This window comes from Ochotona princeps, chromosome 2, assembly GCF_030435755.1.
Source record: "Ochotona princeps isolate mOchPri1 chromosome 2, mOchPri1.hap1, whole genome shotgun sequence".
Classification (NCBI taxonomy): domain Eukaryota; kingdom Metazoa; phylum Chordata; class Mammalia; order Lagomorpha; family Ochotonidae; genus Ochotona; species Ochotona princeps.
This window is the reverse complement of record NC_080833.1, coordinates 84,156,840-84,301,018: the sequence shown is the minus strand read 5'-3', so window position 1 is coordinate 84,301,018 and position 144,179 is coordinate 84,156,840. Positions and strand designations below refer to the sequence as shown.

Here is a 144,179-nt window from a genome sequence, read left to right as displayed (position 1 = left end):
TCCTGTTCTTCACGATTATATCTTAGGAGGGTGTGTATATTCAACTCTTTTTTCAGTTTTTATGACTAGCAAGCATGTTACTATTTAATTCTTAACATTTGTTTTTGTGGTTTCAATCACGATGCTACATTTTAATCTCAGATTTTATGTATTTGATTCTTCGCTCTTTTTCTTAGTCTAGGTGATTGCCTGCCAATTTGGCTTATCTTTACAAAGAAGAGGTTCTTTCATTAACTTCTTATATTTATATCATCTATCTATTCTCCAAGTTTTACTATTTCTCTTCCACTGCAAATTTTGGGCTCAATTTGTTTGTCTTTTTCCAGTTCCTTGAAGCATATTGATAAGTCGTTTCACTCCAATTTTTTTCTGCTTACAGCAATAGACATTGATTCTTACAGATTCTCCTCTTTAGATATTTGTACATTTTTGTTTTCTGGCATTTGTTTTTATTTGTTTCAAGAAATGTCTCAATATGTTTAATTTTATTTTTTTATGTCAATGTTTTTCTTTCTACTGATTTCAGATTTTGGTTTATGTGGTCAGAAAAAGCACCACTTGCTGAAGAGATTGTCTTTCTCCAAGTGTGTTTTGTGTGCCTTTGTCAGAAATCAGTTGGCTATCATTCTTAGTAAAGTATGATTTTTCTTAAAAAAAAAAAGGTTTATTTTTACTGGAAAGTCAGATCTACAGAAAGAAGGAAAGACAGAGAGAAAGATTTTCCATTCATTGGTTCACTCCCCAGGTGGCCACAACCACCAAAGCTGAGCTGATCTGAAGCCAGGAGCCAAGAGCTTCTTCAGAGTTTTCCACATGGGTGCAGGATCCCATAGCCTTGGGCCAGCCTCAACTGCTTTCCCAGGCCTCAAGCAAGGAGCTGGTAGGGATGTGGAGCATCTGGGATATGAACAGGCACCCACGTGGAACCCCATAGTATGCAAGGTGAAGACATTAGGAATTAGTCCACTTGGCTGGGCCCTAAAGTATGATTCTTTTCATATTTAAATAATGTTTATAATTCCTGTAGGAATAAATGTTATGGCTAAGGATACATACATAATTATCTTTCTCTCCTTTTTTCATGTCCTTCTCTTTCTCTTCCTCTCCCTCTGAAAATCCTTAACCCTTCATTATGTCTTTTTAATAATTAAAATCTTTTTAAAATATCATTCACCGTGTCCATAATGTCGGGCTGAGGCAGAATATATAAATTTTAAAAAGCAAGGGAAAGTTGCCTTGAGTGAGACCTGGAAGAAATTGCTAGGAGACAAGAAATACAACCAGGTGTTCCAGAGCCATGACTAATCATTTTTGACAATAAATTCTCTGAAGAACTTAGAAGATGTCAGGTTACTACTGTGTGCACTCAGGACACTCTCTGGCACATGAAAATGCTCAATATTTAAGTGTTGGTTAAGAGAAGTTCTAGAGCCTATATATTAGTTTTCCTTTTTTCTAAGCTTATTAAGTATGTTTATTTGAAATTCTGATTCTGGTATTTCATGCAATCTTTCAGTCTCTTATTCTGGACTATAGTGTCTGCTGTCTCCAAGTAATGAGGGCTGTTTCCTGGTGTGTTTAGAGGACCTTTGCTGTGGTAATACCTGAGGCCTGTCTTCACAGAGAAAATGTTTCCCTTGGTTAGGTTCCTGGGGCACTTCCAAGCATGAACTTATAAAATGATACATTGCTTTAGGGTTTGGGTCTTTATAAAAGTGTGTCACCAGCTGATTCCTGCTTGCTGTTTAGAATTCACAAGGGATTGTCAACTTCTTTCCCAGTGCTGAGTTAGAGCACTAGTTCAAAAGTGTCTGTCCAACAACTGTTTACTGAGTAAAGAAAGTGCCTTCCTAAACCTCTTTCATTATACTTATGATGACAAAGATAATTTCTCACATGCAGTGAATATAGTACATTGTAAACTAAAATTCTGATTTAGTTTGGAATCACCATTTGTAGTTTATCCTCATGTACACAAATAGGAAAGCATTGTCCAACAGACTACAATGCCAAGTCCAAAATCTAACTGATAGCTCTTTTTTCTGTTCTTTAGCTTAGTAAGAATATTTCCTCTTATTAGTGGTGTTTTCTTCTCTGGTCTCTTTTTGCTAAAGAGTTTTATTTATATTTGTTTTTACTTGAAACACAGAATGTGAGAGAGACAGAGAGCAGAAACATAAGAGAGGGACAGAAGCAGAAAGACTTCTGTTCTCTGGTTCACTGCTCAAAGGCCAGCAGCAGCCAGGACTGACCAGGCTGTCAGGAACCAAAACTCAGTCCAGCTGTCCAAACATGATTGGCAGGAACATAAGTGCTTGTGTTACTTTTGCTCTCTCTGGGCATGTTAGAAGGAAGCTGGGTAGATGTGGCAGTGGCTCTTGATCCCAGGAAGTCTCATGGAGGATGTTGGCGTTCCAAACTGTGGTTTAATCAGCTGTTGCTGTCCTGCAGCAATGGACTTGGTGCATGGAGCCAATGATAACACACGTGGACTCTGACTGATGGTTGAAAGCCAAGCTTTATTAGTGGCATCAGACTTTATGCATCAAGGGTCATATAGGATAAGGGAGAAGGTATTGAGCTTATATACAAAACCCATCAACTGTTTCTATACTTTTGTTTGGAACTCTTTGTCTTGTATATCCCACCAAGTGTTCTTATTCACATGTTGTCCACTCAGTTGTTCTCATAAAAATGACATCCAATCAGTTATACAAAAGGTATCCATCCAGTTGTTCTCATACAAACGTTATCCAATCAATTGTAATCCTGTGCTCACAAATGTCTGCCTTCTTTTTAGCTTCTTCTGCAGTTATCTAGAGTATAAAAACCTTTTTAAAGTCTATTAAATAGTTTGACATTTAGGGAAAAGTGTCCAATTTTCACCAGGCAGCACTATCACACACAGGTTTAAACTCAACGCAACAACTGGCTCCTGGTTGTTAGGAGCTGCAGATGTATGGGCCTTAGACTTGTTGGCCTGCCTGACAACCTGCTGCATAGCAAAATGTACCTTGAGCAATCACGGCCACAGCAAGCAGGATATTGCGACTAGAACAGCCTGTGCAAACAAGTTGAACAGAACCTCTGCCCTTGTTCCTGTTCAAATAATTAGTTTCTCCCCTATTTCAATATAGATACTTAGTTCCTCCCCTGTTTCAATATAGATGATTAGTTCTAAGGAACCCCTCCCCTTCTCCTCCTCCCCTAGAGAATTATGTGTATATATATATACACATGGAGTAAAATAAAGAGCATTGGGCATTCAGCAAGTATGTGTGTGTGTTTCTTGGGCTAGCAGCACAGCATTCCCAGTCCATCCTCAGGGTTTGAGCATCTTGTCCTGGATGTCGGGACACCTGGTGGTCATCAATTGGCTGCTCTAAGGGGCTGCCACCTGTAGGAAGTTATTAGTAGAGATCCATTAGCAATAGCAAGGGATGTTTTCCTTTTACTCTTTGTTTGTTTGCTTGTTTATTTAATGGAGCAGTTCCATAAGATCTGGGATTTCCCCCCATTCCCTAAATCCTCTCCTCCCACCAATTTCCCCTGTATTATCACGATTGTACAGTCCTTCAAAAACAGGCATAAGTTCATCATTCTGCTATCTAAGCGTATCCTGACATTGTAGGTATGTACAATAACAGAGAGTCCAGCATCCTATTTTTGAGATATATTTAACAATTCATTTGGTTTTACTCTTTGGCCAGGTTGGTCAAAGCAAAATGATAAGAGAAGCTAACTTTAAAAGAACATTTTGTAGAGTCCTGAACCTTACATGTGCTATATGTATAACAGTATCTTATATATAGTATAGTTGGTTAAAGACCTTTGCACACTGATCTCCATGGCATCTTTGTATTTGGCCCTGACCACCTGTTCTCACTCATTTACATACTTAGTGGTCCAGGGAATTATTTGATACCCCTAGAGTATCACAATGTGTAATTTTATTCAGAATTTAAGTAGTAAGTTAGCAATTTTTCTCCTTAGCAGTGAAAATATCAAAACAATAACAGTAAGTATGATGGTCAGTGCAGTGAGGCTCTCGCCACCAGAATCAGCTGTGATCAATCAAAATGTTGAGTCAAGAGATGTGAGAAAAAACACACACTATAATACATGTTCCTACGACAAGTGATGTATAAATATTTGAAAATAAAACACAGTAAAACTTAAAATAAAAGTATTAAGACAAATGGATAATATACTAGTAAACATTGAATGAGTGGTTCCAGGTACCAGATACTATTTTATAAAGTCATTTTAGCCATCTCATCTGTAATCCTAGCAGTATGGTATTAAGATACTACCACTCTGTTCATTTAAAACTAAGAAACATAGTTGTAAAGAGTTACTAAATGTCACAAACAAGACAGTAAGTCTGGATCCTATGACCACATCAAGTACTTCACACAACTGGGATAAATTTGTAGAAGAGGAACTAATAATCACAGAATAGGTGTTTAAAGTTATCACCAATCCTACATAGAAGTTAGGCTCAATAGAAAATGATCCCCAACATAAAATGAACAACTCAGCTTCAGATAATGTAATTACTGTACATATTTCAACACAAACACAGAGCAGGGTCAGCACTGTACAATAAATACTTTAAAATAATTTCTGTAGCATCACTATGTAATTTTTACTCAACACAAACCTTAAAAGCCACTACCAATATTGCCTTACTTCAAATTTAAGCAAACAGACCTAGAGATTCAGCATTCTGCCAGAACTTGAAATCTAGACTCTAAGAATCATATATTCTAAATCACTGTATTTTACTTTATGTAATATATTTACAAATAAGATTGCATTTTCATTCCATTTATATCATATAATATTAATATATAATATTAATTTCCATTTATAGAATATAATTATATAATATTAATTTCCATCACTTCAAACCTTTTGGTCTTACATCTGGACCAGTCTTTGAAGTTGACTATGGTGCATGAAGTAGCCTTCAGCGCCTCCTAGTGGCTAGAGTAACCACTAACATATACTGAGGAGCAGCCATGCTGGAATCTTTGCACACCTGGAGACACCAGCTTGTGGGTTTGTCCAAAGGTCTGTCAGGCTTCGACACCAGCAATCAAAGCCATCTTAAGCCTCTGAGTCTTCTTGCAGAGTCTGACATCAAAGCACTTTAGCAACTGGGCATGTGCATCATGTAGACTAAAATCACAAAATTACCCCCAAATTAGGGAAGTGTGGAGCAAACAACAGATTTTTATTTTTCAGTGTCTTCCTTGCATTTGAATACAATAAGTATCAATGCTTGTTATCCAAGCTAATTATACAGTTTCCTAGAACCAAGACAACTCCATTTTCCTTTCACTCCTGACATACAATTTAGATGCATCCCTTCTAATGATCTCTTTTCTCTCTTGTAAGAATGGGATATTACAGTCACCCAGCTAGTAATTCAAACCCAGAGGCTACTCCATCCATCATTCCTTGTTCTCTTTAGGGTTAATTTCAAAGACATATCATAATTACAGGGAGTTGTGGTCTTTAAACTGTAGCTATTTTCAGACCTGTTTACAAGACCACAGCCTGAAACATCAGTCAAAACCAGCTTGAGCTGATTGCATTCTTCTCCGGAACAGAACGTTTAGCTGCAGAACATGCATTTGTAGTTGGCCCATCTGCCCTATAATTAAGGTGGCATTGCCTACTCTAAACTATTTTTGTAAGCGAACAAGCTGAGATCGCTTAGATAGGATGTCGAAATGTATGCCACTGGCATTGCATCCAATTTCCAGATTAACATTATCACAGCCAATTTAGTGCTGAATTAGAAAACCAGAAATGGTGGTTGACATGGCAATATGTATCCACAGATTTTTAAAAGTCAGTTAGTATTCCTCTGCTTCCCCTCAAGCTTCACTTGAAAACGCTCTTGATAAACTTCATTCAAAACTCAGTGAAGGAAGCATATTGCTGCTGAATGAAAAAAATTACTGACTCATTATGTATATCAGCTCTACATTGTGCACTTCTAAAAGCCATAGAAGCTAACCTTTCTGAACCACATATCATTTTTAACCAGGAGTTCATTCTTTGAATTATTCACCAGGAAAAAAGATGAAAGGTGCATTTGTACAACAAGAAATCAGCTTCAAGAATCAAGTGGGTCAAGGATGAGGGCAGTGTCGACTGAAGGACCCAGATTAAACTGAGAAGCAAAACGAGAACATCAACAACAGGTCCAAAGCTTGATTTGTTCATATCCTCCTAATCTGGGCCTGTGAAAGAAAAGCAGCAAAGGCTTTCAGGGTTGACTATATTATAATTTGTATCCATAGCCTGATAATATCTCTTCATGTATTTTTCTCCCAAAGTATTTTAATAAAGTTGAGCCAAGGAATTCCCCAAAAACAAATTTTAAAATATAGTATCCGAATACCAAATATATACAGAAAACCTACTAAATGCACAGCAATGTTTAAAGGTGCATATTTTTATTAGAAACTTGGCCCCAATTCCTTACTGCTCAGTGTCTGCCTGCTTTTAGACAATTCTCTGCTTGAACACGTGATGCCTTCTGGACTCTCCTAGATAGGGGTTCAATACAATCAGAGGACATTCTGCCTTGAGATTTAGATTCAACCATATAAGTAGAACAATGCTAACAGAAAAAAAAAAAAGCAGAATGAACAGATAAACACCGTGTCAACACTCAGGAACACTATGTGCACACACCTGAACTTCCCAAGTTTTATGAAATTATTCCATAAAATCTTTCACTTGAAAAATTCAGATGCATTAGTATTTCCATTTAGCTAAATGTTTTAAGAATCAGGCTCCACCAAAATGTTCTTTGTTTTCTCCCTACACAGAACCTGCGAGTGAGCATGATTTCAAATCAATAGAGACATACATAATTTATAAGATGATTTTTAAAAAAAAATCATGCCTTTGCAAACACAGTTGTTAAGGTTATAGCAAGTAATAAAAATGCAGAGAAAATCTTGCAGTGCAGACAGGCTTTTGGAACCCCCTACTGGTTTAGCCAGGGGAAAACAATCTCAGTGGTTCACTTAGTAACAGCTGTGGGAACCAGATTACAAATTCCTCCAGGCAATATGAATATGAGCCTGAAATATTCATTTCTCCTCCCAATATAAATATGCTGATACATTGCTGTCTCAACATTTCTATAAAGCAGAACACTCCACCCTTGGAGCACAGCAAGTTGAATACTAAATTCTTAGGAAATAAAATGTATGATGCTTAGAAGGCACACATAGTTTTTCCTTGTAATCTCGAAATCAAGATTAAGCGCTACATAAGATCAAAGATGCTCTATTTTTGTTTCTTGAAAGTCATAAAAGAAAATAAATTTTCATGTAGATTTGTAGTTTCCATTGGATAATCATCTCTCCCAAAATGCAGATACATTCAAAGATATCTCATGGGGCTGGCACAATGGCATAACTGGTTGATCCTCCACTTGTTAGTGCCAGCACCTTGTATGGGCACTGGTTTATGTTCCAGTTGCTCTATCTCTGAAACAACTCTGTTAATGGTCTTTTAAGAAAATGGAAGATAGCTCATGTCCTTTGGACCCTCTACCCATGTAAGAGACCTGGAGGAACCTCATGGCTCCCAGGTTGAGATCAGCTCAGCTGCGGCTATTGCAGCCATTTGAGGAATGAACCAGCACATGGATGACCTCTCTCTCTCTCTCTCTCTCCATAAAAATCTGCCTTTTGGGCCCAGTGTAGTAGCCAAGTGACTAAAGTTCTCGCCTTGCATGTGCCATGATCCAATATGGGCCTTAGGGCCCAGCACCTGTGTGGGAGACCCAGAAGAAGCTCCTGGCTCCTTGCTTTGGATTGGCTCAGATCCAGTCATTGCAACCACTTGGGGAGTGAACCAGCAGATGGAAGATCATTCTCTCTGTCTCTCCTTCCCTCTGTAAACCTGCCTTTCCAATAAAAATAAACAATTTTTAAAATATCTGCCTTTTAACTACAAATAAATATTTTTTAAAGAATATTTTACATGTTATCTATAAATAAGACTATAAAACAGAGGAAAACAGACTAAGCTACAGATATAAAGGCAAAATCTACAGTGATTGGGAAATTCTTAATATAAACTACAGATAAAACTCTGGCTGATCTCATAACATATTGAAAAGGATGAATTCAATTATTCTTGTTTGCATATGACATAGTTTTCTATATGGAAAAACCAAAATCCTATATTAAGAGATTATTGGAATTCAAAAGAGGGTCTGGTAAAGTTGCAGTGTCTAAAATTAACACACAAAAATCAATAGCCTTTGTATGCCAAAACAATTCTACTGCTAAAATAGAACTTATTTCAGTCCCAATACCAGTATCTGCAAATTTTTAATTATCTTGGAATAAATTTAACCAATGCATGTAAGATCTCTATGACGAAAATTACGAAACATTAAGCAAAGAAATAGAAGAAGATGCCAAAACATTCCATATTCGTGGATTGGTAGAATTACCATAATTAAAATGTTTACTTTGTCAAAAGCAATTTATAGATTCATTGTGAAATTGAAGTACATATGACATTCTTCACAGGTCTAGAAAAAGCAAAGATAAAATTCATGTGGAAATACAAGAGAACTTGAACAGCTAAAGCAATCTTAAATAACAATAACAACAAATTGGATATCCTCAAATTACTAGAGGAAAACATTAGGGAAACCCTGCAAAACACACATGTAAGCAGAGAGTTCTTGAAAAAGACCCCCAAAACACAGAGAATTAAAGCAAGGATAAACAAGTGGGATTACATCAAGCTAAGAAGCTTCTGCACTGAAAAGAAAACTGTCAACAAAATGAAAAAGGAACCAACAGAATGGAAGAAAACAGTTGCAAAGCATGTTAGTGATAGAGGATTAACACCTAGAATATGCAAAGGTCTCAAGGCAATCAACAACAAAACAAGCAATCTAATTAAGGAATGGTCAAAGGACTTGAGCAGGAATTTTCAAAGGCTGAAAAACAAACAGCCAACAAGACACATGAAAAAAAAAATGCTTAGGTTGACTAGCTATCATGGAAAAGCTAATAAAAACCACACGTAAAGGTTCCATTTAACTCCAGTTAGAATAGTTACAATACTAAAACCAAAAGGCAACAAATACTGGCATTTGTGGTTCTTCTACTTTTTACTTGTGGAATATTATTGTTGACTGAAATAGCATGCCTCTGAATATAGATTAAAATATTGTGTATGCAGATACTATTAAAGAAAATGATGGAAAAGAGGGTATTTGGGCCTGTAGAGGGTGCAAGGGAAATGTGATTGCCTTCTTGAGATGTGCCTCTTGAATGCATAAAACCTGTTCTCTTTACATTAATAAAAATCTATTTTTTAAAGGAATTTGGATTCCTGCTGCCTACATAGAGATGGAGATTGAAGTTGGTCTCCTGGATTTGGCCTTGCCCGTCCTTAGTCATTAGAGGCCTATGCCAAGGGAATCAGAAACAAGGATTTCTCTGTATTTATGCATTTCAAATATAAACAAATAGATTGATAAAATAAATGCTTTTAAGAGGTATGAGAAACACTCAGGGGAAAAGGATAATCTTTTTCAATAAACCATGCTAGGAAAACTTGGTCTCCATATGCAAAACAGCAACTCTAAACTCCTCTCAGTATGTATAATGAAGAATTAAAAATAGATTAAAATCTTAAAGGTGACACTCAAAACTTTGAATCTGCTGGGAAAACTATCATGAAAATGCTTTAGCAGAGTGAACTATACAGGAATGTTATTTAACCTTATCTTGAATGTGTAGGAAAGAAAACAAAATATATACAAAGAAGTTTTCATTGCTGTACATCAAAAGAAACAGCCAACAGAGTGAAGGAACAATCTGAGAAAAAATATTTGTAAATTATACAGTTAATGAGGGTTATATGTATTTTTAATTTTAAGTGAATACAATATATGCAAGTTCTAAGAGATGCAAATACTAAGATGCATTCTTTAACAACATCTTAATCAATATGAAATAGTTCAAGGTTTAGACATTAGAAGCCACTCGCCAGTGTCTGAAATCACCTGGTCATAGTCATTGTTTAGATTTTAATAGCCAATTGAGGACCATCCACTGTAAAGTAATTTGACCTACAGAGGAAATCAGTTTTGGTTAGTTTGGTAAAACATGCCGGTGAACTGGAGACCCAAAGAAAGAAATGTAAAGGCCAGGAATCTTGAGTATCCAGGGTTTCCATTCAGTACTTAGGATTCTGCACATCAGTTGCTAACTATTCCTGTTAGCAAACATGTGTTCCTTTCCCTTGAGAAATGTCCTGAATGAATTTGGTGGCAATGTTGGGAAAAAGCAGCGTTTCAATAGTTCTAAAATCATACTCTTCCATGGTCCTAATACTCTGGAATATATGAGTTCAGCACTGAGTTTTGCTCAGCAGCACACACAAGACCCCACCTTAGGCAACAAGGAGATCAAGAGACAGAAAACTCTACAGGCCAGAAGAGAATGGGCAGCATATTCCAGATTCTAAAAGCAGGGCCCAAGTGGTGGCCAAGAGGCTAAAGTCCTTGCCTTGAAAGCACCAGAATCTCAGATTCTAAAAGCAAACATTTGTCAGCCCAGGATAATGTACCCAACAAAGCTTTCTTTCTTTCTTTCTTTTTTTTTTTTTTTTCAGTTTGTGATGGCAACAGAGTAGCATAAAGAAGTTCATCTAATTGAGGTCCATGTTTATTTTTTTTATTTTTTAAGAAATATTTATTTTGTTTTTATTGTAAAGGCAGATTTATAAAGAGGAGAATCACAAAGAAAGATCTCTCATCAACTAGTTCACTTTCCAAGTGGCCACAACAGCAAGAGCTGAGCCAATCTGAAGCCAGAAGCCAGGAGCTTTTCCCAGATCTGCCACATAGGTGCAGGGTCCAAGGCTTTGGGCTATCCTCTACTGCTTTCCAAGGCCACAGTCAGGAAGCTGAATGGAAAGTAAAGCAGCTGGTACTCCAATTGACACCTATATGATATCCCAACATGTGCAAGGCGAGGACTTTAGACACTGAGCCATTGTACTAGGCCTTGAAGTTCATATTTAATGGAAGTCCCACTAGATAAGAGAAGCTAACTCCCTGTTTCTATATCTCAGCATCATGAGTATCTATAAAATTATGTGTTCTGTCCCTAAATCTTTTTAAAATGTATCTATCTATATATTTATTTGAAAGAGTTACAGATAGAGACAGACACAAGCAAAAGAGAGAGAGAGAGGGTTCCATTTGCTGATTCCTCAGATTTCAACCAAGCACTAGGGCTAAGCCTGGGCTAAGCTCATTCAAGGGTTCCCATGTGCGTAATAGGGGCCCAAGCACTTGGACCTCCCTCCACTGATTTTCCCAGGCCAGGGCATGAGTCAGGACTCTAATGGGATGCTGGAATTGCAGGTATTGACTTTACCTGCATGCCACAACACCAGCTCCCGTGTAAATTTTTATCAATTTTTCTTTAGCTATACGATAAGCTTGAGAGAAAACAACTCCACAATTTGGCTTGACTTAGAGTGAGGAAGAATTTTTTCTCTATTAGTTCAAATTTTGATTATGATAAAATAGTCTCCCTGGTGTTATTTTTTTGTTTGTTTGTTTTAATCTGAGTTTTGGCCTAAAGGTCAACAAAAAGCATCAGTTTAGGATTATGTACTAGAGTAATGACTTTAACATATGAGGAATTACTAATCATGATACCACACTCTCACTGTTGTTTTCACCAGTACATAGTCAAGATAGTAAAGTAGCAGGGTTAAGGAAGTTGCAGCAATTTAGACGGAGATTAAGAGACAAATAATTTCATAAATATGTTGTTAGTCTGCTTCCTCGAGGACATGGTATTGGCTTGTCTCCAATAGACTTTCCACGGTATGTGGAGCTTTCATAAAAGATAAAAGTTCTTCCCTAATGTTAATCAAGAAGTCCTTTACTAATCTGGTTTTCAGTCCTGTGACCTTCCCCCTGCTGTTTGGTTGAAAACTGCCTCAACAAGTGGGTCTAGCTGCAGATTATAGTTAGAAACAGACTTAGGTTTTTCCCCAAATTCTTTGGTAAGAACACTTAGTGTCGCAATTTTATGTTTCTGTATGAATAATGTGAAAGGTTTGGTAAAATTTGGATGTAAAAATAAGGGACTTTTGTAAGATCAGCTTTATCTCATCGTGGAAAATCTAAGGACCTTATACGTGCAGTTTTCAGCAAGTCCAAAAAAGTCTCTCAAGTGTCTTTTAGTTATAGATTGAAGAAAATAATCAGTAATTATTCTCTCAGGTGAGAGAGCAATTTCTCCTGGGGTCACGTCACGTCCTACAAGGAGGCTATGTTCCCAAAGAGGGAATCTCAACTGAACTTGAACTGTGGTTATGCAACAAGGTGGAGGAACCCACCATGGGGGGAGGGTGGGGGAGAATCCCAGATTCTATGAAATTACAACACAATGTAATTAATGAATAAATTTAATAAAAAAAAGGAAGCTATGTTCCCATGAAGTCTGCAGCTACCACCACACTCTTGTGAACCCAATGTACACGTTTTTGCACGAGGTAACCTGAATCAAGTTTAGATCAGTTTTTAGTTGGAGAGTACAGCTAAGGTCTCTGACTCTCTGCGTAGAATCTGGGGAAATTGCAGGATTGCCAAGATTTGATGAAAAATACCTAAGAAAAACAGACAAGAAAATAGGAACTTCAGTTAACCTGTGGAATTACAGTCCAGGTATACTGTTGACTTTTCTAAGGAAATAAAAATACTGACGTTATTAGCTGGAATTCTAAAAATAGTGAATAAGGAACTATGGCTAAAGACCATTTCAAATCAACAGGCACATTGGACAATTAAGTAGGTATATTTGGCACTGCATAAAATCTAGGTATGTATGAATTGGTCATAGATGTTTAACTATCTCTGTGGTTGTCCTTTTGGGCTTTGTTTGGTCCAGTAGGACTGTAGTATTATAAGCACTCTTGAATGCAATAACAAGTCTGCTTAATTAATTAGTTCTTCTATAATAGGTAAGAGCCTGAAATTGCTTCAGTGTTCAGGTGCTATTGGGATAATTTAGAACAAAGTTCAGAATTATCTGGCTGAATTTTCATAGCTCTAGAACTTCAAACCTTCCATTAGTGGGAGACATAGTCCTTGAACATCCAGGTGTTTTAGAAAGATCAGGGAGTATTGGTGCAGTCCTCGCCTGCAATCACATCCATTTCTACCCACAGGTGGCACAGATTTGGTTCTGGAAGGTCAGGAAACTCTAAGATTATTTCTCCCTCCAAATCGAAGTTTATCCATGTCACTAAATAATAAGCCTTACGCTAGCATCCATGGTAAAGAGGTACTCCCAGTGTCCATTGGACAGCTCTTGTGTCTCTCTTGAAACGCTTATCACAGAAATTACCTTTTCACTCACAAGTATTTAAAGTGGCTCAGCTATCTACTAGAACATTGCATGTATTGTTGACAACATGTCTCTGGAAAGTCACTCAGGGTCTCATCAACGCTGATTATTTTCTAGTCTGGTGAGAAAACAGCTTTTCCTATAGAAAAAAAAAAAAGATTTTTGCAGACTCACACACAAATAGACCATTTCTTCTCCAGTGTTTTGACTGATTGCAACTGAGGCAGACTCCTGAATCTATGGAATATCTTGTGATAAGCTTTTCAACTTCATTTTATTTATTCATTCACTTATTTACCTAATTTGAAAGGCAGAGCATAGTGACAGAGAGAGGAAAAGACACACACACACACACACACACGCACACACACACACAATAACTTTCATTTGCTGTTTCTCTCCCAGAAATCTTGTTTGGGTAGCAGGGACCAAGAACTTGTGCCATATTGCACTCAAATCCTAAGTACATTATCAAATACCAGGATAAGAAATGGAGCAGAAGCAACTAGAACTGGCTCTACTTTATGGGAGGCACAGTCTAACCCACTTTGCCAAAGCACTGATGGCTCAACTAAGGTTTAAAATAAGGAAAGGGGGGCCCAGTGGCATGGCCTAGTGGCTAAAGTCCTCGCCTTTAATGCGCTGGGATCCCATATGGGCGCCGGTTCTAATCCCGGCAGCTCCACTTCCCATCCAGCTCCCTGCCTGTGGCATGGGAAAGCAGTCGAGGACAGGCCAAAGCCTTGGGACCCTGCACCCAAGTGGAAGACCTGGGGGAAGTTCAAGGCTCCTGGCTTCGGATCGACGCAACTCCAGCTATTGTGGCCACTTGGGGAGTGAATCATCAGATGGAAGATCTTCCTCTCTGTTTCTCCTCCTCTCTGTACATCTGCCTTTCCAATAACAATAAATAAATCTTTAAAAAAATAAAATAAAATAAGGAAAGGAAATTCCTTCCGCTCAATGCTTGGCATCTATTATAGTTGAAAGCCATAAACTCAGTAGGATTTGGAGCTATTTTCCTCTTCTAGAGACCTCTCAAGATACTCCACTAACGCCAGCAGTGGAACCATCTTTGTAATTTCTCTTCTCAGATTATACACTTTAGTTAGACTGCTGAATCCAAGCTGAAGTACACATGCAAATCAAGCACATCATGCCAGTTTCAATTCTTGTAGAAAATATTCCTTGGTATATTTCTAGTATAGAACTCTCTAACTGTTTCTAAGTGAGCTCTGTAATCTGAACCTGGTCCATCCTTCTGCCTGCAAGACTGAATAATGCTCCCAACAATTCTCTACGGAAAAACCTTAGAGATTCAATTAAAAGACATACAGAATCGGCCCGGCGGCATGGCCTAGAGGCTAAAGTCCTCACCTTGAATGCGCCCCAGGATCCCATGTGGGCGCCGTTTCTAATCCCGGCAGCTCCACTTCCCATCCAACTCTCTGCTTGTGGCCTGGGAAAGCAGTCGAGGACAGGCCAAAGCTTTGGGACCCGCAGCACCGGCCGTCACGCTCACTTGGGGAGTGAATTATCGGACGGAAGATCTTCCTCTCTGTCTCTTCTCTCTGTATATCTGACTTTGTAATAAAAATAAATAGATCTTAAAAAAAAAAGACATACAGAATCTTCCCAGCTCACCTCAGTCCTTTTCATGAGCAATTTTTGGAAGCTTCTTTAATCCCCTGCTCATGCTCCTTGCATTCTGCTTCTGTTGGCTATTTTCAAGCTTCTCTGAGTGCCAATATCATATTGTAAATGGACAAAGGATAGGGAGGCACTAATCACAAGAGACTATGAGAATTCTAAATTCCTCAGTACATTTTTTATGATTTTCTTTTAGATTTGGAAATTCTCTTGTTACATTGGCTCTCATCTCTACCTTACACAATGTAATAAAAGGGGTTGCCACAGACAGACCTGGTAGGTCAGAAGGGCTCAATTTAAAAAGTATCAGTCACCAGTCTCTTTCTGGTTATCTTTAAAGGAACCAGCATTTGGGCCAAAGAATTAAGAGTCTCAGAACCTTTACATAAAGCTACTAGAGACAGGACCATATGCGTCAGTTCTGTGAAAGAGCAGTCGTCTTTCATCATACCCTCAGCCTGTGACTTTAAGTTAATCAGTTGCTTCTCTCAAATCATCTTCTAAAGAAGCAATTTTCAAGTCGCTTAATCGTTTAAATGCTTCCATGCACCTGCTGGAGACCACATTGTACTGTCTCTGCTGGGATCTTGGTCCCTGTTTTCCTAAGATGTCACATCAATGAAAAGTTGTATCCAAGTTAAATGTGGTCATTTTTTAAAGTTTTTTCAATTTCTTGACTCGTTTTTTTCAATTCTTTTATTTTCATGAACATAAAGAGAACAACTTTTATATGTTCATACTTATAGTTCAAGAGGTCAATCACAGTTCCCTCATTCCCGTTTTACCCTGAATGTGTCTGCCTGCCTTCACTCTCACCAACAATATTTACACATAATTTTTAAAAACTATGTTCAGGGGCTTATTTTTCCACTGACCATTATAGTCAACAAGTAAAAAAAAAAAATAAACAGACCACAGGGTCACATTTCTAAGGTGTATAACCTAGGATAGAAATGACAATCCTGGATGTGGCATTGTAGCCTAGTGGCTAAAGTCCTTGCCTTGCACTTGCCGGGATCCCATGTGGGCGCCAGTTCTAAACCTGCTTCCCATCCAGCTCCCTGCTTGTGGTCTAGGAAAGCAGTCAAGGACAGTCCAAAACCTTGGGACCCTGCACCCATGTGAGAAACCTTGAAGAAGCTCCTGACTCCTGCTTTTGGATCTGCTTGGCTCTGGCCGTTGTTGTCTTTGGGGAGTGAACCAGCGGATGGAAGATCTTCTGTGTCTCTCCTCTCCCTGTAAAATCTGCCATTCCAATAAAAATAATCTTTTGAGAAAAAAAAAAAGAAAAAGAAAGAAAAAAAAAAAAAGAAATGACAATCCTGGGGCCAACTCTCGATGTAACAAGTGAAACCTCTGCCTGTGGTGCTAGCATCCCACATGGGGGCTGGCTTGAGTTCTTTCAGTTTCCTATTCTTGGCTTGGGAAGGATACTAGAAGATGGCCCAAGTACTAAGTACCTGTCACCCCCATGTGAAAACTGGGCACCTTGTTGTTCCTGATTTTGGATCCTCCCAGGTCTGACCATTGTGGCCATTTGGAGAGCTAACCACCAAATGGAAGCTCTTTTCTCACTTCTTCCCTCCCTACCCCTCCACTTCAGTGTGTGTGTGTGCATCCTCTTTTTGCTGTAATTCTGCCTTTTAATTCTTAACATAAAACATGATAATTCCTATCTCTAAATGATCAGTTCACTGCTAAATATGATATCTGTCTTTTTATAACTTATTTATATAATATGAACAAATTGTGAGTGCTTCACAGATCTAGAAGCGTGGTGATACTTAACATCCTTCTTGCCTCCATTCTCTACCCACACCCCTACTTTTTCTCTTTTTTTTAAATAATAACATAGTTTCATTTTCATTTAGCAATCACAGGATTAACCATCCATTAGGTAAAAATTTCAATACATAGCAGGTAGGAAAAGAAAAACTTCATATTCCTCAGGGGCACAGACCAAGACAGTAAATAGTAATCAGATCCCAAAATTTCCATCTTATTCATAGATTCTATCTCTTGTACATATCTCATTTATTGTACTCTGTACATATCATATTTTTTGGTACTGGCTTATTTTGGAAAGCATAATGGTTTCTAATTACATTCATTTTGCTATAAAAGACATTTCGTTTTTTGTGGGTAATATTCCACAGTATCTGTTGATGGGTGTATGTGTTGGTTGCACGTCTTAGCTATTGTGAATTGAGCTGCAATAAACATGAGTGTACAAAGAATTCTCTCATATACTGATTTCACCTGATGAAAATTCCTAGCAGGTTTGTTTTCAGATCTTGGAGGAATCTCCCTACTGTCTTCTATAATGACTAAGGAAGTTTACATTCTCACTAACAGTGGATTAGAGTGCTGTCCCATATCCTCACTAGCACTCATTGTTTTTTTTTTTTTTTTAATTTTAGAATGACAGCCATTCTAACTGGGACAAGGTGAAACCTCAGTGTGATTGTTATTAGGATTTCCTTGATGTCAAGTGGACCTAGGCATTTTGTATGTGTCTTGTCAGCTCTTTGATTTTCAACCTTTTGAAATTTTCCATACATGTCCTATGTCTACTTCTTAACTAGATTGTTTGTCTTGTTGTTATTGAACTTCTTGAGAACTTACAATCCTAGGTACTAATTTTCTACCAGTGTGATAATTCATAGCTATTTTTTCCCATTTCGTTGGTTCTCTCTTCATTTCGTTGATGGTTTCCCTTTCAGCACAGAACAATCCCACTTGTTTATCTTTGTTTTAATTGCCTATGTTCTGGGGTCTATTCCAAGAAGTCTTTACTTACCTGTGTGTCTCGCAGAGTTTTTCAGATGTTTTTCTCTGGTGACTTGAACATAGCAAGTCATAGAGGTTCATTTAGAGTTATTTGTATAAGGTGCAACGTAGGAATCCTGTTTCATACTTGTACACATGGACCTTCCATCTTGACAGTATCTTTTGTTGAAGGGACTTTTCTTTCTGCTTGGATTTATTTAAATTTGCTTCTTAAGAATGATTTGCTTATAGGTGTATAAATTAATTTCTGAGATTTCTATCCTATACCATTGTCTATCCTATACAACTGTCTATTTTGAAACCTGCTATTGTGATGTCTCAAACTTTGTTTTTGCTGTTTAAGATTGTTTTAGCTGTCCAGGGTCTTTTGTGTTTCCATGTAAATTTTAGTTTCATTTTTTTTTCTAGATAGAATATGAATGTCACAGGTATTTTGATTGGAATTGCATTAAATCCCTGTTTGGGCACCAGTTCTTGGGGTTTAGACCTGCCAGCAAGGCCCTGAGGTCACTGAGGGTGAGGTAATGGTGCTCTTTGGCCACAAGAAACACTGGGAACACAGATTGCTGTACTTCTCATTCCAGCTTCCTGCTTCTAGCCTGGGAAAGAAGTAGAGGGTGGCCCAGAGCCTTGGAACCCTGCGCCAGTGTGAGAGACCCAGAAAAAGTTCTTGGCTCCTGACTTTGGATCAGCTGAACTCTGGCCATTGTGTCCATTTGGGGAATGAACCAACAGATGTAAGATCTTTCTGTCTTTCCTTCTCTCCCTAGATCTGATTTGCCTTTTCAACAAAAATCAATCAATCAATCAATCAATCAATTTATTCCATTGTATTTCAACTTTCTTGTGGCCAGTGTGAATGAAACTGATTTTACATGTTCTTTCTCACCTTTAGAACTCTTTGACTATACCAAGTCTGTTGTGTTTTGTGTGTTGATTTTATGTGCTTCAACTTTACCATTTTCTCATTGGTCCCAACCTCTATCTACAGAAGTTAGCCCAATCCCGCAAACATGATGTTGATACAGAAACTCAACTGGAATTCCAGCAAGTGCTGGATTTTTGAGTCCTTGCATTGTGATGACCCATTACCAAAAATTCAAAATAAATGTACATTTGAAAATCAAAAAGCCAGAATACTTACATAAGGACCTAGGGTGCATCCAATTAAGTTATCAGTCAAACTGAATAACTCTGTATAACCCAGTCAAACTCACATGGTCTCTTAACTCAAGTCAACCCAGGCAAGTGAAATTGAGAAATTGTTGCCCAAATAAGCTCAGACAGTTTGGAACACAAATTCAGCAGAGTATTTGAGAGGATTACTTGGTCCTTCTGGCTACCTTCAGAGATCACAAGGCTGCTATAAATCTGATCATTTATGCATATCATGATTTATAATCATTACACAAATTTTTTATAATATGTAATTGTTGAAATTCTGCATGATCTTCAGTGATTCATCACCTTAACTAATACAGCAATGTTCACTTACTGGACAAAACTCTTTTCATGGGGGTAGTTTTATGAACTGGAATTGTTTACTTAAGCATACCTTTAAGTTAAAATGTCGTGTTTCTAATGCGCAAAGTTGCCTTCTGATGATTTACAGTGAAAAGTATGGTATAAAACATATAGGATTGCAAATATAGAACTTAGGTCATATAGAAGCTGAAACAAGGAGAAATGACTATAATAACTAGAGGGTGAAATGTTAAATTTGTTTTGAAAATTATTAAACAGCATTTTAAAATACTGAGTATGATATTGGGAGAATGGAAGTATTGAAACTGTGCTGTAAAGCATTTTGCAGTAGGAATTTGCCTTTCTCTGGATTTGTGTGCTTTCTCAGCAGTCCTGCACAGTGGTTGGTCTAACTTGAGCTATATATTCCTATGCTAAATGATAGCCATCTTGCACTGTGTCTTGCGTAGAAATGACCTAAATGCCTACTTGCTTACTTTAATCATGTATGCTGAGGTGAAATCAGGTTGACAGGTTGAGTTGCTAAATGTGAGTATGAAAAGATTTCCATATACATTTAAAAAAAAGGATGCCACAAAATCTGTGTCAATATTTTAAAACTTTAAAAATATATACAAGTATTTTCTCCTACAGACTTCAGATATTATTAAGAAGACTTTAAAAAGTGTGTTGTTGGAAATATTTGGAATTCCCCATGGGGGAATAGGAGCCACTTAGTTCAAAAGAAAACTTTGAAGCAAATTAAAACTGTGACCCAACATAAACTATATATGTATATAATTTATACATATGCAATATATAAAAGTTATATTTACAGCAAAGAAATGAGAAATATATCTTATATCTTACTTACTTTGAAGAGTCATTGCCACAATAGTGAAATCTTAAAATATGCTTAGTAGATATTCATTTTTTTAGATATTCATTTTTAAAAACTCTAAGAATTAGGATAGTAGTCTTGTCATAAAAGGGTATGGTAGAACTAATGAAGCAATATTAAACTCATTTCTGAAAGCTGTGAGGATTAGAAATCACCTCGTATTAAGTAAACCATGAAGGGGTTCTGTATATCAGTCTTGTAAAACATCTATGAATAGATTCAAATATTAATAATTATTTTTTAAAAAGCAAAAAGCAGCTGGGACTGGCGCCGTTGTCTAGTGGCTAAAGTCCTTGCCTTGTACATGCAGGGATCCTATATAGGCACCAATTTGTATTCCAGCTGCATCAGTTCCCATCCAGCTCCCTGCCTGTGGCCTGGGAAAGCAGATGAGGATGGCCTAAAGCCTTGGGACCCTGCACCCAAGTGGAGACCCAGAGGAAGCTCCTGGCTCCTGGATACAGATCAGCTAACCTCTGGGCATTGTGTCCATTTGGGGAATGAATGGTCGACGAAAGATTTTCCTCTCTGTCTCTCCTCCTCTCTGTATATCTGATTTTCCAATAAAAATAAATAAATCTTAGAGAGAGAGAGCAGCAAAGACAAGACTCTTGGGCTGTTTCTTCCTTTCCTTTATGCCTTAAACATTTCCAAGCAATTTAAGCCCTCTCCAATTCTACCTCAATATGGGCTTGGAGGCATTACCATAACACCATGTGTACAATGACAGGAAGCAACTTTTACATGACACTAATGTGAGATAGACCATTGCTTTAGGTGTCTCATCTGCTCATGTGAAGGAGCTGTTGAATATGACATAGAATAATTCATGCTAAAGTCCATTTCCATCTGCCTGCTTTAACCACTTACAGTAAAACTGTATTAGATGACTTGAAATTATTCCATATCTCACTAATGTTCTGGTCATTTTTTAAACAAATTCTGTTTTATCTTTGAATTATTATAATGGTTTTGCTTTTCATGTCATCATGTTTACCAATTTTACACAAAATTAAATTTTCCATACCTATACTAAAAATTGTTGTAACTGCTTTAATACCTTTACTTACTAATTCTAACATCCACATCAGTTTTGGTTTGCAATTGATTTTTCTCCTTATCATAAATTATAATTCTATGCTATTTTGCCTTCGTCTGTGTGTGCGTGTATTTACTGAGTTCCACACATTGTGAAATTTACTTTATTGGGTGTTGAATATTTATGGGTTTCCAAAATTATTTTTGGCACTATCATGGAAAAACATAAATATTCTTGAGCTTTGCTTCTAGTGCACAATTAATTTGCTTGCATATTATCTGGGCTTGCTTTTCAGATTTGTGTGGCAAGATTGGAGGGAATTTTCACACTGTTTCCAAATGTTTATGAAGACACTTTAGTGTGATTAACTGGAGACCCCATGAATCAGAAGGGCTTTCAGTTTAGGTATTAGGAATCTTGTCACTGAGATTGCTTCTTTTAATCCATGTAGGCAATTGTTCCCGAGACCTTGGTAGTTTCATCACAAGCATACACTCAGCAGCACTCTGCTGAAGACATAGATGGACTTGTTACCAATCTCTGGAGTACTTTTTACTGTTCAGCCATCTCTTCTCTAATACTCAACTGTGGAGCCTCTCTGCCCTGTCTCTGCCCTGGCTCAGTTGGCCAGGGTCGGCCTAGGTTTTGCCTCCAACTGCTGTATCCTGAAAACTGTTCTAACTGTAAAAAAAGACATTCAGGGATCACACAATTTCCCCTGTCTCAACAATCAATGTTTTACATTTGTTTTGTTACACATCTTATTCATTTTTTAAAAAGTTTTTTTTCAGATCTGGTGTCAATTCTGTTTCTGTTTACTCTCTTAAATGGAAATGGATTCTCCTACAGTTATGCATTTTTATTATAGATGATAACTTGTAAACCTCAGCAATATGGAAGAGGAATAAAACATTTTCATAGCAAGGATGCAGATATTTCTGATATCATTGAGACTCAAACATCCTTTTACAAAATGTTTGACATAAACAGAAAACAAAAAGCATATTGATTCAACCAGAGCTAATTTTTTCTGTATAACAGACATCACTTTGAGTAAACATTTCTCACTCTGTACTTTAAAAATTCCTTTTAATTTGTCATCTTGTTCAATGCTTATCTTGTCTTAGATTATTTATCTTGGCTTTCACTGTAAACTTAAAACTATCTTCTCAATACAGATAAATCCAGAAATCATTCATTTTGTGAGACTACTTCATAAAGTGATTTAAAAATAAGCTTATGCTGGTACAAGGAAAATTTTGTAATCCATGCAGTAATTTCGTAATATATATTTCTCATGAATATTTGAAAATTTACCAGTATCTCTTGCTAAAATTTTCAGATTTTTCCATGTGAGCTTAATTTTACAAAGACCTAATAGCACAATGAAACAATATAAATATGTTCTAAATATCAAACATAACTATTATATGGACAAACATAGCCCAAAGCAATTGCTTTGACTGACTTCAGAAAAAATGAAGTGTTTGACCCAAACTGAAGGAATGGTTGTATCTAACTCACTGGAAATTCACTTACATATTTTGAGTTATTACATAGCTTTAAACTGACAGGTAGTTTCATTGAACTGAATCTTCAAGTCACTCCATAACGGTTGAAGTGGCTGTCTGTGGAACCATAAGACAATATGGCTGATGTTGGAATCTATGGGTTCAGAAAAGCACTAAGAAAATAGCTAGGAATTTTTGTTTTCCTATAGTATTTATCATCAAAGAAATTCGAAGTTACAATAGCATTAAAACTTCTTAGTTCTAAGAATTCATGTATTATAAAGAAAGACAGTTGATCTTGAAAATTGCCTGTGATATCCACTTGATATAATGTTTATTATGTCATGTAAACAAGAGAGGAAATCACAAATACAACTTGGAATTTTCTCCAAGTTGTAAAATAAACAGAACATTTAATTTTGTAGCTAATTTAAGCTCACACTAGAGACTGATCTGATAATTAACTGTAGATATAAAAAACTTAAATTGAAATCTCAAGTAGAGCATTCACCCAATATATTACATATTCAAGCTGGATTTATAATATGTCCATTGTTAATTTTATCATTAAAATGTTAAAAATGTATTAATTATCGATTGATGTGCCCACAATTTCTACTTAGTAGCAAAAATGGCAGTTTTGCTTAGAATTTTATTAAAGGATTAAGAGATTTATCAAATCTTATGTATTAAAATATAACAGGCCATTTTAAACCAAATCTTAATTTATGGGCAGGTTGACAGTGGAACATTTATTCTTCTGATTTCTTTGCTGGGTTGGAGTGGTTTGGGAAAGAATCAACACAGGCTGGACTGAGCAGTAGGTAGCTAAACCTTGGTGCTGGAAGTGAGCTGGAGGGAGGTTGAATCTGATGTCTAACCACAGTGTCTCATATATTCATATCATGTCAGGGGTAGAAAGTCTATTAAAGGTCATCTGTAACAGTTTCTCATTTTGTGGATGCTGCAGAAAATGCTTTGAGTTTATACAAAGATGAAATAAAAGCCCATCTGAGAAGATCTATTGTTTGTAGTTCTTAAAGAATGATGTGCCTGGAAATAGTGTCAGAAGAGCTTCAGTGCCTGTATTTTGGGGAGAACAATGACCTATAAGTAACCAGAACTGGATGAATTGGATCCTCCTGAAAAATTAATGTTTTCAGTTGAACAAAGGAAAATAAAGTGGTGAGAGAGAAAAATTTAGGAATCAGTATATCCTTCAATGTCAAAGTTCTTTTTTCCACATAAAGTAGAGACGCAGGCAGTATGAGAATAGAATATAAATAATTTATTCTCCCCTATTTATTTTTAAAGATCTTGTAGTGAGTCAATTGTTACATTCATTGTTACATGAAAGTGAGGAAGATGGAATAAGATTTATTCTTCTCCAGATTTGTTGGGACATGCTGCAGAATGAAAGGCCCGTTGCCTTCACACAGTGTTCCTGTGCAGTGTGCTTCCCTTTTATGGTTGTGCTACATGTGACACAAAACACAATTAGCCCTTCAGTAGGGCTTTGCATTTTCCTGATCTTCTAACAACTGGGTGTCAGATAGCTCAATGTATAACCACCCACTCAAAACACGATTATACATTAGCCTTTTTGTTATCTACATGTATGAAAGATTTCTGAATGCTAAAAAGAGTAAATTAGCCCTGCCAACTCTATAATAAAATCCCCATCTCTATCTAATTGTTAATATTCTCCTGATTGTACAGTAAGCTTGGCAAGGACTAACCCAGTTACATTATCCTAAAAGAGCAACACAGAAGGTTGTATAACATATGTTTGGTTCTTAGAGTTACACAGCCATGTTTGCTCTAGACTAATATTATAATAGTATGTAAAAGTGAGTTAGAAAGTAACAATTAGATTACTTCCCATGAATGTATATAATTATAAATCAGGAGTGTAGAATCAAATATAATCATTATATTTAAAATCTCTCAGATTTAATGATTTGAGTTTAGCTTTGAAAGGCATTGCAATTTAGATGTTATTGTAACTGAGTCTTCAAACACAATTACACTGTTCTATCAAGCCAGCTGCTTCAGAATGCTGGTAACATGCAATTATAGTAGTATACAATAGAAATACAGCCATCCTTGCAGTCAGAGAGAGAGACATTCAAGAAACCAAACCAGATGACACCTGGATTTGAAGTTTTAGCTCCCAGAACGATTGTATCTTGCTATTGTAGCCCCAGCAAACTAGTATTACCTATTAATTGTCAATAAAGATACATAGGTATACATATACATATACATATGCCTATACATATATATTTACTTATTTCCACCTGCTGGAAAGGCAGAATAGCACTGAGGGGAAAAGAGAAATAAAGACAGATTTTCTGTCTGTTGCTTCACCCCTCTAATGCCTAAAACACCCAGGGTAGGGCTGGGCTGATGCCAGGAGCCCAGAACTCCATTTGAGTCTCCAGCATGGGTGACATAAGCTGAAGCATTTCAGTCACTATGAGTGTCCTTGCGGTGCATTCTAAGGTATATGGATATACCTGGCACTCCAGTATTGGATGTAAATGGCTCAAATTGCAGTTTAATCCACAGCACAACACCATCTACTTTTGTACACAACTTCTACAGAAAAAGAAAAATAATGAATTTGGAAAACCTTAAGACTCTAGGAAGTTAATAAGATGACTCAGTCAGCTTAAGAACCCTCATCCATAACCATTAGCTACAAGAACACTATTCAGCTTATCAGCATTAACTAGAAGCTAATTGCTTCTATAGTTTTGATCATGTATAACACACTGCGTATCAACAGCTAATAACTGATGAAAAGTTTGTCTGTCGGGCTCGGCAGCGTGGCCTAGTGGCTAAGGTCCTCGCCTTGATCCCATATGGCCGCTGGTTCTAATCCTGGCAGCTCCACTTCCTCTCTATCTCTCCGCCTCTCAGTATATCTGACTTTGTAATAAAAATAAAATAAATCTTTAAAAAAAAAAAGTTTGTCTGTCAGTGTCTTATCATTGCCCAACAAATTGGTAGTCCAGTTAAGTCTGAGCAATGGCGAGGGGAGTCTAGATCCTCCATCCACAGCCATGTGGCGGGGGGTACCCATGTTTGTCCAGGCTTCCTGCTGGGAATCCTAGCTTCCCATCCATCACAGCTAGGCGGGGGCAGAGTCCTGGGGTTTTCCATGCCTGAGGTCTGAGAATGTCCTCTGTCCACAGCGACCATGCTGGGGATGGATCTCGGACACCTCTGCTCATACTCAGGATCATGGCTCTGCCTACTGCTGCCATGTAGGTGGGCAGAGTCCAGGTAAGTTTGAGCAGTGGTGTGGGTGCCTGGATCCCCTAGCCACGTGGCTATGGCTTGGGGTATCTGCGCTGACCCAGGCTTCTTGCTGGGGATTCTAGCTCCCCATCCACTGCTGCTAGGCAGGGGAAAGGTCCTGGGATTGTGGATGGCCAGAGCGCCAACTGGCACCAGGCTCCACCCACTGGCCACCCAGAAGCTAGTTCTGGGCTTTTTGGGATATAGAACTACTGCCTAAGGACATCCATGGATAAGGCTACTCTACGTGTATGTGACGAATGAATCCTGAGCGACACCCAATGAAAAGGTCACTGTACATGCAGGTAAGCAAGGGGACTGAGACCTAGCAGTTTGGTGGGGAGAGACCTGAAGATCTTTATGGGTCAGACTGATGTACCAATCCACAGGGGAGTCCAGGGATAGGCTTATTAGCATGGAGCATGGCTGACCACGACAAACCTGTACAAGCACAAGCTATGGCTGGGGGCCTGTCTGGCAGGGCTAGATCCCAATAACTGACAGTTGGTATAGTATCAGAGGATGGGTCACGACACCAACCAGCTGGGCCATGACACCAACCAGCATGCAAGAGAAACATGTCTGGGGGTGGATTCTGTGGAGGATATGTGGGCCCAATCCTATGGAAATACAAGTCCTGCTGGTTAGCTTGAGAGTTGGATGGTGATTGGCTGAGTTAGGCATGATCTGCAACTCAACAATGCTCACTGGTACTGGGGTTGGGATCAAGCTGAGCAGGTTCAGGCTGCAGCATCCACATGAGCAATCTAAAATAGGCAGTGGGGTGAGCCAGGCTGCACCAGCTCATAAAAGGCCAGGACAAATGGGGCAGGCTATGCTGGGCAAGGGTCAAGCACCCATTGGGTTAGATCTCACTGCATGAGATCTGGTTCTAGGAGTGGCCCGAATGGAGGAACCTGGGAAACTCCGCTATTGGGTCATAGCTCCCGCTGATGAGCACGTGATCCAGGTCTGGGTGCTGGGCAGGCTGGGCAGTGTGGCTCCACCCGTCGGCAAGTGTGAGTTGGTTTTGGAAGGGGGCAGACCAGGCAGGGCAAACAGACCATAGTCCACTGGCAAGTGCAAAAACCAGGCTGGAGCGCATGTCATGCCAGGCTGGGCTGGGCTGCCACACCCACTGGTTTGCATAAACCTGGGATAAGAGTAGACTGAGCAAGGCCAGGTTGCAGCACCTGGCTGCTTCACTTCCCATCCAGCTCCCTGCTTGTGGCCTGGGAAAGCAGTCAAGGAAAGCCCAAGCCTTGGAACCTTATGCCCATGTGGGAGACTCAGAAGAATATCCTGGTTCCTTGCTTTGGATCAGCTCACCTCCTGCCGTTGTGGCCATCTGGGGAGCGAATCAACAGATAGAAGATATTTGTCTTCCTTCTCTCTGTAAATCTGCCTTTCCAATAAAAATAAACAAATCTTTATATCTATTTATCTATCTATCTATCTATCTATATATATATATATAGAGAGAGAGAGAGAGAAAGTGACTGCTGGGATGTTACTCTAGGAAATATTCATTTTTCCATGATCAAAATAAAGTGACTGCAGTGTCAATTTAGAACAAATAAATAACTGGGAAACATTTATATGTCCTTTAAGAGGAATCGTGGACAAGTTCAGAAGCCCAGCACAAGACTGAGACATGCAGTAATCTTTGGTTAAGTCTAGCCCGAGCTCTACTGCCACCGACCCCCAGCTGCAGTAAATGGGAAGTCAGTGCTGGCCATGACACACTGATTCATGGCAGACAACTGAAGACACCCATTCACACCCAGAATTCGATTTATCCTTAATACCAGAGCTGTGCTTTTATTCTTCATCAGCTTTGTGTATAAATAAATATTAAATGAAGTGGATGTTGACTTTCGGTCAGTTCTAACCAGTCAGTTGTAAATATAACTACTCTTTATGGTTAATGTGAATTTCCTAATTGCCAAAATCTGTAGGCCCATTTTCTATGTATTGTCTCAGAAGCCACTAATGGTCTTTTCTTCTTTTTTTAAGACTTATTTATTTTTATTACAAAGTCAGATATACAGAGAGGAGGAGAGACAGAGAGGAAGATCTTCTGTCCAATGATTCACACCCCAATTGACCACAAAGGCTGGTGCTGCACCGATCCGAAGCCAGGAGCCAGGAACCTCTGCAAGGTCTCCCACATGGGTGCAGGGTTCCAACGCCTTGGCCAATCCTTGACTGCTTTCTCAGGCCACAGGCAGGGATGGATGGGAAGTGGGGCTGCAGGGATTAGAACTGGCGCCCATATGGTATCCCTGTGCTTTCAAGGCGAGGACTTTAGTTGCTAGGCCACGCAGCCAGACCCTCATTCTCTTTTCATAATTTCTCCTGAAATACTGTCCTTTCTGAGCCTTCAAAGCAAAATTCTTATTTTTCATGTAGCAATTTACAGAAAATTTTCAAATATTGCTAAGTTTGTAGTTTAAATCTCCGTAATGTCCAATCTGAGCTAGAGTGACAAATTCTTACTATTGTAGCCTCTAACTGAGATGTGCTCAGTTTTTTCATGCCTTGTGTATTTCCTTAGGTCCTCTAATATATATGGACTAACATAGTTTGAGACTAATAATGTGAATCACATAATTAGAAAATAATTATTATTTCCATGACTGTATTTTCCCCAGAATAATCTTGACACATAGACTTCAGGAACAGTGGGACATGCAGGCTGTAATAGCTAAACCTATAAAACTACAAAGTGCCGCAGAGGGAGGGAGGAATTGTTGACTTTTGAAGAACATAAGAAAATTCATCTAAGATTGGGCAACTTTATAGTGAGTCTGAACGAATGAGTAGGAGTTTGAAAGACAGAAGAGAAGACGTCCTTCATGGAAGCAAAAACATGAGCAAAATTCCAGAAGAGTGGGAGTGTGTCAGTGTTTGAAGAGTGCCATGGCTTTCCATGTAAGTGGAGTTTAGAGTGGGTAGAAGAAAAGGGCGGAAGGTCCTATTTGACAGTGGTGTTCCAACTTGACTGGAAGTACAGAGGAAACTTTCCCTGGAGGTACGTTAGTATAAGTAAACAATTTCTAGATAGCGGCTTCCTAAATATACTTTCTAAAATTGTTTGAAAATACCCAGGTTGCAGAGGAGACCGGAGGGCTGCAGGAGAGGACGTCTAGCTGGAATCCCGACCCCAGCCCACCATGAGCTCTTGGCTCATGGTGGGCTGGGCCGGACATGCCTGGGTGCGGGGCCTGCTTCCTTCCGGGGTGAGTACGCCGAGGGGGGAGGCCTCCGTGACTGGGTATGTCTGGGGCCCACCCACCGCCCTCATTGGGCGGTGAACGGGATTGGGGAGGGGCACAACCTTGGGCCTGCGGGCTTAAACCTCCGGCTGCCAGAGGCGACCAGAGGGCTGCGGGAGAGGACGTCTAGCTCGAATCCTGACCCCAGTCCGCCATGAACTCTTGGCTCATGGCGGGCTGGGCCCGGGAGGCCAGTGTGCCATTTGGTGCCAGGCTGTGCCTGCTGGCTGCCCGGCCAGGGAGCTCTGGGGTAATGGATGTCTGAATCGCTGCTCAGATAGCTCTAGGCTGACCCCACTGTATCTGGGATCTGAGTCAATCCTAAAGATTCCCAATGCCAGTAACTCTTCCTTTGAAGAACTTCCAATCCCTTAATAATGCTGAGCTTTGAACACCTATCAAGTAAAAGATAAGCTCCGGCTTGTCTAGCAGGCTAGCACCTAATGGTCTTCAGAGCAACCATGGGCAGTTGTATGATTTACGGCTAGGAATAGGCCCAATATGGGAGGTAAGGGGACACCACAACTGGGATGAGTTTCCCACCAAGGGGTGTATGTGCTGGAATGGGGGCTGCGTTCTATCTAAGAAACAGCTGTAGTCACCCGAGGCACTAGTGTGGGCTGGGATTGGATGCACCAGGCCGGTTCAGACCCCAACACCATCTGGTGTCATGGAGAACCAGAACAGGTATGGGACTGACTAGGCTGGGTCTCAACCCCCTTCTGAGCCATGTGTGAGCTTTATGTGGGTATGGACGAGCCATGGCTGGGCTGAAACATCCAACAACAAGAACCAGAATGGGGTGAAAGCCAGCCAGGAAAAGCCACTGTTCCTGCTAGGACAGGAGGTGAACTGAGTAGGGCTGGCTCAAGAACCCCCTGGCAAGTGCAAAATCTGGCACTGGGAGGGGTTCTGATGGAGGAGCCTGGGCAACTCCTCTGGCAGGACACAATCCCTGCAGGTAAGCGCAAGAAGCATGATAGGAAACAGCCCAGAATAGGCCATGGAAAGTTTCCCACTGGCATGCATTCGGCATGGGTCTGGAGCAGACCAGGCTGAATCAGTTCATGTCATCCACTGGCAAATCCGATCACCAGAACAGAGTGTGGGATGGGCCGGGTTTGGTTGCGACAAAACCAGCACACATTATGGAATGCCAGGGCATGGTTGCCTGTACTGGATACGAATGCAGCACCCATCCAGCACACGTGAGATCCAGGAAGGAAGGGGCAGAGCTGGTGGGGGGATTAAGGGGCTGGTCCCCTCGCTGGACAGCTACTCCCACTGGAGAGCGTGGGCTGGGATAGACAGACCCGACTAAGCAAGGCTACAACAACTGTGCGCTGCATGTGGACTAGATCAGGGCCGCAGCATCAGCTGGCAGAAGCAGGCACTGGGGACTAATTCTGTCAAGTCAAATCACAGGACCACCTAAAGAGTGCATAGATGGGGACAGAGAGACCTGGGAGGGAAAAGTGGGTTCCCCCTTCTTGGGTCACTACTCCCGTGGGAGGACATGAAAACTAGGACGGGGACTGGGATGGCTAGAGAGGCACTCAACCACATATGTGAGGGCTGAATGGTTGAGTTGGTTAGATAGAACTAAGCTTTAATACCCATTGACAAATACCAGAGCCAAATGGGATATGGGACAGACTGGTCTTCTGCTACACATACTGGCAAACCAGAGTAGGGGGCGGGCTTGGCGGGGGTTATTGTGGGTCGCCCCGACTAGGCTGCAGCTCCCACTGGTTGATGTAAGGGCCGAACCAGACTGGACTGCAACACCCATTGGTTCCAGTGCAACTCGGGACTGAAAACAGAACCAACCCAGCAATTGCAACTACCAGCTGATCAGGGTGATGGACTGTGCCGGGCCCTGTGCTTGCTAAAACATACAAGAAACTAATCTGGGAATACCTCAAAGTATCTTGGGAGATCTCCCCAATCGAACTGCTGGACTCAGAACTCTAACCAAGAAAAGACAGAAGACAGAACAGGACAATCATCTCAGCTATATGTTGGCAGCGAAATATGGGGCAAACAGAGACTTTATGATGGACCATATCAATCAGTGGACGACCTCATCGAGCGAAACTGGCAGCGATTCATAACTGGAGAACTATTAACACCTCTTGAGCACATATCTCAGAGCATGCCCCACATCCGGGACTTGGGGTGGACGGGAAACCGGGTGGGGCTTCTCCCTCAATATCCCCCGTTACCTCAGATACATGATGAAAACAATATTGACATAATAGCATTACCCACTTCCCTACCCCCCTGAACCTTTTTTTTCTTCTCTCTTTTTTTTTCTTCTTTTTCCTTTAAGTGTAATTAACTATGTAAAGATTATCAACAATACAATAAAAAAAATATGCTGCCTTCCCAAGCAGCGAGCCAGCAGTTTAACAGCTAGGAACTATATTTGAACTCTGATAAAAGATATCTAATCCTCTGTGCCACAATACCAGTCCTTACTAATTATGCAAATAATATATTTAATAGCGGTCCTTCAAAAAGACATATTGAAGTTCTAATCCCTGAGAGCTCAGAATGTGATCCTGTTTCATTGTTGGGCCTTTATGAGCAAACCTAAAGTTAAAATGAGGTAACCAAAATGACCAGTGCACTTGTTAAAAGGAGAAATTTGGATACAGAGAAATATAGAGGGAAAACAATATGAAGGCAGAGCAGGGAGAAGAAAGCCATGTGCCAAGACGAGGAACATTAAGCATTACCAACAAAGACTAGAACTTGCCAACATAAGAAGGCACCTCCCCGAGAGCCATTAGCAGGAGGATGACCTTGCAGACCAGTCCTAATGACTAACACACGCATTATATGAGATTTAGTAGTTATTATATGATATCCATCTAATTATTAGATTTTCAGCTTTTCAAAGACAGAGTATATCTGTTTTATTTATCATTGTATTATTGATCATAGCACAGATAAAGACGTTTTGAATCAATTGGTAGGAGATTTGTGAAAGTAATGAGTTACTGAATGAATTGATGCAAGGATGATATTTTAATGCAATATGTTTCAAAGGATTTTAGAATCTGATTGCTCAGATAAGACACCTGAAAGCAATAATAATTTAAACTTCAGTTTGGTAATCATAATACTTCAAGTAAAAGAGAAACTTTTGATGTGTAATTATCAAATGCTTCATTTAACCAGCTCTGATTAGTGATTAAATTGCATGTTCCATTCAACTCCCCATAGTATTATAAAGCATCTTTTGATCTTATCAAAAGACTATCTTGTCATGATTTAAAACAAAAGCACAAACAATCTCTTTAACCTCGATGATTTACATTAAGAGAAATAAACATGAACTATTCAAGTTCACATTTTCCCTTTGGAAAAATATCTAAATATAGCCATAATTACACACCTAGGTAAAAACATATGGATAGTTGTATCATTTCAAAGTATCTCAGTGGACAATCATCTTTTGAACAAAAACATAAATACATTTTAAAACCTGGAGAAACTCCAACACATGCAGACAACATAATTTATTGCATTTGCTGCCTTCCTTTGTTACTGATATTTATTTTTTAATGAAGCAGGAAGACATTCACAGTGAACTCCCATTCACTGGTTCACTCTCCAGCTGCCCTCAACAGCTGGGATAGTATGCCAAAGCAAGGAGCCAAAAACTCAGTCCTGGTCTCCCATGTGGATGGTATGGACTGAACTACCCGGAGCCATCACTTACTTCCCCCTAGAGTCTGAGCAGTTTGCAAGCTGGGGCTATTCTTACTAGATAAAAACATGTGTCTATTTAAAACTATAGTGTGACTAGACAGTAGCTCAGTTAATCTCCCCAAATCTGTTTGTGGGTGTGAGCATTTAACATCCTGTATAAATGAAAGCTGTCATCTCCCTTTGGCCACACTACCTGCTAGAATGTGTAGAAGTAGGAGCTTTCCTTTTCCATGCTAATGATAGCACCTTGGATCCTAGTCATAGACAATGGTTAGGAAAAGGATTGTGGAGGGGCATGAGTGAGGGTGTGGTGCATCCAAAGCCAGTCCTTCTCTGGAGAATTTCAACTGCATGGCAGCTTTCATTTATACAGCTCCCTGTTTGTAGCCTGAGAAAGTAATAGAGGACAGCCCAAAGCCTTGGAACCCTGCACACACCTGTAAGACCTGCAAGAAGCTCCTGGCTCCTGACTTCATATCAGTTCAGTTCCAGCCACTGTGGCCACCTGGGAAGTGAACCAGCAAATTCAGAGATCTTTCTCTCTGAATCTACTTCTCTGTGTAAATCTGACTTTACAGTAAAAAATAAATAAATCTTTAAAAAAAAAAAAGGTCCCAGAGTCTCTACTTATGATCTAGTTCCCCATTAATATGCTTGGAAAAACAGTTTTTATGAAGCAAGTGGGGTCCACATGGGAGATGGAGTAACAAGCTTCTGGTTTCCACCTGGCCCAGTCTGGGCAGCTGCAACCATTTGGGGAGTGATGACAGGGTGCAAATGTGTTCTCTCTCTCTTTCTCTCTTTCTTTTCCTCTGTGTGTGTCTCATATGCTTCCCTTCAAATAAATAAAAGAAATATTTAAAGGAGGAAGAAAGTCTCTTGGAAGGAGCCAGGAATAGACTCTAACTTTGATCTGGCAGTGGATGTAACACTAAAAGCAAGCTCAACAATTGCAAACCACAGAAGCATTTTTAAAAACTCTAATGCTTTAAAAGATAAAATCAAGTAAGAGAAAAGCAAAATTAGATGTGGGATTTATGTCTAGAACACATAAGGAACTCATATAAGCCAATAGCAAAGAGAAAAACAACTCAACTGAACCAGAGGACTAAGATTAAATAGACATATTTCCATCAAACATGTGTAAATATAGCAGAAATACAGGAGCTCAACAGTGACATATAAAAATGTGTCAAGGGAATGCAAATCAAAACAACGAAAGTTATCCTTTGGGATGATTATGAACAATGAAATAATAACAAGTGCTGGTGACTTTGAGGAGAAAGGACACTCTTACACAGTGCAGCCAGGGATTTACAATGTGCAAATACTGTGAAAAACAACCTGGAAGCTCCTCAAATGGCTAAACGCAGCTATGATACTTCCAGAAAATTCACTCCAACTAAGAATAATGAAAAGACATCCAAGCAAAACTTGTATGCCAATGTTTATAGCAGAATTATCTTTAACAGTGAGAGATGTGAACCAACACTTCCATCAGTGAAAAATAAACCAATGTATCAAGCTAAATGTGGTGTTTCCAGACAATGGAATGTTTTCCACCATTCACAGTAATGTAGTATTTACAAATGGTGAAACGGACGAATTCTAAAACATTGTGTTGTGCAAAATGAATCAGCCGCAAATGATGACATATTATAGGATTTCATAAGTATGAAATATTTAGAATATCTACAGAAACTGACAGTGGATATTGAGATGGGGTTGGGAGACATCAAGGTACTGGAGCAAGAGCTAAAAAGTACTGAGTCTCTTTTGGGGGGAATGAAGACTGCAAAATAAATATCAACAAGAAAATGGCTGTGTAAATGACTATATAGTAACACGAACGACTATTGTTTTGTCATTTAAAAATATATCAAAGCAACACTGACAAAAATTTTTCCACAAGATATTAAATGAGGAAATGAGAGAAAAATAATTCAGATTGCATGATCTCACTTTTTTACATAAAACCATATATGTATTTATGTTCTTTCAGTTGTATATATTAATACATAATTTTCACAAGCTTTTGAAGACAGCCTATGTTTTCAAATATTTTTTTCTCTTGCATCTTGACTTGGGGGCAGGAGAGATTAATACAACAAAATGAAACATTTTACGAGCAGTTTAGTGTTTTCTAGCACAGTTTAAATGCCTTGCAACATTTCTGTTATGTTGAAACACATGACTACCTCTTGTTTCTTCTTTTTCTTTTCTTTTTCTTACAGGAAAGTGGGTAATACCATTGTTTCCACACTAATATCATCATTTTTCCCTGTATCTGGGGTCAGGGGGGAAACAAAGAGAAAAGCTCCATCCAGCATCCCTCCCATCCCAGGTCCCCCATGTGAGGCACGATCCGAGGGTCCTGCTCAAGCAGTTTTGATAATTCAACAGTTCTGAATTGCTGCCAGTCTCGCCATTCCAAGCATGATGAAATCTATTCAGAATCCACTGGCTGACATACTCTCTTCATGGTTGGGGTTCTGAGATCAGCAGTTCAGTTGGAGGGATCTCCAAAGAAACTTCATCTGAGGTGACCCCAGACGAGATTCTTGTGTGTGCTTGCCAGTACTGGGTCCGGAATAGTCCATTGCCCAAATCAGCTTATACACATGCTGTTGGTTTCAATTGCTGGGTCAGTTCTGTTTCCAGCCCTGTCTTCCACACGAACTGATAGGTGTTATAGTCCAGCTTGATCCTACCCACTTCATACTTGGCCCTCCCGCAAACCAGTGGCAGCTGTAGCCTAGTTGGGGCAACTCTCCATAACCCCCACCAGGCCTGCCCCCTTCCCTGGTTCCCATGCATGCCAGTATGAACAGCAGGCTTGTTCAGTCTGTACCACATCCCATTTAGCTCTGGTACTTGTCAATGGGCACTGAAGCCTAGTTCAACCCAACCAACCTACTACTCGGCCCACACATACTGGCGGGTGCCTTTCCGTCTAGCCATCCCTGCCCCTGTGCTAGTTTTCATGCTCTCCAGTGGGAGTGGCAACCCAAGAGGGAGGTGCCCACTATCTCCCTCCTAGGCCACTCCCACTCCCAGATTATGCACTCTCCAGGTGGTTCTAGAGTTTAACTTGACAGAATTAGCCCCCAGTGCCAGCCTCTGGCAACTGATGCTGCAATTGTCATGATGCTGCAGTTGCAGATGCCAACCAACCCTCACCCACTCTAATTTTTGCATGCACCAGTTGGAACAGTCAGCCTAACCTGGCCCTTCCCTGATCTAGCTCACATGAAGCCCACAGGTGTTGTAGCCCTGCCTGGTCTGGTCTGACCCCATCCCAACTCATGCTCTCCAGTGGGAGTGGTTGGCCAGCAGGGGAGCCCACATTCCCCCTGCTGGCTTTGCCTCCTGCCCCCCTGGTTCTCATGTGTGCTGTTTGGGTGCTGCAACCACATCTGGTATGACTGACCCCACCTTGGCATTCTGTAATGTGTACTGGTTTGTGTCGCAACCGAACCCAGCCCGACCCACACTCTATTCAGGTGCTGGAATTCACCACCAGGTGATGTGAATAAGTTCAGCCTGGTCTGCCCCCCACCTATGCCATATGTATGCTGGTGGGTATCTTCCTCTAGCCTGGTCTGGGTTGCTCCCTATCGTGGTTCTTGTTCTCACCTGTAGGGACTGTGTCCCAACAGAGGAGTTTCCCAAGCTCCTCCATCAGAACTTCTCCCGATGCCAGATCTTGCGCATACTGGTGGTTCCATGGGCCAGCCCTCATTACTGGCCTTCAATCCATTCCGGTTCATGCTGTTGAATGTGTCAGCCCAGCCAAGGCTTGTCCATACCCAGACACTGCTCACACACGGCTCAGTAGGGGCAAAGACCCAGCCTAGTCTGTCCTACATCTACCCAGGTTCTCCAGAGCACTAGATGGTACTGGCATTTAGCCTGGATCATTGTGCCCAGCCCCAGTCCACACTAGTGCCATGAGAGATTGCAGCCATATCCAGACCAGAATGCAGCCCCCATGCCGGCCCCTGCACTCTCCTGTGGAAACTCCAACCCAGCAATGGTGTATTCTCACAGCTCCCCAACTGCGTCTATTCCCAGCCCTAGATTACGTGCATGCCAGTGGTTGCTCTAACCCAGTTGGCTTAGCCGCTCACCTGTCTCAGCCTTTGCCTTCAGTGGTGTGGCATAGTATCCCTGGCTTTTGCAGACCAGTGGGCGTAAGAGCCTAGTTAGGCATGACATGTGCTCCATCCTGATTTCTGTTCTTTCCTGTGAGTTGAGGTTTGCTTGGCCCTGCCCATTCTGCCCCCTTTCAGTTGCAGGTTGGCCCACCCCCATCCTATTTTAGGATGCACCTTCGGGTGCTGCTGCCTTGACCTGCCCAGACTGCTATCGGTTCCTTTACCCGTAGGTGATGACAGGTGCCAAGGTCACACCTAGCTCAGCCCATCAACACCCAGGCTCACGAGCTAAACTGCGGGACTTGTGTTTCCACAGGGTTGGGCCCACACTTCCCCCACAGAGTCTAACCCCAGATCAAGTTGTCTCATGTGCTGGTTAGTGTCTTGACTCTGCCAAGTGTGACCAGTCCACCATTCCACCACCCAGTCAGGTACTGGTACCTAGCCCTGCCAAACAGGTCCCCATCCATAGCTTTGGTGTGGACTGGTGTGTGGCAGTCAGTGATGCTCTATGCTAATAGCCCATCTCAGGATTCCTAATTGGAGTGGTGAATCAGTCTGGCCCAAATAAATCTTATGGACACTCCCTTCCAAACCATCAGGTCTCAATCCCCACTCTTGCCCGAAAGTTTCATGACCCTGTTACTGGGAATCACCCAGAATTCCTTTCTCACCTACACTAAAACTGGCCTTATTCATGGGTGTCCCTAGGCAGTAATTACATATCCTAAAAACCCGAGAGTTCGCTGCCAGCAGGCAGAACCTGGCACCACTTGGTGCACTGGCCGCAGAAAGCCAAGGCCTCGGTCACTGCCTTTTGGCAGTGGCTTTGGCCTGAGGCCCCAGCACTGGGTCCGGCCTGGCAAGGGCACCCCCTACGGCTGCCTCACTGCAGGGAGCTGCTTTTACCCACAATCCCAAGGTCCGAACCCCTCATGACCTCACTTTTATAAACAAAATACAAAATAAGTGTGTGTGTGTGTGTGTGCGTGTGTGTGCACGCACACACATGTATATAAGTGAATCTGGGAAATTACGAACAGAAAACTGGAGAAGGGAGAAGTACTAGTTAATACAGTTGCCTGTGTGGTTCCCCACTGTGTGTGTGTGGGATGGCAGTCATAGAAAGAAACAGATTTTTTTAAAAGGGTCCTGAACTTAAAAGAAAGGTCATTTGATATGATCCTCAATTGGCTCATTTAATGATCAGAATGGCAACTACTCCTCTGTCAGATTTCCCAAGTCAACTGTATCATTTTACAATCTATGCGTTAGAATATTATTTCCATTTGAGTTTGAAATTATGACTTAAATTATCTGTAGATGGGGAAACTGAAGGTTAACATTGTTAAATAACAGCACTGTACCATTTAGGTAATTCTGACAAACAGATGAGACTCTTGCTCCAAATTTGTTTTGGAGGTCGAGATCGATGAGGTCAGAAACATATCAAGGATTTGTAAAAAAAAAAAAAAGAAAGAAAGAAAAAGAAAGGCAAATACTTAATAAATCAACGGGAGACTAAATTTGATGAACAGTCATCTAAATAGCACTTTAGTCATACAGCTTTCTAGGGAGACCTCTCGAGCTGACTTAAAAAGTGCCTTGAATTTCAAGATTTTGTACAGATACAAAATGGCCATTTGAGAGGCCTGTGTCCTGTATTGGAGGCCTAGGTTTAAGTCCCATCTCTGCTTTCTGTTTCAGATTTAGCTAAAGTATGCATGGGAGGCAGCAGGGGATGGCTGGGGCCCTACCAGCCATGTAGGAGTTCTGGGATGAGTTCCCAGGTGTTCCCTGGCTCCGCCCTGGTCACTGCAGGCATTCAGGAAGTCAATGATGAATGGGACTGGGACTCTTTCTCTCTAGTCTTTAAAAGAAATAATTAAAACAAACAAACAAACAAAAACAAAACAAAACTCTAAAAGAATGAAAAAGTAAATAGAAATGACCTCAGAGTTGCAGAAGTCTGGCAGGGGTTTTTTAGGGTCCTTGTGGGTGAGATGCCTACATGTAGCATAGGGCTGCTTGGCTAGAACTGCCTTCATTTCATTATCAGTTGAGGGGGGACTTATGCTTTTTTAGCAGCCTGTGCAGACGTGGGGCACCTGTCAAACATGGAAAACAAAACTATGTGTTTTATTACAAGCAATTTAAAATTTGCATGTTAAACATCTAACAAAAATGTTTAGCTTGCACTTTTAGCTGTCCACGTATAAATGTGAATGTCATTTCATTTCATTTCTTTCAAAAGTCATGCATTCAACATAACATGGATGATCAAGCACTTAAAAATTTTGCTTAACCCTCAGAAATAACTAAATTCAATAATTAGCAAAAATTTACCAACATACTCAGTTTACTCATGTAGTTATAAAATTAATATAGAATTAGGACCAGCATTGAGGCTCAACAGGCTAATCCTCCACCTGCAAGTACTGGTATCATGTATGAGTACCAGATTAATCCTGGCTGCTTAGCTTCTGCTCCAGCTCTCCGCTTGGGGTTAGAAAAGCTGCAGAAGATATGCTAACCCTCTGGACCCCTGCATCCATGTTGGAGACTGGGAAGAAGCTCCTGTGTTTGGACTGGCTCAGCCCCAGCTTTTGCGGCCTTTTGGGGAGTGAGCCAGAAGTTCAAAGATATTTTTGTCTCTCCTCTCTCTAATCTGCCTTTCCAATAAAAAAGCAAATCTTTAAAAAATAAATACGGAATCTCTGTATGAACAATATTAGAATTTAAGCCCTGGGAACAAAGTGACTACTTCTTTTTTGTTGCCTTATGCTTCGTCTACACCAGGTGCTTGTAAAAGGTGAAGCACAGAATGGACACAAAGCACATGATGAACACTGGATATTTCACAAAATTAAAGTGATATAATTCTTATATAATTGTACAAATCCTTATGCATACATAATGAGTAATAATTTAAATCTATCCTGGAAACTTCTTAAAATTATTGTATTTCTACTCCAAATTAAAGGACTCCTAATTAAACTATTAAATATACCTTAGGATACTAGATACTAGTTAATAGGATACCTTAGGATACCATAGGATACTAGACTGCCTACCACTGACCATACCTTCAATGACATGATACAGAACAGCATAATGTTTGACGTGTGACTGTTGTTTAACGACTATATTATCGTAATATAGGGGAAAACAGTGGGATGGGATGAGGGAAAGATAAGGGAAATCACTGTGCCTATTTAAAGTATCATGAAAAATAGTTTTAAAAATAAAATTAAATAAAGAAAATAAAGAAGTTTCAGCTGGAAAAATAGAATCCTATTAGAAAAAAATTACTCTTAGACAAAATTACTTTTAACAAATTCATTTTCAACAGTTATGTTGAATAATATTAAGCATATATATTTTGATTTCTTGATATAAGATGACTAAAATGTCAGATAAAATGTGGATGAACACAAAGTGTACTTCTTAGTTTGTGCTGGCTTAGTATCAGAATGCTTCAGAGGGGTGGCTTACCCAAGCCTTCTGCTAATTGGTTTGTGACATAACGAATGATTCCCTTTATCAAGGCCTTAGATAATGGAAACATACCATGGAGGAGATCAACAGTAGTACACTTTCAATTAATGTTAACAGTATTATTAAATTCTGACAGGATTTATTAGGAAAACAAATTGGGCAGGGCACGATAGCCTAGTGGCCAAATCCTTGCTTTGCACATGCCCAGATCCTATAGGGGTACTGGTTCATAGCCTAGCTGCCCCACTTCCCATCCAGCTCCCTGCTTGTGGGTGGCAAAGCAGTCAAGGATGGCCCAAAGCCTTGAGATCCTGCACCTGCATGGGAGACCTGGAAGAAGCTCCTAGGTCTTGGTTTCAGATCAGGTGGCTATGGCCACTTGCAGAATGAAGTAGCAGACTGCAGATCTTTCTCTCTGTCCCTCCTCTATAAATCTACCTTTCCAATAAAAAATAAATGAGTCTTAAAAAGGGGACCCGGCGTGGTAGCCTAGCAGCTAAAGTCTTGATTTGAACATGCCAGGATCCCATATGGGTGCCGGTTCTAATCCCGGCAGCCCCGCTTCCCATCCAGCTCCCTGCCTGTGGCCTGGGAAAGCAGTCAAGGACGGCCCAAAGCCTTGGGACCCTGTACCTGCGTGGGAGACCTGGAAAAGTCTACAGGCTCCTGGCTTCAGATTGGCTGAGCTCTGGCCATTGCGACCACTTGGGGAGTGAATCATCGGATGGAAGATCTTCCTCTCTGTCTCTCCTCTCTGTATCTTTGACTTTACAATAAAAATAAATAAATCTTTAAAAAAACTGGAGAGGACGGAAATTGGGGAGGGGAAAGAGAAACCCCAGTTCCTATTATACTGCATCATAAAACAATAAAAAAACCCAACAACTTCATATTAAACTTTTTATTAAAACTGAGTCTTTGCAACATGTTTAAAATGTCATGTTCCACAGTCAAGTCTTTAAGGAAAAATTGTTCTGTATGCAATTATTGGCACACAACTTTAAGAACATAATTAAAACTAAAAGTAATCTCTCCATACAGATATGTATCTATAAAGACAGATATACAGATCTCCAAATTCATGTCAGTGACCTGGAATACCTGAGTTTTCAAGGTCTTGATTTCCCAGATAGCATGAAACTTTTTCCATTCGCTTTATAAAGCACACAGCTGATGCAGAAAAATAACTTTGGTTGATAGATGCTGTCCCCAAAGATCAAACCGAAGTCCTCAATAAGGTTAAGGTTTATCTTCAGAGTTTTCTTCTAATTGGAGGTCAGTCTGTGATGTAAGGAATGACTCCCATGTAGCAAGGCACTGGTAATGGAAACACACCATGGGGGGAGATGGTTCACTTTCAGTCAGTGGTAAGAGGATTGATAAATCATGACTCATCTGTTTCCATACTAATCTGCCTTCCTGCCTCATATCATTTTATCAGAATCCTTTTTATTTTCTACACATTTCAATTGTTAATTAGGGATTCGATTAATAAAGTGAAAACTCAATTAAAGATAAAAAGATTAGCATGGGGTAGTTGACTAAAATAACCCATTGTTAAACCACTGTCAAGACTGACCACAGAATTCTGTTATAGAAAAAAAAAAATGCTGGACTATCTGTGTCTGCTGAGGCAGTTTAGAGGCATCAAGAGTAATGTTGACACAAGCATGTACCAGCTTTGAATGCCACTCCATCAAGCTTGAGTTTGGAAAAAGTGATAAACTATTATTAGCTATTGATTATAATTTTCTCAGCTATGAATTTTACTAATGATAATACTTACTACTAGTGCAATTGTGAAAGTTAAATGTATATAATCTATATAAATCTCTATACAGAATGCCTAACACAATGTAAGTGCTCGAAAATGAGCAAATATGACTGTCAGTCATGACATCAGTGGTTACCATGATCATTAACATGCTAATATACTTTGCTGCTTAGATAAGAAAACCAAAAACTGTCTAATGCACCAATAGGAGCTATAACATGAAGTATTACAGAAGCTTATTAATCCAAATAAAGCAGAAAGAGGAAAAAAGGGAACCATGAATACATTACAAGGAAACTAATGTCAAAATAATAAACATAGACCAGTGATATCAATTAGCATTATAGATGCCTGAATCCCCAACTTCCTGGTAAGAGCTGTAGACTACCCACTGAAAAAAATATAGAATCCATTAAATTCTAATTTTTTATAAACACCTGAGAAATAAGAATAAAAGATTAAAATTGATATATCATGCAACTCATGCCAACAGCAGAGGAAGAATGGCTAGGCTAACCTCTGACAAAGCAGATTTCAGAGCAAAGATAAAGATGGTCATATCAAAATGATAAGAGCCAAGTCATCGAGAGTACACGATTTAAAATATTCACAATGAGAAACCTTAAAACTATATGAAAAGGGCCCGGCGCCGTGGCCTAGCGGCTAAAGTCCTCGCCTTGAAAGCCCCGGGATCCCATATGGGCGCCGGTTCTAATCCCGGCAACTCCACTTCCCATCCAGCTCCCTGCTTGTGGCCTGGGAAAGCAGTTGAGGACGGCCCAAGGCATTGGGACACTGCACCCACATAGGAGACCCTGAAGATGCTCCTGGCTCCTGGTTTCAGATTGGCTCAACTCTGGCCACGGTGGCCATTTAAGGAGTGAATCATCATTTAGAAGATCTTCCTCTCTGCCTCTCTTTTTTACAATAAAATAAATCTTAAAAACCAAAAAAAACTTCATATGATCTGAATCTTTTTAAACTTGTGGACACTAGGCTAATGGCCCAGAATGTGGTCTATTTTGGTAAACTTTGTATTTGCACATGAAAGAAAATTTATATTTTGCTTTTGTCTATGCATATCAGTTAGGCAGTTGATAGTATATTTCCTGTGTACATATTCCATCAACATGATTATCAAAATCAGATAAAATTGTGGATGTTTTTTCACATAGTTTTTTTTTAAAGATTTATTCATTTTATTACAGCCAGATATACACAGAAGAGGAGAGACAGAGAGGAAGATCTTTCGTCCGATGATTCACTCCCCAAGTGAGCCGCAACGGGCCGATGCGCGCCAATCCAATGCCGGGAACCTGAAACCTCTTCCTGGTCTCCCACGCGGGCGCAGTGTCCCAATGCCTTGGGCCGTCCTCAACTGCTTTCCCAGGCCACAAGCAGGGAGCTGGAAGGCAAGTGGGGCTGCCGGGATTAGAACTGGCACCCATATGGGATCCCTGTCTGTGCAAGGCGAGGACTTTAGCTACTAGGCTACTGCTCTGGGCTCTGATGTGTGTTTTTTGAACAAAAATCAACCACACTTAAAATAAGTACTAAAGGTAACCAAAAAGTTATAAAATTTAGAAAATCACATTGGGATAATCATAAATAATTTTCTTATCAAATATTAAATATAAATAATACTTAATATGTCAGAGAGAGAAAACATTGAACAATGAGAACAAAACTTCAGAATATGGAAATAATGCAGCATAACCGAAGGCTATTTATAAGTATCACTTTGTTTTTAGTAATTTCTAGCTTTATATTCAACAGCAAGATACTCTTATTTCAGGATATCTTATGACAAAAACTACATTTTCTGTACTACTCTTGGTAACCCACAAACCAAAAATATGTCCTATACTTACCAAGAATTACAGTAAGAAATCAAAACATTATTAACAGAGAACATCACTTAACTACAAAGGAAATTCTAAGAGAGGGAAGAAACAGTGACAATAAAACTAGAGAGCAAGTATCAAATAATTATAGCAAGACCTTACCTACAAATAATTATTTTAAATGAAAAGAATAAACGTTCCAAATTAAATGACAAAGAATGATTGAAGAGATTGAAAACAACTTCAAGTACAAACTGTTTTTAAAAGGAACTCACTTCACCTGACAGGCTTCTATGGACCTGGACACTGCACTCTCAGGTAGACGAGGGATCAGGTTCAGAGTAATCTACAGGAGGGAAACTGGATGGCATGTCTGGGTCAGGATAAGGCACCTGCCCACATAAGAGATCTGAGCCGGGCTAAACAGCATGGCCAATTGCTCACTGACACGTGCAAAAGCTAGGGCTGAGGAACATGCCTGGCTGCTCCAGACCTTAGTATCTGACTACAAGTGTCGGAGCAGAGGGCAGGCCTGTTAGGCTTAGCCACAGCACCACCAGAACAAAGAGAACTGGTTCTGGAGACAGATTCTGTAGGGGAATTTTGAGCTCACCTCTGGCACTACATTCACCCACCAGTTTGCATGGACAGTTTGGAGTGGTGACGGGCCGAGGCATGCTGCACCATGAAACTCACCTGACAGGAGCCAACCTGATATGCATAAGAGCTAGGAATGGAGGGAGGCAGGGCTGGGCAACGCAGCAACACTCAGTGGCACATGCAAAGACCAAGGCGGAAGGAGACCATGCCAAGCAGGCCACGCTGCACCTGCTAGCACATGTGAGATCCTGGCCCTGATAAGACAGCTTGGAGAACTCCCCTGCTATGCTGTAGTTTTCGCTGGGGAGCACAATAGCTTCAACTGGGGAAAGACTAGGCAATGCAAGACTGCACCACTCCTTAGCATGTGTGTAGACCAGATCTGGGCTTTGGGTAAACTGGGGCAGGCCTCAGCACCCACTGACACACAGGAAAGCCAGGACAAGGAGTGGGCTGTGCCCGGCTGGGCTAGGCTTAACTACCTGCCAGTGGGAAGTGACACTGCAGGTGGGCCATGCCAGGCTGTGTTGAAGCACCTGTCATTAGGTGCAAGATTTGGGGTGGGTAAATGGCCTGGTAGAAAAATCTCTGGGGAACCTCCTACTAGGCCACAGCTCATACTGGTGAGTACAAGAGCTGGGGCTGGAAGCAGGCCAGGCCAAATAAGGCTGCAGAATCCATTGCTATGTGTGTGGGCTGGGTTTGGGGATGGGTCAGACTGGACTAGGACTTGGGACCCGCTGACACTTGGGATTGCCAGAATGGGTGTAGGGCAGGCTGAGTTATAGCACCTCCTGACACATGTGAGAGTTGAGTCTGGGAATGGACCTGGTAGGGGAATTTGGGGAACTCCACTGCTAGGCTGCAGCTCCTGCTGGTGAGGGAAAGAGCCAGTGCTGGGGGCAGGCTGGCCTGGGCCAGTCCACAGCACACACTGGCATGACCAGGCCAGCTTGGGTTTGATTGCAACACCTGCCAGTTCATATAAAGGATAGGGGTGGGACAGGCTGCTGTACCCACTGGAAAGTGCTGGAACATAGTGCAAGTTGTGACCCGTTGGACCATAGTACCCTCTACCAAGTGCAAGAGCCGGGGCTGGGAAGAGGCCTGGAGGGGAAATTGGGAAATACTCCTCTGCTAGTTGGTAGTTCCCACTGGTGAGCACAAGAGCCAGGGCTTCTGGCAAACTGGGCTTGGCAAGAAGGCAGCACTTATAGGCATGTATGTGGGCTGGGTATGTGGCTGTGTCAGGCTGAACTAAACTGCATTACCTATGGTTGCGCCTGAGAGTAAAGGGTGCCTGCTTCATGGCTTGAGCTTTTGCCTCAGAATGCCACTTGGGGCAGATTCATGTCTGAGATGCTCTTCTTTTTTAAAATATTTAATATTTGTTCATTTTTATCTGAAAGGGAGGTTTTTTTTTTTTTTTTAACAGAAATAGGTGGACAGACCCAGAGAAATATCTACCATCCACTGTTTAATCCCCATATGACTGTAACAGCTGGAACTAAGATCTAAAGCTGGGAGCCTTGAGTTTCTTCCATATCTCCCATATGGGAGCAGGTTCTCAAGGATTTAGGCCATCCTTGCTGCTTTCCCAAGCTGTAACCAGAGAGCTGGAACGGGACTGAAACAACTAAGACAGAAACTGATGCCCATATGTGCCAGTGTCACAGGGCAGAGCACTGGGCAGCTATTCCATTGTACTCGACCAGGTTGTCTGCTTCTGATCCGGCTCCCTGCTAACAGCTTGGGAAAGCAGTGGGGAGTGGTCCAAGTGTTTGGGACCCTACACCCAGGCGGAAGACATGGAAAAAGCCCTTGGCTGCTGGCTTTGGATCAGCCCAGCTCTGGCCATTGTGGCTCTTTGAAGATTGAACCATCAGAATCATCAGAATCTCTCTCTCTCTCTCTCTCTCTCTCTCTCTCTCTCTGTCTCTCATTTCTCTCTCTCTTCCCTTTCTCTCTGTAAAATTACCTTTAAGATAAATTCAAAATACATTTTTAAAAATACAAAATAAAGTCTTCAACCAGATAGCAGAACTGAATCCAACAGAACATTAAAGATGTTGTACTAGCATTAGGTTAGGTTAGATTTATCGCCGTGTGTGTGTGTGTGTGTGTGTGTATGTATGTGACTGTGTATGTATAATTAAACTTTAGCCAAATCAACATCTGTCCAGTAAAAACTATAAACACCGATGAAAGAAACTGAATACAACATAAAGAAGCAGGACATCCATATTCACAAAATGGAGAAATCAATATGATTAAAATGCCCTTACTATCAAAAGCAATCTACAGATTTAGAGTAGTATCTACCAAAAGAACAATGGCATTTTCCATATAATTAGAATACACATTACTAAAATTTGATTAAAAACTCTGCACAGCTAAAGCTGTCTTGAATAAAAAGCACAAAGTACGAGGCATGACAGGATCTTCTTTTGAAATATATTAAAATGCTATAGTGGTTTTTTTTTTAAAGAGCATGGTACTGTGGAACATAACAGAAATTTTAGAAGTTAACTCATACTCAAGTCAACTGGTCTTTAGCAAAGGTGTTAAGAATATTCATTGGCAAAAGGATAGCTTTTCAATCAATAATGCTGGGAAATTGGATATCAGCATGCAGAAAAATTGAATTAAGCACTACTTTCCCACACCACCTCTTGTCTGGTACAAAAACCAAATCAACATGACTGAAGTTCTAATGAAGGACTTGAATGACGTTTCAAACCTATCAGGAGAAAGCACTGGAGAGATGCTTCAGGACAGTGGAATGACAATTGATAAGACAATAAGACAAGCAGTACATTATCTAATTCATATATGGAGACTAAAAACTGATTTCCTAAGAAATTAAGTGTAGAGTTGTTTTTCTTAATCTAGGGAGAGCAGGACAGAGATTGGAAGAGGGAAAGGTTGATTGAAGATACTGTTGTCAACAAGAATATCCTCAGAAAATTAAGGGCAGAAAGAAATTCCAGAACCTTAGGAAAAAATTCACAATAAACATGTAACTAAAACTATATTCAGATATGCAATAAGTTTTAGCTATTGGTATTTTACACTTTTGTAATGCTAATGGAGAAATGAAATTAAAAACAGCTCTAAAAGTACCTACGAATCTTCAACACATTTCATGAGAAAAAGTTAAACATAAATTTAAAAACTTTAAACAATTACATCCACAAAATTTATGAATCAAAGCAAATTAATAACTCAGTCACGTGAGCTAATAAAAAGCAGAACCATAACAATACATTTGAGGAGAGATCTCCATCTCCCTCCCAAATTTTCTTTCAATAGAAACCTCTGGTCTTTGCAAACACATACACAATCTGGGACCTGTTTACCCTGAAGGAAAGTCAACAGCCCATCAGCTCAAACAAGATGTAGCTCTTTTACAACTCAGCCAAAATATCCTTTAAATAAACTTCAGAATGCTCTAAAGGTGAAGATCAAGATGAAACTGTGTGCTGTCTGCTCTATTTTTAATTCCTGTCAACTAAATGATCCAAATTGTTCCAAAACATGCATTACTACTCAAGTGAACAAACTTGAATCATTGTTATATTATGCTTTAACTAGGCTAGTTTAGTAAGTAGCCATCCATGGTAATAGTTTTGTGAATTAACATGCTCATTTCTAAAATAAGTACTGCAAGGCAGCGTGAAATAAGAACAGGAAAGATGGCTATTTAACTATTTCTAAACAATATTCTATTGCAGAGGGAGAAAAAGATATCTATGTATTTTACAATATAAAATTATATAGACTAATTGTCACAGAATAACAGAAATACTGTAATAGCTTATACAGATTAATATAAATACTTAGCCTGGCAAATATATTATATATATTAATATGAAGACGTAACTAAAATTGTGTGGTTAAGTAGTTGTCTGTATATATCACCTTTAAATTGCATAATGATCTTTATGTTATTATACAAATGAGAAAGCTGAGGATGAAATTACCTCTGCACTTTTATGATATCACAAATCTCACAAGTGGTATAGCAAAGATTTGTTAATGAACAAATTGAAAATAAACAATCTCTTGAATTACCACCAGAATATGTTGCATGAAACCCTGGATCATCAGGGTGGCAAGTCTATATTTTACAAAGTGCAACGCAAACAATTTTAGAAGGGGAATTATATAAGAAAGTACTTGATTATCTATTACTTGATTAGGGGCCCTTGAGGGCCTTTAAACCAAGTTGCATAGACAAAACTGAACAGTATATACAAAAGGAAACTGATACCCTATATACCTCTTGGATATATAGATTTTGTATAGATTTCCAGGAGCCCATATTTATATAAGTCCTTTGAAAACACTGACTTAATGCTTGTCAGGCATATACCAAGTGCTCATAAATGCATATGACCATAAAGAGGGAACACACTGAACAATTGGTGCCAAAATCTTGGTGATTATAGACAAACACATATTTCTATCTGAACATTAACTAACTGACATTCTGATTTCAGGTTTTGTCCTAAACTCTCCACTCAGGGTGCTATCCTTAAACCACTTCAGGTCTAAAAGCAAACATAATGCAAACATAACAATTTTTATAAAACTCCTCTAACACTCCTTAAGTTTTATTACTTGTTCATGTTTTCTTTTGAACATGGAAATAGTAAAACTACAGAAATGCACTGCTCAAGACTGGCATTGTGGTATAATGGGTAAAGGGACCAACAATGCCAGCATATGGGTGCCAGTTTGAGACCCAGCTCTCTGCTCATACAACCAGGAAAATAGTGAAAGATGGCCCAAGTGTTTGGGTCCTTGCACCTACACATAAGACCCAAAAGCAGCTTTTGGTGAGCGAACCAGAGAAAACAGAGCTTATCCTCTCTCCTTTTTTCTCCCACTCTCTCTCTCCCCAACGCTTTCTCTGTACAACTCTTAGTAAATGAATAAATCTTTATAAAAAAAGATAAAGAAATGTACTGTTTATCCAACATAAACAATTTAGTGAGCTCAGTGTGTTCTAAGTCACAATAGCCAGAATATATGAAGAATTGTTAAAGCAATAAAAATGTATCCAAGCCTACTGTAAAACTTACGCATAAATGTGTATTTTTAAAATGCCATTTCCATTTGATATTTGACTTTGAATTGTTATTACATTAATATTGGCCAAGAGGTGGGGAATCAGAGAGTAAGTTTATCACGTATCTTTGGCTACTGAGAATCCAGTGCCTGCTTTCCCTCAAGCGACTGAAGTTTGCAATCCAAGGCCAACTACTGCAGTTTCCTTTCTGAGGACCGAAGTATAAGAAAGGGAGCCATCACAGCTAGGAGGGTGGGACAGCTCTGTCACAATCAGACCCAAAGGATGAAGATCTTTGGTTCTCATACACTTTTTAAAACCCTTACAAAATGCACAAAGATCCAATATTTGGAAAGTTTAATTTTAATGCCTAAACATTCAGCACTGAACTTTACACCCTTTACTACATTCCAAAGGTGGTGATGATTTTTTGTGACTGGTGGAGTCAATTGCAAGTGTCTCCTCAGTTCTTTGCTCTGCTGTGCTTGACTGACAGATGCAGCAAACCTAAAAGCTTCCTGTGTCCCTAGTATTTGGTATTTATAGACACTTACCATTATAAATATTTTTTAAAGATAAGATTTATAGGATCAAACAGTGTGACTGGCAGGTTTGAGAGCTGTTTCTGGAATGCCTGCACTCCATACTCCGCAACTGGCACAAGACCCAAATGCTCTGTTTTCAACCCAGCTTCCTGCTAATGTGCACTTGGGGAGGCAGTAGGTGATGGCCAAGAGTTTGGTCTCTGTGACCCATGTGGGAGACTAGGATGGAGAGCCAGGTGTCTGGCTTTACCCTGGCCCAGTGCTGGCTGCTGAAGCCATTTAAAAATTAACAAGCAGAATGAAGATTTCTGTGCCCGTCTCCCATACACTCTATGTCTCCCTCTGTCTCATCTTTTCTTCCTCTGTATTTCAAGTAGATTAAAAAAAAAACTTCAAAGAGAATAAATGTCTTACTTTTAAAAATAAAAATAGAGGAGAAATACTTCAGTTTTCATTATAGTTGCTATTATCAATAGTAGCTTGCAGTTATGGAACACTTAGTTGGAGTTAGACCTTGAGTTACACGCTTTTCTTGTATTCATACATTTACTAAACATGAAACTTATTTTAAATATTGTTAATTTCACATAAACTTGAAGGGATAAAGGGATATGTTGGTTGAGACTCTTTGAAAGGTTTTTATAAGCATGAAAACTTAAACAGAATTCAGTTTGGTGATTTGTTGTGATTATTAAACTTTACTCTAGGACTTCTCTTTCTTTGTCATTTATTCTATCACATACATAAATACATTTGTATTTAATACCAAAATAAATATGTGAGGTAAGTGCTACAATTTTCAGCACTTTAAAGATGTATTTATCTGTCAGGCAAAGCAACAGGTAATGATATAGAGAAACAAAAGGAGATCTTCCTTCTGTTGGTTCACTTCCCAAATAACTACACAGCTGAGGCTAGTCTGCGCGAAAGGCGGGTAATTGGGCCTCCCATATGAGTGGTAGGAACCAGGTATTTGGGTCGTGTTCTGCTGCTTTCCAATTGCATTAACAGGGAACTGGATTGGAAGGAAAGCAGATGGAACTCAAACTGCTGACCATAAGGGGTGCATTGACAATCTGGGCCGCAATGCTGACCACTACTTTCAGCACATTATGAATACACATAACTGAGACTCACTGACATAAATTCAAGTCTTCAAAGTATTTCAACTCAAAGCCAAACCTACAGCTATTCAAAGCCAATGCTCTTAGCCATCATGTGAAAACACCAACAGAACATTTGGTATATCCACCAAAAACCAACTCAACAGCTGGCAGAAAAACTACTTTCATCGAAATTATTATGGGGGTCAAAACTAGTAAAATGGATTCTACGTATTTCCATTCTAATAAAATAAAACTGAATACATTAACAATGATATGTGTTTTTGTGGAATGCGATAAAATCCAAGATTTACTAGTTATTTGAAGCCCAGAAATTTCCATAGTAAGCCAAAAGTTATGTTGTTTCTAATTTTCCCAAGTAATGTAAAAGTGCTTTTAAGCGTATTTAGCACATATAAAACTAGAAGCAGAGTAACATTTTAGTCAATAAAAACTTTCAGAAGCTGTGCATTTTGAAATGTTGAAATGTAATAAAGTCAGAAGGAAATTAAATGTTGCCAGAGAAATACAACTAGCATGATTCTGCTACAGATCAAAAAGCTTATTAAATCTCACTTTTGGAAAAGTCCAAAATCAGCTTCTGAGAATGATTTGCCAATTTATAATTTGAAAACATTGATAAGCCCAAAATAATATTTACACATTATTTTTCTATACTTTGATTATCTTTTAAGAATGTAAGTGGTAAGTCTTCTCTTTTAAATGTCACAATAGTTAAGTGACTATCACACAGCTAAGATAAAAGGACTCATTAGCTGCAAACGCCATCTTGTGGTCCATTTTTTGATTATTCTTTGTTATTATGTAGCTTCTGACTCAGTATTTGATAATGAAAGAAGGAGGTTTAGACAAATTTATTCCATTTATCTTATTTTTGCACGTGGAGAAATTAGGATTTAAAATGAATAAGAAAATGTCAAAAAGTTTATGGAAAACATAATGAAAAAGTAACTTAATCTAGGCGCAATTTTTCAAAAAGCCACCCCTACTTTTTCATAACTGCATTTTAGGCAAGTCTTTTCAAAACCCCTCTTATACTGTAAATCTCTGTAGGAGGAATATAAAAACATTTAAATAACCATCCTTTCAACTTACTTCTCTACATTACAATATTGATTTTGTGTTAAAACAAGCCAATTACATGAGGTATGCACATTTTAATTTTGACATCTCAAACATGAAATTTACCTATTTTGTTACTAATACACTGAAAGTATAACAAGCAATAATAAAGAGCACATTACCTTTTAACTTTGCATTATTAGGGAAATTATTAAAGTAAAACTAAGATGCTTAAGTACAAATGTCTTGCATATATGCTCAAATTTCTTCCTGAAATTCGCTGGGTGTGATTGGAAGGGCATAGTGGGAGGCTGCAATTTCAGCATGTCTGTTTGATGGAGCAGCCATGGGGTACACAGAGGTTACAGATATTGCGGTTAGATAGTAAAAGCACTTCGATGTGCAACTTTTTCTCATTAACAAACTCATCTCATTCTTAAAATTCATTTCTTTGTTTTATTTTCAGCTAATCTTTTTTTTTTTTTTTTTAATAATCTTACTAGTTGATTAGGGAACAAAGTGTCAAGGGCTACAGGGTGAAAGTGGTTAATACCATTGTTTCCACACCAATATCATTTTACCCTGTATCTGGGGTCAGGGAAAAAAAACAAAGGGAAAAAAGCCCCACTAAACCTCCCACCCATCCCAGATCCCCAATGGGAGGCGTGCTCTGAGGGTCCTGCTCATACAGTTTTGATAGTTCATCAGTTCTGGATTGCTGCCAATCTCTCAGTTCCAATCGCAATGAATCCTATTCAGAATCCACTGGCTGACAGTCTCTTCATGGTTGAGGTTCTAAGATCAGCAGTTCAGTTGGAGGGTTCTCCAAAGAAACTTCATCTGAGATGATCCCAGGCCTGATTCTTGCACGAGTTTGCTAGTACAGAGTCCGACACCGTCCGTCACACCAATCACCTTATGCTCATGCTGGTCGTTGGGATTGCTGGGTTCGTTCTGTTTCCAGCCCTGTCTTCCTCGTGAACCAACGCGTGTTGTAGTCCAGTTCGATCCTGCCCACTTCATACTGAGTGAGTGTAGCTTAGAAGGGAAATAGTGGGCACCTCCTTCGGGGCTACCACTCTCATTGGACAGCACGAACACCAGGACAGGGGCAGGGGTGGCTGGACAGAAGGGCACCTGCCAGTAGGTGTGTGGGCTGGATAGTAGGTTGGTTGGGTTGAGCTGGGCCTCAATGCCCATCGACACGTGCGAGAGCTAAACAGGATGTGGGACAGACTTGACAAGCCTGCGGTGTGTACTGGCAAGCATGGGAACTAGGGTAGGGGGCAGAACTGGTGGGGGTAATGGGGAGTTGCCCCAACTAGGCTGCAGCTCCAAAATTCATTTCTTTGAAAGGCAGTTACACAGAGAAGGGGAAAGAGAAGACATACAGTATGTGAGAAAGAGGGGGAAGAGAAAGATAAGAAACGGGGTGGGAAGACTCTTCCACTCACAGGCCTGCTCCCTGTATGTTCCCAACAAGCGTGGATGGGCAAAGCCTGGACTAATATGAGTTCAGGATCTCTGAATTCCATTCCAGACTCCCACATTGCAGGGGGAACCCAGGTCCCTGAACTGTCATTTGCTGCCTTCCTGAACACATTAGCAGACAGTTTAATTAGAAATGGAAGTGAAATTTGAACTCAAGAACTCAGATATTGGACAAGGGTGAAAGGTATCACAAGTGACAGCTTAACAAACTGTGCCACAAAGCCTGTCCAAACTTGCCTTCTTTGTTCGAGATGTACTATCACGGAACGTAGGTATGCTTGTGTACATTGTCTATCTGTATTTTCATTTTGAAATGATTTCCTTTGTATTAACTAATTAATTTATTTGCAGAAAAAAATGTATCTAGTTCAGATAACAAGATGCACACATTATGCTATGGGATAACTGTCCATAACGAAGCTCAATGTCATGTGTATAGAAAATTGAGAAATAATTACAGAATACAGGGAACTACTGAAAATACTTCTAAATAGAAAGTAATTGTAAGAAAGCATGAGTCTAAAAAAAAACAAGAAAAACATGAGTTACATGAGACACAACAGAAGAAATCTACAATTGTGTGGTAACAAACTTGTGCCTACGGCTTTGAATCTATCATTCACAAAATAAACAATGACCCAATCAAATATAAAAAGAAAATTCTATTGATGGCAAATATCCAGTTTTAAGGTTTCTTTACAGCAAAAATAAAAAATTCACTTAATTCTATTATTAAGAATACACATTATTCTATTATATAATTTATATTACTTTTCAGTAAGCTTTTGAATGAGAAAGGACATTATTTTCAGGGCAAGAGATCAATATATTCAAAAGACAGGAAGAACTTAAGAGGAGTGTTTTTCCAACCATCTATGGCAAAGAACAATTATTTTTAATTTCATCAGATAAAGACCACTAAGTAGTTCTACTAAATGCAAGTAGATTGCAAATTACACAAAAAATGAACAGTAATTGAATTGGTGTTTAGCCAGTAAGTCTACAATTCACCTGCCTAAATATAATGCTAATACAAAATTTAGATTATAGATTTATATAGATTATAGAATTATAGATTTAGAAGATTTTAACTTGTTTTCTCAATTTCTGAATTGAATCTAGGACAAAAAGGAACAAGCAACAGTCCACAGAGAAGGAGAATTACTTTAGAGATCAGCATAATTACTTAAGGATTCCAAAACTGTTTTGTATGAAACACTAATCCTCCAAGAAGAAACATTATCTGGCAAAGGAAATAAATTTTTCCTCAGATTCACAAATCATAAACACACACAATCTGAAAACTTCTTTTAAAAAAACCTGTTTAACCTGAACAATTATCTTGCACTTTTGTTTTTCAACCATAAGAATGCTTTAAAATGAAAGAAACACAGGGCTTGGCACATTGGCCTTGCAGTTAAAGTCCTTGCATTGCATGTGCCGGGATCCCATATGGGTGCCGGTTCTAATCCTGGTGGCCCTGCTTCCCATCCAGCTCCCTGCCTGTGGCCTGGGAAAGCAGTCGAGGACGGCCCAGAGCTTTGGGACCCTGCACCAATGTGGGAGACCCCGAGGAATATCTGGGCTCCTGGCTTCTGTTGTGGCCACTTGGTGAGTGAATCATTGGATGGAAGGTCTTCCTTTCTGCCTCTCCTCCTCTCTGTATATCTGCCTTTCCAATAAAAATAAATAAATCTTTAAAAATAAATACTTAAAATGAAAGGATTCAATATTGGTATGTGTGTCACTAAATATGTTTTTTTTTTTAAAAAAAGCAGATTCCAAAAACTCTGACAAGATGAAGATCTTACAAATGAAATAAAGTGACCTCTGAGATGAACACTATCATTTTCCATGGTGAACAACGCCATATTCAAAATAACAATTTGACTAAAGTTTCTAGTAGAGAAACCAATTGTACTCACCCACTACAACATGAAAGAAGGAGTTGTCAACAGCACAGAGAATAATGTGTAGCCTTTTATCTGCTATGGTAGGTAAACACTACTCCACATATGAGTGAAAAGTCGGATCACACTAGGTAGGTACCAGTTTAAAACATAATTGGTTACAAAAGAGCAGTCTTTCAAGGCAGTGCATTGAAATTTACTCTCCAGCGTTCACTGTCACCTAAACCTCACTGAGCTCCAGAATCTTATACGCCTGTCACATGATTTCCCTCTGTGTTTGCTAAAGGGTCTTTCAGTAAATGTACCATCACAGCGGCTTCTGTGAGTAAAGAAAGCTTGGACATGAGAAGTTAGAGATGAATGTTTGTTTCCTAAAGAGTTTCTCAGCAGCTTAAATATGCTAAGGTTCATGGTTGATTTTCTGTCACAGTAAACAGTATAATCTAGTTGGAAGGTGCTGAGCTATCAAGTTGCCATATTTATTAATAGCCAAAGTAGAAGCAACAGAAGCAAATTATGATGCAACAGACCATGGTCCTTACTACACGGTAGTTCTGGAGGCAAAAATCCTGCTAAGGGGCAACCTCTGACATCTATAATAGTCAATCCAAAACAGTCAATTTTAACATATCTTAAAGGCAGATTTTTCCCTCAGGTTATCCTTCAATCTTTGCTTCTTTACTTATGCAAAGCCCCTGTCCATCACACTGAGATTTCCTGGAGGCCGGGGTAGTTAGTCTCCAAATATACTCCCTCACCTCCACAACCAACCAATAATCAACAATCATAAGAGCTTCCATTGAGCCATCCTCAAGTATTCCATGATAATTTTCAATCCATGATCAATGAAGAGGCTTCTCATTAGGCAGTAGGATTAGAAAATATTAAAATCTTAAATACACACAAGGTTATTCCATATTTCCTTTGCTTCGTTCCTTTTTATGATTTACCTTTAGATTCCATCTGAAATAATAACCAATTTCTTTTTTTTAAATTATTTATTATTTAACTTCATTAATTACATTGTGTTATGTGACACAGTTACATAGATACTTGGGTTCTCCCCACCCCTCCCCAAACCCTCCCACCATGGTGGATTCCTCCACCTTGTTGCATAACCACAGCTCAAGTTCAGTTGAGATTCCCCCATTGCAAGCATATACCAAACATAGAGTCCAACATCTTATTGTCCAGTCAAGTTCAACGGCTTCTTAGGTATACCCTCTCTGGTCTGAAGACAGAGCCAGCAGAGTATCATCCCAGTCAATTGAAAGCTCCAACATACCATCAGCAAAAATTTACATCATTATAGAATTAATTGACATAGTAATGAGTAACCAATATGTTAAAGATAAAGGCGAGTTCCCAGTCACCTTCTGTGACCACCTCACCTATACTTCAATTTTAGTTTATACACAACATATAACATTCAAAACATAACATGTTATACATAACATCATATCATCTTAAATTAAGGCAAACATGTGGGAAATGAGCCAATCCCAAAAGGTTAAATGCCACATGTTTGCCTTAATAATAACCAATTTCTTACCAAGAGGGAATAGAAAGGATTTACATGGTTTGGTTGTTAAAAAAAATGGAGGACTAGCTTAATCATTCAATAATCAAAAGTGTTGGTCTTCATATTAGAAACACAAGGCAGAACCTCCTAGATATTCAAGAGTTCCATTTAATAGCATGACGAAAATGAAAAACTCATGTTTTGCCTTTGATAAACATCAAAATCACTTAGAGGATCCATAGATTAAAAAAACAGGATAAAAGTTATTAGCTTGATTAAATTTCTAAGCTGCTTAGTCTCTCAAGCTGGTACACTTGTTTTGAAGGAAATCTAGTCTTCAAATCTTCAAAGCATGATGTAGCTCTGACACCCTACTCAGAATCCCACAGACACAATCTTATTCTGTTCACAGAGCTGTTTTGGCAATATCAACGTGTCTATCTTCCTTCCAAAGTCCAGGAGTGCAGGTAAGGCTTTGGTAATTGTTAGGAGTCATGTTTAAGCAATCTGACAAGGAGTCTATAAAGACCTTTCCTAGATAATTCTAGATTGCTTTTAGGGGGAAAAAAGTAATTTAACTTAAAGAGGTATCTTTTAATTCAGATTAATCCTGAGACATAGCCAGTAAAAAAACAAATCCAATGATTCAATATAGGTCAATATGGATCTTTCAACACAATTTTTAAGAAAATTCAGAACACCACCTGTTCTGCCTTAGGCTCAAAACAATCCTAACCAACTGTCTGGGCAAATCTACCACTTGCATCCTGTTCTCTCCAAAATTGGCAGCTATGGCTTATGTGTGGCATGCATCAGAACTTACAGAGGAAATTAACTACTTTAGAATTCTCAATGACTCTCTCTGGAACCAGTTGCTTTAATATACCTAGAAAGAATTTGACTTGTATTTCTTCTGGGTAAGTGAAGGGCTATCAGCCATTCCCTAATGGACTTCAACGACTGTTTCATGAGCACTGCTTTAAGACTGGTGAGGAAAGAGCTTATACAACACTCATTGGAATAACACATCCAGATTATATGATGTGGAAGCTGAACATCCTCCAAAAGTTCGTGTTAATCGTTTGGTCTCTGAGGTGGTGCTATTGAGAAGTGCTGAAAATTTTAGGAAGTGATGTGCAGTGTAATTTGTAATATGCGCTTGCAAGGCAGTTGTTGTGAAAGGTTGTAGGAAGTGACGTGCAGTGTAATTTGTAATATGCGTTTGCAAGGCAGTTCTTGTGAAAGGTTGTCACAAAAGCCTATGTCAAGCCCTATACGCCCAGTCTCTTGCTCTCGCTCAGTGTCCTGGCTCCACATACAACCCTTCTTCAGTCCAAGCTTCATCTTCTGCAGTGGGGTCCTTGTTAAAGCCAAGGTCTTTGTTCATTCTCTGAGCTCCCAAAACTATGAGTTAAATAAAGCACCATTTATTCCCTAAGCCATCCCAGACATTTGCTAACAATGAAGAAAACAGACCAGACTTCTCTTTCATTGGAAATGAAGAGTTTTGGTCTTATTATCCCTAAATATGCTGGATTTGGAGGTAGGCATGCTGGCACGACTGGTTAAGATGCCACCTGGGACACTGTTGTCCCACACTGGAGCACAGTTCAAGTACAAGCTGCGTCGTTGTTTCATTTCCTATCCAGGTTTTTGCTAATGTGTCTGGGAATGCAGCAGAAGACGGTCCAAACACTTGGATTCATGACATGTATGTGGGAGACCATGATGGAGTTCTGGGTTCATGGTTTCCACTGGCCTAAATCTGGCTGTTGCAACCATTCGGGGAGTGACCAATGAACACAGCACTCTCTCCCACTCTCTATTTCAAATATATTAGTATTAAGAAGATATCCTGGATTTCAGCTATTTCCTGTTTGTATTTGTCTAATCTTTTCAATTTACACTTTCATTTTTCTTGATGGAGAAAAGAGGAGTAAAAGAAAAATGAGGTAGCTTTGTTTTCTCAAATTCCATTACTTAGTTTTCATTAGAAAATTATTTTACTATAGCTTGGTTTTCTTTGAGGATCTATCTAATTTTATTGAAAAGGCAGATCAGATTTGTGGAGAAAAGGGCAGACAGAGTGAAAAGTCTATTCCCTGGTTCATTTCACAAATGGCCATGATGACTGGAGCTGAGTCGATCCGAAGCCAGGAGCCAGGAGCTTCTTCCAAGTCTCCAATATGCATGCAGGGTCCCAAGACTTTGGGTCATCCTTTACTGCTCTCCCATGCCATAACCAGTAAGTATGATGGCAAGTAGAGCAGCCGGGACATGGACGAGTACCCATATGCAATCTTGGCACTTGCAAGGTTAGGATTCAGGCACTAAGCAATTGAAATGGGCCCTAGTATAGCTTCCTAATTCTTAGATTTCTTACTCCCCAAAAAGCTACTCACATTTCCTGTCATTTAATTCTGACAGTGTTCAGAAGTTGTTCACATTTTTCTTCCCAATAATGCTACTTCTTCCAGAACTGTGCCCTTTTTACACTTCCTTACTTTCTATTTCCAGCATTCACTGCATCGTCCATTTTCATCACTGCTTCCATTGTATGTTGAGCAAAGTGCAATAATACCTGAATCTTTACCCATTTCACTGACTTCCTCTTTAGAATCGCTCATTTTTCCTAAGCCATATTCTTTCAGAGCCTCTGACTCTGAAACAGCTAGATTTTCTGGAATTTGAAGCTCCTTTACTGAATTTTAAGAACTATGAGTGAGGATTGCCTGATGTTCTTTCCTGAACTACCTCCAAAATTTGTCCCTACATTTCTGGCATGTTACCATAAAAATTCTTCGCTAGAATTAAGTCTAGGAAAATGATTCTCTTCATTTCGCCTTTCAGTTCATACACGTAAGCACAGCGTCAATTTTTCTTATGTTCAGCTTTAAAAGACTGTAATTTTTGTCCTGAGCGTTCTACTCAAGTGGTTTTCATAGCTCTGAAATACCCTGATACTCCACATGGGGGATCCTGGGATGACATTGGGTGGCTGTTTCCCACCACTGGGCACTGAGGCAATTGGGAGGCTGGCTGCAGCTTTTCCCCTTATCTCACTCCTTTCCCCAGACACAGGAAGAAGAAAAAGAAAATGGAGAAACTGGTCTCACCCACTTTCTCCTACTCCTCAAACCTTCCCACCTTAATCAACAATGTAAACATGATCAAAAACAAAAATAAAATAAGATGGAATTTCTGGGGCCAGTCTGTGTTGTATACTGTTACACAACTGCCAGTGATTCCAGTGTTCCACATAGGTGCAAGTTTGTGTCCTGGACACTCTCTTTTCAATCCAGCTACTGTGCCTGGGGAAAGCAGAAGATTGTCCATGTAATTGAACTTCTGCCTTCACATTTATTTCTCCAAAAGCTAATGTCCCTGGCAAGCATAAAGCTATTCTAAAGCCATCCCAGTTAGCTGCAGTTTCATACTTCAAAGTACAAACAGGAACTAAAAATTCATTTGTAAGAGGACATAGGATAAGTAAGTGAATTCAATCAAACTTCCATAAGAAATTACTCAATATGTCTGCCAAGAAAGAATCCTTTCTCTCAAGCCTTCTTCCTCATTACCACCATTGGCATCAATAGCAATAGCACAACAGCAGCAGCAGCAACAACAGATTATCTGTTGTATCTTTAAGGGAATAACTGTAAACCCCCCTTGTGTCTTATCCAATATGTCATATTTTACTTTTTCTGTGTTTCTTTACATTAGCAAAAATAATTTTCATTTGGTTATTTGTATATCAATGTACAATGAACAATTTGCTGTTGGCAATATTGGGGTTACCAGCCACTGATACCATTATGGGTCCATTTGGTAGTGTTGCATACTGTATCACAGTTGCCTCCCGTTGTTAAGCAGGCTTCCAGGAGTTACCACAGAGATGAAACTACCTAACAACACATTTCTCAGAATGTATCACTGTTGTAAAATGATGCATGTCTGAATCCAGTGTGATAACCTGGTGGCTAAATCATTGCCTTGCATGCTGGGATCCCATATTAGCAGTGGTTCCTATTCGGCTGCTCCATTTCCCATCCAGCTCCCTGCTTGTGGCTTGGGAAAACAGTGGAGAACGGCCAGAGCCTTGGCATCCCACACTCCCTTGGGAGACTTGGTAGAAGCTCCTGACTCTTGGCTTCGGTTTGGCTCAGATCTGGCTTTTGCAGTTATTTGGGGAGTGAACCAGTGAATGCAAGAGCTTTCTCTCTGTCTCGCCTTTCCAATAAAAACAAATAAATCTTCAAAAATAAAAGAGGGGTGCTGGGGTGCAATAGTTTAGTGGCTAAAGTCCTTGCCTTGCATGCTCCAGTATCCCATATGGGCACCAGTTTGTGTTCTGGCTGCTCTACTTCCCATCCATCTCCCTGCTTATGGCCTGGGAAAGCAGTGGAGGATGGCCTAAAGCCTTGGGACCCTGTAAACATATGGGAAACTCAGAGGAGGCTCCTGACTTTTGGCCTTTGATGGGCTTGTTTCCAGCTTTGCAGCTGCTGGGGGAGGGAACCAGAGGACAGAAGATGTTTCTCTCTGTGTCTCCTACTCTCTGTATATCTGCGTTTCCAATGAAAATAAATCTTTTAAAGTATTAATAATTTATAAAAAGATGGTGCTTCAAAACAATTCATACTCTTCAACTGGATTTGAAGTTTTACTCGTAATGTTGTTGTTTTATAAACGCAACTCAAATTCAATCCATCTACAATGGCTACCATACAAAAATTTAAAATAATAGTAATAACAAATGCTGTCTAGGACAAAGTAAAAAAAACGTATCAATACACCATTTGTAGGCTTGTGAGCTCGTATAGCGATTATAGGAGACAATCTGGAGATTCCTCAGAAAACAGAATGCCATATGGCCCAACCATTCCAGTACTGGGAATTTACACAAATAACCTGAAATCAAGTTATTAAAGAGACATTCATACCCCCAAGTTTTTAAGTTCAATTCACAATAGCTAAGATTTGTAATCATCTCAGATGACCATCAACTGATGACTGCATAAAGAAAATGTGGTACATATATACTATGGAAAATTACTCAGTCATGAAAAAAGAATGAAATCCTGTCTTTTGAACAAAATGGATGCAACTAGAAGTCATTATGCTTAGTAAAATAAGCTAGCCCCACATGGCAAGTATCATATTTTTCTTTGATACATGGTAGTTAATATATATGCAAAAACATGTAGTAATAAAATAAACATCCTGTGATTTGATTGCTTTTAGTTCTTATTTACATTCTGATATAACTTTGGTGCTTCTATATCTTACTTCTTGAATATTATGACAAGTGTTGCAGTGTTCTTGTGATTATTAAATAAATTGAAAACAAGCTATTAAAATGAAAGAAAACTAAAGAATGGAAGGAAAAAGACTTGAAAGAAGTAGGGAGGAGGTATGGTTATCCTCTTGGAAATATCCTCTTGAAAATCTATGAAATCTATCCCTTCTATGTTACTACTTTTTAAAAATAGTGAATATTAGGGCCTGGTGTGGCAGCCTAGTGGTAAAAGTCTTCATCTTGCACACACTGGAACCCCATATGGGTGTCAGTTCTAATCCTGGTGGCCCCACTTTCTGTCCAGCTCCCTGCTTGTGGCCTGGGAAAGCAACTGAGGATGGCCCAAACAGTGTGGGAGACCTGGAGGAAACTCTAGGCTCCTGGCTTTGGATTGGCTCAGCTCCAGCCTTTGCACCGACCTGGGGAATGAATCAGTAGATGTAAGATCTTCCTCTCTGTCTCTCCTCCTCTTTGTGTATCTGACTTTCCAATAAAAAAAAAATAAATCTTTAAAAAAATACTGAATATCAAATCACAGCTGCTACTAACTTTGGATTATAAAAGTAGGGGAGAAGCAACATAATAAATTCATTCTGAATTATTGGTCATATACAACAAAATTAGAATAGCATCTTTCATTCAAGGCTTAATGGAAATATATATACGTTTATATATATTTATATGTTTATATGTTTATATATATATTTATATGTTTATATATTTATAAACAAGTTGTAAGCAGTTCACCCCACACAGGTAAATCCAAAGGCGAATATTCATATTCCCATTTCATTTTTTACAGTAAGAACAAACCCTGTGGGAACTTATCAATGCAAATTTTGAGGAAAAAGATATTTCTATTACAATGCCATTAAAATCAATGGAAAGATTCTGTAACATTTCATTTCCCTATATACTTGGGATTTTCAGAAGTTAACAGAAAGCAGCAGATGATTGCTGTTTGAGCCTCCTAGTCTTGCTGCTGTTAAAAAATCTTTGATATTTAAAGGCTCTTAAATTTGCTCTTGTTTGACTGGACTTTCATGAAGGTGTCTTTTGAAATCTCACTAGAGAAAACCAACAATTCCTCAAATTTGTAGATCCGAAATGTAGTGCAATTGAGACATTTTAGTAACACTTGGAAATATAACTCAGTTGGAGGAAAGAGTTAATAAGATTACATGTTCATATAAACTACTAGAACACAATTTGCTTTATGACAGTTTTGTTCCTTTAGTCCTTTTTGAAGAAGCACTGTTTTGTTCTACAGAGTTGTAACAAGCATGTCCTCTTAAAAAAAAAATTCAGGCTAAATTTGCAACAATTTAAATTTATTCAAAGGAAAATATATGATGTGCCTTTGTCATGAAATCTTTATACCTAACCATACCTACATATTACAATGAGATTAATATATAATATATAGCATTTTCTAATTTCTGGGCACAACTGAGTAAATCTCTCAGCTTTCTGACATAATTATGTAATGCAAACATGAATGGGTTTTACTTAAAAGGAGAGGGGCTTTTGCTTAACAATTAAATGGCAAGAAAGCCCAGTATTAATGAATCTTTCATCAAACTGAAATATTGCATCATTCAAAAATCTAATATTTATGGTAAAATCTCTAGCTTCTTAAACTTGCTAATACAAAGTAATAAGAAAAAAAATTAAGCAGCATTAGAAAGTGTTCCCTTTAATTCCACACCAAAATGAAACAAAATAACGTGCACCATCTCACTCTCTCTAACCCATCTCTAAGAAACCCACATATCACTTCAGATTTCTGTCTTTGTGGTTGCAACAGCCATGCTTTACCTGGTCTCATTAGGTCCACTTTTACTTAACTCTGACCCATATTCTACAAGGCAAATCCAAACATATCACTTCCCTGCTGAAAAATATGCAACCTCTTGTTTCCCTTGGAATGAATGAAAAAGAGTAACCTCATAAAATATCCTTAATTTCATATTTTAACTTAACATCAGCTCCACTCCTCTTCCCTCAAACAAGAGCCCAGTTCCCTAGGGGTACATTCTCACTTCCAGGCCTTTGTATATATGCTATTTCTGCTGTTTCTCTCTTGCATCATTCAGGTCTCAGTGAAAGTCTGTCCTTGAGGAATCTTCCTCATTCCTTCTGGATTAGATTAGGTACTGCCACTGTGGCCTTCTGAAATGGAATTTAAAGCATGTCTATTATGATGTTGGGATTTAAGTGACTGTTTCCCTCTCTGGAACTTTGGAGCTTTATGAGGACTAGATTGTGTTGATTTTTGAATGCTGTGGTCTCTGCAAGGACTGTGCAATGTCAGATTATATTATCTGCTCAATTCACTGTTGTCAAATGAATGCAAATATCAGTATCAGTTTGTCTTTCAAAATACACAATATTTTAAAATATCTTCAAACTGCAAGCTTTATAGACTATAAAATAAAGATATTTATCAATTCAGAAATAATAAATAAAATACACGTTTTAGAACACATGCTTAAAAAATGCTGTGTAGAGAGAAGTGATCATAGAGCCAGACACAGAATTTGGGCGCTCCCACATGGGATGCAGGTTTCCTGCAGTGCCTTAGCTGTTGGGCAAAGCATCTTCTTGTCTCTAGTAGTCTTTCACCACAGGAAACGTGGAAAGTAAAAGAGACTGTAATACTTAAAAAATGAAGCAATGTCAAAATCTCTAATTACCTGTTCATAATAGTGGACATTCTCCTCAGCCATATCTGTAAATGCTGACTTGATATCGTTCTGCATATTTTGTTTCCATCTTTCCCAATCCGCTTTCAGGGCATTATTTGCACATGCCACTTTATCTTCAAGTTTTCCAATCTCTTCTGTAAGCTGAATTAGGTCACAAAGACACACTATCACCATATTGCCACTAGGAGAATTCATCAAATTTCAGCTGAATATTACATCGAAACAGCTTAAGTAACATTTTTAAAGGGTATCAGTATTTTATCTGAATACATTTTAGTTAAGGTAGAAAGAACACTGGATTCAGCCGGGGTAATAGATTATTGTCCTAAAGCCTTCCACTGATTGGCAGTTGACCTTGGCTAAATCTCTTAAGCCTTGAGTTTCAGTTTCACTACTGAAGAAACAAAAGAAATCAGACTCAGATTACCTCCAAATGCTACTGTATTAATGTTCTCATTACCATGATCATTTCTGGTAATAATATCTGTCAGAAGATATGACTGCATTCACTTCAACTTTCCATGGTTCCCATTTTTCAATTGCTTACCAGAAAGCTCAATTAGCTCATGGTCAGACTGACCATGGAATCCACCCTGGATACTCAGGTTGTTAGCTTACTGAAGTTTACCCCTGATAGCTAACAGACAGGTAGTTTATCTTAAGATTCATGACCCCTTCTATGCTCCATTAGCTAGGCTTACTCTGGCATTTACACTCTTCTACAACACACCAGCCTTTGAGTATGTAATCCATGTGTTTATTCTTTCAAATGTGGCCTGTTTATGCATGAGTGTACCTACTAATACATGATATCTTTATGCTATTCACACATTCAGCATATACTAAGGCCTTGTCTTTATAGGCTATTTTTCTAGGATCTGGAGATTGAGTTGTGAATCAAATAAATAAAACTGCTTGCATACAAGAGAAAAAAATACGATATTACTAGTTGGTAACAAATCCTGAATGTTGAAAATGAATCAGAAAGGTAGCTTGGGAATGTGAGGAGATTTCAATTTTAGATGAAGTGACCAGGGAAAGTGTAAATAAGAAACTATCATGTGAATGACGCTCTAGTGCAGATGTGGTATCAGTAACATGGAAATCGCAGTGGGAAAACATTCCTAAAGCAGAACTGAAAGCAAAGCCAATTACCTGAGATGGAAGCATGCTTGACTTGGACAGTAACAACAAGAAACTGACAAGGTTGTAACAGAGTGAGTATAATGGGGCATTACACAAGGCCATAACTTTGTGACTGAATGTCTTGGAATGTGGTTATCACTTAAGAATTCCTATTTCGGGCCCGGCGGCGTGGCCTAGCGGCTAAAGTCCTCGCCTTGAAAGCCCCGGGATCCCATATGGGCGCCGATTCTAATCCCGGCAGCTCCACTTCCCATCCAGCTCCCTGCTTGTGGCCTGGGAAAGCAGTTGAGGACGGCCCAATGCATTGGGACACTGCACCCGCGTGGGAGACCCGGAAGAGGTTCCAGGTTCCCGGCTTTGGATCGGCGCGCATCGGCCCTTTGCGGCTCACTTGGGGAGTGAATCATCGGACGGAAGATCTTCCTCTCTGTCTCTCCTCTGTATATATCTGGCTGTAATAAAAGAAAAAAAAAAAAAAAAGAATTCCTATTTCGAGGACCCTGAGCTGCAGAGGGGGCCAGGCATGGCCTGGGTCATTTAGGCTCACATGCACATTGGAAGCTGAACCCATGAACTCCAGAGAAGGTTGGACGTGGCCAGGGTTGTTTGGTCTGTGCATGCATTAGGAGCTAGGCCCATAAGCCCTGGAGGGGGACTGACGTGGCCTGGACCATTTAGTGCCCTGTACTCTGGGATCTGGGCTCCTGAGCCCCAGAGAGGACCAGGCACACCCTGGTATGTTTCGCCTCCATGGAACAGTGGATGCCATACCAAGATGCACATGGAGGATGTGGCAGTCCATTGGGGCCTGCAGAGGACATCTGATACTACAACAGAAGATGGAGGGCAGATTGTCCAGGGAAGGGGGTAAGAGGATGTGTGGCAGGGAGGACTGCTGAGGGAGTATGTTGCAGGTAAGGGATGACTACTCAGGGCCATTAATTGACAAGGCCACTGAACTGGCAAGTAAGCAAGGAGACTAAGACTGACCAGTTAGGAAGGGGGAACTGGAGAACCTTTAAGTGTCAGACTGATGTACCAGTGCACCTGGAAGACCTCAGTTGGGGTGGTTAGCATCATCAGCTGCTGAGTACTACTCATTGGTGTACATTAAAGCTAGGGCTTGGGGACTACCTGACAGGATTGGATCACAGTACCCACCAGTGAGTCAGAACAGGGGATGGGCAATATTAGGCTGGGCATTATTATGACACTAACCAGCATGTGAGAGAATCAGGTCTGGGGGAAGATTCTATGGTGTATATGTGGGACCACCCCTGTGGAATTGCAATTCCTGTTGGTTTGCTTAAGAGCAGGGGTAGTGACAGGTTGAGTTGGGCATGAACATGGAACTCTCCAACACTCATGAGTACTGTGGTTAGGAACAGTTTGGAACAGGTCATGCTAGTCCAAGCTGCAGCACCCACAGACACACCCAAGAATAGGGTGTAGGGCAGGCAGGCAGGAATGCAACATTCTCCAGCTTATACAAAGCCCAGGATGGAGTGGGCAGACTGTGCTGAGTAAGGGTCTAACATCTGCTGGCATATGTGAGATCTGGGGAGCGGATCTGGTGGGGGAAATTGAGAAACTCACCTGCTGGGGCATAGCTCCTGCTGGTGAGCATGTGGTTCAAGCCTGGGTATTGTTCAGGCCAGGCAATGCAGCTCCATTCTTCAACCAATGTGTGGGGTGGTTCTTGAGCGGGGGACAAATCTGGCAGGACCCGGCCAAACTTAGCCCACTGGCATATCAAGGACCCAAGCTGGAGTGCAGATAATATGGAGCTAGGTTATCACATATACTGGTTTGCATGAGTCAGGGATAGGAGACGACTGGGCAAGGCTAGGCTGCAGCACTCCACCAGAGTTGGGACTTGGAAAAGGTCAGGCTATAGCATCCAATGACAAAGGCCAAGAGGAGGATGGGCTATGCCAAGCAGATTCAGAGCAACCCCTGGCAGACGTAATATCTATGGCTGTGAACAGGCCTGGTTGGGGAGGTAAGGGAATGTCCAGGCTGAGTTGTGGTTTCCACTGGTGAGTGTGAGGGCCAGAATGGGGGTGGATATATAGGCTGGACATGAATGTAGTGTACCTCAACATGGGTGTGAACTGGGTATGGGGTGCATCAGACTGGGCTGGAGACAGAAATGAGGCAACAATTTCAACTACCTGTGTGTGTGTGTGTGTGTGTGTGTGTGTGTGTGTGTGTGTGTAGGAAGATGTGGGTGATAGACCGAACCAGACCCTGTTCTGGCAAATACACACGAGTCAGGTCTGGGATCACCTCAGACGAGGCTTCTTTGGGGATCCCCCAGTTGAACTGCTAGACTCAGAAATCCAAACATGAGAAGAATTTCAGGATCTGTGGTCTGACTGTGGAGTGTATGAGTCACAACTGAGTCTCTTTAGTAACTAAGATAGAGCAATGGATGGCATGCCCATATACACATGGAGGATATGGCAGGACATTGGAACCTACAGAAGACAACTGGTACAACAGCAGAGGATGAAGGGCAGAACAAATTGGACAACTACCCAGGCCAAGCATTGATAACAAGTATCCAGGTGAATGGAAACTCTAAGTTGGACTATGTCAACCAATGGACCCTGGCAGGATTTCCTCATTTGATCAACAGCATTTCTACTGAAGCCACCTGAGCAGAACCCTTGGAGCATGCTCTACATTGGGAACCCTGGGATGATATTGAGTGGCCATTCCCCATCTGCAGGTACTGTAGCAGTCAGGAGGTTGGCTGTGGCTTCTTCCCTTATCTCCCCACTTTCCCCAGATACAGTAGGAATAAAAAGAAAATTTGGAAACAATGGTCTCACTCACTTTCCCTTAATCCTTGACCCTTCCAACCTTCATCAGCTATGTAAACATCATCAAAAATAAACAAAAAAAATGTTTTAAAAAAGAATTTCTATTTCACTGAAGTGAAAATGGGTGCCTCAGAATTAGTAAAAATGTTTCAGGGATTTGAACTATTTTAAAAATAAGCAATTTCATTTCTCTATTATTCTTGTTTCCTTGCTTCCATATGTGTTTTTACATCCCTAGGAACCTATATAGGATTCTCTGCAAGAGCTTTATTTCGGTGACAGGGATAACCTTCACATTAAAATGCGTGTTTTATTTTTTACTTTCTCTCTTTTTAAAAAATATATTTATTTTATTTCCAAAGCAGAGTTACAGAAGGAGGAGAGGCAGTGAAAGAGATCTTCCCCCCACTGTTCACACCTCAAATGGCTATGGGAGCCAGAGTGGTGTCTATCTGTAGCCAGGATCCAGGAGCTTCCTCTAAGTCTCCCATACAGGCATAGGAGCTCAAGCATTTGGGTCATCCTCCTCTGCTTTCCCAGGCCATTAGCAGGAAGCTGGATCAAAGGTAAAGCAGTCAGGACTTGAACTGGTTTCCATATGAGATTCCAGCACTGCAGAAGAAGCTTAACCTGTTACACCAGACAGTCTGCCCCTATTTTCTCACTTTCTTGTTTACTTTGCAGGATAGAACTATCCCAAAGAGGACATTTGTTACTTTGAGTATGTGTACTGGGTAAATCAGAGAAGATATCTAATGGGATGACTATTGAAAAACTATAATAATAGTAGGTAACAGGTGGCTAGTGGATAAACTGAAAGTGACATAGTTGAAAGGCCAAATTCAAACACAGTCTGGATCAACTAGAGAAAGCTCAGTGATTGGTTAAGAGTGTCCCTCTTCTGGATTATTCGGCCAAATCTTTCAATCTGCATGGTTTGGGACATTATTAACCATGTTGCCCACATCAAGAACCAAGAGGTACAAATAGCAACTATAGCCATGTGGTTTGGTTCTCCTGCTTAGGCTCTGCTGCCTAAAATTGCTATGCACTACAGTGAGATTGATGACAGAGTGAATCCATCAAATCAGTTTAAAAAACAAAACAACAACAAAACATTTTGGGGTTGGTGGTGCTGTGGCATCTCAGGTAAAGCCCCGCCTGCAGCAACAACATCCTGTATAGGCACTGATTCATGACCTGGTTGCTACACTTAATATTCAGAGCCCTCCTCATGGAGAATCAAGATGGTGGAATAGGGTAAGGACATGTTTAAATGGATGAAGAAACATTTCATCAGGATGAAGCAGAGAAAACACATTCCATGAAATAGAAGAGGACAGAACAACAGCAGAGGGGTACCTGGAGACTGACAGACACAGGAAAGCAGCGGACACAACAGTGTGGTGTTGCAGTGACTGATACTCCAGCGGCATTCAGCTAACGGCAATCTGAATTCCACCAGCAGCCCGAATGCCACCAGCAACCAGGTGGGAAATGACTTTCACTGGGAACTTGGGAGGTGAATCCAGACAAAGAATTCTCCATCCTGCTGGTCTGTTTGATTTGACCAGGAGCAGAGACAGAGCAGCAGATCCCAGGTGGGCAGTGCGAGAACAGGGTGGATTTCATGGCCCAGTCAGCACCCTTGAGCTGAACTGGACGCCATTTTGCCTAAGGAGGCAAACGCAAGGGAAAGGACTGAGCATACACTGAGCTGGGAGTGAACTCATTTCTGTCTCAGTGAACTGCAACAACGTGGCATTCTACAGGTTCCACCCAAGACAGGTCTGGGTAGCCCTCAGACCTGACGGCCAGCAGATCAAGAACTCTAGTAGTGGTATGTCAGGCGCCATTTTGTACACTGTGGCAATAGCTTTAGGACTGCAGGGACAATAATGAACTGCGCATGTGCTGAGCTCGTGAGAACTCACTGAGTTCTGTGGATTGCACTGGTCCCACAGGAAAATAATACCGACTGTGGCATCATCAAAATAGGTCCATGACATCGTCAAAATAGGTCTGTGGCATCGGTCAAAATAGGTCCGTGTGGCACCCAGAACTAACGTCCAACAGGTTCTGACAAGATCAGCACCAGCAACAACCTAAGTATATAGGACACCTGGTGTCTCTCTAATCCTGGGTCCTGTTCCAACCGAAAGTGGGAGAAAGGTTGCAGAGACAAGGGTGCAGCCTCAGCACGGTATCACAGGAGGTAGAGAGTGGTGAGCCAGGAGCTGGGGCTGTGGAGACCACGGTGGAAATCTAACATAAGAACCCAGATCTGGAACTCGCTGGAGGTTGTGGCACAAGTGGCTGTAAGCAAAAAGTTGTGTATCAACTGCAATAAGTAAAATCGCATTGTAGACCTGTGGGTGACACAGCTTAGAAACCTGCCCCAAGGAGAAGACTCTTCTAACCAAAAGTACAATGATCAAGAGCAAAAGAAGAGACAAAAGCACAATGAATATTACCGAAAACTCCCCTGCAAAGGAGCAAAACCCTATGCCAACCTCAGAGTTAACTGAGGAAAACATCGAGAAAATGGGGCACACAGAATCCGTAAGGCTCATTTTAAAGATTCTGATCAAAAATGAGAACTCATGCAAGAGTTCAAAGAATTTAAGGAAGCAACAAAGCAAATCAAGGCTGGTATATCAGAACTTAAGAACACAGTAGAGCAAATTAAAAGTACAGTGTAGAGTCTCCAAAATAGAATGAAGCAAGCAGAAGAAAGAATCTCAGAATTGGAAGATATTTCCTGTCACCGGGGGAAACAATCAAAAAGCTGGAAGCAAAGCTGGATCAGGCCAAAAAAAGTATTCAAGTACTGAAAGACACTATTAAGAGGCCTAATACAAGAGTTATGGGAGTACCAGAAGGTGCAGAAAGCGAAGCTGAGTTTGCAAATGTATTTAATAAAATAATAAAGGAAAATTTCCCTGATGTGGAGAAAGAATTGGGAAACAAGATCCAGGAGGGGACAGAACTCCTAACAGGCTTGGTCAAAAGCGATCTTCACCAAGACACATGATTATCAAGCTCTCTTCAATTGAACATAAGGAAAAGATCCTTAAATGTGCACATGAAAAAAAAATCAATTGACATATAAAGGAATGCCAATTAAACTCAGTCGAGATCTCTCACAGGAAACTCTACTGTCCAGAAGAGAATGGAGTGACATATTCCAGATTCTAAAAGAAAAAAAAATTGTCGGCCCAGGATAACATATTCAGCAAAGCTTTCTTTTGTCTTTGAAAATGAAATAAAATTCTTCCACAGTCAAGAAAAGTTAAAAGAATTTGCCTCTTTCAAACTTGCCCTGCAAATGATACTTCAAGATGCTCTCTTGACAGAGAAGAGGAATAGCACCAAACAAAACCAAAGGCAAATGGGAAGAACATCCCAGTAAAAGGACAACAGAAGACTAAACCAATGAACAACCCATTCCTAAAATGACAGGACCAAAGTAACACCCATACATATTAAACTCTGAATGTAAATGGCTTAAGCTCAATCAAACGTCATAGATTAGTAGACAGGATTAAAAAACAAAACCCATCTGTTTTTTGTCTGGAGTAGATACACTTCACCAAAAAAGATCAGCAGAAGCTGTATCACATGGGTTTTGTTGTTTCCTGATGGTTCCATCTCTTCAAAACACTTTCTTCTGATTAAATCATTCAATGACTCATAGATCATGCAGTGGCATCATTTTCTTCAAGAAGGTTCTTGATTTTTACTCAGCTACACGTTAGTCATTTAATCACATGTTATTTAACTTCTTGGTGTTGTTAATTTCTTTTTTCTCCCTGATGTTGATTTTGCTTTGCGGCTCTTCATTTAAGGGGATGTATAGTAGCTGTGTAATGGAGACTGTCATATTTAGTAACATGTGATTTAACTTCATGGCATTGTAAATTTCTATTTTTCTTTCTATTGTTGATTTTGTATTATGACTTTTCATTTAAGGGGATGTACAGTAACTGTGAAACGAAGACTAGCATCCAGATGTGAGGATGCAGTGTGGTATGCATTTCTGCTTCCAGACAATGATGGACTTATAATGAAACAATAGGATTCTGGACTCTTTGCCATTGTCTATGCCCACAATGATGGACATATGACTGTGTATGAAGAACTGTATGTTAGTAATTATATAGAGGAACTACGTGGTGGGGGAGGGAATTGGGGAGGGGATAAGGGAATATGTAAGGGAACTGTATCATAAAATGATAATAATAATAATAATAAAACAGAGCCCTCCTCATATACCTGGAAAAGCAGTGGAAGATGGCCAAAGTGTTTGGGTTACATCCTCAAGTGGGAGATCTGGAAGAAGCTCTTGGATCCTGGCTAGCCCAGCTGCAGCCATTGCACTCATTTGGGAAGCAGAGTAACAGTGGGAAGACCTGTCTCTCTTTCTTGTCTTTCCCCTACCCCCTCCGGATTTCTGCCTTTCAAATAAATAAATAAATAAATAAATAAATAAATAAATAAATAAATCTTTTCAAAATCCCTTGCAATACCTGTGTCATATATTCTATATTCCTCTACTTCTTGATGAAGTTTAAAAAGATGTCACTACTGTAAGGTGTTTACATCAAGGAATTTATCAGTTTGAAAATCCTCTTCGCTGGGAAGTAGCAGTGAGTTGGTTGATAGCTCTGCTTTGGCCCATGGGCTACTGTATTCCTGAGGCATTCCTGGACCACACTGTCATCTGCACTACAGAAAGCAAGTGTGCAGTCCTGTTAGTACAAACTGGAAATTACAGTGCTCTCTGTGAGTAAAACTTATCTCAGTTTAAGTTTGATATCTGTCTTTTACAAGTTATGTGACTCTGAATAGGACTATCTATTAAAGCCTTAGTTTCTCCATCTGACATGGACATGAACATCACAACACACGTTTCATGGGAACCTTATCCCTATGAAAGCTGCATTAAATTACATACATAAGCTGGTTTAGGTGGACCCTGATAGTTTACTTACAACATATCCATACTATCACCCCCCCATATCTATCATCATCATTAATTAGGGAAATTGACACTAATTCCCATTTCCCCGTGTCCCTCCCCATTCTCTAGCAACATTTCAGTTTCTTCTGATTAGACCTTAGATGTAATGCCCTACATTCATGTGCAATACAATTCCCTCCCCCAGTGTACTGATTCCTACGTGCTAAATAGTACAATCAAGTCTTGTCATTCTTTCATGGTTGCACTTGAGTGGTTTTTTTCTGTATTCGATGAGTTCTTCACCATTTGAGTTAAAAAGAGATATTAGTTATTTCCATACAATGAAATGTCTTATAATTTCAGTTCTCTGAAACACTAACTTAAACACAAAACGTGTTACTCAAATTAAGAATGATCTAGACTGTATCTATGTAATAATTTATAAAAGCATAATATAACTAGATGACTTCCTCCCTCATAGTTGACCTCAGTTTTAGCAAGTCAACTGGTCCAAGAACAATGCATTCTGAATTTGCTGTGACAGAGCATAATTTCATCAAAAGTTAACCTTAGGGAAAGAGGGAGATGTGTTAGAAACCTTTTCTGCCAAAGAAGTTCCTCTCAAATACTCCAGTGCCCCCTGACACCACACAGCAAGCTTCAGTTTGTCTAACATTAAGATTTCCTATTGAAAGCCAATCTCTATTCCCTACACCAAAAAGACTGGGTTAAAGTGAGATTTAAAGCTTGCATCTTTCTTTTATACAAACATTAGCAATCTGGCCCTCTGTTGATAGAAAAACTGAAAAAGCAAGTAACCCCTTGTGCCAACAAAATTTGTAATACCAGAATAAATAATAATTTTTAAAAGACCGTAACACAGTGAGAAAAATGATTTAAATTTAACAGCAAGCCTAATTGCTAGCTTCAGCTACATTCAGCTAGAAATTAGCCTCACGACTAAATGAAAGTCATTCATACTAAGCCACAAAAAATACACTTCTCCAGCACTGAGCTTCAACACAGACCCAGCAGTATTAATCGTGACTACGGACAACTTCTCCTTCCTAGACCACTAGTTAACCAGTGTGTTTTGCAGGCATTATTTAATTTAATCTGCACAAGGATGCCACAAATTAGATAGCATCATTTTCCTATTACGAACTGAACAACTGGAAGGAAGAAACCAAATATTACACAGCTGTATGTAGCATTAGAGTGATTCATACTGAAGCCGGCCTCAGTCAATGCCCACACTTCATCTGCACTGACTAAACAAGCACCAGGCATTGAGCAAGCTTGCCTGTGGCTTTCCAGAGAACTGATTCAACTCTTATCTCAATAAATTTATAACCTGTTAGGATACAGCTATGCAAAAATCAAGCAAAGCCAAAGGCTATAATAAAAAAAACAGGATAGGACACATGCCATAATGGAGGAAAAGCATTAGTATGTTTTATAAAGATAGAGAGGAAGAAAATAATTCTAAAGGTGTGGCAGGAGGCATTCAGACTGCCAGTTCATCAACAGTGACTGGGGCAAGGAAAGGCCTTGCTGAGGTTATGAATAAAACAACACAGAAATGCATGCTACACAATGTGATTGAAGAATGGACAGAGGCTAATGTGGAGTCTGCAGTAATAAGGAGAAACACAGGATACAGAGTGACCACTAGAGGGTGGAAATGATATGGAGCAGGAAATGAATTCTAAAAAAAGAAAAAACAGTAAACCACTCAACATTCTGACCAGAACTGTACTAAAGTACAGTCTGAGGAATGTAGGGCTGGTTAAAGTACAGAACAAAGAGAGGAAAGAAACAACCCAGTTAAACTGAATTGGAATTAAGCAACTAACCATGAAAAGCAGTAAGCGGAATTTGATTCATTATCACCACTCAGCACGATTTACTGAGCATTAATCTTGGCTGTGTCAGAGACTAAAATGTAGGGGAATGAAGCAGATCTTGCCCTTATGGATGGATGTCAGCTGGGAAAAATAAAATTGCAAACACAGAAAATGGGAAGGGCATTTTATGTGAAGCAAACACCAGGTATAAATTCACAGCTCATGTTTACTCTGGGCTCCTGAAGAACTGCGGTGAATCAGCAGTGAGGTGACTCATTGAGAGTATGAGTAGGGGAATAGTGGAAGATTAAGAAAGACAGGCAGGCGGCTGCCAGATACTAAAGTAAATTCCCTGGGTATAGCTGGGAAATTCTTGATGCTAGGGAAATGAAACAAGAACAGTAAAATGCTGGTGGCCAGAATAAAGGTGGCCTGGTACTAGGGTAAAAAAAATATGTACTACTGATAAAGTTAGCTGGGAGAACAGGCAGGGAGAGATGGAAGACAAAGACCTAAAGGCAAAGTAGTAACAGGCACTCCCTTTCTTTAATAGTCATGCAGGGAGGTGCACTGGTATTTAAACATTCAAAACTATTCATTTGGGGTGGACATAGAATATATTGGTTAGGTTGTATTTTGGGATGCCTGCATCCATATCAGAGAACATGGCTCAAGTATTAGGGTTCCTGTTGCCCATGTTCGAGAGCAAGTTGAGCTGCAGCTTCCTGGCCTTGCTCTGGCCCAATTTCAGCTGTTTGCAAGCATTTTGGGAGTAAACTAGAGGATGGAAAATCTTTATCTCTTTATCTTCACGTGTGTGTGTTTCTGTGTTTCTGTGTGTGCGTGTATCTGTCTTAGATTATCAAATGAAAATAAATTTAGAAAAACATTAGCTAAATCTACTGCATCAGTCACAGGAGGGCAACAGGAATTAAGATCACACTTTAGCTTTGAAACTTCAAACATAATTTTTGCTACAGTCATTGGAAAGGTTTGGACAAACTGGGAGATGTTAAGGATATTAGATACTAACTGATGTGCAAACTGCACCCAGGGAAATCTGAACACTCGGGACACTTGCCTCATCATAGTGTAGCACTGCTCTGAATCAGCTGAAGATGGCTTAAATGCTTGGGTTCCTGCCACTCGTGTGGGAGATATGGGTGGAACTCTGGATACCTAGCTCCACCCTTGCCCATCCCTGGCTGTTGGCATTTTGAGAGTGAAACAGCAAAGAGAAGACTGATTTCTCTCTCTCTCTCTGGCTTTCAAGCAGATAACAAATAATAAACATTTTCTTTGAAATGAAGTTTAGAATTGAAAACAACAGTGATAAAAGCAAAGACCTTCTATAAATATCTTTATAGTCTCTGGCATATTTTTTGTGTTTGCTTGCCAGAGACACTTCGGAAAACATGAATTCATTCAACAAACGCTTGTTGAGCAGTCACTCTGAGCCAAGGCCATGATAGGCATAATGCCCTAATGTGAAACGCTAACGTATGGCTTCCAGAACTCTTCCTTTTAGGTAGATAGGTAGATAGATAGATAGATAGATAGATAGATAGATAGATAGATAGATAAAAGGCAGATCAGATTTATGAAGAGAAACAGAGACAGAAAGAAAGATCTTCCATCTGCCGGTTCACTTTCAGTTGCAACAGAAAGAGCCAAGTCAATCCGAAGTCAGGAGCCAGGAGCTTCTTCTGGGTCTCTCATAAGGGTACAGGGTCACAAGGCTTTGGGCCATCCTCTAGTGCTTCTGCAGACCACAAGCAAGGAGCTGGATGGGAAATGAAATAGCCGGAATGTGAACCAGTGCTTATATGGGATCCTGGCGCTTGCAAGGCAAGGATTTAGCCATTGAGCCACTGCACTGGGTCCTGAAATTCTTTGTTCACACAAGCGCATTTTCATTTAATACCAAAGAAAATCTTCACAATTCTATAGCTCCCCAATGAGGCCAATGTATAATGTTTTGATGTTTCTATATAGATACAGATATAGAGATAGATATAGACATAGATATAGAGATAGATATAGACATAGATATAGAGATAGAGATAGGTATAGATATAGGTATAGGCATAGATATAGATATATAGATAGGGATAATACTTTAAATGGAGAAAAACACTTTAAATTAATATAAAGATATTGTGGAACAGTGATATTCTTTTGAAACTTTGAAACCTTTCTCATTGGCCATTGAGAGGTCATTCTCAGATTTAGTTTCCAACTTTCTTATACAGTAAAAAAAGATCTTTTTAAAATTTTTACACAAAATTAACTGTTAGTTTAAAAGTAGTCAAAATTTTTGGAAAAATGCGTATTATTAAAAAATGTGTACAAACTTCAATTTTTGTATAAAAATTCTTTTAACTCCATTTTGCCACAGACTTTCTGAAGATGAAGAGCCAATTTGTGATGAAACCAATATGTTTGACTAATACACTACACAATGACTAAACCATAAATATACTTTGGTGTGATAATGAATCCTGTTTTGTCAAAATATTACTTACAAAGTTATGGGTGGAAAGCATCTTTCTACAGGCTGGGTTCTCTAGAATACTTAAACAAAATAAACTTTTATCAAGCCTCATAGTGTGCAGTTGCTAAAAAGCAGTTGGGGAAATCTGACATTCTACTCTAGGAAAGAACAGCCTTGTGGACTGCTGATCATCAATCCATCATTACCCATGATGCATTACTTAAATCATAATCACTTAGTGGTGACAAGTAAGTATCGCTCATCTTCACCCCATGAGATCATCTACATCAAGTACAACATGAAGGGAGTGTGGGCAGCACAATTCAAAATTGAGGATCTCTCCACTCTTGTGACTGCTCCAATGTCCAAATAAATGATGGTTTCTCCTGCTTCATTAGTGGACGACCTATTTCTTCATGAACAAACGAGAGCAACTTCATATAATTATTCTTATACATAGAAATCTACAGCAACAACAACAAAAACCTCAAACACTTCAGATGCAAACAACTTCAATAATCATTTGATAGTACTTTTATTCCAGTTTTCTGCTAATTGCCTGGGAAAGGCAGTAGAGATTGGTGCAGGAGTCTGGACCCCAGACACTCACTTTGGAACTCTGGATGAAGCTCCTGGCTCCTGCCTGCATCTGCCCAGTGCTGACTATTGTGGCTATCTGAGGAGTGAATCGGCAGATGGAAGCTCTCTCACTTTCTCTCCTTCTTAAAAATTAACAAATCCAGAAAACAACAAAAGTACTCTATTTTAATTCTTATAGGTAGTACTCTCATTGGTGGAAATGACCTTTTCTCAGCCAACCCTTCCCAAACAGCACTTAGGTACACAGTAGGGTCTTTTGTTACTCTACATCTTGGTCCACTGTTCCTTAAAACGCAGCAGAATTAGTAAAAATGTGTACCTTCCTATCAGATAGCAAATTCTATGGTGAGGACCACAACTCTGCACTGTTATGCTAATGCTTACATGACTCCAAACTTGATGTAGTATTCACAGACTAACAATTCAGTTTAGCTAAGCCAAATGCTTGTGAAGAATTCAAGTTTGTTTCACTACTGGCCTTCTTAAGGATTATTTCCTTACACTTTTAAATACCATAGCAGTTTTAAGAGTATCTCAGCTTAACTAAGGAATATATCACCAAAAGTTTTGAGCAAACTTAAGGCTTACAGTTATCCTTACTTAAAAATACCATCATTTGCCTTTTAAAATGGCTTCTCTATTATTTCCTTATATGGAAAAAAAAATCAACCATTCAATCTGTTTATTCAAATGCTAAAAATTTCTTTTCATAACCAGAAAAGCTGGAAAATTACCATTTTGAAAAGTTCTTGAAAATAACTTACCTAAATAAAAAGATTTAGATTGCCACTCCAACAGAAGACAATAGAAAATTCAAAAATTCAATTGTAAATCTGACAGCCACCTCTTCTTAAGTATTAATTAAATTGCAGGGGAGAGATAAGAGGGTCCTTAATAATAAAACCGTATTATTTTCTGATTCGTGAGAGAGGTAAGATATGTCTGAAGAAATTAGATGCCTGATTATACAATGCTGTTCAAGCATACATGTGATTACTAAGTGGTACCTTTTAAAAATACTTTATAAAAACAGACCTTCTTAATGTGTGGAAATCTCTCTCCTTGAAATGCTTTGCTGATTTTCTTATGCAAAGGTAATTTGTTCAGCAAAACACAATACATTTTCTGAAAATGACAAATCAAGTCACAACCACTCCCAGATGTAGCTGATGCATCACTCATCACCTTTCACGCCAGCACCTCCAACACTACGAACATCCCTCAAATAGTGCCTGAGATTCTGTGCTACACTGCAGGCAACAGAGAGCCAGTTAAATGGCAGCATTCTAGGAAATGTAGGGCTTTCCTTTGACTTCTGGCAAGCAGAAGCATAGGAAAAACATACTAGAAAGACCAGGAATCACTTCTTCCTTGGAATGGCATGGCTCCTTAAAAAACCAGACATCTATAACAAAAACCTTAGGATCTTTAAACTTCCCAGATGGTTACCTTTGTATGTTTTCCTGAAGAACATAATCATAGTCTAGAAAAGCATTATGTTTTATTATGTATAGCCACAGCTAAATAATCAGTAGGTTTTCCAAGGTTAAACACTGTTTAAAAGTCAAAATGTACACTGATTGATATCATATTTTCACATACTATATACAACTTTCTATCAATAATTTTTCATTTTTCTCACTACTTAACAAAATATATTATTTCAACTTCAATCTAGCTCTATATACAATTTTGTTAATAATTTATTAATATAAAATTAGCCTTGTTGATGTTTACGTGACTAGTTTTGCAACTTATGTATAACACCAAGATTCTCTTCTCATCTGGAATTCACCAGACTAGAGACCATGTTATGGAACAATGAGTTAAGCTATTTGAATCATTCCATATCAGCAGTAGTTTTTATTTGTTTGCTTTAAGATTATTGGATAAGACTATTATTTCCATATTGTTTCCTTCATGTATTTGAGGTAAAGGGGGATATTGAGGGAGAAGCCCCACCCAGTTTCCCACCCACCCCAACTTCTGGATGTAGGGCATGCTCCGAGATTCTTGCTCAAGTGGTTTTGATACTTCACCAGTTATGAATTGCTGCCAATCTCATCACTCCACCTTTTTACCCTAATTAACTATGTAAAGATTGTCAAAAATATAATAAAAATGAAAAAAAGATTATTGGAAATGCAGATTTACAGAGAAGGAGAGACACAGAGAAAGATCTTCCATCTGCTGGTTTACTCCCACATGGCCACAATGGTCAGAGAGGAGGAGCCAGGTGCTTCCTCAGGGTATCCCATGCGGATGGCAGGGTCCCAACACTTTGGACCATCCTCTACTACTCTTCCAGGTCATAAGCAGGGAGCTGGATGAGCAGCACCAGTTCTAGTCCTGATTAATTCCATTTTTCTCTGACTCCCTGCTTATGTGCCTGGAAAGCAGCAGATGGCCTAAGTGCCTGGGCTCCAGCTACTCCAGCTATCCAACTAGCAGATCTGGATGGAGAGCTACATTTCTGGCATTGGTCATTTAGGTCTTCTGGGAATAACCAGTATATATAAATTCTCTCTCTCTCTCTCTCTCTCTCTCTCTCCTATCTCTAAGTCTATCTCTTTGTTACTTGCCTTCAAATAAGTAAGTATATATTTTTAAACATCTTACCAAACTGCAAAACTATAAAACAGAGCAAGTAAATTTCAGGGAATATAAAAGACAGCTCATAGTGCTGTATGAAGGAACTTTCATTTCCATTCAATTTCTATTCACTGTTTATTGCTCTAAATATCTATTTATCTACACAATTTATAATACAAATAAAGAAAGTGAACACAGTAGTTCAAACAAATGGCAAACTGAAAATGAACAATACTGGTAAATAGACTAAAATAGGTAAGTGATGGAGAATATGATTTCAAAATGTCTACCAGTCCTCATTTTGGGGGGCTGTACTATGCATATTGTACTTTAAACCAGGTGAATTACCTTCAGATAATCATTTCTTTTCACTCAGCATCCCTACCATATAACAGCTAAAATGACCATGTCCTTTCCTTTATGAGTTAAATAATCAAACTATTAAACATAAAAAGCATCTCTTAATGTTAAAACATATTCAGCAACAGAGCCATCTAGCTGATATGATAATGGAAATAAATACTTTTTCTTTGGACTGTCTACATGCTCGCAATATCAGCATGTGGCTACTAAAAGGTTAATGCATGTGACTGAGGAAATGAACTTTTAAATACTCAATTCTATTTCAAATACAAGCAGCAAAGTAGTTAGCGGACACCATCTAACACAGCATAGCTCTAGAAAGCTGTGATAATAAAATTCAAATAGCATATGTACTTATTTTTGTGAATCAGCCTTTTCAAAAGAATTTAACATAGTTATTTTTACAGCATTTCCTAGAAGGCCTCTAATTTTCCTTATTTGATTAGTAATTTCAAAGTAAAATATAATAAAATAAAAATACAAATTAAAAAACAAGGCAACATTTTTGGGAAAATTAGCATGAAGCAACCTCAATTCATGATACTTCCAGATAGCTAGATAGCTTACTGAGAAAAATTATTTTTAAGGAGACAAAGTTATTATTTCTAGGAAATCACTTCATAATAAGTGTTTCAGTATCATTATATAAGTTTCAAAAGCATTTTTCTGTTAGTAAGTTTATCTTTGCTTAAAAGGAAGAAGAAAAACAAGCAGGAAAGATATGGAAGAAAATCGCTTCCAAACACTGGTTCACTCCCCAATTGCCCAGCCACAGCCAGGTCTGGGCCATCCTGAAGGACGGAGCCTAAGACATAATTCAGGTTTCACTTGTGAGTGGCAGGGGCCCAAGCACTTGATCTACCGCATGGTTCCTCCCAGGGTACCAGGCAGCAGGAAGCTGCAATGAGAACCAATGTCAGGGCTCAAACTCAAGCACTATGGCATGGCCGAGAGATAAATATGGAATGAGGTCATAGCTCCAGGCTTTTGCTTGTCCAGCTCTGGCTCCTGCAAGCATCCGGGAATGAGCCAGTGAGTGGTTAATCAATCTCTCTCATCTCTCTCTCTCTCTTACCTTACTTCCCAGCCTCCCTCTCTCCCTCTCTTCCTCCATCTCTCTGTCTCTCTGTCTCTGTCTCACCCGACCCTAAATGAAGGTAAAATACCAGGCCAGCATCCCATATGGGCACTAGTTCAGTTCAGGCTATTTCACTTCAGATTCAGCTACCTGCTAATGTACCGGGGAAATGGTGAAGGATGGACTAAGGTCATGCATTTCTGCACCCTTGTTGGAGACCTTGAAGAATCTCTGAGCTCTTGGCTTCCGTTTGGCCCAGCCCGGCCATTGTAGCCCTTTAGGGAGTAAAGCAGCATCTCTAACTCTCCCTCGATCTCCTTCCCCGCTCTGTAACTCTGAATTTCAAAAAAATGATAAAAATAAATCTTTTTAAAAAGTCAAAATATTAACAACAAATAAAGACTATTTTTTTCATAAAAAGAGGCCCTTAAAACTCAGAATGACCAAAAAATGAACAGAGAATACTCTAATATATGAAAATAGATATGGACAAAGATACGTATTTTAGTTGGACATATTCTTTTATATTTTCCTGTGTGCCAAGCACTACTTAACTCTATACATGTGTACCGTTATTATCACTATTACACAGATTAAGAAATTTGGCATTGTGGAGTTAGCTAACTTACTGAAGATCACATACTCTTAACAGATATCAAAATCAAACAGCTTTTGATTCAGTAATTCATTTCTCCGTATTTACTCCATAGTTTTCCAAACACATTCACAAAATAATTCACATGTACAAAAACACATGGAACCACTGTTTATACTAGTAAAAGATCGGAAATAACACATTTTTGCCAGCAGAGGTCAGAATAAATAAATCCCAGTAATTCATACAGAGGAATATGTAGCTGTAGAGGAACAATAAGCGATGATCTATGTTAGGATAGTAAAAAATTAAACACATAAATATTTTCATTATATCATCACATGCCAGAAGGACAGGCAGAATGACTTTTTTTAATTTGGTACATTTTCATAGTAAAATGTAAAGATTTAAAAAGTTATAAACAACAGTATATACTTACACTATGGGTAGAAGGACTTGGGATGATAGACTGTGGGATTTGAAGGAAACAATGTTTTCCCAAATTTATTCACTTTCAAACATTTTAAATTTTTTTTTGGAAAAGCAGATTTACAGAAAGGAGTGACAGGGAGAGGTCTTCCAACCTTTGCTTCATCTCTCCAAATGACTGCAATGGCTGGAGCTGAGCCTATCCAAAGCCAGGAGCCAGGAGCTTCTTATGGGTTTCCCACATAGATGCAATTTCATGGCTTTCCACCATCTTCTGCTTTCCAGCCCACAAGCAGGGGGCGTGGAGCAGCCAGGACATGAATCAGTGCTGATACGGAATGCTAGCACTTAAGGTGGCAAATTAGCCAAATGAGCCATTGAACCAGCCCCAAATTCATGAATTTTACCCCATGTGAACACATGTTTCGAATAAATCATTGTGGTTTTCTTTGTCAAAAAACATGAATTAATTATGCTGGAGGTAAACAATATATGTGCTAGCAAAGTTCGGTATTATTTTCAGGAACACAAGCCACAGGATTTAAACAAATTTGACATTTTCTTTCTTGGCGATTGAACTGTGTGCATACATTTTTTTTTTTTTTGGTAGAATAAAAGAAACTTTAGATGACTCAAAATACGTGCTGTCCATACACAGGAAAGGGAGCAGTGTTTCAATAGATAGGGTTAAACCACCGTCTGTGACACGAGCATTCCATATGGATGCTGGTTCTAGTTCTGGCTGTTCCACTACCCATCCAGCTCCACGTTAATATCCCTGGGAAAGGAGCAGAAGATGGCTGGAGTGCTTACGCCCCTGCCACCAATGTGGGCTGCAGATGAAGTTCCAGATTCCTTGCTTTGGCTTTGGGTTGATGACAGCAATGGGCATCACAGACATTTGAAGAGTAAACTAGTGGACAGAAGATATCTCTGTGTGTGTGTGTGTGTGTGTGTGAGAGAGAGAGAGAGAGAGAGAGAGAGAGAGAGAGAGAGAGAGAGAGAAAGAGAGAGATAGAGTGTCTCCCTCTTTCTTTCTTTCTCTTTTAAACTTGCCTTTCAAGTAAGAATAACCATTTTCTTTTAAAAAATGCACAGAAGTGTAGAAAAAGATGACATTGCTACATTAACATATTGTTTCCTCTATACTGGAACGTCACACAATGATGTGTGTGATCTTTTTTTATTGATTAAGACTCATTACTTACTTGAGAAGGAACGTTACAGGGACAGAGAGAGGTAGAAACAGTCAGAGATCTTCCACCTGTTAGTTTACTCCCCAAAATGACCACAGTAGTCAGATCCAAATGGTTGGAAGTCAAAAGTCAGGAGCTGCTTCCAGGTCTCCCAGGTGATTGTGTGAGCTCAAGGATTTGGGTCATCTTCTGCTACTTTCCCATGTGCATCATCAGGAAACAGGATCAGTAGTGGTACAGCCAGAAGCACAAGCCAAATCCATTTGGGATACTGTTGCTACAGGCAGCGGGATTACCCACTACATGACACTGCCAGCCCCATGTGAACTTTGAGATGCATAACATGCTGATCTGAATATTGTAACTAAACATTTCCAAACATCATGTTTTAGTGAGGGATCTTGCTTGAGAAACTTGTGCCCAGCAGATCCTTATTTGTACTTCTCTGTGTGATGAGTGATGGTCACCAACTGTTCCTCTTGTCGATATGCAAGAAAGAGGAGCAGGTGCATCCTCCTGTTCCCTCCATGCAGAGTGCTTGTAAGTTGTCAGCTACAGGTCTGCAACAGAGCTTTAAAAATGGCAGTACCTGATTTCAAATGCAGCTTACTGCTTCATCTGTCCTTCTCCCAGTGACTTTAAATTCGACCCTTCTAATCACAGGACCTCAGCAGTACCAGAACTCACCAGCTGGGAACAGCAGAATCTTTGGAATTTTACATAAGGTGAAAATCTTCCTTATTTCTCACCAGCCACACTGCTTCAATAAGCATGTTTTTATACTAAGGGAAGAAACTGGATCTCCGTATCTCACTTAATGCCCTCTTTCTGACTGAAAGATATATCAGGCAAGTCAATTTAGTCCAAAATCAATGGCATCAACAGAGACAGTTCAGAACTGGCACAAAGGATAATCTTCCATCAGTGGACACCAGCATCCCATATGGGCATGAGTTCATGTCCCAGCTGTTTCACTTCCTATCCTGCTCTCTCTGGGAAGGCAGCAGAGGATGATTCAACTCCTTGGGCCCCTGCACACATGAGAGACCCAGAAGAAGCTCCTGGCTACTGGCTTCTGGCTTTGGATCAGCTCAGCTCAGCTCTGGCCATTCCGGTCATTTGGAGAGAACAGCAGTAGATGAAAACTTTTGTCTCTATTTCTCCTTCTCTGTAAAATCTGCCTTTCATCTAAAAATAAATCAACCTTTAAAAAAATTGAAGTTCATCAAAACAAAATATCTTAAATTATTAATAATATTTCTGCAGCCAGTATGACAAGTGAGATACATCCAGCTCCCTGCTTGTGGCCTGGGAAAGCAGTCGAGCATGGCCCAAAAGCCTTAGGTTCCTGCACCCATGTGGGAGACCTGGAGAAGGTTCCTGGCTCCTGGCTTTGGATCAGCGCAGCACTGGCCATTGCAGCCACTTGGGGAGTGAATCATCGGATGGAAGATCTTCCTCTCTGTCTCTCCTCCTTTCTGTATATCTGACTTTGCAATAAAAATAAATAAATCTTAAAAAAAAAGAATTCTTCTCTCCCTTTAACATCACTCCATAGAAAAACCCTTGTTTGATCACTTGAGCTGTAGTTCTCAATCCTGCACTCTACTCTCTATTGTGTTACCTTTACTCATTGCGTAAAGTCATGATCTAAAGTGATCATAGTCATTTCACACTTTTCCACTTTCAGTCTCCTTCCGCTACTGTCAACTCCTTGAGATTTGGGCTCTGTCAGTTTCTATTCCACTATCTGCTGCCTTTCCCTTTAGGCTTTAATTCCCTCATCTACAAAAAAAATGGGAATAAATTCCCACTCTCCTCCATATGACTCATCTTTGGATGACATATAAAAATGCCTAGCATAGAATGCATACCCCACAGATGTTAAATGTGTTCACAGAAAAAAGTAATGCTTTATACCAAGAACTTGTAAGAGAGTTGAATGGTGACATGACTGGGGTATTTTCTGCTCACTACATTGGTTTCCCTGTTGTCTAAGATTTAGCAGACAAGCTTTACTCTCAAAGCCTAGAAATACAATAAATCAAATTGTACTTAATTTAGTGATATCCTACTGAGATTGAAGAAAAACTACCAGTTCTACTTTTACAGAAATATAACTTTTGAATTGTAATGCTGTTTAAACATGCATACTTTGAATAATACGCTTTAGGAAGCATTTTGTGTTCGGTAATATTTTATGCTGTCATGCTATAACTTACCAAAATTGTGACTATCACAAGTTCTAGATTTATAAATATTAATTCATCTTCCACAAACTTTCTTTAAAGTAAGCATTATTTCTGCATGTTCAGGAATGGAGAATAATTAATGTCTGATTAAGGTCACAGGCTTAGTAAACGTGAATCCAAGCCCTCTCCAGGCTTCTGACTCCCAGTGCGTTATTGCTCCAAGCATAATCAAATATTTATTGAGTGCCCAGGCAGCGCTGAGATTGAAAAAGATATGCAAGACAGACCCTGAAGACACATTCCTTATTAACAAAAAGTCTAAATTAAAAAGAAATTCAATCACTTTTGAGTTTCTGCATCAGAGTGCTGTTTAAACTATTACATCCATGACAGGCTTATATTACAAAACAAACACAAACCCAGTAGACACCATACATAGAACTTCTGAAAATCCTGAGAAGAAATGCCTGACATTTTAAATTTCGCCTTTAAATTTTCCATTCTAGAAAAAAGACCTTCTTTAGAAAATCATTATAGACTGCCACTATTTCTGGTTCCCCACTGCTTCCCACCTTCATTCAGTCCCAACCACCACAAACACACAGAGACCCTATTCTTTAAGACTTGAATCTAAAACTTCATTCCTCAGAGTGCTGAGCTTCAATAGTTAGTTACTTCCCTAAGCAAACATTTTGCAAGTCATGCAATGTTCACCTGTGGACTTGTGCTTTGGGTACCAGTTATCAGGCTCCTTTTGTATTCAGGTTTGTGTTTACCAAAAACATGCCAGTATTTGTGAATGCCAAAAGAAACAAGTAAAATACATGCTTCTGTATATAAATATGTTATAACAAATATGTAGGTCTTTAAAATTATTTGGAATAATTTACTTCTAGTTATTATCAATATGTTCATAGCTTGTTCCTTCCAGAATTTAAGTTGACTTCAAAAACGCACTCAGTGAGGCTGACACAGTGGCTCCCCCAGTTAAACATTCACCTTCAGTGCCAGTATCCCAAATGCGCACTGGTTTGAGTCCTGGCTGTTCATGTCCTAGCCAGCTCCCACTATGATCTGAGAAAACAGCAAAGCAAGACTCAGGTCCTTGGGCTCCTGCACCCATGTGGGAAACCTGGAGTAAGCCCCTGACTCCCAGTTTCAGACTGACCAAGGTCTGGTAATCGTGACCATTTGGAGAGTAACCTAGAAACTGGCGAGTTCTCTGTGTGTGTGTCTCTCTGTTTAACTCTTTCAAGTAAAATAAACAAATATTTAATCAAAAAATTGTGCCCTCTGACTAGTTTAAACATAGCTAATAAGGATATTAGTACAAAGAGATAAGAATGAGAAAGAATGAAGTGAAGTAAGGGTTAAGGATGACACACACACAAAAAGACACGTTTCAGGGAGAAGTGGATCAGAATTGGGACTCTAAATAATATAGTAATAATAAGTAAATAAGAGAGTATCAGGTATAAATCCAAAATACACAGAAGCTAAAAACCCTGACTACTTTAAGAACTGAAATCCTTTTACAGGTGTTGAATTTTAAATGAAAATTTAATCATAAGTCCTCATAAAGGAACCATATAAAGTAGCCAGTAATATTGATGTTTGTCATAAATGGATTTATGTCTTGCATTATACAATGATAAAATACTAAGTACCATCTAGTTAAAATAATTTGATGAGAGGGGAAGACATTTAGTTGTTGCTCTGAATGTCACCATGCCATATGGGAGTGCCTGGTTTGAGTCTCCACTTTGTTTCTCATTCAGCTTTGTGTTATTGTGCCTTCAGCAAGGCAGCAATGATGGCTCAAGTACCTGGGTTCCTACCATTGGTTTGTGAGACCAGGACTGAGTTTTAAACTCAAGGCTTTGGGCTGACCCAGTCCCGGTTGCTAGCTATGGGAAATGAATCCCCGCCCCCCTCTCTTTTATTACTGCTGTCTCTGTCTTTCACATAAAATGACAATAGCAACAAATGTTACAATGAAAGAGAGAGAGAGAGAGAGAGAGAGAGAGAGAGAGAGAGAGAGAGAGAGAGAGAGAGAGAAAGAAAGAAAGAAAGAAAGAAAGAAAGAAAAGAAAGAAAAGAAAGAAAAGAAAGAAAAGAAAGAAAGAAAGAAAGAAAGAAAGAAAGAAAGAAAGAAAGAAAGAAAGAAAGAAAAGAAGGAAAGAAAGAAAGAAATTGGGGCTGCCACAGTGGCTCATCAGGCCAATCCTCCACCTTCAAGCTCTAGCATTTCATATGGGCACTGGCTTGTGTCTTGGGTGCTCCATGCACACAAGTTTCATTGTGTTCAGCAGCACTTGTGGCATCAAATAGACATGCAAATATTTTCAGATTTGGGAGTACTTCAGAATTTAGATTTTTCAGATTACTGATCCTTACCTTAATCTATACATTCTTTGATTAAGGGTCTTCTAATATTGTTCATAAAAATACCTACAACCTAAGCCTGGCTAGCACTAGACTGATGTTTTTAACCTGTTTCTATAATGATACCCTAGCAGAGATGTGACACACGATTTTTAGAGTTGAGTAACTAAAGCAACTGACTCCAGCCTTCAAAGGCAAGATGCCTCCTCTCTACCATGAAGTCCTGTGGTTGAAAGCAGGTGCAACTCTATGATCAATATCAACATTTCATTACATGCTTTTCTGCGACTACTCTACTTGGAAGTGTCAGGGCCAAATAAATAAATACATAAATGACATAGGGTAAAAGCCAATAAGGTAAAATTTCCACTCAAGATCTAAGGAGCCACAAAAATTCATTCACAGGGTAGACACATTTATTTTGCTGTTTAATCAAGTGCTCACCATTATGTTTTATAAGTTATTTAAAAAGAACACATAGATTTTTGTTCTCCCTACTACTCAAGCCAAAGAAGCCCTGAATGACAGGCTTGCCAGAGAAGACATCAGCAGAAAGGAAGGCTGAGCATTCCCTAATCTTGTGGGAGAAGGCTGTTCAGAGACCTCATCATTCTAGGCGCTCAGCTACCCTCCCACACTCCTCAGCTGTCTGTACACCATTCCAGTATGTTGCTTCACTATGTGTGGGTGGTAGGCAGCTAGAGTTTTACTCAGAATCCATCCTCCATTCTCCTTCTCACTTCTGAAAAAGCACCAGTGCTGTCAGGTATCTGCTCCTGGGGTTGTTTAGCATCTGATCACAGTTTTAATGGTCACATACAAGAAAAAATCCTTCTTCCACTGGATGCTCTCATGGTCTTCATTGGCGTGTGTGTGTGTGTGTGTGTGTGTGTGTGTGTGTGTACGCCTGTGTACCTTTCTGTGAATGACAAAAAAAACGGATTTTTAGAAAGTTGGAAAAACAATAGAACACATTAAGAAATAAGCCATACAGAAAGGAATACATTTGTTAAAGAGCAGAAGAGAACTGTGAACTAGCAAACACCTAAGAAAAGAAGGGCACAATCTACACTCCCTGCCCAGGAAACACACTGGCTTAGTAAATATCATCATTTCTTTAACTATTTCAAAAATCGGTGCTGGCACTATGTGGTGATAAAGTCACACCCACAATGCTGACATATGCCACCCGGGTGATACCTCAGCTTCTGCCCTTCAGATCCATCTCTCTGCTTGTCATACACCTGCAAAAAGCGGTGGCCGATGGCGCCTGTGGTTGTGACTGCCACACACATGGGGGAACTGGATGCAGCTCATGGCTTCTGGCTTTCGCAGGCTCAGTCCTAGTCAACGTGGTGATTTGAGCAATGAACTAGCAGATGAAATATCTCTTTCCCCCTCTCTTCCTTTCTCCATGACTCTTTCAAAGAATAAAAATAAATAAATCTTTTTAGTGAAAGATTCCTAGAATAAGACAGAAGGCAATCTTGCTCTGTGCAGCATTTGGGACACTACTAAGATCACCTGAAAATTAATTAGTATTTGACAATGAGATTAAACAATTGTTCAGAAATAGAGTCACAGAAGACTATTTGTATAAAGTCAGTACCTGTTTCTGTCTACTGCAATGGGGTTGTATTCACATCTTAAATCTGTCATTCTTACCAAAAATGTATTTTCTTTTTTTGTTCACATATATAAACTGCTAAATAACTGTGCACTCTATCTAGATTCAACTTGCACATTAAATGCACATAATGCTAAATGCCAAATACATTCATGTATATTTGAATGCTGCTTTGAAGGGACAGCTATAAATTATCCATTCAAAAATAAAAATAAAATGGATATGCAATATCATTTGAACCACATGTGAACTTTATTTATAGTCAAGCAGTGGAGTAAATAGGCACTTCAAACAGAAGCTTGAATGTGAAAACTTAGAACAAAATGACAAACTCACAATTTTTCCAAACACACAAATTTTCCTCGCAATCTGTTTACATTTATCACAATAGACTACATTTCTCACTTTCAATGAACAATATGTATCTCATTGAATCACATCTTCACTGCAATACACATATTGTGCTCACTTTGCCTTGGAATATCTTATTTTTTCATACTTATGTTAATTATTTTATAACAAATCATCTTAGATACCTCATAACAAAGAACAGTTTAAAAAGCTGAATGACTCTCATTAAACTTTTTTCATCATATTGTTCCAATTATGCACCACCATCAAAAACTAAATAAATTTCTTTGTCGTCACCAGTCACTTCTTCAATTTTTCCGATATTATCAGTCTCTTAATGCTGAAATACACCAATGCCTGTTCCTATTATCTCCTTGTTTTTATTCTTCTCATCTATTATGATCTAATCAAGCCTCATAACTTTAAATCCCCAACACACACACACACACACACACATTCAACTGGACCTGTCCCACAATTTGTGTAGATTTATGTGTAATTTCCAACTCAACATCTCCACTTGGGTATCTAACAGCATTGTCAACTATACATGTTTAAAATGCTTCCCTATTCTACCTGATTAATCTTGGTCTTTTCAAGGTGTTTTTCATCTTAATCAAGGGCATTATGATCTCCTAGATGCTCAAAACAAAAGCCTCAGAGTACTCCATGACTGCCCTTATCCTATTATAAGTTAAGCGCTAACCAACAGCTAATAGCTCTTCTAACCAACAGCATTTGGCTTCTTATTCCATGATCTAAGATATAACATCTTGGAGAGATTGTAAGAATTACTCTTCAACACTGGCTTTCCTCCTTCCCATGTACACATGTTCTGCTTTTGCCAAGTCGAGCAGTGATTTACAATTAAATATGATATATAACATCTCTGTTCAGTTCTTCCATCTCACTAACACAAAACCTTATGTGTCCCTATGTGAGTTAACTCTGGTTATCTCTCTTGATTTTATCTCCCATAGTTCTACTTACACACTCCAGTATCAGGAACATTCTTGTTTTCCCTGAAATGTGCAGATTTGTTTCACTTTGCACTTATTGTTCCATTTACCTGAAAGGCTGTTCACATCACTGCATTATCAGCTTCTGGGTGAGAACATTCCTGATTTCTAATTTTAAATTCCACCACTCCCGAAAGCTTTCTGTCCTCCACATGGTCCAATGATATACTATAAACTATAATTGATTGCTTACTTTTTATTGTTTTCTTCTACTAACCAGAATTTAAGCCTCATTTGGATCACTGCTTCTGGGTAATGCTTATTCACAGGTGGAAGGTACTCAACAATAAGTGTGGAAAAGTTTTTGTCAGGCTTGGCATGATAGTCTAGTGGCTCAATCCTCACTTTGGAAGCTCTGCGATCCATATGGGCACCCATTCTAATCCTGGCTGCTCCATATCCCACCCAGCTCCCTGCATGTGGCCTGGGAAGGCAGGGGAGGATGGTCCAAAGCCTTAGGAACCCTGCACCTGCATGGGAGACACAGAAGTCCCTGCCTTCGGATAAACTCAGCTGCAGCCATTGCAGCCACTTGGGGGCGGGGGGTAAACCAGCAGACAGAATAGTTTTCTATCTCTCCTTCTCTGTGTAAATCTGCCTTTCCAGTAAAAATAAATGCATCTTTAAGAAAGGTTTTGGTGAAATATCTCTACGTGGATGTCATCTCCTCATGGCATAAGATGCACACTTACTTCTGAGAGCCATTATCTTCCTTCCTTAGAAGCTAGAAGAAACATTAGAGTTCTCACTAACAGCTTGAAGCACTGGCTGTCTCTCATTCTGAAGTGATATGGAGTCTATCTCCTACCTAGGTTTCCCTCAAATCAGCTCCCTTCTGCAATCTGCTACCTCCTCCTCAGCTGAGGATGTTAAGGACCCATACTGCCCACAGGAGAAAGTCCAGATCCCTCAATCCGAAAAATAAGGCCCCTTTGCATCTGATTGTGCAACCACTTTTAAGCCATACTGTCTCTTCTCCCCTGTACCTTGATTTCCACACAAAAATTTTGTTTCCTCAACTGAACATTTCTCAAGCTTACACTGCTTCTTTCAATTTTTATTCTACCTAAAATCGCCTCTGTGCTTCCTTGATGTGCAATTCCTTTGTCACTCACAGGACTCATTTCAAACATTACTTCTATACAGCCACCAAAGTAAGAGCAGGTAACAACCTCGGAGTGCCTGCTAGCATCCAAGCAATTTACATGCATTCCATCATTTAATCCCAAAACAAGGTAATCACAAAAGTATTAATCATTTTCTCAAATTATACATGATAAGATGTGGCTAAAATGAACGAGGATACGTGTTCCAGCTTCAGAATTAATAAGGACTTGGGCTAGGACATGACCTCAAAGCCCAAATGACAAACCTCTACATGAACAGCTTAAATGACCTTGTAAAGACTATATTGAATACCTTTGGTAAGTTTAGGTCTTTTTTGAAACTGTTCATTTTATCATGGTCAGATGAGAACTACAAACTACAAACCACAAGTGCTAAGAGGCAGCTACTTTACAACTACCCAGGCAATAAATCAAGGCATCTGCTATGAAGTTTCATTTTAGGTTGCAGAAAAACACAAAATTTCTGTGGGCATATTTGTGTGATCAGAAAAAGAAATTATAATGCCATTACTGCGCATTTATAACATTCATACAGATGTAGTCAAAGCAAAAAGACAATAACACTGTATTTTCCTGCCACCAAGTCTCCATAAAGGTCACCTGATATGCTGATCATAATTTTGGAATGTTGCATCCCATGTATCTTTGTAATCAATAATTATAAATGCCCCCACCCCCATCTTTGGTCTTAGTACAGCTTCATTGCACTGACCTTTTCATTACGAGTTGCTTTGCTGGGTTTACACACAGCATCCCACCCAAAGGTGACTTTGATAAACACTCTGAAGACAGCCCCAGTAGGCCTCCAAGGCTGTCTCCAAAGTGGCCCTGTCTGTGTTGCCATGGTAAACAACCAGGCAAATTGCTATATTCAGTTCTCTGCCAGGGTCGCCATGGTGACTGCAAAGGACTGCTTCTTAGAAGGACCTCAGAAGGGCGCGTTTCCATGGTGACCCTTTCCTGCGTATTTCTAAGCAACTTCCCCTCAGTTGTTCTGCGCCCAATCACGGCAGGTTCATTTCCAGGGTAACTCTGGAAGGTTTTTCCCAACGATGCCATCAAAATACACAGGAACTTGGAAGGGGGAAAGTGTATAAACAAATCCATTGTTTGAAAATGTAAATGGTAACATTCACAAGTCATTGAATCAGTTTTATGCATTTCAGAAAGGATCTGTTTCAATAAGCAATCAAAAATAAGTATAACAACTCTGTTAAAAGAGTCTATTTCAAATATTAATTAAAAGTATCTTAATATGATACAAATGACATTTCAAATTTCTCCAATCTTAGAACATATTACGATCTTACAGCTATGTGGCTATTAAGCACAGTTAACCTTACACATATACACACAATGAAAACAAACAGGTTGACTGTTGGGTGATAAGGAAATAGCAAAGAAACTTTTACTGACCAAACCATGGGATATTTATATGACAAATGAAAAAAGACTTTGGTTGTTTTTGCAGTTGAGTCAGAAAATCATGGTCATTTCGGACCCAAGGTAATTCTTCTCTGTGCTCTTCAGGCAGGGACACCATCACTAATCTAACTTCACATTAAAATATGAACACAGGCTTTTTAAGCATTTGTTATTATTCTCCTAAAACTTTAAAATTCTGCACCTTTTCTGATATTTCACCAGGAGTGAATGCTGTGTAACAACTAATTTAATGTTATTAAAATTAATAAACAAACATAAAATAAATTTTGAGGACCAAAACATGTAAAATTTCTGTACGTGTGCATTCCCTTTTACACATTTTCCAGTAGATGCTAAATATTATATGTGTGTGCATATGTGTGTGTGTTTCCTGGTGGACACATAGAAAAGGTTAATGCACGCCTCCGTTCTACTAGTTATATATTCTCTGTTACCCACACTCACAGATTCCCACAGACACCTATCAGCCATCACGTACATTCTATTCTGGATACTAGCACTTCAGTGTTCTAGTAAAACATAATGAAGAAATAATAGTCTAAAGCATAGTCAGTTTTAGTGTAGTCTCATTGTTTTGCACAAAGTCTAATTTTTGAAGAGTTCTTGCTTCAAATTGTTTGTTAACTGCCATGAATAAGTCACTGCAATTTTTCCTCCAGGCCTCCCTTCCTTCCCATCTTTCAATTTTTCCTTACACTAATTATTTATTGAATGACTACCATATGCCCAGTAGAGTGTTCAGACCTCTAGGAACTCTTTAGCAAACAAATAAAAATGTCCAGCCCTTAAGATGTTTAGATTATTGAGAAACACAAAGAAAATCAATTAGGCAATCACACATTATAAACTGATTAAACATGAGGAGAGAATTACAGCAAGAAAGGATTAGGAATTCCTGGCTAAGCAGAGGTACAGGGAGCTATAACATTACAGAGTTACAAGGGGATTGGAAGATCTCCCATCTCTTACCTGATGTAAGTGTATACAATACTGTACTCAGTACTCACCTATATCCTAAACAGTGAAATTAAGAAAGTACCTTTAAGGAGCACTCAACAGAGAGCAGCAAAATCCTGCCCACTTTCCCACCTTCGGCCCTTGCCCTCTGAGGGGCAGCACAGTGTAAGGTAAGTAAGTGACACCACAACCCCCACTCCTCCCGCGTCTCACAGCTACGACGCACATTACTTCGCGTTCCAAATCTCTTCCTTAATTTTAAAATGATCATCAGATTCTGATAAGTAAGCACTACTCTGAAAACACACAAAGATACTAAATAAATAGAAAATATTGTGGGTAAAATAGTATATGTGGAAAACTTGCTTTTGAGTCCTTCGGCAAACAAAAAAATATGTGGAAAGGTATAGTTAAAACAAGTTGAGCACAATTTTGAGAAGTAAAGACCACTAAAGGGTACATAAGCTTTCATTATACTATTACACCATTTTTTAAATATTGGAAAATTTCCAGAAAATGTATTTAAGGGAGGGAAGAAAGTTGAAAACAAAGATATCTCTTCTGTAAAGATTTCTACAATATCTGGGAAAAAAATATATACGAGTATTAACTTATCCATATAAGTATCCTATATCTTAGGTAAAACTAGCAAAAAGCATTTGTTTAAATATTGACTGACCCAGAACAATGCCAAATATTTCATATCTTCCTTCTAACACATAATGTCCCTTTAAAACCATTCCATAGTTTCCCTCTAATATGGGACAATGTATGTCAGAAAGGCAGAAACATATCCTTACTAACTTTGTAGACTCATCTGGTACTGGGTTAAGATTCTCACAGAACCTATTGAATGCTTAGCAAAATCATGTAAGAAGCTCTACAAAGTTAATAAAAAATTTAGAATGAATTTTGTCCATATCAGAAAACTTAGAAACTTACCAGCTCAGAGTCTGCCTTTTTATAGTCTAAAGCCTCGACTTTGGATTCCAGTTCTGCTTGTATTTGGTCTCTTCTTTTCATAACATTCTTTATATTAAAACAAGAATTAAATAGGCCACTTAGTATTAATAATCTCTTATAAAACAGAAAAATAGAATCCCAGATACCAACAGTTTCTGTCATTTGGGAATGTAACACATATAAAGCTTGAGAGTTGCCTTATTTTTAATTTCTAAAAACTAAATTAAAAGTACATATTTAAGAAAATTTTTTTTCACAAATCTTTTACCAGCTTTCTCAGTCCCCAGATTCTAATCTAAGCAAGCATTCTCTAAACAGAACAAAAACAGTCCAACACAAATGTCAATAAGAATAGCAGAGGCATACTATACAGGGAACAAACTGGAAGGAAGACAGCATGGACCACTCACCTGGATGCTCTACCATCAGTGGGAGCTTCTGAGTCAAAGAGGTAGTTGATGTAATAGGCAATCACGGTGGGCCATTAGAACACTGAAGTGTGCACTCACATGAAGTATTTTATCTTAGTTCAACATACATAAATATTCAACCATGAGCCAAGCTTTTGATGACCTACCCTGGCCTCTGCATCGACTGTCAGGAGTTCTCAGCCTCATGGTTCAATGTTCTTAAACTTAAAACTCTCACCAAAAACAAGTTGATTAAGAATCCATCTATATATTTAACAGTTTGTACAAATCTTTTACCATATTTTTCCCTAGATGACTCTCAGCTTCATAGACAAAAGGATCCTTTTTCTTTGCACTCATCTCTTTCTGGGTCTCCCAATATTAATTAAATAAGAAAATAGTGATGAACACACACACACACACACATAATACTGACTCTAAACAAACAAAAGAAAAGCAGAACATGAAAGGGAAGAGACACAAGGAGTTTCAGTCTCCTGGATGTTTTCAAGAAAAACAGCAAAACTGATCAGTATAAGTTTCATGCAGGTTACTTACAATGGTTATTAATAATGAATGAGATGTAGTAATATTTGAATTAAAAAGACCCTGAAAATTACCCACCCTGGCTTTTGCATCTGGTAAAATCATTAAAACACTTAAAAGAGATTATATTATACCTACTTTCAAAGAACTCCATAGAATATTAAATTTTCATAAATCCCCTTTTCTTCAATATTTAGTGGGCCCTTAATGTGAGGAAATCACTTCCTTTCCCTAACCCAAATAACTCATCCTACAATTTACTGAAGGTCTGTTTCCATATATATGAAGTACTACAGCTCACATGTACAGGTACATTTTAACTAAGAGGTTGCTTCAGAAGACAACTAATGAAAATTATGCAAATTTAATAATTCTTGTTGAGATATTATTTTTCATTATTTCAGCTCAGATTGAAGAAGACAGAAACATTCCAATATAAAACAGAACAAGAGGCCCATATAAATATGACTGATCATATCCTAGATCTAAAAATAATTAAATTAAATGAAGATCTATAAAATGATTCTTCCTGATTGCTATTATAATTTTTCTTAGATTTAATAACATGCGATTTAAATTGCATAATTTCCATCTTGACATCATAAAGGGGAATCGCTATCTAATTAAGAAAAGACAATATACAAATCACATCTCTGAAGAGCTACAGAGGTGTGGGGGTGGGGCAATCAATAATGAATAAAACAAAGGATATAGCCAGGGAAACTGTTGGAAAGGAGCAGGGGACTCCTTTGCAGTAAAACACCACAAGCCTTGGAGACACAAGAAGGGTTTAATTATAGCAGGGCACCAATGATACGAAGTTAAAGCAGAAGCCTTAATGACTGTCAGAGAAATCTGCAGATGCTAAACAAGAAAGAGAAAAAAAGATCTCAGGCATCAAAACCTATAGAAATTTCCTTACCAACATAAAAAAAAAAGTAAACCTAGAAATCCAGGGTTCCTGACCACAGAAACCAGGCATGTCTCCAGCCACAGAGAGGAAAAGGGCTGCATGTAAATGCAAGCTGACTATTCCTTACTGTCACAAACACTTGAGACTTATGTGTGCCCGTCTGTTTCTGCAAAGTGCTGCTTGTTCAGGATGACACTGGAAAAAAAATTTGGTTTTCAGATAGTATTACTAAATCCAAATATTTCAAATAAGGAGGTAAATGAAAAAAATGGATATAAAAGGACTAAAAGCCTTTTCAAATAGTGAAAGGATAACATTTTAACTTGAAGTATTTCTGTTCAAAAGTAACTACAAAGCAGAACAAACCTCAAGATCCCACTCAAGTACATTTCCCAGAATGGTACTAAGCACATTGCTAAATCAACTAGACTTAAAAGGAAGAAAACAAGTCTTTCATTTAAAACAAATTCTTAAGGCAGTTTTGGAAAAAAAACAAATTTCAAAGAGTAGAAAAAGTAATCATATTCCTAGGTAAATCTTGATTGATGATGCTTGAGATTCATGCTTACTTTTATAAACTACTGGTGTTGGCATTAAGAGGTCCTGTCCTTTCCCTGTCTCCTCCCATGTATCTGTTCACTCACACAGCCAGCAATAATTTATTGAGCATCTATATGCAAAGCTTCCTGTTAGAACTGAAAGACAGCAGTGTGAAAACAGAAACATAAATTGCCTGTAGACAGCTTGTGGACGGGGATGGGATTCAGGTAAAATGGTAATTACGAGTGTTCTTACCATTAACATCTCACTGTACAGCACATACTCATGCATCACAGGCAGCACGGCCTCGGAGAGTCCAGACATCCGCTTTTCGGTGGCCTTACAGCATTTGTCAATGCAGCTAGCAATGCCTTTCAGAGTATCCACCAAATCCTCTTCTGAGGCTGACCACAGAATATGCACGGGGCCATATTCTTTCATTTCATCAAAATATTCTATAAAAAGATTGACTTAGGTCATTCAATTTGTAAATTTTTTCAAAATCCAGACAGCATAGATGTCAAAAATGAGCTTGATTCTCTCATTGTGCATGAGTCCTTACATATGAACCTAAGAAAATGATATCAAACTTTATCATATTGATGGGTTGCCACAGTTTGCCCAGGTCAGTATCTGGGTGACTACTGTCAGTAACAGTATCCTTTTTCTCTGTCAGAAGTATTCTGGCTTGGGAAAAATGATAACCATATCTATTATGGACTTCTATCTCCAACACAATTATATCTGAGTATCTCATAGGCAAAATACACATAACAAAAATTGGATTCTCTATCCATTCCTTCTTATTGTACATTGCCACCATCCAGAGACCTAAGAAAAAAACTGGAGGAAAGAGGTTATCCTAGACAAACACTTGTACTCAGCCAATCGTAAGTTCCAATTCCATACAATACGTATGTATTTATCTTACTACCTGAATGGCTACTTGCCACTGCCAACAATAGCTCCAATTTGATCAACTGTACAGAACTTTCAATGAAACTTCCTCTTTCAATTTTTTGCCACAATGTATAAACTCTATAACTTTCTGGCTAAATTAGAAACTCTAATGATCAGCCTCCACTTACCTCTCCAGGTCCAAATCTTGAGATTCTCTGACAAATATGAGTAGCTTAGATTTTTTTTTCCTGACTCAAACAATTGCCCTTGCCCCTTTGCCCAACCTTCCATCACTTCCATCACTCAATAACCCACTCCCAGTCTGTCAGATGCAGTTCAAGGAATTCTCCCTTGACACTGTTTCAAAGGACCCTTAGTTTCCTTGTCCTCAGTGAGCCTCTATTTAAGCATTATCTCACTCTAGGGTGACTGCTTGCAAAACTCACATTCTCCTATGTCGCATGTTCCTTAGCGGAGGTTCCAAGTCTCACTTTCTTTGTGTCTCAAAGCCTGTTCTACAGTGTACTGAATAAATATTTGCACATCAATGAAATAATGAATGAATAAGTAACCCAAGTATTCAATGCCTGATACATCATATACTCAAAACTTTGGAATTCATTTTCAAACATGAATATTTTTACATTTTTATATTCACACTATCAAATTTCAGGTAGTATTTTTGGATAAAGAATTTATAAGTAGTGAGCATTTTTTGGTTCAATATCCAAATATATAATTCTCTATACTTAGGCACCTTACTACACACTAGAATTTGTTGAAATCTGTCATATTATCCTAAAATCAGAAATCAAAATTTCAAAAGTTCACATGCCCAAGGAGCTGAGAAAAGTTTTTTAGGACAAAATTTTAAAGTAATGGAAACATTAGTGTTACCTGATGCAATTTAGGTTTAATGACCCTAGAGTCCTTTCTAACTCCCTCCTGAGGCTGGGTTTTCACTATTCAATGAGGGCCATAGGAGACTAATATTTCTGGAAAAACAAAATTATGTCTATGATTATTTCCTCAACAGGAATATATGCCAGTGTAGTATTAAGCAAGGAAAATATCTGATTATCAGACAGAGCATCCAAAAAATTTTGAATTAGGCCTTCACAGACTCAAATTACATATGGATGCAAACATCTATTGAGCGTCAGTATACTTTTCTGTTGCAGTGTCTCTTTCCCAACTAGACTGTGAACTCCATGATAGGCTCCATCTTAACATCCTACTTAATATCCAGCATACACAAGCTATAAGACATATGGGGCATGAAACTCTGTTGAAAGAAACTGGGAAACATGAAATAATATAAAATCAAAAGGAAACTCAATTAAAAAGTCAGAAGGGAAGAAAAGCCACTAATTATGTTTACTAAATCATTTATGACCTCTATGAATCATCCTACATGTATACACCAAAAGCAACAAAAGAAACTGCTTCATTATTTTGAATGAAAGTTTGATAAAGAGAAGTTGGATCTTAAATTAAAATAAAAATTCTCTAAAGTTTGAATCATGGAATTTATCCCCTGGTAATGAGAGATTAACCTTGTATCTATCAAAATCCGGTTTCCTGTTAGCATTTCACAAGCATCAGTCTACTAATCAGCTTAATATTATTCCCTGGAAGACATTGTAATACAGTAGGTTAAGCTACTCAGGACATCCATATCCCACACTGAATTGTGTGGAACTAGACTGAATCCAGTCCTCCTCCTGTTCAATTCAGCTCCTGCTAATGCACCTGGGAGCTGGTACATGATGGCTGGCTTCTCAGGTTTCAGCCACCCACAGGCCTTTGACCTGCCTCAGCCCAGGCTTGGGTAACCATTTGAGGAGTAAACTAGCAAATAGAAGGCGTGCTCTCCCTCCACGTGTGTGTGTGTGTGTGTGTGTGTGTGTTTCTCCTTCTCTCAGTTACTCTATCCTTCACATAAGTAACTGAATGAATAAACTTGAAAATCTATTCCTGGGAAGAGTGTTCGACATACCAGTTAGAAAGTTCCTTTGAGACATCTGCATCCTGCATCAGGGTGCCTTGGTTTGAGTTGAGCTTCCTGCTAATGTGCACCCTTGGGGGCAGCAGGTGAGACCTTAATCACCTTGGCCCCTGTCATCCATAGCAGAAACTCAGACTGAGTTCCCAGTTTCTGGCTTCCACCTAGCCTGCCCCAGCTGTTGTAAATAAATGGGGAATATATAAATATGAGTGAGCTCTGCCTCTCTTTCATCAAAATAATTAATTAAATTAATTAACATTTACTGGCAAAAGCAGATAGTTTGATAACATAGCTATTTTTGAATTGCAATCACATCTAATTACATATTTAATAGAATTGGGATTATGGAACTTAGTCAAAAGAACTATTTTCTTGGGGCTGGTGTCTTGGTGTTAGTGGGTTAAGTCACAGCCTATAACACTGGCATCTCATATCAGCACTGATTCAAGAACAAGCTTCTCCACTTGTAATCCAATTCCCTGTAGTGCCCCTGGGAAAGCAGTGGCCACCTGCATGGGAGCCAGAGAAGCAGCTCCTGGCTTCTTCCTACATGGCCCCACCTATTGTAGCCATTTGGTACATGAACCAGCACATGAAATATCCCACACTCTCTCTCCCACTCTGCTTCTGAAAGTCTGTCTTTCAATAAAAATAAAAAGTGTGTGTTCAAAAAAATATTAGCTTCCTGGGACAGACATTGTGGCAGAATGGTTAACTGCCACTTAGGAAGTCTAAATCTCAAATCAGAGTACCTGGATTGTAAGTGCCTCTGTTTCCAAACCAATGCACCTTGGAAGAAAGTGGATAATGGTTCAAGTACTTGAGTCCCTGCCACCCATGTGGTTAGGACACAGTTTCAAGATTCTGACATGTCTAATCCAGCCTTGACTTTTGCAGGCATTTGAAGTCTGAACCAGCAAATAAGGATCTCTACAGTCAGACATTCAAATAGATAAATAAATCTTCTCTTGAAAGAATGAGCTTCTTGAGATTTAAAAGAATGCAACAGTGAATAGAAAAGGAAATCAGGGCCCAGTCGAGTAGCTTAGTAGCTAAAGGCCTCATCTTGCATATGCCAGGATCTCATACAGGCATCGGTTCTAATTCCAGCCACCCTGCTTCCCATTCAGCTCCCTGCTTGTAGCCTGGGAGAGCAGTTGAGGATGACCCAACGGGACCCTTGGTACCCTGCACCCACAAGGGAGACCCGAAAGAGGCTCTGGGCTTCTGGCTTCAGATCGGCTCAGCTCCAGCTGTTGCAGCCACTTGGGGGAGGGAAACAACGGACAGATTTTCCTCTCTGTCTCTCCTCTCTTTATATCTAACTTTACAATAAAAATAAGTAAACTTTTTCTAAAAGTAAAAATAGAAGGAAATCAAGGATGATTAAAACAATTGCATCAGGTGTTAAACTTAGGTGAACAAAAGAAGAGAAAGGGCAGAGTGTATTCAGCTATAGTAACTTTTCATATCTTATTTAATATCCATTCCAGTGACTCTACGTACCCCTTTCTTCCTTGTAAATTCTTTGCGATATTTTATCTATTAAGTTTATTTTCTGACTAAATATTTCAATAAAGTTATTCATTTCCATGAATTCCTCGGGGCGGCTCCTAACGCCCCTCATGGAGGAGGCCATGGCTCGGACTGTTTGTCCCATCCTGCTGAGCAGTCCAGGCCCTTGCTTCTTGTGGGAAGATAGTTCCTAGAAACAAAAACAAAAACATGTGTTGGGAAGCAAGCAACAGTATTATAAGAGACATCTTACAAACTTCAACAACTTTATGATCAGAGAGGACTACTTTCATAGCCATCTTTTGAAGGGTCAGTTTGATGAGTCTGTCATAGTTTCATGTCTGAGTCTGGGCTGCCAGATGGTACCTCCTTCCAAATTACTCCAGCAAAACAGGTATATGATGCCTCCTTTGAGCATAAAGCTTTATACAAACAGAATTTCACAAAGGAAATGATGCTCAAGGAACATTAGAGATGATAAGAGGTTGATACAATAGTCCATCTGTATTTTATGATATTGATTGAATGGGAAAATGATTGAAGAGGGATTTTCCAAGGCCTCAGTAACCCCCTAGGGGGGAAAAATAGAAAACTTCATGGTAATGAACAAAATACTGAAATTTGTTAAAAATGCAAATAAATGTGTGACTATCCCCCCTTAAAGTGTGAAATGTATGAAACATTAGCTAATACAAGGTTAACTCAGTGTGGACATTAATTAGGACGAGCTTAGGGTGTGTACTGTTAAGCTATTGATCTCTCCCCAATAATCTGTAAGGAGGCAATACGAGAGAGCCTGAAGGCCACCCAATCAACAACAAGCTCTGAAGAAACCAAGCTAAGATGAGTATAACAAGGGAGCCATCATGCAGACAACTGCTCTTGACTAGTTCATAGAGGGAAAAACTCTGTCTCAGGTGCCCTGGGCCCCAGCCGAAGAAGGAGCATGGCATCCTTCTAATGCCAGCCATGACTCAGAGACGACCGCCTGATCTTCTCATGCTCCATCCAGGGAATACAGAGTAATAAGCACAGCCATCTCAGGACTTGTCTTCTGGTCCAAGACTAAGAGGCTCAAGAGGCCTCTGGGTAGAAAAATAAGAGATTTAGGAGTGTGTGTGTGTGTGTGTGTGTGTGTGTGAATAAAGCATACACATTGAAAGGCATGATACTGTAGTCTCATAATTGTACTGGAAGGCTACTGAATCGCTTGTGACAATCATTAACTCCCTAGCTAACATTTATTGAGAGTTCAATTATGTTGTAGGCAACGTACTCATATTTACAATGTGCAATGAAACTATGAGATTGCTTCTATTAGTATCCTCCTTTTACAAAACAAAAATAGTGGTACTTGAAAGTTAAGTAGCTTGTACCAGACCCAAGCACGATTAAGTCGTAGAACAAGAACGGCAATCCTGGGAGCCTGAGCACAGGGGCTTCACGGATAAGCACTAGTGCATTCTGCCTCCAAAGTCATTAGGACAAAGTGTAAATAGTATCTGATTTTAGCTTTTCAACCAACTGAAGTGGGCACCTATCTAGTAATCAGAGTTCTACTACTTTTTTTTTTTTAAAGATTTATTTTTATTACAAAGTCAGATATACAGAGAGGAGGAGAGACAGAGAGGAAGATCTTCCGTCCAATGATTCACTCCCCAAGTGAGCTGCAACGGGCCAGTACATGCCAATCCAGTGCTGGGAACCAGGAACCTCTTCCAGGTCTCCCACACGGGTGCAGTGTCCCAATGCATTGGGCCGTCCTCGACTGCTTTCCCAGGCCACAAGCAGGGAGCTGGATGGGAAGTGGAGCTGCTGGGATTAGAACCGGCACCCATGTGGGATCCCGGGGCTTTCAAGGCAAGGACTTTAGCCGCTAGGCCACGCCGCCGGGCCCTCCTACTACTTTTTATTAGTTGTTTTGCATTATGTTTGATAGAGAAGGGGAGGGGAGGGGAAGAGCACAGGGAAGGGAGAGGGAAGGAAAGTTTAAAGAAGGGAAGGTGAGGAAAGGAGGATAAACATAGGAAAGGAGAGGAAAAAGGGAAAGGAGGAGGGAAGGGAGGACAGGGGAATGGAAATGGAAGAGAAGGGAAGGGAAGGAGATGGGAACCAATCCACTATTAGTGGGATTACAGACTAGGGCCACCAGCTTGGAAGTCAGTAAAAGAGAGTACTCAGGCAAGTGAAAATTCACCCTCTACATGACCTAGCAATCCCACTCCTGGGACTATACCCACAAGAACTGATGCATATATATAAGAAAGCATCTTGTATCCCTATAATCATTGCTGTACAATCCACAATAGCAAAGACATTGAAACAACCTAGATGCTCATTGAAAGATGATTGGATAAAGAAACTGTGGTCAATCTGCTCCATGGAATACTATTCAGCCATTAAAAAGAATGACATTCTACCATTTGCAACAAAGTGGTGCCAACTGAAGACCATTAGGCTCAGTGAAATAAATCAAGCCAAAAAGGACAAATGTCATATGTTCTTTCTTATATAAGACAACTTTCACCCAAAATATAAAATGAAAAGATATAGACAAGCAAATATACATTCGTAATCTGATTAAACAAAAAATGTAATGGAGTCAGAATACCAGGAATCAAAGAATGCATCTCTACTCCTGAATAAAAGTAGGCTCCCAATAAAACTGCTGAATATACCTTGACAAGAAAATACTAGACTTTCTATTATTGCTTATTCCTACAATGTCATGACATATAGGAAGAGCAGAAGGCTGGAGGTGATACTATAGCTGAAGGATTATACTATTGTAAAATAGGGATTAATGGGTGGGGATAGGAGGAGAGATGGAAGGAGGGAAAGAGGAAAGTCCTATACTTACAAAACTGTAAAATGAAAAATAAGAATAAACACATACACACACAAATAGGGAAAGCCTGTGTGTTTCATGTACTATGATGAAGAAATTAAAATGAAATTTTAATAGGTAAAATGGGATGGGGTATATGAGAACTGATTGTAGTAATAACTCACAAGTTTTGATTTGTAAACTTAGAATTACTAATAAAAAAAAAAAAAAACAGAAAAGAAGAGTTTATACATTGACTGGAAAAAGTGTAGATAACTACCAAAACTAAATGATGGCATGATCTTTTGTGTTAGCTTATATTTGAAACTTTCAATGATAAAAGCTTCAAAATTTAAAAAAAATCAAAATGGAAGAATGGATAAGCTGCACTAAAGCATCCCTTCAGAATCAAGGCACATTTAAAAACAACAAAAAGGGTTCAAGGGATCACAATAATGGTGTAGCAACTACTGAAACACGCCTTTGCAAGGAAATAAAAGTTGGTAGCACATACGAAAAATTCACAAAAAACAATGAGTACTCCCTAATCCACAATTAAAAATACTATCATGAATTATTCACGCAAATGGGGTTCATACTGTCTGCTCTCTTTGCCTTCAAGATGGTCTTGCAGAAAATATCAAAAACAAGGTACACTTATTTATTTGTAAGTCAGAGTGATATTGTGTGCAAACAACAGGGCCATTTTGGAGGAGACAGCACATGCATGGAGCAGGGCTACAGTGTCACCTCAGGGAGGAAAGATTACTAGGGAAAGCACAGATCAATAGGCAGGCTGCTCCTGAAAGCGCTGACTGTCAAGAACGCTCCTAACAGCCCCTGAGCTTCTGGAATCAGGCCTCAATCTTATTTCAACTAAGTCACAGGAAGCTTCAAGACTGAGATAACCACTTCACAGCTTCTATCATCTCAGCAACATCTGAGAGACATCAAACTCAACAGGTCCCAGTAATTTCTTTCATCCTAGCAACTGTCTTCTTGTGGAATTATAGCTACATAAAAGCAAATAAAAGAAATGAACTAGAAAACATAAGCTTTCTGTATTAGAAACCTTGCACCCGCCCCATCCTCCCACACCCAGGTGACTGAAAGGAATAGAGACAGCATCTGTCAGGCTATACGTCCAGCATCTATCCAACTTTATCTTAATTTAAAGGTCTTAGCTTGTACACCGAACAGTACCGGTTGAGGTATCATATTTATTTGTGTTCAGTATTAGCTATATATGCAGAGAGCTGACATGTTTTTTAAAAGGGCAACATAGGTAAGTGGGGAAGATTAATATTTCTATAGTGTTATTGCACAGACATGACTCATGGGAATATTTAAAGGGAGCTTCTCCAGTGTTTTTAAAAGATTTCAACTCAAGCCAAGGATGCCATCACCTCACCTGGCAAGTAAACAAGAGGAAGTACACAATGCAGCACACATTTGCATAGTAAAAAATTATAAGAGTAAAATCAAAATTCTTTACCCAGGCTTGTGCAGTAAGAAAAACTTTGAAGTCCTCATTAAATGTTAAAGTTGGGTGATCAGCAATCCGGTTCAAAAACTTATGTAATGCTTTCCTTCGTGTCTCAATGAAGTCATCATTAAATCGCTCCACCATTCCCTTCACTATAAACTTCTCTGGTAACGGCTAAAGCAAAAACAAAACAAAGCGAAACAGAAGTGTGATCCTGATTCATGATGTGACGCATCATTGTAATAAATCCTATGCCTTCCCTGTTGAGGGAGAAGTGGATCATCTGAACAACTGCTGTGTTTTTTTTTAAATTCACAATGATGGAACCCAAAACACAAATATTACATTTTATTAAAAAAAAATCTGGATACAGAAGAAATATGCAAATAGCATGTTGCTAAGATAAACGGACAATACTGAACCTAATGTTCTGAAATTATTCCAAAAGACTCAGAAAAACAAAAGGTAGTCATTCTAAGAAAAAGATGACTACAAACTTACTGGAATAATCAGAGTGGGATGTGCTTCTTCAAGTTTTCCCTTCAACCAAAGGAAATCTTGATAACGCCTCCTAACTTCAAATTCACTGGAGTCAAATTCCCCACGAGTTGTCTGAAGAACGTTGAGAAAGTAACAGCACATGCAATATAAGACAGTAGACATTTGCCTAAAGTTATTTTAGACATTCTGAAATAAGAAAAATTAACAAATCTTAATTATTCAGTGTTTGTCAGTCTGCTTTTTTTGAAGTTATTTATTCATGCAGCAAATGAAACAAAGCAAACTTTCTGTATTTCCAGAACGAAAGTAAACATGATTAAATTTAAGATCCAAGCTGAAAAATCTGTCTTATAACAACCATCTGCCTTCCCCAAAATTTAAACTACTATTATCTCTGGCACGACTTTCTCGTTAACAAGAAATCGTAAGCTGAATTAAGGTTTCAAGTACACTTCTTGTCTCAAGATGATCAGAATTCAGAATTTGAGGAAAGTCTATTTTTAAAATTTGGAAAATGACCCAAATACAACTGAGAAAAATGTTTTCTTGGAATACACTCAAATGAATTACTTTGCTAAAATTTGCTTTTGGTATATAAAAATTCCAACATTTTACTGTGATTTTTACACCACTGCTTTAAAAATGTAATTAATGAATATTTGATGTAAAAAGAAAAATTTCCTGTCATTTCTCAAGGCATTTTATTTTGAGTTACATGCCTAAACTACTAAAAATTAAGCAAATACATTAAAGTATCTGCTCTCAACAAACCAAAATTCCATGCCAATACATAGAATTGGCAAAGAATTGGCCAGAACACTGGTACGGAATCAAATTCACTTCCACAAAAATTCTGAATCCCAAGCCAATAGCAAAAAAATGAATAACTAATACATATTCATTTTCCTTATGAAAATGGCCATTCACACCATTATCTTACTTAACTGAATTTTTATATGTTAAACCTTACAGTAATATTTAGGTTGCAATTTTCTTGGAGGAGCAAGGAAGAAATACCATAAGTTCATTAGAAATATCAATCACCCCCACACAGAGATGAATACAATTGTAAAATTCAGCAGTACAAACTGTAAGATGTAGTGTTAATTGTCAGATTTGCAAAGTTACACCTTTTTGTAATGCATTCTCTTAAAATGAATAGTTAGAATATTATACAATGTCTTCATTGTGGAAAAAGGTGGGGGAAGTGCCTGAAATGTAGAGAACTATGAAAATGTTCAGAAAACACTACAATATCAACTACTGTACAAAATGTTGTAAGATATGGAAATGGCAAAAATAAAAAAAAAAACTATGTCTAGTACAAACACTAATTAACAGCACCCCCCAACACATACAGTGGCTGATATGTGTGCGTACGTATGCATATCCACAAAACCTGGTTTGGGGTAACTAATTTAAAAGCTGCTTGTTCAGGAGCCCAGCGTAGTAGCGTAGTGGCTAAAGTCCTTGCCTTGATGCATCAGGATCCCATATGGGCACCAGCTCATATTACAGCTACTCTACTTCCCTTCCAGCTCCCTGCCAATGGCTTGGGAAAGCAGTCGAGGACAGCCCAAAGCTTTGGGACCCTGCATCCGTGTGGGAGACCTGGAACAAGTTCCTGGCTCCTGGCTTCAGGCTGGCTTGAGCCACTTTAGCGGTGAATCATCAGATGGAAGATCTTTCTCTGTCTCTCCTCTCTGTAAATCTGACTTTCCAATAAAAATCTTAAAAAAAGAAAAAAAGAAAAAAAGTTTGTCCAACACCTCATTTTGCCAGATACCCATGTATAAATTAGTAATTAATTTCAAAGAAAACAAGTCACAATAACTAACTTTGACATCATTCAAAAAATGAGCAGTTAAAATCAAATTGAGTGGGCCCAACATGATGAAGTGGCTAAAGTCCTTGCCTTGCACGTGCCAGGATCCCATTTGGGCACCAGTTCATGTTCAGGCTGCCTCACTTCCCATCCAGCTCTCTGCTTGTAGTCTGGGAAAGCAGTCAAGGAAGGGCCAAAGCCTTGGGACTCTGCACCTACATGGGAGACCAGGAAGAGGCTCCTGGCTCCTGGCTTCAGATCGGCTCAGTTCTGGCCATTGCGGCCACTTGGGGAGTGAATCACTTGACAGAAGATCTTCCTCTCTGTGTCTTTTTCTCTCTGCATATCTGACTTTACAATTAAAAAAAAAAATCAGATTGAGCTGTATCTCTCCCCAAGAATGTCCAATGCTATAAGTAAACATAAAAGAATCTGGATTAAATTCCAACAGGAAGATACAAAATCAAATGAAATAATGCGTTGATTTTATCCTCATCATTCATTCTGTCCCTGACTTTCAAGACTTCTCTAAGATATTGCAACAAACAAGAAGTCTCTGTCAAGTCTCAAGGATTTCTCCTACTGTTTTTCTTTGCTGTAGGGTTGATACAGAAACTTACACAGGAATATTTCAAGGAAGACAGCTATTACCAACTGGGTTTAAATTGTGACTAATTTCCCTGTAGCAGATATTAGAATCATTATGATATCTAAAACCAAATTTGGTGCTTAATAGATGATAGCTTCCAAAGTACAGAAAGAACTGGATTTAATAATAGATCTCTACCTTTCAAAGACCACATGTTCTAAGAACAGAGCATGTGTTCTATAAAGTTCATGTGGAACACACGTTATATTTGTAGTCCAAAATGTAGTTACCCATGGAAGAACTATAATAAACAGTTGTGGATGTTTCATACGGCATTATAAAAGCTTGAGAATTTGAAATCGAATACCAATGAACTCACATGATATACCCCAAAGTGTATATATTCAAAATATCCATATTTGCTCAAGTATAAATGGTAACTGTCTAATCTCTGAGGAGAACAGGTTTTGTGGAAAAATGTACCGACATAGTTCATTTAGCCAATCAAGATGGTAACTTAACCCTATGTTTGCACTGATTGCAATTTAAATATTCACCTTTATGCTTAGGATCGAGTGCAAAGCCCTGTACCAGGTCTCTTAGGTCATCATTATTTATATTTTGACCTTTCCTCAGTATTCTTTAACAGAAGAGGGCTTACATGTGTCCATATGTGCATGTGTATTAATCATAATTATCTTTAGTGCCCATGAATATTAACATTTAAAGAAATAAAACATTTCCAAGGAAGGCCTCACTAAACCTCCAAGTTGAAAGCGGTATCCAGTGTTCATAACATCCTGCATTCTCCTTTAGACCATTCAAAACTACGCACACAGTTACTTAATCCTTCATTCCCTGGTAATCCAGGCGGCAAGTTTTGCCAGTGAGGCGTTATTATACAAGCAGAATGCTCTGCACTCGAGATAACTGAGACATAAATGATTCAATGAATATATTAGGATAAGTAAAGGACAAAGAAAAAACTGATAATGTAAAAAACATCAACTAAATGCTTATATATTCTTATTTGCAATGTATATTTAAGTCCATATAGGTATGTTCTAAATAGATGTAGTAAAATTGAGAATTAGAATGAAAGAGTTTAGTTGATTTTAGGTAATTAGAAGGATAGTTTGCTATATCTAAATGTAGATCAACAGAAACATATAGTAAAAAATGGATAACAGAAAATAAGCAATCTGGCTATAAATCCCAGCTAATTGTTATGTTGTATGATTTTTCCATCATCTGTGATGATAAAATGGAAGTAAAGCAATATATCTATGCTATAATTAGGTTAAGAGTTAATGTAAACTAAAATGACTTAACAAAGAAAATGCTTAGACATTAACACAAAGAAATCCAAATGAATGCTAACCGGTTCATACACTTATCCATGATTTTAGAATACAATGTAAATATGGGTGACTCAGAATCATTGTATGTTAATGATCAAAATGAAACCAATAAGTGTGTTTCTGTGAAAAGCAGATGATGCAGGAAAAATTCAGTGTCAGGATCTCTTTACTGAGAAAGATGATGGTGAAAGATGTATGATTTTAATGGTAATCAAAAAGAAAATGGTGGCTCTATTCTTGGCAATATGTCTGTACAATATGAATATTCTACAGTTTTCATGAGAAGTATATGTAGTTAGAACTGCTGTCCTATTTACAAACTAGGAAACTTATCTAAAGAGCTTAAATTCCCCACAACACATACAAAGGACAGAAATGAAGACACAACTCCATTTTGTCTCACTCTATCATTTTTTAAATTTCTTGATTATTTGAGAGGCAGAAAGACCAAGAGAATGGGAGTGACTGAGACAGTGCCCCCAGGCACCACTGACTGCTCAGAATGCCTGGCAACAACTGGGCAGTCAAGCCAGGTTTCCCCTTTTTGTGGCAGAAACCATCAACTTGAGCCACACCCACTCCTTCCCAGAATCTACTTTAGCAGGAAGCTAGAATCTGAAGCCAGAGCCAGATACTGAACCCAAGGCCTCTAATACAGGACACCACAGCAGCATCTTAAACGCTAGGCCAAGCAATCACCTCCACACCGCTTCATATAACTAAGATAAACTCACTCACTCACTGATTCAAAAATGTAATTGCTAATTACTCTGTCCCAAGAATTATGTTTGAAATTATGCATAACTTACGACCTCATTACCAGGGACAGCTTGGCATGCAGCAGATTATCACTAGCATCACAAATGAGAGCCAGTGTGAGTCTCAGCGACTGCACTTCCAATTCAGCTCTCTGCAAACTCTCCTTCAGAAAGCCAGGGAAGAGGGTTGTAGTATTTAGCCCTGGCATTCATTCAAGAGACCCAGATGAAACTACTGTCTCCTAACTTTGGCTTGGCCCAGGCCCAGCTGTGCAACCAATCAAAGATCCCACCCTCTCTGTCTCTCCCTCTTCATTTGTAACTCTGCCTTTCAAATAAACAAATCTTAAAAAAAGTTTTCACTAGCTTTCCTCGGAAGTGCACAGAGAAAATCAGAATGTATATTAAAAATATGGGGCCCAGCCGAGAAGCCTAATGGATAAAGTCCTCGCACTGCATGTGCCAGCATCCCATGTAAGTTCCAATTCTAGTCTCGGCGACCCCACTTCCTATTCAGCTCCCTGTTTGTGGCCTGGAAAAGCAACTGAGGATGGCCCAAGACGTTGGGATCCTGCACCCGTGTGGGGGACCAGGAAGAAGCTCCTGATTCCTGGCTTGAGATTGGCTCAGCCCTGACCATTGTGGTCACTCAGGGAGTGAATCATCAGATGGAAGATCTTCCTCTCTGTCTCTCATCCTCTCTGTATATCTGACTTTCCAATAAATATAAATAATTTTTTAAAAAACACACAATTATCCCCAAACAAATGTAAATTACTAAAATTGTATCCTGTAATAGGCACTTTACTTTCCGGCTCGATTCTAACTACCCTACAAAACTAGGTTCTATATGATCCCAGTTTTATACTTCAAAAATAAAAAATCTGAACCTCAGGATTAAATAAATCATTTAAATTTCTTGGTTGAGTTCAGTATTGTTCTGTAGCTAGGTGGCTGCCAACTGCAATGCTAGCCTATGGATGTCAGTTGCAAATTCCCACTGTTCCACTTCCGATACAGATCCATGCTAATGTGCCTGTAAAAGCATCAGAGCACAGCCCAAGTGCCCGGACCCCTGCACCCACCCACCCCCACTCCAAGCGGCCTGAAGGAAGCCTCTCCACCTCTCTTTATATATATATAAAGCATATATATATAATATATATACACTTTCTTTCAAATAAATAAATCTTTAAAAATATTTGCTTAATTGACTCCAATATTTCACATTTTCATTTGATATTTTATTGACCATGTATTTGTATATATTTATGGAGTACAGTACCACAGCTGAATATCATGTGTAATGGTTATTTCAGGTGATTAGCAACTCTGCTCTTCAAATATCAGCTATTTTTATACAATCAGAAACTCCAGGTTCTTCTCTCATAGTTAGTTTGATAAAAATCATAGACTATTACACTCTATGTTCCACTATGCAACAGGAACATTAGAAGCAACCTGTGCTACCTAACTGCTTGCTGGTTCTGTTTAATAGAACCTCTTTCTGTCTTCTACACCACAGGCTATTTCGGTGCAAGTGAGCAATGGCCTATCTTTTTATTCTATGCAGCTCATTTTAGTTTTCATGAACCTGTGAGTTATCTTTCCATGTCTGGCTCATTTTCTCTTGTGTGATACCCTCTAATTCTATCCACATTGAAATAAATGATAGAATTTCATTTTTCTTTATGGCTGAATGGCATTCCATGTGTACCTGTACCATATATTTTTAATCCACTCATCTCGCAATGAATTCTCTGGTTGATTTCATTTGTTCGTTAATATGAACAGTGCTGTAATAAACACGCAAGCACAGCTATATGCTTGAAATAATAATTTCACTACCTTTGGATACAATCCCAGAAATGGGATAGTTGGATCATATAGCAGTTCTGTTTACCTTTTTAGAGCTTAGAATTGTGAGGGAAAACAGAGAAAAAATGACTACTTCATCTTGGGGGTCATATACAACTACAAATGTCTTCATAGGCACTGAACATATTAATTGTGTCCTAGCGAAGAAATGAATTACAATGAATATGGATAGACTATTCAGAAAGCCTATACAAAACCATGAAAGCAAAGAAACACCATAGAATACTCAGACAAGAAAAGGAACTCTACGTGAGTGAAAAGCAGAGGTAGCCAATGTGAGGAACAGGGTCTGTGTCCTATATGACAAATTGGTATCAAACAGAGAAGTTCACGATATGACACACAAAAGCATCTAGACTTTGTTTTTGCTGAATAGTAGGGATCAGGTTAGGATTTTAAGACTATGAGAGAAGATGTATACATTTATAAGAGCTGCACTTAGCAGCAGTATGAATTTTAAAAAAAGAGTAATATTACATAAAGATTACATCATTTGGCTGAGTTATTATGTCTGAGGTACTTTATCTTTTTCTAGAATGTGGCCCAGGATTAAAGAGGCTTGGATTTTAGGTCTATTTCAGACTTTGTATTGTTACGCAGGAACAGTAGCTCATAAATAAGATAAAGTAGCCACTTAATTTATCTGGAAAACAAGTGGTATTATTCGTTGTAATTTTCAGGAAAAAAAACCTGAATATAAAATATTATATCATAATTTTTAACTATTTACTCTGCTTATTATAAAAGGCTCTTCTTTTCCAAAAGTATTTCTTCCTAATTTTTTAGCTATAAAGCTAAATGCCCTTACTCTAAGAACCACAGTACTATGAAATGTATTTGCATTTCTCAAATGAATTTGAATTTCATCGTCTTTATATAGAACACGTATAGGGCAGATAAAGATTCGCTGTCTTATCAAAAAGCACTAGAAAAGAGTAATAATTAAGTTCAATTTATATTCTGCAACCATGAAAGTCATAATGAACAAGTAGCACTCTCGGGATTATTGAGAAAATAAATACATTTAAGAAAATATTCATTCAATGTTTACCTTAGTAACAATCCTATACGTAATAAAAGTTTCAATTGTAGTAACATGGCTTTCAGGTTCATCAACAGTAATGAAGAGATCCTTTAGCTCTGACTCATCTTCAAACTTGATTTGATTTATCATTGATAAAGGGGATGTTGGCATCATAGGGCTGAAGGAATTCGTGTCCATCAAGGAAGCATCCTAAGGAATAAGGCATTAAGCAGAATTATCAACAAAATAACTCAAAATCTCTAATTCTTAGCAACAACAAAGTAATGAAATATATCAAGGAAAAAGATGACTTTCAGTTAAGCAGGGGTATGCTTCAAAAAGTCTGAAGGATAGTAAAATGAAAAAAAAAGTTTTCTTTATGCAAGTTTGTTTTGAAATTCAAGCATGGGACTTTTTTGCATTTTTTTTGCATTTTACATACATTTTGGATGAACTCTCATATTATCATCTCTGGTTTCTCTTACAAACTCACCCAGACGACAGGAAGGGAGAGACTGTGGAAGTTTGGACAGAAGAAATGCGGTAGGGAGAGAACGAGGGAGAGAAGCGGGGAGGAATGACAAAACAGATGAGCAAAGAGAAAGACAAAGAAACAGATGAAGGTAGGAGGGAAAAAGAACGGTAGAAGGATAGAAAGAGAAAAAGGAAGAAATGAAGGACAGAGGGAGGAAGGAAGGAAGAAAAGGTATAAGATCCCAAGGATTGCTGTGACTTGAATTTTCTCTCCAAATTTCATGTTGAAAACTTAATCATGTTATCATCTGGGGCCACTTGGAAGTGAAGAGCAGGTCCTCAGGAGCGTGTGACATCCTTAGGAAAGGGCTAAGAGGAACAAGCTAGCCCTTGTTTCCTCCTTCCACCTTCTATGACCATGTTAGAAGACAACAGACAGTAAGCCTCACCTGGTATTAAGCTTACCAGGATCTTATCTCAGACTTCTCACCCTTCAGCACTGTGATAAATAACTTTCTATTTTTAATAGATTACACAGTCTCAAGTATTTTAATAGCTGCATTAATGGACCAAGACAAGAATAAAAAGAAGAAACTATAGAAACCTCTGGAAATTGGGAATCTGATTCTTATACAGAAATGTAGAGAAAACTGAAACATGGCCTGTGAGAGAATGGCAAAGTAGGAAGAAGACGGCATGTTTATGATGTAGAATCCAAGAAACGTCCAGGAATTAGAAGCACCAAGAGCACGTAATATTAGAGATGATGATAGTGTTCAAAAAGATTGAAAATCTAACAAAATCAAACAAGAGTTACACATTCTTTCATCCACTTCATACAACAAGGAATAGTTCCTGTCCCAATTTTACATAACACTACCAGTTTACTTTCTGGAGTCAATCAAGAGTACCAGGTATGACTGGATACAAACTCTGAAAATACAGATACCAAGTCAGATTCCTGCACAACGAATGAAAAGTATCCAATCATCTCTTTCACTTGGTCCCAGGACTGTTGGCAAAAAGATGTGCTCCCCTTCTGTCAGTATGTTAGGGCTGGCATAATGAAACATTATAAACAACAGAAATGTATTTCTTACGTTTCTAAAGGACTGGAAAACCAAGTTCAAGATACTTGGTAGACTCAATAACCAGATGGGGAGTGGCTTTCCTGTCCACAGATGCTATCTTTTCACTGTAACCTTCCATGACAGAAATGACAAGAGTCTCTTCAGGGTCTCTTATGAGGACACCCATCTCGCTCATGAGTGTGCCACTCAGAATCAAATGCCTCCACCTCTCACCTAATGCCAGTGGCTTTGGCAATTAGCATCTCAATGTACAATTTAGGGGATGATTCAAATATTCCTACCATACTAACTATAGAGGGATTGAAGGTTCCTCACTTAGATAACCATTCTCCGAGAAAACTGACAGTGGATCTCTCATGGACCAGCACGCCTCTACATAACCCACCTGGTTGGTTAGACATTCATGGTGGGTGTGAGATGAACTAAAAAACAAACATGAAAATTTCCTGTGACTGAATGAGAGAAGAGGCATAGAGGCAAGCCTGCAAAGAACATACTTGCACCTTAAGAATCTGGCCCAGATCTGATAATTTGCTAGATAGATTCCAACCTCCCTTGGGGGCAGCTTAAGGAGATCTTCCCTGCCCTATGCTGGGGTGTGGGTGGAGACAGGGCCTAGTTAGCCTAATAACAGTGTTGTGTTCAATGAAAACACAACAATATAGCAGGTCAGGGGTAGAGAGAGAAACAAGGAGCCTGTATCCACAAAAAAACCCAGTCTGAAAGCAGACTGAGATCTGTTACTCACTAAAATATCAACTTGGTATTTCAGGAGTGTTCCTTTCATTAAATTTGTCTAATATGTTCACAGCTTTTCATTACCTGGTGTGGAAACCAACAAATATCCAACAATGAGAATAGCCTCTGATGCAAAAGAAAGTCACAAATAAATTGAACAAGGAAATTAGAGGAGAATGCTTAACAAATACACCATCAGACAGATAAGGTAGCTGTCAAATCCACAAATGAAAACAGTGTTGCAAAAGAACATTCAAACAACAACAGCAGTGTCAATAACAACAACAAAAAGACTCATAAAACTTGAAATAGGTTAGCAAGGTAAAAATTCAACAGGAAGACAGAGTTCAAAGTCTGCAAGAAAGAATTCTTGAAGCCTCCCAGTATGTTGAATGAAAAGAACAAAGTATGGAAAATGAACGAGAACAGGCTTTTTTTTTTTTAAGTCAAAGATCCAGGTAGACTGTTCCTGAACAAAAGAAAACCCAGAAAGGCAGAAGGAAAATGTTTTTGAACAAAATTAATGTCAGGTATTCCCCGAATGAATGAATGAACATTGGTCACAGGGCAATGCTACGAGAAGTATGCACAATCATTATATTTCACAATAGCAGAGATTATTAAATTCTCAAAAGATTTTAGGGGTACACGAGTGGGTAAAACAAAATAGGAAGTCTAGAAATTTGGATCACATCAGATTTCTCAATACTAATGCTGAAAATCAAAAGACAATAAAACAGTGCCTTTAAAACTCTGAGAGTATTTTCACCTCAAATTTTATACAACCAGGCAAACTGACATTTAAACAGAAAAGAAAGCAGTTTCACCCATGCAAGATTTAAGAAGCGAAATTCTTATGCATATGTTCTTTAAAAGCTTCTTTACTCTCTAAAACAGAGACATATACAAAGGATGAATAGTCTCTAAAACCAAGATTTAATAAAAGAAAAAACAAGTGAATTCCCTGGATGATGGTGAAAACTCTGCAGACATGTTACAAGTCTTAAGAACAACTGTACACCCTGGACCAAGAAACAGACCTCCGGGAGCAGAACGATCATCAGCAGCACATACCAAGAAAGAGAGATAAGAGGGTGGATGCTTAAAAAACAGAGAAAGCAAAAGGGAAGTGAGCAAAAGAGGGCAGGATAAGAAAGAGAAGGAGAGAGGTGGATGAAAAAGAAGAAAAGATCAAAAATGGAAAGAAAGGGGTGGACCAAAGGACAGAAGAAACAAAGGAAGGATGAAAGAAAAGACAGTGAGACTAGGATATAGCTATTATGAGAAGAAGCACTTACATAAGATAGCCAGAAAAACTAATTGCTCTAAAGAAAGCCAAGAATGGAGACTGCAAAACAGAGAAGGGAGGGGGAAAAAGAAAGAATGACTGCATTATGAATATTCACAATAACAGGAGCTGTATAAGAATACAAAAAAAAGGAGAGTTTATGTATGGCTTGACTGTGAATGAAAACCATTTTTTCTTAAACCTGTATTTACCTCAAAATGGTAATGCTATTACATGAAAACAGTAAGAGAGAAACGATGTATGTATGTGTTGGAGGGGAGGACATTTTCCTTCAAGAATAACACCACAATGAAGAAGAAGATGAGATATAGTTCCAAATGGAAGAAGCCCTAACAGCCTAATGCAGCACCTGATCCTGAATGAAATGCTGCTTCTGAACAAGAACATATTCTTTCTCTCCTCTCAAAGATAATCTTGGGAAAGCCAGAAAAACTTTGGAAGCTCTGTGGACTATATTATGTGAATGGGCAATCCTGGTTTAGATACACATACTGTGATTAGAAGACTGCTCATTCTCAGAAAACACACACAGAGAGGTACTCAAAAGTTACAAGACATCATGTCTCTAACTTGCCCTCAATGCACACAGAGAAAAAGCAAAGGCTATGAAATGGTAACAGATGTCGAATTTCAGTGGTTCTTAAAATTCTTTAAACTTTTCCTTAAAGTTCAGATCATACAATAAAATAATAAATGTCCATGGTTTTTAAAAGTGCTATGATGGAGCCTCTTAAGTTGCAGACTCTGGTTCTGGAATACTGAATCAGCACCAGTTTGTGCTCTGAATGCTCCACTTCCGATCCAGTTCCCTGCTAACACCCTTGGGAAAGCAGCTGAAGATGCCCCAAATGTCTGGCACTCTACTCCCAAGTGGGAGACCTGGGTGAATTTTCTGGCTTTGGCCTGGCCCATCCTTCTACAGTGTGGCCATCTAGGAGAATAAAACAGCAAATGCAAATCTGTCTCTCCTCCTCTCTGTAACTCTATATTTCAAATAAATAAATGTCTCAAAAAAGTCAAATCACTTAATAAGACTTAAAGCAATAAAAAATAAATTACAGATTAAAAAAAGAAAAAAAGCAGATTGGCTGCTTGATCTGGCTGCAGTACTGCTTACAGTGCCTGAATATTCATTCCATCAATTAAGTGGATAGAGTCTCAAAATTCCTATTTTATTCAATGACTTATAGTCCGCTAATATTATATCTTATTTTGACATTTAATATGTTCCAAATTTCACCACAGGGAAACGTAAGGGAGTTAAAGGCAATACCTTTGTGATTTGGCTAAGCCTTCATCATTCCTTTAGAAGTTTCCCATCTGACATAACAAGATATTCTAGATTGGTTTTGTTCTTTCCCAAACTTTGGAATCAGATTATTTCTTAAAGGAATTCTGGTTCTTGGGAAATGCCCTGCTACCTGGCGGGCTTAAAACTTACTTCCCTATGGTCTCAGGTAAAACTCCCAAGCCTAACGTGGAGTGTGACCTCCAACAAGGCTAGAAGGTCAAGATTCCACACGTGGAGCATGACAGGAAGGTCAAGGGAGACAGACACGCCTTATAGCCAATGACAGTCTTTGGTGGGCAGGGTGGGGGGATTTGGCCTGAAAATGCCCTCCTGCCCTCCCCTTTCTTACCCTTTTAAAGCTGCAACCTGAGCATAATAAAGCAGATATTCCTTACCAGCTTGTCTCAGATGCTTCTTAAGGCCAAAGAGCACTGCTGTCTCACCCTTAAGTGACTTCAGGGCCCGCTGGCAGGCCTAAACCCCAAGATGGTTCCTTTTAGAGGCCACTGAAAGCAGCAGTCACTAACCAAGACAGACGTGTTAGAAAATGCATGGATGACACACAAAAACATACTCACACTTAGAGCTACATCTACAGATAAACACAAATGCAAATTTCAGAGTTCACAACACCTCTGGTTTATAACTCCTTTCTCCATTGGCAATTACTATCATCTTGAATATATTAGCTGTTTATTTGCACAATATCCCTGTCTAAAACCAAATTCTCAGCCATGACAGCTTCCAATTCAGCTTTGCACAGCCCAAGGCAACCTCATCCTCAGTCTCAGCCTCATTAGATGCTGCCTCAGCCCAATTTCACCAACCACTTGGCCACTTTCTTGGCCAAGCTGGTCAACTACTGGCTCACCATCAATAGTTTTGCTCCATGTGCAAAAACGAAGGCTAAAATGGAAAGGGAAAAACTATGTTATTATTTATGAATAAAAAGTTTTAGTGAAACAAAACATACAAATTTAAGATCAAGCTGAAACTATCAATGAGATAGGAGATATTTCTGCACTAACAGTGACGACTTTTTTTTCCCCACTCTATATTTTTTAGATAGCTTTTTCTCCGAAAGTAATGACATAGCTTTGGTAATTGCGATGCAAAAGACAAAAGACAGCTGATACACTAAGAGATTAAATCTTCAACAAACCTTCCCTTTTTTAACGATCAGTGTGGACAATTTTGAGTGAACAAATCATAAATTAGGTCAAAATTTGTTTCCAATAGAAATTCAGCTGTTGCTTCAACAGATAACCCTACAGTATTAATTGAGTTTTTTTGAGGTTAAAGTCAGGAGTTTTTCATAATGTTTCTCCAAAACCCTTTCTCCCACTCCCTGCCAGTATGTGTGTATTAAAAAAGAAAAAAAAAAATATGATGTTCTAAGAAAATACACCTTTGAGAGAATTATGAAAGAAACAGAAATGGAATCATAATATGGAGTTGTTCTTCCCTCAAACAAAGTCAATGAAAACACTTTGCAAGCATCAGTACATCCACAGCACCAGTGTACAGGTTCCTCCCACAAAAAGTCTGGCAATAACAGAGGACATGATATTGTAAAGCACGCTGCTTGCAGAAAAGTACGAAGATGTGGGCTACTGTGACTCCCAGTAAGACACTTAGGAAGACACTTAGCTACGATTTGGCCCAAGAGCTGGAGACAAACTTCAGCTGTACTAATCAGACACACAAAAAAAGCTAGAACAAAAGTTCAATGAAATAAATCAACTCGTATTACTATGATAGGAAACAATAGCAATACATTTTATACTAGTGACAAAATAAATGGCTAAAAGTAATGGTTTAGAAGAACATACAAGATTCTGAACAAAATTTTGCAGATTGTTTAGAAAAACAGCAGGCTATCAAGTGTCTATGCAACCATTTTGCAATGTGCATTTTCATGTGCGATACCAGCAGGGATGAGTTCAAAGGAGAATCAAGCAAATGCAGGAATAAATTATGTTAACAGAAGAAATGTTAGAATGTTAACAGAAGTTTAATCAAGATTATTGTTGGATTTCATATATTTACTATGTAGCTTTCTGCAATTCCTAAATAAACATACATCATTTTATAATTAGAAAAAAAAAGGCTGTTAAGAGTCAATACTGAATATTATTCATTTAAGGACAATAAGACCATAGTAAAAGGCCACTTTTACCAATCTTGGATTACATTGGATGTTTCCTTTCTTAACTCATCGAACCTGTATAACTAAGAATTCACAAGAGAAAGAGTGTCTGAAATCCAATAAAAATGAGATTGTCCAAATAAACTATAGAATGCTAATACAATGGAAAACAAAATTTAATCTTTCAAATAAATGCATGATCCACATATAATTTTTTCCTTCAAAATCTATCTCATATGAAAAGTAGTATTTTAAGCTGATGAATTTTAATTTGACAGTCAAATCTACTTTAAATTTCACCCACCTTGCACATAACCATGTGCTTTGGCATTCATTATACTTATCCTCCTACCTCACCACAACTCACTTCTTGTACCTACTACATAATTTAGCATTCTATTTCTTCTACTTAAAATGCATACTTTTGTAGAATGGGAAAGATCTGCATGCATTTACAAAGGCTCACAATTCCAATGAGCGTAGTGCGGTGTCATAAAATATCTAGCAAAGGGAGAAAATTGCAGGCTGAAATTTAGCAACATCCAAGATTTCAGAAGAAGGATTTAAATTACTATGAATCACTCAAAAACATTCTTAAAACCTCAATAAAACTGACTATCCAAAGTGTTTTATATTCACTTCAAAGAAGGAAAGAAAATACACTGGCAATGCTTAAAAGATTTATACTTGGACATGAACAAATGAAGAAAATCAGTGTGTAAGAACACCCAAAGAAGCAATTAACCAAAAAGAACTCCACTTAACCTTTTGTATTTGATGCTTTTCAGGAGAAATGAATCATTAAGATGCACTCTTTTCAAAGCAAATGTCTCACCTAAACAATAATATAATAATCTCTGTCTCTCTCCATCTCTCTCTCTCCTACCCCAACCCAAGTTTCCATTTCCAGTTCCCTCCCTCTCAACAGCATTTGTGTGTCATTTGTGTAAGTGCCCTGGTGTTTTAACCAATGCAAACGTATCCTTCCATTTCTTACCCAAAAGATTAGATCAGAAAGGAAATTAACTGTTTCAAAAAGCTCTAATTTTAAAATAAAAGTGAACATGCTTCCTACAGCCAGGGTAGTGAATGGCTTCAGGCTAAGCCAAATGTGTGTGCTGGAGAAGAAAGCCCACTGTGTTGCATGAATTGCTGTCTGGTATTCTTACTTCAAAATCACACATCCATTGCAAAAGAAAACACTTAAGTAACTTTGCTGAAACAAATGTATTAGAATTATGTTAGCATGTTACTGGACTTCTGAGGAAAGCAACCTGCTGACACCTGAAATCAGACATCTAACTTCCAGAACTCAGAGAACTGAGCTTTGTTATGGAGGACACCCAATTAGAGTCCTATACTACAGCAGCTCTCACAACTATTCCAGTTTGTCCACAACCACAGGGCATACACAGTCATGGGCAGGTGGAAGAAATCTTGCTTGGTTCTATTCATCCTATTTTCTACAAGTTATTACCTCCGGAAATTCCTGGTAGAGGTTTTTGCCTCTTTTCTTTTTTTTTTTTTTTTTTTTTTTTTTGCCTCTTTTCTTTTCTTTTCTTTTTTTTTTTCTTTCTTTTTTTTTTTTTTTTTTTTTTGCTTCTTTTCTTTAAGGCTATTAGATGACTGGAAAGCTCTACCACCCAAACAATTAAATGCACAGTGAAATATTAAAGTAATGATGGCTTCTCTGTATTTAAATATTCTGGAGATAACATGAAAAGAAACAAGTTAAAAGGGAAATTATGGCCTCGCTAAGAAGTGTCCTTTGTTAGTGCCACTCACTAAAATGCTACTCAGAAACTTCTCATAAATATCACATGAATTTTTCTGATAATACTAAATTGCATCTACCATCTGTGCACAAACAGCTATTTTCTTTTTACAAGTTGAGGGGGGGGGGAACCAATGTGAGAAGTGTGATAAATCAGAACACTGGCATGAAAAGGCCATGCAAATAAAATTGCTGATACACAAGAAACACTCACACCAAGAGACATCTGGTAAAAAAGCAACTTAGAGTAGAAAAAGTTAGAGAAGCCATGTTGTTAAGAGGGACACTCATCCTGATAGATCTAAATTTAGACTTACCAGCTGTGTTTTGGTTTACAAATCCTTCCAATCTGCCTGCTTATAATAATAATAAAAAATGAGAAAAGCTTCCTGTGGAGCACTGTTTCAAATGTGACTGCAGCAAAAGCCAAACTCTGTTACGGACTCCTAAGGTACATAACACTATTCTAAACCTATTTAACTACCATTATGTAGTACACATACCCAGCAGGCATAAATCCCACCCTTTTTTAAAATTTATTTTTATTGGAAAGGCAAATTTTACCAAGAGAATGAGAGAGAGAGAAAGATCTTCCGTCTGCTGTTTCACTCCCTAAATGCATGTCACACCCAGAGTTGAGGCCATCCAAAACCAGGAGCCAGGAGCCTCTTCTGGGTCTCCCATGTAGGTCAGGGTCCTAAGCACTTAGGCCATCCTCTACTGCTGTCCCAGATCACAAGCAGGGCACTGGATGGAAAGTAGAGCATCCAGCAGATGAACCAGTGTCCATAAGGGATGCTGATGCTGGCTGGTGAAGGATTAGCTGGTTTAGTCATCATGTCACCCTCTACATCGCAATTTATTTACCCATTATTCTGTTTCTTGTGGTTTTTTTCCCATTTTCTAAGTGTTACCACAAGTATTGTTTTTTCCTGACATTGAACATAAACATTTTTATGACGCAAAAATGCTTAATTTGTTTTTGACAAGGTTTTCTTCCAGAAGATTTAAATACAAGTATTAAAAGAAATAATCTCTGTGATCAAGCAGAGCAAAAGTCCACCCAACTTTAGACAAAAATAAGTTGAGTGAATTTGGTCAAGTCACTTCCTTTTCTGAGGTTCCATTTTCTTATCTGCAATCTCTTGGACTGGCCATAGTCATTCCAAATTATGGAAGTTTTTCAGAAAATAAAATGAGATTCAAAATGCCTACGGGAAATATTAATGAATTTGCTTATGCAAACCTTGTGACAGTCCTGCACATTATTTTTTTATATTTAATCAAATAAAAATGAGTAGGTGCTTTTCCCTCCCCACCCTTGTTTTCAGATAAGATCAATTAAAGTGTTAGTGGAGGCACCCAGATTTAAGAAATCAAACTTAATCTCTGCATTCACTTTCCTGTGAAATTAGATATAAATATAAAGCAAGGATAAGTAAAAAAAAATGGTCATTATACAGCACTATAGTGCCTGAGACCTAAAATATTGCATGTACATTCAACGTAGCATTGCTAAAAATTAGAAGAAAAAAAAACAGAAAAAAAGAATGGAGAAATGGAAGTGCTAAATGCATACAACTGTGTGTTTAACACATAGCAATGAAAACCAAGTTCAACCACAAGCCACACATCAAGTAGCTATTAGGAAAAGAAAGCAAATGATTGAATTCACACATGACTGCCATATTTAAAAGTTCTAAAACATTCAAGGTCCAAAAATTCATAAATCCTTAAAATACATGGTTTCAGGGTACACATACAAATCTTTGTGAAAGCAAATATAAGTGACAAACACACGATTCCGATTATTAGTTTCTTCCAAATGAGACAAAGACAGAGAGTGTAGAAGAGGGAGAGGAGCGAAAAGGAAAGGAGAGGCAGAGCTAGAGGAAGACAGGGCAAGGGAAAAGCAGAGGGAAACCAAGAGCATGGGGAAGAGGCAGGGAAAGAAGATGAACCCTGGGTGAACACACCAATGACTGAGAACAGAGAACATGGATGCAAACTTTACTATTCTATCTCCAGATTTCTCCAAACACTTTTCACAAAAAGCCATGTAATAAATAGTTTTGGTGTTATATGCTATCTGGTCTCTGTCAAAACATCTCAAGATGGTCATATAGTGCAAAAGAAATGACAAAAAAATACACCAATGCATAAAAATGGTTGTATTCCAATAATACCACATTTACAAAAACAAGGTGGAGTCAGTGGTATGACACAGAAGGTAAAGCCACCTCTTGCGGTGCCAGCATCCTATATGGGTACCACTTCAAGTCCTGGCTGCTGACGTCTGATCCAGCTCTCTGATGGTGAACCTAGGAAGTCAGCAGAGGAGAGCCCACGTGGTTGGACGACTGCATCCATGTGGCAGACCTGGAATAAGCTCCAGATTCTGGCATCGTCCAGGCCATTTGGATAATAGGCCAGATGAAGAAAAAATCTCTCCACAAAGCTCTCTGTAGCTGTGCCATTCAAATAAATAAACAAATCTTTAAAACAAAAAATGAAAAAAAAAAAGCAAAGGAAGAACAATCAGTTTTGTTAGTGGGTTAATGCCTATCTCTACTTTATACTACCCATTGTAGTATATAAATAACAATATAATTTACAAATATTCATCTATATTATAAGGTTTTTTAAAAGACAGATTTAAGGATATAAGCTTGATTACTAAGATATGTCCTTGAATTTTTCCTTATAGTTTTTCCATAAAACTTGGAAATAAAAATAAAGCCTTCTCAGTAATTAGCAGATAGGCAAAAGGTAAATTTCAGATTTTCAGAATTTTCGTTTCTTCTGGGATTTTTTTCCACATATATACACATGAACAGGTGCATACAAGTCAACATTATTAATCATGTTAATCATGCAGTAAACAACACTGCATGTACAAGCCAGGATAAAAGCACAACAACTAAAATGCTAAGGCTGAAAGGCAAGATTGGTCAGCAAGTGCATCCTTCAACACACTGAGGCAGCTTACACATGTGTCCCCAAGCTGCAACATATTGACTACATGTCCATGACATTTAAAACAATGACTGGTACAGGCCCAGCGTATTAGCTCAACTGGCTAATCCTCCCCCTGCAAGTGCTGAGATACCATGTGGGTGCTAGTTTCTGTCTCAATTGCTCCACTTCCCATCCAGCTCCCTGCCTGTGGCCTGGGAAAGCAGTAGAGGACGACCCAAAGCCTTGGGACCCTACCAGCATGCAAGAGACTCAGAAGAGGCTCCTAGCTTTGGATCAGATCAGCTCCTGTCACTGGGGAGTGAATCAAAAGATGCAAGATCTTTCTCTCTGTCTTTCCTTCTCTCTGTAAATCTGCCTTGCCAATAACAAAAAAACAAATCTTTAACAAAATAAATGATAAAGCTGCATATGATGAACTGCTTCTCAAATTGCAACACGACAACTTTGGGGTACGCATTATACTTATTAAAGCTGACAGCAGCTAACTATCAAATTGTGGATTCAGAGATGACTACCTATATGCAGAAGAAACCAGCAAAAAGACTCTGATCCATTGAATATGCTCTATGGACACATAATAATGCAGATTTAGCTCAGGAATGAAGTCATAACTAGTTTATAAACAATAAAATCTGCTGACTGCCATTAACTGTCACAGCTGAAATGGTCTACGGTAAACTAAAACCAGTCTACTGTACCTTCGCAGGTACTCCCCAGGGTAACTGTCTAAGTACCAAAATATCTGCCCCCACCAATAAACTTGCAAGCATTTTATTTTTGAAGAGTTTAGTATAGTATATATATATACATACATATCAGAAAAAATGTAGAAGATCAATACTGATGCATCAAACCCAAAGCCAAAATCACGCAGACAAAATTAAATTAGGAGGTAACTCTATTTCAGTGTTAAAACAAACAAACAAAAAAACCCTGCTGCTTAACTTTTTAATAATGCATATTTTTAGACTTTTTGAGAACTCACATTACTCTTATTCCTTATTAATTCTGAATCGCCCGGCTATTACTGCGCATAATGCCTCGCACATGACTGCATTTAAGTAACAATACAAGAATCTTGGCATTATTCTTAACAGTCATTGGAAACATATAATGCAATGATTAAAAAAAATCCGATACGTTCTAATTTTTACTTTCATGGAGACTCCTATCACTCTCAAAAACTTTCCTATATTTTTACATAACTAACTAACAATCTTGTATACACATACACACATGTATCCATATCTGGGCTACACAATATATTATTACAGAGTTAGCTGCATAGCTAGAGGCCATACACTCTTATTCAGACTGCTCATAATTTCCAATTGTAACTTGTTAATTATAATTACTATAGCTCTGTTTATCTCAAATATTCCCAGGTAATTTCTTAATTAGTGAAAAATTTAATGTTCTATTTTTAATTATTTTTTGTCTTTATCCTGAAATATTCCAAATGCCAAATAACTGCCACAAATCCACCATCAGAGGGGGCATGATTGTTTTGAAAGACCCCTCTGTTTCCTGTCAGATGATTCTTTGTGCGCGTTCATGGAAACACTAATTTCTGCACTACATTTATTTTGGTGTACAGAAGAACAACCCCTTGAAGCCCATGCACGGTTGTTCCATGATATGCATTTTCGTGAGTTTTTGAAGACCCCATTGTATATATGCATTTCAACAATTTTTCCACTGAAATAAACTTATCTTTTAGTTCCATTTTGCATGAACTTTTTGAAGTACTCTCATACTTCCTGGATAGTTAGAAACTTCTCCAGTTTTAAAGAAGCATACGCCAAGAATGTGCCTTTTGCTTTTGATCACACATAACATACTTTCATTTAAATCCTAAACAGACTTTCTAGTCATTCTATTTCATTTTAAAATATTGAATTCTATTTTATATTTGAAAATAATTTTATATAATAATTCAAAATATTCCATACAATACATATATATCTCAAAAAAGTCAGACATTCCAATTATTCCTATGAAACAATCTAGAGAGGTAAATCCATATACAGAGAAAGAAACAATGGCTACGTGGTTTTCCACAGTTAGGAGTAAAAACAAGGATTCATTGTAAAAATGAATGATAGATATTTCCAAAGGCAATGAGTCTCTTTAAAATGGTTTACAGGGATGATTGTGCACTCAGTTTACTCAAAAATCATTCAATCATAGTGACTCAATTTTACATAAGAAAGGTATGTGTTAATAATGGTTTTCTAAGAAAAAGGTAATCAGATAAAAGTATTTTTCAAAGTAAACAAATGTTTGATTTTAATAATTTGGTGTTTAAACTTCCATCCTTCTTACAGAAGATTCATGTGGGTAATGTAGATTGAGTTTCAGGCTCCCAGCATTGTGTTGGCCAGGTATTGGCTGTTGCCGTCAACTGAAAAATGAGCCCCAGAGGGAAGATTTCTTTCTCTTTCTCTCTCTCTCTCTCTCTCTCTCTCTCTCTCTTTCTCTCTCTCTCGTTTGCTCGCTCTACCTTTCAAATAAATAATATATCTTTAAAGAACTTCATGAAATAAAGTATGTTACTTAGAGTACAATAAGTTTAAATTTAGAACCTTCTGACGACATTACACAAAATATCTGCAATAATGTTTTCCCATTGCCACGGACCAGCCATTAAATGAAGCATTGTTATCTGTGCATTAGAGTCCTAGTTCCTCTCCAATAGGTTTCCATGTCACATCAGCTGTAGATGTCACCAACGCTTGCCTCTTTTTGCACCTACATTTACAGGCATGATGGATTATCAAAACTCTTCTGTGAGCTACACACTATTTTTCTCCTTTCCTGCCAAAGTTGCTTTTCATTGCAGTACACTGGCTGGCTGGCTGGCTGGAGCAAGTGCTATTAATTAGCATAAGGGGATTTACTCTTCCAAGTAAAAGACATTTCTGATGCTCTGCCTACGTTTTTTAAGCTTCATGTTCATTTCTTCTAATATAAAATAAACAGGGGATTTTGTTCAAGACTGAGGTTCAACATAGCTCTGTGTCATCCAGCAATAACATTGTTCACCACTGATTAAAACCAATTCATTTCAATTATATTTACCATCGTATCCTGCTAGGAAAACATGATTCAAACTGAATTTCCTGAAAACATCAACAGCAAATTACTATTATAATTGGAAATATAAATCCGGAAAAAGCCAGAGGCCATGCCATTCTTTAATGTAAATACATTCTAAATATTCCAGAAATATTTGAGGGTCCCTAATTTCCTACTTTTAAGAGGCTTAACCTGTTGAAAACAGGCAAGAAAACAATAAAGAAAGAAAGAAATACATATTTATAAGCCAGAAGCTATTAAGTATTGCAAGATTCAAAATACAGAATTGAAAGAAATTAGCTCTGTTTTAGGAATGATGAAGACTAGGTAGTTTTACAAGAGGCCATAAATACTAGTAAGGATTAATTTGTTGGTCCAACAATAATTACACAGAAGTAGGTAAATAAATAGCTTACATATCGGCAACAGTCAATTTACAGCAAAACTTCTGGACCTATATTTCTTTAAATAAGTGCTTTTCAAACTGAAAGGTGCAAACTAATCACAAGTGAATCCTGTTCAAATACAGATACTCATTCACCAGGTTCAAAGGGAGCTATGAGATTGCAAATCTAATCACTTCTCAGGTGACACAAAAGATTCATGTATCATTACATGAGGAGTAAGGCTCCTTGAATGACAAATGTGACAATAAAATCAGAGCCACGGGCCTGGCATGGTAGCCTAGTGGCTGAAGTTCTCGCCTTGCACACCCCGGGATCCCATTCGGACGCCAGTTCATGTCCCGGAGGGCCTGCTTCCATCCACCTCTCTGCTTGTGATCCGGGAAAGCAGTCAAGGACGGCCCAAAGCCTCAGGACCCTGCACCCACATGGAAGACCCAGAAAAGGCTCCTGGCTCCTGGCCTTGGATCAGAGCAGCTCTAGCCATTGTGGCTCCTTGGGGAGTGATTCATCAGACGGAAGATCTTCCCCTCTGTCTTTCCTCCTCTCTGTACATCTGCCTTTCCAATAAAAATAAAATAAATCTTTAAAAATAATAAATCAGAACCATTAACTCTGGAAACAGGTTTTTCTGTGAGCATTTGGGACAGACTAACAGCAGAAAATAAAGACAATGGAGATCTGACTGGAGACTGTTTTATTGGCTGTCAGAAGAAACCACGTAACTGCTCCAATTGTAACAAAAATCAGAAAATAATTCCAGAAATCCAAGAAGTTAAAACTATGAGTGCTTTTCAAGTAATGGCAAAGAAGGAAAGTGAGTGCCCAGTGTATCTAAGGCAGTGTACAGTATCAGAAAATGGCTTGTTAAACAGTGTAAGTCTGAGAAGAGAAACATACAAATTAGAGAAGGGAAGAACATGATTCGGTATGGGAACGGAGCTGAAGAGTTGAGTAGGATCACCTAATTTACATTTTTTCCACAGCCGTTATCGTTGAATGTAGCCAAGAAAAAAATTCTACTGGCAAAATCTCTTAATAACAGCCAAGGACAATTCAACTTCTACAGCCCTGTCCAGGTCATGCTACGACATCTGCAACAACAGAGTTCATGCTTGAGCTAGGAAAGCCCTCTCACTTTGACACTCTTGATTAGGAAACACTTTAACCTGAAACTTCCGAATATACTTTGGTATACCAGTCCTAGTTTTGTCCTTCAAAATCACAAGCATTTAACCTCCTTAGACCATAATAACTCTTCACTAAGTAGTTAAAATAATAAATCTAAGCTATTTCAAAGCTGTGCTGTTATTGCCTTCTTCTATGGCCAAGGTTTTCTTATATATATCATCAGTGAAACGCTTGTGTTCTTTCTCCCTCCTGACACTGGATGTGTAGCAAGACTGCTGCTTCTTTTTGTGCTGATGGAGGGCAGCATTAATGGATCTAACCCCTCTTTCTGCAAAGCACGGATAAATCTTAGGCTCTAACTCAACACATTATTCCAAAAACTAGAAAAACCCTAGCATGAAAGACAGGATAATACTCTTTCAACATTCTTCCTGATACAACCTTCGGACTCTTCTTTGGAAACACAGGTTTTCAGAATGGATATTCAAAACTGTCATGGGCAGTCCAAACGATAGAATAATAATCTATATGATCTTGAAAGTTTAGGTTCATTATCATGTCATTTGTTGACACTGCTTTATCATTGAAAACCATTAAGAATATTTGCACTGGAAACAGCTATACGGTCAATGTTGTGGCACGCTGCATTAGCCACTATTTGAAATGCTGGCATCAACTATCAGATCACCAAGTCAAGTACTGGCTACCATGCTGCTGTAAGCTACTATGTGCAACACTGTCCCCCCCTTCTCAAACTGCCAGTTCAAGTCCTGCCTAAATCCAGCTCCCTGTTAACATGCATGGAAAAACAGCAGATGCTGGCCTAACTGCTCAGGTTCTGACTACCCACATGGGCAATCAAGATGGAGTTCCTGTCTCCTCCTTCATTCTGCTAGCTTGCTCTTTCTCATTCTGCACTTTCTTATTATGCTTAAGCACTCATTTAGGAAAAAAGAACAGAAAATGGAGCTAAATGATGTCTCCTTCAATTGACTTTAAAATTACTTCTATTCATATTTTTGTTGTTCACATACATTGAATCAAAAAAACAGAACATGAGACAAGTTTTATCTTATTTCTAAAAATTATCTATGCTTTCTTTCTCTTCTTTTTCGTCAATATACAAAATTGACGTATAGGAAAACCATGATGGCAGACAGTAATATTTCAAGTGGGTGTAATAAATAGTCTTGGGTTGGATCCACTTTATTATTAATTTATTATTGAAGCACAAAGAGAAAGAGATACATTCAAACAAGAAGAGCCTTCCACCCACTGATTCACTTCCCAAATACTAAAAATTGCCAGGTATGGACCACACCAAAGCCATGAGCTAGAAACCCAATACAAGTTTTCCACATTTGTGGCAGAGACCCATGCCTGAGGCACTACCTGCTGCTTCCCGGTGTTTGCATCAGCAGGTCAGTACAATGAAGGGAAATGCTGGCACTCACATCTAGACACGCCGACAGGGGATTTGAGTATTTCAACCATTTTCTTAACTATTAAGCCAAACTCCCTCTCTACTTTCTTTTTAAAATTAGCTTCACTTTTATTCAACCATCTAAACGTTAAGGTTCACTGGCCCAGAGTCAGAATGTAGGCCCTAGCGAAACTGCAATACATAGTCCTTGTATTTGCTATCTGTGCTCATTTTACAGATATATAGATGAATAATCCGAGGCACCGACATTAATTAATCTACCCTAAGAATCAAAACTTGTAAGCAACGGAGTTACGATTCAAACATGGGCAGGAGTGGCTGGAGTATCTACTCCTGATCACTAAACTTACATTTTATCGTGTTCTCATTTATGGTAACAAACAGAATTATCTTAAGAATATTTGAATCAATGAAATGTCACAGTCTGCTCCTAATCTCAGTACTCTAATTTACTAAAATACTTGGAAAGTTGATTATGTTTTACATACTACCAGCTATTGCTGCAGTTACCACTCATGTCATCTCATCCCCAAACTCACTGGTCTAAAACAATGTTATTGTTTTATATTCATGACTGCTCACTGGCTTATCAGACATGGAATTCAGCCAGAGCTTAGCAAGGTTTCCTGTCTCTCTTCCATTATCCTTGTTATTGAGAGCTCCTTTGGAAAGCTTCCATAACTGAGGGCACCTGGATGCTGGGGACAAGCTTGCAGAAACATCTTCATTGGCAAGCACTCTGGATGAAGTCTGGGACTTGGATTCGGGATTGCTGACAGGCAGATTTGGTCTCTATGAGCTTCCTCACAGCAGAAGGCCTTAGCTTGTATTTCTTCCATACCAGCTCCAAAGAAAACCAGTGAAATGAAACCTGTATTGGCCTTTTATACTCTAGACTTGAAAGCTGCACAGCATCACTTCCATCATTCCCTGTTGTTGCTGGCTTGAAGTTCTCAGAAATTTATCAGCTATCAAAGATTGACATAATCAAGGTTAATCGGCAAGTAATGCACCAGCACCCAGAGGGACCATACAGTGGGAAAGTTCTACTAACTGGTTCCAGGAAGGGAGCTGAACAATGTGGTCTTACTGGGCTGGGGAGGCATGGCAACACCCGCATCAATCTCTGGCTCAATACCCTGGGCACATAGCACTTCGGTTTACATCTAGCTTGGTATTCCTTGCAAGCACTGTTGTTCTCCTGATATAACACACTAAAAATGGTGCATTTACTCAATACCGCCCGCCCTTGCCAAGATGGCCACATATCACGCTCTGCTACTCTGGGCATATATTTGAGCAGAAAAATTCCTAAAAGTGCAGTAATGGCATTTTGCAGTGGACAGCCCTAGTTCTTGTATGACTTGGAGTTAGGTAAAGCAGTCTGGTTCAAGATAGATATGTGGTGGGGTTGTAAGGACTTGATTTTCTGATTCCTATTTCTTTGTAGTCTCATTAGAGGTCAAGGCAGCCAAACTCCCATCCATCTTCAAGCAAAGGGGAAAAGACCTCATCTCTTCACACCAGGATGGCAGGTGACATAGAGAAGAGTAAGCAGAACAGCAGACATGGATGCGGCCAGCCTTATCCAAAGCTTTCCTGCTTGCATCAGCTCCCACCTGACTATTGTTTGTCCTCTAGGTAGTGACTCCAAGGATGATATCTCTTTAGCAGGTCATCCAGTGGGAGACAAAGCAAGATATTCAACAAGAGGAAACGTGCTGAAGGAACATGTTCCTTCCTCCCTCTCTGCTTTGGCATCACACCTCTGGCACTACCTAAATCTCTCCACAAACCTATTTCCGGTGCAAATGGCCCCTTCTCCACACTTCCAATTCTCTCAGGTTTAGGTGAAACTAATATTATTCTATATTCCTTTAGAGGTAGGAATGCTAATGTCCTTTCTGGTTCCAATGAGACTATATTCTTATGTCCTTTCTGGTTATGAACTCTGTGATTCCAAAAGTATTCCTGACATTAAACTCTCAATTAAACCACTGGAAAGAATTCTGATTTTTAAAAGGGGAGTAGCTGGTACAGGACACACCTGAAACCAGATACAGACTGTTCAAGGAACAACTGCAAAAAATTAGAAAGGTGGTCAATGTCTTCGAAGTATTTTTACTCAGCTATTAGATGGTATAATTATGTTCCTCTATCATGATTTGAACTTCCACACTGAAAGATCACACTGAGAGAGAGAGAGAGAGAGAATATCTATGACAGTGGATAGCCTTGTGGAGAGGCAGAGAACTGGTTTCAACACACCTTTTCCTATGCCCCTACTCAAACCCCTTATGTAAAACGGCACAGCCTTTGCAGAAAACCAACAGAAATCTTACTGTATACTTTAAACTACCCCCTAGTTTATGTAATAATTAATATCATGTAAATGGAAAATTACTAAACACCTATATATTCAGAAAGACTTCTAAGCAAAACTATGGGTAATATTTTTCCAAAATGCCACCTCAAATACACACGCTTTTGATTTATTCCCCATTTTCTACAAAAACAACATTGTGGACAGGTGTCTGCAACACCAGCATCCCACATGAGCATCAGTCTGAGTTCTGGCTGAGCTGCTTCTGCAGCACCTCCCTGATCATGGGCAGCAGAAGACGTCTCAAGTGCTTGGACCCCTGCCATCCACACAAGTGATCCGGACAGAGTTCCAGGCTCCGAGCTTCATCCTGGCCCAATCCAAGCCGTCGTGGATATCTAGCAAATCAACCAGCAGGTGGGAGATATATTATTTCTCTTTTTCTTTCTCTTTGTGACTCTTTCAAATAAATTAAATTAATCCTTAAAATCTTGAGAAAGGCAGTGTCCTAGAGGTAAAATTCCCTGCCAAGACACCCGTATCCCACACGGAGAGAAGTCTCAGTTTTCCTACTGATTCCAGCTTCCTATTAATGCACCCCTTAGGAAGTAACCGTGCCTGAGGCCCTTGGGGGAGACTTATTCATCTGGCACAGCCCCAAATTTTAGCATGCACTTTTGCAACAGACTAAACCAGGGATTAGAAGCTCTCTATTTTACTGTCTATCTGTATCCAATTCTGGTCTCTGAAAATAGAACTACAGAGAGGGCAAGATCTTCCATACACTGGTTCACTTTCCTAATCACTGCAACAGATGAGGCTAGGCCAAGCAAAATCCAGGAACCTGGAATTCCATCCAAGTTTCCCATACGGGTATCAGGGGCCCAAGGACTTGGGTCATCTTCTGCTTTCCCAGGCAGATTATTAGGGAACAGGATTGGAACTGGCACAGACGGAACACAAACTGTTGCTGATATGGAGTATTGTAGACAGTGGTTTAACCTACTGCACCAGAATGTCTGCACTCAGTCATTTCCTTAAGTATTTTTAATAAAACACTAAATAATTCAGTTTTGAAGTTTTGTGGAGATAGAAATTCAACATGCTAATCTATACTGTCCATAAACTCCTTTTCGTCCATTTTTTTGTTGTTAGATTTACTCACTTTTTTATTGGAAAGACCAGATCTACACAAGGAAGGAGAGTGGACAATCTTCCATCCACTGGTTCACTCTCCAAGTGGCTGCAATGGCCAGAGTTGAGCTGATCCGAAGCCAGGAGCCTGGAGCTTCTTCCAGGTCTCCCATGTGGGCTGCTTTCCCAGTTCACAAGCAGGAAGCTAGACGGGAAGCGGGACTGCCAGAACATGAACTGGCACCTATATAGGATCCCGGGCATGCACAGCAAGAACATTAGCCACTAGGCTACTACGCCAAGTCCATCCATTAAATTTTTTTTTAAAGAATTTTTTTATTGGAAATTCAGGTATACAGAGTTGAGGAAAAGTATACAGAAGATCTTCCGTCTGCTGGTTCACTCTCCAAGTGGCCATAACAGCCAGAGCTGAGCCAAGCTGAAGCCAGGAACCCGGAGCTTCTTCTGGGTCTCCCATGCGGCTACAAGGTCCCAAGGCTTTGGCCTATCTTTGGCTCCTTTCCCAGGCCACAAGCAGGGAGCTGGATGGGAAGTGGGGCTGCTAGGACATAAACCAGGGCCCAAATGGGATCCTAAGGCATGCAAGTTAAGGACTTAAGCCACTAGGCTACTGCACTAGGCCCACCCATCCATTATCTTTTTAAAAAGGATATTTATCTATGTCCAGTTAAGGGGCAGCTGTCCCACAGTTTGTGACTGTTCAGGCATGAGAAATGGCAGTAAGGATGTGAAGCCTTCATAACCTTAAATAATGAGTCCTGATTCCTTTGAAGGGGCCAATAACAAGAGCTTTAGCTTACTAACACCAGATAAGCACAACAATGCTCACTGTGATCTATGAAGGTAAGGTGCAATTCAACTTCTACACACAACAGCACATAATAAAACACTTTTTTTCATATTATTAATTATTTCCCCTAAAAGGAAAATACTTTCCTTGAATCGTAATGCAACTTGCCCTGTAGCTCTAAATTTGGGGTGAGTCTCTTCTCTTTTTGGACTAGTTCTAACACAATTCCCGTACATCTTTTTTTTCCTTCTCATGTGTTTTTTTGTCTGTACACCATCAGTCATCTTTTCCGCCCTTCCAACATTAAACTTCAAATCAATATCCTGTGCATTTCCTGTGCGCTCTGGAGTCCAGAATCATTGTCTTCTCATTGATCTATCTGAAAACGCAAAAAGTATAACCTTTCAGTAATATTCTCGTCTACTCTTGATTTATAGTGCCCTTTTAGAGTGTGTTTGTATTTTCCTTGGATTGCCAGATTGTGATAGCTACAATTTAATCTTGAATATCTCTCCAAATAGTTAGTATAGCATCACACATGGAAGAATGTATTTGCAATAAAATGTAGGAAGAAAAGGAATAACAACCCAAAGTTTCTATTCTTCAAAATAGTCTAGAAGAGAATACCAGGGATATATTTGCAAATAATCTAAGGCAAGGATGGGAGCCTTCTTACTAACAAGGGCCATTTGATAGTCGAAATATTCATCGGCCAAGAAAAATTACTGAATGAAATATTAGCCTGTTCCTGCAGCCAACAATGGGGCACAATGGGTTAAGCCACCATGTGTCATGCAGCAGCTCAGGCCCCCCAGTTGCTCCAGGTCCCATCTGGGGAAAACAGAGGAGAATGGCTCAAGGTTTTGGATACCTGTGCCCAAGCGGGAGACCCAAAAGAAACTACAGTGTCCCGCCTTTAGACCGGTGCAGCTAGCCCCAATCACTGCAGCCATCTGAGGCGTGAACCAGCAAATGGAACATCTCTCTCTCTCTCTCTCCCTCGCCATCTCATTTTCTTTGTATCTACAACTCTGCCATTCAAATAAATGTAATATTTTTAAAATTTCCCTGCAACCGATTTACTGAATTTCCAGACCCATCTGCAGACACCTTGACAGGACCAGACCACATGATTTCTCAGCCTTCCATCATGTTCCAAGGGAGTGAAGAGTACAAACATGAATGCATGCTGAATATTAAATTAGGCAGTGCTAAAGTACCTAAGGATACCAACAGTCTGCTTTAAAAGTAATTGTTCATGAACATCCTTGGGTAGACTGGATAAGACACTTTCACAGGGAAACAGGCTGAAAAGGGGAGAGAGAGAGTAGGCCAATGGAGAATTCCTTTAATTTTTTTGTCCAACTATAGTTTAAGGCTGAAATTCTTCATTCCATAATGTAAGTTGCTGATCAGTTTTAAAATGCTCCAAATATGGTATTCTTTTCAGACTTTAGCCAACGTTACAACCTTACTTCAATCTACATGACCAATTTCTAAGAGAATTGGTTTTCAACTTTTGTAAGGACCCAACACAAGTAGTTAAACACTACAGACAAGCAAAGTGGATCTACCTGCACTGTCCTGAAGCCGTCTTTTAAAGGAATATAAAATGTGGCAGAAAAACAAATTTTCATTTAGAAAGAGATAAGAAATCTCAATAAATGACCTCTGCCATCTAGATCTACATTTCCTGCTCTCACAGTTTCAGGTCATTTAACAGAAATGGTCCTGGTTGCAAACTGGCCTGTCTATTCCACCTAAAAGAGTGACAATCCCAGCAACCACAAATGCCACCAGAGGCCTGAGCAAAAGAACCATTGAAAGCTTAGCCTTCATCAGGTTCACCTATACCCACCTCTGATTATCCGGCCTCATTGGGATGCCCAGGAACTGGCTGGCATTTTTAAGATCCGGGGGAAAGGGAATCACCCAGAGGGTTAAGGTGAAAATAATTGCAGATGATGCTGATATACAACAGCCGCTCCCACACGGACCAACCTTCATAGACTTCAAAGGCAATGTCGTCAAGAAAGAATGAATGAATGTGTGAAATACAAAAAAGCAGCATTAACTTTTTCAAAATAAGTGCAAAATAATTCCATAGTTTTATAATATAAGCGAACACAAAAAAGTCAGAAGACAGGTAACGCTGTCATCTCGAATAGGACGGGACCTATCACTCTGTTTATCCCTGTGAAAACACAAACTTCACATATTCTTGTTTAGTGAGACTGCCTGCGCCCTGACTCACTTCAGTTGCCTCTCCCATAGTAAGGACAGCTGCTAGATAGTAGGCTGCTATGGCACATGGCACTAGCCTTCCAGAGGGAAGCGAAGGGAAAACGAAAGCGCAGGCTGTGGTTTTGCTGGCAGTAGCCACCATTTACAACGTCCCAGGCTGAACAGTCCAAGAGCTTCCTAGGAGGCACGGCGCTGCCGCCTCCTGTCGGGGAGATCCTAGCACCCATTCCCGCTGGCCTGGAGGCGCGCCTCGCAATGTCATCCAATTCTCAAACCCACATCCAGTCACAGCAAATCATTTTCTTCAGGCTCGGCCGCTGCCTCTCGCCCGGCGCAGGGCTGGCCATGCTAGAAAGGCTGGCACGAGCAAGGGTAGTCTCAGGGCACCCGCCTCCGAAGGAAAGACACGGTCGTGAGATGTGCGTGCCAAGGAAAGGAGCAGGGAAAACAAATCACAACTTTGCACACTCCACGAACACTCGGCCCTGCAGAGCGGAAGGTCAAAGTGCAGAGAAGGGAGCGGCTACAGTTTAGAGCTCCGGGGACAGCAGCCAAGCGGGGTCCCGCAGCCTGGGATGACCGCACCCACCTCCAGCCCCGGGCCTCGGCACAAGGAGGGGTGCTGCGCGGGAAGCAACCGCCGACACGACACAGAGGTGGCAACTCCCAGAGTTGCCTCGGAACTTTCCCGGGACTCGCCGCCGCCCTCACCTTACTGAACACCTCCAGGTCGTCCTCGTCCTCGTCGAGATCCAGCACCTCGGCCTGTAGCAGGGCGGAGGAGCCGCTGCTACTCCCCAGGAAGGGAGAGCCACTCCCCGGGTTTCCTCCATCGGCGCCCCTGGCCGGGAGGCCCGAAGAACGCGCCTGAGATGCCCGGCGCTCGCCCTCCATCCCGAGAGTGCGCGCCCCGCCGCCGCCTCCGCCGCCAGCCCGGCACCCCCGAGCGTGCCCATTGGCTCCTGCGCATCCAGCGCCTCCCCGGCCGGCCCCGCTCCAGCCCCTCGGCCGCTGCGCAGAAGCGGAACTGCCGGGGCCAGCGCCTGGCCGGGAAGGGTGGCCGCGGGCCGCCGCGCATCCCCCGCCTGGCCTGCGGCCGGCGGGAGGGGAACCGTGGGGCCCTGGAACCCCCGGCGCGGGCGGAAACCTGGAGGCTGCCCCTGGAAGGTAGACGGGCAGCGCACGCTGTCCCTGCCGGCTGTTGAGGAGGCAACCGAGCAAAGCGTCCAGTTTGCGGGATCCACAGCAGGGCTGGCGGGCAGCTGACCTGGCACCCAGAGAGGAGAAACCGACCCTGTGTTTCCTGCGGTTAATGGTTGCCTTCTTTCTTGGTTGTGATTTTTCGAGTCTGTTCCTATTCGGCTAATAAAAACAAAATAACCAATATAAAAACCTCTGTTTTTGTAATCGATTTTCAACCCAGTAGCTGGAACTGCGGTTATTTCAACGCCAAACCAAGGAAGCTGAGATCATAAAACTATCTTCAGACACTTTCAAATGTTTCTTGACTCCAGGAAATCTGCCCGAAGTTAATGAGCAAGAATGTTCTTAAGAGCGGCCAACAGCTGGCTGCTGCCACGGAAATTGATCCTCAGTCCTTACTCTGCCTTGTGGAAAGTTGTGATTTTTAGTTGATACATTGGAATTGTTTTTAAAGTGAATTCCAAAAATAATGGAAAATCGAATGCAGATGATGTGGCTTTGAAACTCCATCAGCTTTTCTCATTTATTCTCCCTCCATTCAGCCTCGTTGGTAGGCCCTGTCTAGAGGTTTCTAGAGGTTTGTTTTTGGTTTTTTTGTTTGTTTGTTTAATGAAACAAAGAAAATACATAGGAGTTCCCTGTCTGGGACAGTGGAAAATACCTTTATTCATAATTCCAGGCTTGTTCTAATAACTTACTCCCACCTCCCACCTAACCTTTCCAAAGTAACTTCAAGACAGGACCCACCATGCAGTCAGATTAGTCATTGGCAAGGAGTATCCACACTTGTTGCTGTCCCCTAGGGTTCCTGTACCCCAAATCCTCTCCCCACCCATCGGGAACTCTGTCCCAACTCTTTCAGAAAGATTTTCCATGTGAAAATCTGGTCCCAGTTAACAGATTTATTCCATGTAACAGACTGTATTTGTTTCATCTATATGTCTTATATCCCTTAGTAAACAATAAAATCTACAGGTCAAAGATCACAATATATATCAATAAACCACAGCTTCAGATGTGCAGACTTCACAGCTGTCTGATAAGGCTCATGAGGAATACAAGTTATTAAAAGATAATTTCCCCTAAACTGCTTCTGCCAAGTGAACAACATTCATTTCCTCCTTGTAGTAAAAACCAGCAAATTAAAGATACCAGGACTCAGAATTCCCAGGAAGCGAAGAGAGCATGGCCAGAAAATGGCCAGACCACACCAAAGCTGCACAGCTTGGATTGTGAAAAACCATGCAACAAAACCAATGGAGCAGACACAGGTGCCACCATTGCCTGATACTGGATGCCACAGCAGCTACCCTATGGTCATGGACACTCCTGTTGCCACACTCCAGATGTTGGCCTTGAACCCAGTGCCAAAGCTGCCTGTAATTACCTCCCCTGCTTTAACTGCCCCCCCCTCCCCACACACACACACGGCCTTTGTTCTATTTCTGCAAGTTGTTAGATTCAAAACCCCAGGGCAAGTGTAGCCTGGAGGTGAGGATCTCAGGTCCCACCTGGCAGTTCTGGGTTGACTGCCGCAGCTCCTGCCTCCAGCTTACTGGTGATGCATACCCTGGGAGGCACCAGTGATGGCTAAGGAAATTGGGTTCGTTCATACACAGA

General features: G+C 39.3%; 1 protein-coding gene across 1 annotated transcript; it reads right to left on the bottom strand.

Annotated features, from left to right (window-relative positions):
• Positions 1 to 41,636: 41,636 nt before the first annotated feature.
• On the bottom strand, positions 41,637 to 142,383 carry SNX7 (sorting nexin 7). Its single transcript, XM_004582020.3, has 9 exons — positions 142,068 to 142,383; positions 117,010 to 117,192; positions 109,548 to 109,658; positions 109,056 to 109,220; positions 104,725 to 104,923; positions 100,566 to 100,765; positions 97,881 to 97,967; positions 65,692 to 65,844; positions 41,637 to 42,067 (listed from the first exon to the last, which is right to left on the bottom strand). The coding sequence occupies exons 1-9, from the start codon at positions 142,248 to 142,250 to the stop codon at positions 41,990 to 41,992; spliced, it is 1,359 nt and encodes a 452-aa protein (XP_004582077.2). The 5' UTR covers positions 142,251 to 142,383; the 3' UTR covers positions 41,637 to 41,989.
• Positions 142,384 to 144,179: the final 1,796 nt, after the last annotated feature.

Coding starts and splice junctions, on each gene's coding strand:
- SNX7 (XM_004582020.3), bottom strand. CDS start 142,250: ATGGAGGGCGAGCGCCGGGCATCTCAGGCGCGTTCTTCGGGCCTCCCG. Junction 109,221..109,547: donor ATCCCACTCTGATTATTCCA/GTAAGTTTGTAG, acceptor TTTTTGCTTTAG/CCGTTACCAGAGAAGTTTAT. Junction 65,845..97,880: donor AAAAGGCAGACTCTGAGCTG/GTAAGTTTCTAA, acceptor GACCTAATTCAG/CTTACAGAAGAGATTGGAAA.